The sequence below is a fragment of the Curcuma longa genome, chromosome 13, assembly GCF_044706935.1.
Source record: "Curcuma longa cultivar G26 ecotype Majalengka, Jawa Barat chromosome 13, ITB_CL_G26_1.1, whole genome shotgun sequence".
Lineage (NCBI taxonomy): Eukaryota > Viridiplantae > Streptophyta > Magnoliopsida > Zingiberales > Zingiberaceae > Curcuma > Curcuma longa.
This window is the reverse complement of record NC_133873.1, coordinates 3,438,350-3,554,397: the sequence shown is the minus strand read 5'-3', so window position 1 is coordinate 3,554,397 and position 116,048 is coordinate 3,438,350. Positions and strand designations below refer to the sequence as shown.

At 37.3% G+C, this 116,048-nt stretch overlaps 9 protein-coding genes across 11 annotated transcripts; 4 read left to right on the top strand and 5 right to left on the bottom strand.

Moving 5' to 3' along the window:
* Positions 1–2,063: 2,063 nt before the first annotated feature.
* LOC141844512 (uncharacterized) lies at positions 2,064–3,935 on the bottom strand. Its single transcript, XM_074732545.1, has 7 exons — positions 3,726–3,935; positions 3,448–3,654; positions 3,194–3,286; positions 3,016–3,117; positions 2,589–2,954; positions 2,382–2,521; positions 2,064–2,255 (listed from the first exon to the last, which is right to left on the bottom strand). Exons 1-6 carry the CDS (start codon positions 3,933–3,935, stop codon positions 2,411–2,413), a joined length of 1,089 nt encoding a protein of 362 aa, XP_074588646.1. The 3' UTR covers positions 2,064–2,255; positions 2,382–2,410.
* Positions 3,936–4,985: 1,050 nt separating this feature from the next.
* Positions 4,986–8,636, bottom strand: LOC141844432 (uncharacterized). Its single transcript, XM_074732488.1, has 4 exons — positions 6,346–8,636; positions 5,943–6,254; positions 5,754–5,859; positions 4,986–5,669 (listed from the first exon to the last, which is right to left on the bottom strand). Exons 1-4 carry the CDS (start codon positions 8,634–8,636, stop codon positions 4,986–4,988), a joined length of 3,393 nt encoding a protein of 1,130 aa, XP_074588589.1.
* A 12,892-nt stretch (positions 8,637–21,528) lies between these two features.
* Positions 21,529–22,986, bottom strand: LOC141844152 (zinc finger CCCH domain-containing protein 20-like). The gene has a single exon (XM_074732171.1). It carries the CDS (start codon positions 22,927–22,929, stop codon positions 21,907–21,909), a length of 1,023 nt encoding a protein of 340 aa, XP_074588272.1. The 5' UTR covers positions 22,930–22,986; the 3' UTR covers positions 21,529–21,906.
* A 19,218-nt stretch (positions 22,987–42,204) lies between these two features.
* LOC141844337 (homeobox protein ATH1-like) lies at positions 42,205–46,563 on the bottom strand. 2 transcript variants are annotated; one of them, XM_074732373.1, is made up of 7 exons: positions 46,480–46,563; positions 46,210–46,283; positions 44,748–44,888; positions 43,343–44,651; positions 42,791–43,149; positions 42,665–42,725; positions 42,205–42,546 (listed from the first exon to the last, which is right to left on the bottom strand). In XM_074732373.1, the coding sequence occupies exons 4-7, from the start codon at positions 44,516–44,518 to the stop codon at positions 42,388–42,390; spliced, it is 1,755 nt and encodes a 584-aa protein (XP_074588474.1). In that variant the 5' UTR covers positions 44,519–44,651; positions 44,748–44,888; positions 46,210–46,283; positions 46,480–46,563; the 3' UTR covers positions 42,205–42,387. The 2 variants fall into 2 exon arrangements, with proteins under 2 accessions (XP_074588474.1, XP_074588476.1); XM_074732375.1 differs by lacking the exons at positions 46,210–46,283; positions 46,480–46,563 and adding an exon at positions 45,554–45,814.
* Positions 46,564–58,042: 11,479 nt separating this feature from the next.
* Positions 58,043–64,469, bottom strand: LOC141844339 (F-box/LRR-repeat protein At4g29420). Its single transcript, XM_074732378.1, is given in 3 exon segments — positions 58,043–58,702; positions 58,705–59,160; positions 63,969–64,469. Coding segments are annotated over 3 exon segments (1,308 nt in total). The 5' UTR covers positions 64,432–64,469; the 3' UTR covers positions 58,043–58,313.
* A 1,375-nt stretch (positions 64,470–65,844) lies between these two features.
* LOC141844483 (casein kinase 1-like protein 1) lies at positions 65,845–76,563 on the top strand. Its single transcript, XM_074732521.1, has 15 exons — positions 65,845–66,099; positions 66,189–66,266; positions 66,352–66,392; positions 67,432–67,501; positions 67,590–67,738; positions 67,815–67,910; positions 67,991–68,061; positions 70,445–70,506; positions 70,625–70,688; positions 70,775–70,859; positions 73,405–73,531; positions 73,600–73,682; positions 73,767–73,830; positions 74,544–74,683; positions 76,063–76,563. Exons 2-15 carry the CDS (start codon positions 66,191–66,193, stop codon positions 76,348–76,350), a joined length of 1,416 nt encoding a protein of 471 aa, XP_074588622.1. The 5' UTR covers positions 65,845–66,099; positions 66,189–66,190; the 3' UTR covers positions 76,351–76,563.
* A 4,092-nt stretch (positions 76,564–80,655) lies between these two features.
* On the top strand, positions 80,656–82,797 carry LOC141844303 (cytochrome P450 711A1-like). The gene is made up of 5 exons (XM_074732340.1): positions 80,656–80,949; positions 81,035–81,187; positions 81,262–82,024; positions 82,135–82,230; positions 82,366–82,797. The coding sequence occupies exons 1-5, from the start codon at positions 80,723–80,725 to the stop codon at positions 82,699–82,701; spliced, it is 1,575 nt and encodes a 524-aa protein (XP_074588441.1). The 5' UTR covers positions 80,656–80,722; the 3' UTR covers positions 82,702–82,797.
* A 1,709-nt stretch (positions 82,798–84,506) lies between these two features.
* LOC141844518 (glutaredoxin-C7-like) lies at positions 84,507–85,213 on the top strand. Its single transcript, XM_074732553.1, has one exon. It carries the CDS (start codon positions 84,589–84,591, stop codon positions 84,946–84,948), a length of 360 nt encoding a protein of 119 aa, XP_074588654.1. The 5' UTR covers positions 84,507–84,588; the 3' UTR covers positions 84,949–85,213.
* A 19,690-nt stretch (positions 85,214–104,903) lies between these two features.
* LOC141844084 (putative phospholipid-transporting ATPase 4) lies at positions 104,904–110,775 on the top strand. 2 transcript variants are annotated; one of them, XM_074732083.1, is made up of 12 exons: positions 104,904–105,001; positions 105,392–105,498; positions 105,619–107,582; positions 107,692–107,802; positions 107,974–108,250; positions 108,326–108,414; positions 108,482–108,566; positions 108,653–108,874; positions 108,966–109,091; positions 109,228–109,326; positions 109,412–109,603; positions 109,814–110,775. In XM_074732083.1, the coding sequence occupies exons 3-12, from the start codon at positions 105,763–105,765 to the stop codon at positions 110,477–110,479; spliced, it is 3,687 nt and encodes a 1,228-aa protein (XP_074588184.1). In that variant the 5' UTR covers positions 104,904–105,001; positions 105,392–105,498; positions 105,619–105,762; the 3' UTR covers positions 110,480–110,775. The 2 variants fall into 2 exon arrangements, with proteins under 2 accessions (XP_074588184.1, XP_074588183.1); XM_074732082.1 differs by having other exon boundaries at positions 105,392–105,524.
* Positions 110,776–116,048: the final 5,273 nt, after the last annotated feature.

The following is a 116,048-nucleotide window of genomic DNA, read 5'->3' as shown; positions in this document are numbered from 1 at the left end:
ATTCGATTAAAATCGAATCGAATTAAATTAATTCAAAACTAAATAAATCAATTTTTTTTGAACCAACCGAACCAATTGAATTTTTCAATAAAAATTAAAGTTTGGCAAACCGCCGCTGATACCGGTGTCGTTAAACCATTTAGCGGCGGTTTTAGAGAACCGCTGGAATAACCGCCACTAAACATGATTTCCAGGCGGTTGTATTTGCGGCGGTTCAAAATATTTCCCGGCGGTTGTTTTTACGGCGGTTCGAAATATTTCCCGGCGGTTTGTTTAGTGGCGGTTAGAAATGATTTTTCGGCGGTTGTTTTTGCGGCGGTTCGAGATAATTTTTCGGCGGTTTATTTTTTGCGGCGGTTTGAAATAATTTTCCGGCGGTTCTTTTTACCAGCGGTTTGAAATATATTCCCGACGATTTTCACAAACCGCCGCGAAATGGTTTCCCGGCGGTTTGCTAAAACTGCCGCAAAATGGTTTCCCGGTGGTTTACTAAAACTGCCGCAAAATGATTTCCCGGCGGTTTGCTAAAACTGCCGCAAAATGATTTCCCGACAGTTTTAGCTTTTAGTGTGCAATTACATAATTTTCAACCTGCGATAGTTTTTACAAATAGATAGAAAAATTAAACCAAAAATTATAATAAATTAAAAATTTTATTTGCATTAATTTCTTGCAAAACTAGTGAACAAATATTAGTCATTACATACGGATATCAAATTTGTCAAATATTAGTCATTACACACTGAAAGTTTAATTGGTTACAAAAAAAACTGAGAAATCTCTCTAGCTTTCTCAGATACCAAATCCTAGAAATAGAAAATAAACGGGGCGTCATGGGGAAGTACACGTAAGCCTTTGGATTGCGTCAGCTCCAGTAATCCTGGAAAAATAATGGTGAACCAACGAGGAATGCCACCGTGGCACTGCACCAGTATCGATATTCCAAACCTGTTAAACATGAATGAATGTAAATTAAAAAGAAATCTTTCAGAATTAAGATTTAATGTGTGTGTATACTACCGTTTCAAATTTGTTAAACTTAAAATCTTCAATATTAGTTCTATAAAAAAAATATTTACCGAAATTTATACCGAAAAGCTTCAAGTAGAAATTTATACCGAAATTAACAAGGATGGAGAAGCAACTTCAATAGCTAGCAGTCAACACTACATTGATGGTTATTCTTATCTGTGAAAAAAAAAACAGAAATAATACACACAGAACATAAGAGAACCACAACTATAAGAAATATTGGTAAGTACCCACCAAGTCGTTTTAGAAGCACCTACAACTATAAGAGAACCACATGATAATGCTGTAAAAAATATATATATAAAATCTCAGCTACTAGCTAGACATCAACTGTCATTAAGTAGGAGCTCGAATTCTTTATGCTCGTATGCAGTTTGCTTTACAGTAAGCTCGAATTCATTAAGTAATACACTCACTTTCACGGGGCAAGTAAGGGTAAATTATCATTTAGGGAAAATGTGTGTTTCTGGTACTAGCAAATTCTGAAAATTAGGGGCATTCCTAGGAGAACTACCAAAGTTGCATCAACTAATTTAGGGATTTGAGCATCTTATTGAATTCACACGAGCTTACATGGAAAATGTGTGTTTCTGGATGGCTATTTTTTGATATCTCATGCTCAGAAATTGCCTTGTCCAATAGTTGAAAGCCATCTGCACTATCATATGAACCACTGACATATTTAATCTGCAAAGTGAAATTACAAAAACTTATTCCCCAAATTCACAAAATCTCAGATAGGAAGAAGATATATGATTAATTTACCAATTGCAAGAACCTTGATAGAGCATCCTCTTGCTCAGATGAAACACCTTTCTGTAGATATCTGAACATCATTAGCAAGTTTGTAAGTGCATATACAAAAATTAATGAACTAGATACAAATAAACAAAAGTTCTATAATACATTCCTAACTAGCGAATTTTTTGTGATTCCATGTATCAACTTCAGTATTATCAGTAATATTACCTTGCATGCAGCTCAATGGAGGGATAAGATTTAACTGATCAATACCTGGGTTTACGCACGAGTTGATGATAACGACAATGATGACAAGTCAAGTTTTATACAAGCATAATTACAAACTACAAGCAACATAGAAAGCACAAAATTCTAAAGTTTGAGTAACTGTCTTTGCTTTCAAGGAGCAAGACCATCACATGCAACATATAAGGTTCACAAAGTTTAGTTAAATGCAGCAGCCTTCTTCCCAGCTTACACACCTGCAACCACAGACAAATTTTGCAAATATTGACGTTGTTAATGAATTAAAATAACAACCACACATTTGAAGACATGTAAAGGTGCAAAATCACTTCTCATAAGCAAAGGTAAATAGTAAAACATACCTAAGCTATGATGCAATCTAGCTACTAATTTAATTTGGACTACGGTTGGAATGATCAGCAAGTTGTTGAGCATCATGACTAGCCGAGGAAGATGGTCTTGCACCTTGTGAGAGTGCAGGTGCACTCCCTTCATCTGGGGCCTAAAATTAAAAATACTAATTGAATATAAAAAATTAAAAGTAATTTTAACACCATTAACATACATACCATCACACTAATCAAAGCGGCCAATTCAGGTGGCAAATTGCTTCCTTGCATTTGCAGAATATATGTAACAGCTCCCTCAATTGCTTGTCTTCTTGATCTTTCTGTTTCAATTATTGATTCCAAATTCTGTACTTTTACTCGAGAAGCTTCTAATTCAGATTTCATCTCAGTCATATATGTTTGGAGTCCAAAATCAACAGGAGCATTTGAACATGATGTTTGACCAAAGACCTGAGTAGGGCATGGCCCAGAACCCACACCTCGAACTCGGCCCGGGTGCTCCTTCCCTATAGCTTGAGAAAGTGAATCAATTTTTGAAAATCCCTTAGAGGAATCATCTTCACGCTCAATGTTGATAATTTTTTCCTGCATACATTAGATTTTATCAATTATATAAGAAGCATGTTGTAATTAATACTAAACTTACACCAATGACTTCAGCATTGTCGTGAATATAAGAACCATCCTTTTTCTTGTGCAACATAACCCATAACTCCCCTCGGCTAATGCTGCTTCCACGTTGTCGTTCCTATATCACATTATTGACATATAGTTAAATAATTACACAAAAAATGAACTAATAAGTGAATTATTGGGTCTACTACCTCTTCATGTTTTCTCCTTGCTATGGTTTTTGAACCACCCGTGTGGGTGTATAATTGCTTCTTCCGATTTTCAGTATTTTTCTTGCATAAGTCCTATTAGAAGATGACAGTAAATGCATGTGATTTATTATGAATAGATAAAAAAAAACATGTAACATCCAAACATTAAGAGAAGTTCAATAAATGAAATTAACCATAATTTGAATCTTAATTGAAATGGATCTAATGAGCAAGAGTGAATTAGGAAATGTCACCTGGGTTTTCTCACTCAACCGATAGTCAATGAACCATCTCCAATGGTTTTCATCAATTCCAGGAGGTCGGTTTGCAACATTTTCCTCCTTGCTCAAAGTGCTATCATAGAATTCATGAAACAATATAGACCTGGTGTCTTTCCATGCTTTCCCAATACGTTTCATAATATCATTCTTCAGGCGATTATCCACTATATGAAATTTATTCTGCATACAAAATCAAAGAGATTAGTATCAGTCACATATATTACAATACATGGAAGAATAAATTTATTTACCTGAATGATACTATTATACACCGCGTCCTTATAGGATTGAGGAACCTTACGCCAAGAAATATAGCAAATGGGAAATTTATTGAAATCACTCCCCAACACTCCTAAAAAGCCACCCAAAAGGCCACCTGCATCGCCTATGGCTTGCCCAAGCTCATTGCATGGAACTATAATTTTTCTACCATCAGGAATTGACCAAACATCTTGCACCATATATCGTGCTTCCTTACTTGTGTGATCCAACTCATCTAAAACAAATAAAATATTTTTTTCCTAAGTTTACAGATTAAATATGAAACAATATTGTAAACATATTGAAAAAATTATAGAAAGGTAAGAAAATTGTTACCAATAACATTAACAACCCAATAACTTTTCTTCTTGCTACCACTCGAAGCAGTGTCAGCATTTTCATCAACTGAATCAACATCTTCATCCTCTTGATCATCCTCTGGATTAGCCTCTTGAGCATGTAAAGGATGGGATGGAATAGAACTAGATGCCCTATGAGTAGATGGCACTGAATTAGCTCCAATCTGAGTTGGTGCACTCAATTGAGCTCTACTAATAATTTGTGGCCTTGAATGAACAACCGTATTAGAAGTTGGGAGTAAATGAGCATCACTATGAGTTGGTGGCACTAAATGAGATGCACTGTGAGTTGGGGAAACAAGGGAAGGCCTAGTATTAGGTTGTGGCAAAGTTGTAGTTGATTTTTCTATCCCTGATGGTGCAACCTTAAAGCGTTTATTCCTAGGCATTGCTGTAGTGGTCAAGATATAAAGCGTTTTTCTATCACCCTGCACAAAGTGGAAGAAAAGTGGTCAGCTCCATGAAACCAACATTATGAAGTTACCATAAAGCAAATTTAGAAAAAATTATCTTACAAAAATCCTGCACCAAAGGGCTGATAAGTATATTAGGACAATTGCTGTTAAACAACACAATTTCAAAGCATCTTTATAGCACAGTTGCAAAAAATCCTGCACAAAAATCCTGCATATGTTAAGATGAGTATCCTGCACAAAAATCCTTCCTGCACTGTTAAGAATGAGAATAATGCCAAGTGGGGTGCTAGCTGAGATCACATATATATATATATATGTCTTTCATTAACAGAAAATAGAATGGTTTGGACAGCTGCCAGAAGGGAAATCAAGAATGTCTTTCATTCATATCAGATCAAGAAACAGAAATAGAAATACAGAATGCTTTGGACTTTTTGTTCTTGTTCTGTGAATGAAAGATGAAGGCTTGCTGCATTTAGAAACCACCATCATTATTGCCAACAACAGCATCATTTGCAGGTTCATCTTCTATATTATCATCCCTTGCCAATTGTAAATCTTCGTTGCCATCATGAAACCACCTATCCAAGTTCGATTGCGGAGAAGGAACAATATCATAAATTGACTCTTCTTCTCTGTCTTCTCCCATGTCATACAAGTCTCTTGGCTGTAGATGTTTTACAATACTCCATCCTTTTTCAATCTCGTCATCCACATAAAACACTAGTTGAGCTTGAGACACAAGTATATATGGCTCATCATTTTCTCGATCTCCAACATGTATCAAACGAGAAAAATTAACACTAGTAAAACCTGAGTCATCTCTTTTGATACCTCTCTCAGAAGTAGTGTTAGCCCACTGACATTTGAACAATGTAACATTGAATTGACCATTATAGTTCAATTCAATTATGTCCACTAATTTTCCATAATAAGGAACACCTCCGACTGCCATATTATTATCACGATTACTTGCGTAGCTCCGAGTATCAAACATACCATATACTCCACTATTTTGACTTTTCAACCCGTGGTCTCGAGAAAGAGTTCTAAACTTAAATCCATTCACATTGTAGGCAGTAAATCGTTTGGCTTGATCAAGTGGTCCAAGTGCAAGCCACCTTAATTCTTCTGAATGTCTAGCACCTTCATTGGAGATCTAACATTAAGAATTGTCACACTTAGTTTTTACTATTAGTTACACCTCTAAAATTGAATTTAAAAAATAACAACTTCTACTCACATGCTTCTGAAACCAATTAGGAAATTCTTTGTGTACAACTTTATCTATCTCTGATTGCAACCTTGTCCGATGTCTTAACATCCTCTTTGTTATTGCCCTAAATTCCCTATTAGTAAGAAAAAATATATGATAAATACTAAGGCAATTGATTTATAACAAGATTTGTGTAAGAATTTATGTATTACTTACTCAAGAAAAGGGTCTACTGCTATACAGTTGACAAGCACGTGACGATGTGCTTGCAACTTCTCTAATGGTGTTAATATAAAATATGAGAATCCCCCAACTGATCTTCCAACTTTTGGGAACATAGTGTTGCTTTCATGGTGTTCAACATGGTCGGGTTGATCATCAACACGCCTTGGTCGATTGGTTCTTGTCTCTGTGTCATTCAAATATCTTGAACAAAATGTGAGAATTTCTTCAGCCAAGTAACCTTGAACAATTGAACCTTCAGGTTGTGCCTTATTACGCACATAAGACTTCAAACGACCTAGGTACCTTCACATTAAAAAGTTTATAGATTCAGCTAAAACAATTTACTACTTATTTAAAGAAAATGAAAAAATGAAATTTGTGATGTTAAGTTCACCTTTCTATTGGATACATCCATCGATAATGCACTGGGCCTCCCTCTTTTACTTCATCAACTAGATGAACAATTAAGTGAACCATGACTGTGAAAAATGACGGAGGAAAAATCATCTCCAAATGACAAAGAGTGTGAACAATTTGATCTTGAAGGGTAACAAGATCAATGGGGTTCAACACTTTACTGCATATTTGACGAAAGAATGAACAAAGATCAGCTATCACCGCAAACACTAGACCAGGCATAGCATTCCTCAAAGCAATTGGTAAGAGTTGTTCCATAAGAATATGACAGTCATGACTTTTCAACCCAAATATCTTACGTTGTTTCACATCAATACATCTTGAAATGTTGCTTGAGTAACCATCTGGAACAACCACATTCTTCAAGGTCTTAAGAAATATATCTTTTTGTTTGTTTGACATAGTAAAAATAGCAGAAGGATATTTCCCATTCTCATTTGGCCAAAGTGTAGATCTTATGCCCATAGATTGTAGGTCTCTTCGAGCATTAAGGTGATCTTTTGTCTTACCACTTTCATTTAGCAAAGTGTACAGAACATTGTCACACACATTTTTTTCAATGTGCATTACATCAAGATTGTGGCGCAATGCATTAAACTCCCAATAAGGAAGTTCAAAGAATATACTCCTTTTTCTCCAATGTGATTCATCTTCATTGGCATTTCGCTGCCCCCGTCCTCTTTTACCTTTCACCTCCGGTGTCTTCCCAAATGAAACCTGGATATTCTCAACCTGACTGAAAATAGCTGAGCCTGATAATTTTACAGGTGGATTTCTTCTATCAATCTTACCATCAAATCGGGTCTTATCCAATCTAAACCTGTGACCAGCATGAAGGAAACGACGATGACCCATAAAACACCATTTTCTACTATGATGAAGTCGGCAAGGTTCAGTATCAATATTGCATATAGGACAAGCTAGCTTACCATATGTGTTCCACCCAGACAATGTCCCCAACCCAGGAAAATCACTAATTGTCCACATCAATGCTGCACGCATTTTAAAATTTTCATTCGATGAAGCGTCAAATGTTTCAACACCATCCCACAACACTTTCAGCTCATCGATTAAAGGTTGCAAATAAATGTCTATGTCATTCCCTGGCATTTTCTTACCTGGAATGATCATCGAGAGGATGAAGTTAGTTTGTTTCATGCACGTCCATGGAGGGGTATTATACGGAATGAGAATCACAGGCCAAATGCTATAATTAGTGCTCATGTTTCCGAAAGGATTAAACCCATCACTAGCTAAAGCAAGGCGAACATTACGTGCATCCGAAGAAAATTCAAAAAATTTAGAGTCAAATCTTTTCCATGCCTCAGCGTCTCTCGGATGCCTCAATAAGCCATCTTTATTACTGTCCACAGCATGCCATTTCATATCATCAGATGTCTTACTAGACATGAACAATCTTTGTAACCGAGGAATTAATGGGAAATAACGAAGAAACTTTGCTGGTTGTTGTTTTTTCCTTTTAGTAATTGCAAGCCTATGCTCAATAGAAGAATTTTTCCATCTAGATGTGCCACATCGCTTGCATTGATTCAAACTTTTATCGGGTCCCCAATATAGCATGCAATCATTTGGACATGCATCTATCTTCTTATAATTAAGACCAAGCTTTTTTATAGTCTTTTTTGCCTCGTATAATGATTCTGGGATCTTTGCATGCTCAAAGGCATCATGCAACAACTCGATTATCATAGACAAGGCCTTGTCACTCATCCCACAAATGCACTTGATGTGATACAACTTTACTAAAAAAGAAAGCTTTGAGTATTTTGAGCATCCTTTATATAATTCTTGTTCCCCATCTTTAAGTAAATCATAAAACTCTTTAGCTTTACCACTCGGACCCTCTTGTAAATGTGGCATTCTTCCTTCACCTTCATTTAATGGATCATGCATTGTTGAATCTTGACTGACATGTGGTATAGGGAATATGAAAGCATCTTGAATCATATCACGGATTGGATCTTCAGAAGATTTAGTAGGTTGTGTTTCATGCACATAACTAGAAGTCTCCCCTTCACCTCTCTCACCATGTAATAGCCAAACTGTATAACCCGGTGGAAAGGGCCTTAACAACAAGTGATCGTACACCTCTTCTCTAGTCTGGAATAGTCTGAATCCACAACGAGAACAAGGACACTTTATCCTATTATCGGATGATGCATTAGCAAATGCAAAGTCCAAAAATTTCATTAATCCATCTATATATTCGGGAGTATCTCGCGGCTTCCAAATCCAACTTTTGTCCATATCTAATTCAAGAATAAATAATTAAATTAAAAGCACGCTATAGTAGGTGCTAAAAAAGACCATTAAATAAGGCATAAAAAAAGGGATAGGAGACATACACATTCAGATTAGCACAATAGTTTCTATGGTTCTAAGGGATGCTCATCATATACCAAGAGGATCACTAGTAAAGTTAAACTATCTTGCTTAACATGATTCCTCCATCTAATTGTAAAGGCATTCCATCTAGATATAGTTCTGATCTATGTTTCAGTTTTCTTAGAAATTTTATGTATCAGTTAAACTATCTGAGACTGCTTTACCAGAACCCATCAAATCACATTGAAATGGAATTTTTAAAGAGGATAACTATCTCTCATATGGAGAAAATAGCTCCTACTAAGGAAAAGTTTAGTTAAATGAAAATATAATTCTCATTAATCGAAAGCTATAGATTCAATATTGACCTTAGAAAAGAAATCCCACTAATTAGGAAACACTAATTTAGACAAACACAAGAGTAGTGAATTTGTAAATGAAAGCTCTTGCTAAGAATATTGAGTGAATAGTAGTAATCTACACTAAGGAACATCCTGAAGATAGGTAACAATCAAATCAAACCTACAACGGGAGACAGAAAGTAGAAGTGATATTCCTTCTCAATGTAAGAACATCCAGCCAAGAAAGACACCAAACAGAGTTAGAACTTAGCTTATCACAACACAACCTGGTCACAAAGCATGAAGAAAAGACAACCAAAAACTCATGTACTAAAAGGAAACAAACCACAATAAGGAACATGCAGAAGAGGAAAATCTAACTAACGATCAGAATCAATGTGGGATCTGATTCGTGAGAAAGCAAGTGATAATAACAATAAAGATGCCTAAGAGTCAGAATCAATGTGGGATCAGAATCAATGTGGGATCAGCCCAAAGATGCCTAAGAGCATGTATATTGACATCCTAGTACAAGCAACATTAAAGAAATGATGGTTTCTGCATTCGGCAACCTCAGTTAGTTGGGATAACATGGTTTCTGCATTCGGCAAACATCCTAGTTCAATTCAACTTTTTGTAAAATGAAGCCAAATCCTACAAGAATAATCATCTAGCAGTGTAATAAAATGCCTAGAACCACATGTCACAGAAACTGGAGAAAATGAAAGTGAAAGGAAGATTGTCGTCCGGTGGCTGGGAGTTGTCGAGTCGAGGACAAATCAAGAGGGAAAAGTGGGAGAACGCATACCTCTCCTGCCCCTAAAGAGGGAATAAACGGAGTGCTAGGAGTTGTCGTCCGGTGGCTGGCGGAGTGAGAGTGGCGATGTCGGCGTGCGCGAGAAAGAGGGCGATCCTGGGCTAGGGTTCGGAGTGCGCGAGGAAGACGACGATCGGGCGTGAGAGTGGCAGTGCCGGTGTCTGGCGGCCGTCGGAGTGGGAGGGCGATCGGGTGGCATCGGAGTGAAACGGAAACCGTCGGAGTGGGAGGGCGATCGGGTGGCGATCGGGTGGCGTCGGCGTGAAAGGGAAGGTTCGGATGCGTGCGTGAAGTGTAGGGAACCGCGGCGTGAAGTGTGGGTTAGGGCGAGATGGAGCTGCGGTTCGGGTTAGGGCGAGATGGATGCGTGCGTCAAAAACAGAAAAACTTAATTTTGCCCGAAATACAGAATAGCGGCGGTTTAATAAACCGCTGCGAATTAAATTTAAAACCGTCGGGAATCACTAAACCGCCGCAAAATAAATTATAAACCGCCGCGAATCACTAAATCGCCGCAAATCAAAATTAAACCGCCGCTAATAATTTATTTTTGCGGCGGTTTTGAATGGCTATGCTAACCGTTTTAATTTTTGCTCACCATGGAAAATAGAAAATAGCGGTGCGGTTTAATGGTTCAAACCGCCGCTAAATAACCGCCGCAACACCATGATTTTTTAGTAGTGAATTTTGATCGATTGAATTTGTCTAAAAAAATCGACTAATTTAATTTTAATTAATTCGATTTGATTTTAATCGAATACTTAATCGAATAATCCTCCTCACTTCATTAATTTGTTATCGTTAGTACTATGATAAAATTTAAAAATTTTCAATTTGATAAAAAATATTAAAATTTACCTCTTGAAGTAAGTAAATCCTTACAAGTCGAAGTTCATATATAAACTCTTTCTTGTCTATTCTATTCTCTTCTATTCTGTGTTGTATGACAGTGAGTCTTCAGTCATGTGTGTTCTCCATTGTTCATCATGGTCTTAGCTTGTACTACACATCAATACTATTTCTTTGGAACCAGCTCACTCTCTCAAAATAAAGACAAAACAATAAGGGAATCAAAGAATCTGCTTTGTGCAGACAAGAGAAGAGGCTGCAACCTCAAGCTTGCTGGGCAACCAGAAGACAAGAACAAGCATTATTTTCTACTTAATTCAGTTAGGCTCTCATCTATTAATGTATAGTACTCATCACTGGACATTCAAGCATTAATTAATCCACAAACCGTACGTGTTCTCTTACTCTTGATTAAAAAAGAACAGTCAGTGCACAAGAAACTCTCATTAGTGCAGAATCTTAAAAAAATAAATCGAATCACATTGAATCTATTACAAATTATGTTCCATGTCGCCGGTGTAGATAGCATTCATATGGTTAGAAAGTGATGAGCACCATATAACTTAGATCTTTTTCCTACTCTACGTGCGAGAGAACATGATTTCGTTAGAATATTTTTATTTTCAATAGGGATGGAGTCCAAACAAATCTTAGAGGATTTATTAGAGAATCGACTCGAAGACTACGAAGATCATCCCAAGGAGTAAGAATAGAGGATGAACATAGTTCAATCATACGATAGTGATTAAGCCAGTTTGAAGGTTTCAAAGATGGCAAACATAAGAATGATCTAATTAGGGAGGATTATGAATTTCCATGAATAGGAATGAGCCCACATATTCATCCAAAATTGATAAACTAAATTAAAATTTTTAGTTTATTTATTTAATTTAGATTTGTAAGGGTAGTTTAAATATATCATTTGAATCTTAAAATTTAAGAGAATAAAATAGTGTGTTAATTAATTTAGTGTCTTATTATTATTTTTTTGTGGTGTCCATGAATTTAAAGGAAATTTATGCTTTGAGACGAATGTTTATTTGTTTTTTATTTTTATATACATATTCATATTTCAAAATGTGATGTTTATAATAAGATTAAAGGTGATACACATGTTGGAATATTTTAAATAGATTCATTGAATATTTAAAAGATACGGTATCATTAAACTTATACTCTATACGAATAATTAGAATTGATGAAATCAATATATCTCCATAATAATATGATATTGTCTACTTAAATATAAATTCTTATAATTTTATTTTTAGGCTCTACTCAAAAGGTCTTGTCTCTCTTTTTTATTTTTACTGTTCTAAGAGAACATAAAGTTGTTCTGCTAATCTAATTAGATTATTGCAATACATACTTTCTATTGGAAGTGAATAGTTGTTGTCCAAACCAAAGAAAAGAGGTTCTACACATGAGAAGATTAGATCCTTCTTTAGTTTCACAATTCACGTATTGTGTATTGTAACTTTTTTTTGAGACTCCTCTCCATTCCATTTTTATGCTTAAGACATGAGATGAGTCAAAAAAGCATAAAAAATGAAATGGAGAGGAGTCTACTCAATTAACCTATTCCTTTTTACAAATCTGAATAAATTATCATAGAATAGAACTCCGCTGATCATATTTTCTATTAATGGATCAAGCAATAGCTTCTTGTACTGGTTGGAAATCTAAAAAAAGAAAAAGATTTTTTGGTTTCGTTTTCTTCTCTTTTTTATTTATTTTAAAATTTCTAATAGATTAGTATACGTCCATATTATTCTTGCTCCATTGATTCTTTTGATGGATCTTAGGATCTATCCTATATAAATAAATTCTAAAATAGGTCAAGAATTAGAACGGTTGGCCTTCAATTATTTTGGATCGATCAAAATACACACATCATACCAATGGAGATATCTTCCATCTTATAAACTCATTCTTTTTTATATATTTTCAAGGTATGACTTTCACTACAAAAATTTAAATGTTTTACGATGAATTTTGAGACAATTTTTTTAAAAAAAATCATCAACAAATTATTTCATGACGAAATTGACGACGAAATAATTTTTGTGGGTTCATCACCAAATTCTACGATGAAATAACATAAATTCGTCGCCAATTTTACGACGAATTAAATTTTTGTCTCCAAATTCGTTGGACTTTGCAAAGAAAATTATTTTCACAAACTTCATTAATCGATGATCTATGACGAGTTGATTTTTCGTTGCAGAATTGACGCAAAATCTCGCTAATTATAATTTTTGTGGGTAATAGTTTTACATCACCATCAATTATTACGATGAAATAACATAAATTCGTCGCCAATTTTACGACGAATTAAATTTTTGTCTCCAAATTCGTTGGACTTTGCAAAGAAAATTATTTTCGTCACAAACTTCATTAATCGATGATCTATGACGAGTTGATTTTTCGTTGCAGAATTTTACGACAAAAATCATTTTTCATCGCAAAATCTCGCTAATTAGTGATGAAAAAGTATTCGTTGCAAATTGCCAACGAATCATATTCGTTGGAAATCAACAATGAATATAATTTGATTGCCAATTTGGTGATGAAATCATTTTTGATCGTCAATTTGGCATCGAAAAATAATTTTGTTGTCAAAGTTTTGATATACAGTGTAATTGCGATAACTTTGCGACGAAACCATATTCATTGCAAAAAGTAATATTTTTTTCCAGCAACAACCCATTTTCATTTTTCAGCCATATTTACATATAAACAATACCCAACTCCAACATTCTAAACAACCCTCAAACAATGCAACATATAACAACATAATCCAACACAATATTAATCCACATTTAACATTCCAACATTATTCAATCTAATATATAAACAATCCATACATATAAACACCAACAAGAAACTATAAACAATCCATACATATAAACAATTAATACATATAAACAATCCAAGAAATAAATTATCGTCCAAGAAACAACTCATCATAGTACAAGTTAAAACAAACAAACATATCCTGAATAAAAACATCTCATATTAAATAGTCTTAAAATGACGATAAGATATAAAAAAATATCATCGTCTTTAGCATCATCATCCTTGACAGACAGGGGCGGAGCCACGAGGGGGCAGGTAGGGGCCACCGCCCCCCTCCCCCTCCCCCCCCCCCCCCCCCCCCCCCCCCCCCCCCCCCCCCCCCCCCCCCCCCCCCCCCCCCCCCCCCCCCCCAGCTTTTTGATTTTCATTAAGTTTGTCTTTATAAAATTTTTTTCCAATATATTTATTTTAAAATTAATAATTAATTGTTAAATATTTAAAATGTCGCCCCCCTCTCGTGGAAACCTGCCTCCGCCCCTGTTGGCAGATACTTTTTGCTCTACTTTCTGATCCTTCTATTCTTCTTCTTCTTTTCCTACATCAGAAAACAAAATGCAAAAAGTGTAAGATACGGGAAAATTGAAACTCGTCTTGCGAAGATGCGAAACTAATTTTGTTCAAATTAGAAGTCGTTTGGTTAGTGAACCAAAGGATTCAGTTTTGAACCAAATTGAACCAACTTAGTTTGGTTTGTCATGGAAGAGATTTTGTCAGAATGGATACGATGAAAAGCTTCGTCCTGTGAAGATGAATAGAATAAAATTAGTTTGGGTCAAATCATAGTTCGTTTGATTAGTGAACCAAGAGAATCGAGATCAAATTGCTACAGGAGAGATCTAAACAGAACTCGGTTTGAGCCTAAATTCTAATTGGTTTGGTCTGATCACTTTCTTCCTCCGGTTCAAGCCTCGCGCTTACACGAGATCGCATGCGCGACCTCGCCTTCGCCCGCAACTGCATCTGCCAAATGGGATTGCGATTTCACCGCGCGATCCCGTGTTTGCCGGCGGTGATCTCGCGAAGGTAGTTATAAAGGCGGAGAAAAACCCTAGGCTCGCTACTATTCCATCTCTCGTGCGCCCTGCTCGTGTTCGGTGCTGCCTCTGCTCGTCGATCGTGATCGCCGCACGCGTGGGAGAGGCAAGGGGGAAACACTACTTTGTTGTGCGCGTGAGGAGGAGAAGAAGCCGATCGGAACCCTAGTTGCGATCTCTTCTTTCTTCTGTTCTAGTGGCCGCCGATCGGGTAGCCTTTGTCGCCGCTGCTGAGGCACCAACCAAACTGCCGCCTCCTTCGCCAGTTTGGGGTGAACTGATCGAGGCGTGATCGTGAAGCATAGAGGCTGATCTAGGCCTTCTAGTCTGAGGACCTTGACTGTTGATCCTGTTACATACGAGGGGTATTTTTGGGGGTTCTTTTATTCAACGTGCGTATATCAGGTGGGTACTCCTGTGCTTAATCAACACAGGTCTATTCGTAAGTGTTTCTGTTGCTATTTACCTTGTTGATATTTTTATTACCTTTTTGTTTAATACCCTATTGATTGATCTTGATACTTCTATACAGTCATATTTTTATTGCTATTCTAGTTGATGTTGATTATGCTTGATTAGATATAGGCCTAACTTGTTGAGTTGAGCATCATGACATATACATGATAGAAGTAGGTGTCGATCATTATTGTTAATGTTGGCCTCACTTGACACTGTATGATAGTGACACAAGAGTGAGAGCATTTGTTGCGCTAAGTTGGGTGCAATCAGGACTGGCTAGATAACCCTCTTGATCCTGCCCATTCCCCACTTGATTAGTAGTGACTTGTTGATGGAGCGTGTGCAGCTTTCCTATCGTGCACCCCAGATCACTGCATTGGGTGAGTGTCTGGGGGCGGCGAGTGTAGACAGTGACCATGCATTCCATATGTGCATACATTGTTGGTAGTTGTCTTCTGCATTTATTATCATTGCACTTATTGCGCATGACTGTGGTTGTTGCACGGATTGCTATAAGATTGTGTTGTATTGCTTGATATATGTTGTTATTGTATCATATTGATCTTATTCATTGTTTATCGTATGCTAGTATGTTGTTTCATTATGTATACATGTTGTTATGCACTTTCATTCTAGTAGCCACTGGGTAATGTATACTCACCACCCAGACCCTGAGGTTTAGCTTTCTTTCTCCTCAAGTAGCAGGTAAGGATGACATTTAAAGCTTGGAGTTCTGCTAGGCTGCCCTATCTCACAGCAGGAGGAGTCATGTTGTCTTGGTTCTTTCAGTGTTTTATTCATTTTTATATGTTATGAACTACTTGTCATTTTATTTCGTAGTGTCTTGGACCATGTTAGATGGTGGTTTTGAACTTATGTTTAACTTTGTGTGGACTTGAACATTAGTAGTTTTTCCGTTATGGAATTTCTGTTATTATAGATTGTGGAGTTTTATCGTTGCTTGTTGAGAGCGTTATCGTAGTATTTTATGATTTTCGTAGTTATGTAGTAGGATATGAATGTGTTGGATATGTGATTAGGTCGTGTTGACCTTTAATATTGTAGTTAGTAGTTTATTTAGTTGTATTGTATTAGTGTTGGCCATGTGGGCCTTCTATATCACCATTTATCAGGAAAAGTTGGATTGTTACAGGGAAAATGCTGCCAAAATTTTTCGGACGACCATCTCCCAAGATGTGACAAAAAGTATCATTTTATATAAAATAACTATAATATGTAAAAACTTACTTCATCATCATCCTTAGTCTCACTAACCCTATTCGAAATAAAATAACAGTATTAATCAATAATAAAAAATATTCAAAATACTAATTCCGAGAAAAATAAAAATTATACACAACTAGGCTTATAAAGAATCATCATCATCGCCGTCATCATCAGAACCAAGAGGAATCTGATTCGGAGCGGAGCCTAATTGAAGATATCATATTATGAAGACCTGTTGTTGGCGTAATTCTTTCATTTATTAATCCTTTTATAATATTATCCTTTTCAAATTACTAACCTCTTCAGTTAGATTTTCTATATGTGCCCTTACTACTGGTAGGGTGGAAGGAGATGTACCAACAACTTTATGGGCTCTGCTCAATAAACTCATTCCTAATATCCTTCCCCACTTTGGATTCCCCATTCGCCTCCAGCCATGAGCTCAAATCATTCCTAACAGAGGGGTCAGGCCCATCATTATCATCATTAGCACCTGAACTTCTCTGTGCTAGTTCTAACTCATTATATTTTTCCTATATTGTTATGATAAAAAATTAAAATAAATGCATATAATATTCATTATATCTAATAGAAACACATTTAATAAGTTAGAAATTAAGATCTAAGATTAATCTAAACCTTAATTGCTCTAGCTCTATCCCTGCTCCAAGTCTTGTGTTTTTTTTTAAATGTGCGGGTAAAAGTGTTTATAAATAATGACTCATTTTTTATTTTCTTAGCCTAAAAAAATATTGTTAGAAATAATGTAATAGTTTAAAATTAATTAATAACTTAGTGTTTATAAAAAATTACCAATCTGTATGTATGTTCATCAATATTGATTGAGTCTCCCACATATGTCGCAGATGAGTCTTCAGAATTATAAGTTTGATTTATTTTATTTTGTTGACTCCTTTGTTTACTCTCCTCTGTTTGTCAAATATAGGCGATCCTGACCTAATTTTTCTTGGTGATGCAGGGTGATTTTTTTCTCCTAGTCTTCATATGATTTAGTAGATGCTGAATGTGATCCCATATTTTTTCTTAAAAATTATTTTTATTTCTAATTCTTCATTCGACTCCCAATTGAATGTCTGCTAAAATGGGAAAAAATAATTGATTATATATTCACTTAATTTTATATATAAATTGAAGGAGACATATACCTTAAATTATATTCATTTATGAAATATGCTGACTAAGTGCGTACCAATGCTTTTGGATCCCATGAAAGATGAAATATAAATTCTTGCTAGAGGTGAGCTTGATTATCATTATCTTAAAGTCAAATAAATATGTTTAAAAGTTTGCATATGTATAAACTATAGTACCATTTAAATTGACTACTTACATATGATTTGAACCACGGTGCAAATTCTTCTTTGTAGAAGCGATCAAACTCTTGTATCGACATTTTAGAATACAAGTTTTAAAAAATCCTTTAAAAAATAATTATAACATAAAAAATTTATGACATAAGAAATATAAAAAAATATGAAAGTTATACTAACTCGAAATATGATGTGACTTTTGGATAATTTAGTAAATTATATGTCTAAGCTGAACATTATTCTTAACCAATTAAATATCTCTGCTTACATTATCCATTTAGTCGACCAAGATAGTTAATAATTGAGAATGAGTTCAAATTAGAATCAATAGGGCCCTCATCATTTCTTTTCGATTTCCATCATTTGCTCTTAACACGAGGCTTAAAATAATATGATGCAAAAATTGTTGTGTCCTTTACAATGTATGCATTAACAATAGAGGCTTTAACATGTGATATATTTTTCACTTTTTTTTTTCAAATGATATAGAAATCTGATTATAATATAAGAAATTGTATTAGATATCAAAAATATATAATCATATTAGTAATTTTTTATGCATTAATCGAAATCTAAAATTTTACCTTTCAAATGGATACATTCATCGAAAATGGACAGGACCTCTAACTTTGGCCTCATATGGTAAGTGAACCAAAAGATATTTTATGAAATCAAAAAATGAAGGTGGAAATATCCTTTCTAAATTACAAAAAATGATTGGAATGCCTCTCTCTAAAGTCTTCATGTGAGCAAATATCATGAAAGAAAATACTTAACTCTGAAATAACACCCACGATAAAATTTGATAAAAGTTCCTTAAAAACAATAGAAATAAGTCTTTTCATGAATATATAATAGTTATAATTTTCAAACTAATCAATTTGCATTCCTTCAAATTGACACATCTTCTAATATTTGAGACAACCATCTGGAAATTTTAAAGATTTCAACCATTCACAAAAAACACGTCTCTGATCCATATTCAATGTATAAACTGTCTTTAGCTTTGGTGTCCTACTATTTTCATCGACATCAAGAGTGAGTCTTTTACAAAGGAGTCACATATCTTTTCTTATATTCAGATTGCCTTTTATTTTTCGATGATATTCATCACTGTATTTATCAGATTATCAAAAATATTCTTCTCAATATGCATGACATTAAGATTATGATGAATCAAATGACTGTACCAATATGGTAAACTAGAAAATATACTCTGTTTAGTTCATTTATGTGTACTTTCGTATTCAAATATTGTACCATGTGACTCTTCGATAACAAATGAAAAGTTAAGCATTCTGTACCAAATCTGTTACCCTGTTAATCTCAAAGGTAGATGTGTTTTTTCAATTCTATTCTTACTGAATTCATTTTTATTTCTTCTGAAGTGATGATTTGGTAGTAAAAATTATCTATGACAATCAAAATAACTAAGCTTCTTCCCATGTTTCAATATAATTGATTTTGATCTCTTCATACATATTAAGCATCCTAAAATCCTGGCGGTACTCCATTCTAATAGCATGTCATAATTCGGAAAGTCATTTATCTTCCAAAGAAGTGCAGCTTTCATTATAAACATCTGATTAATATGAACATTATATATAGAAAAATCTTCATCTCATAGTTGTTTTAGCTCTACAATCAGTAGTTGCATATAAACATCTATTAACTTCTTCAAATTTTGTGAGATAGACACAATCAATGTTACAAACATATACGGTATTTTCATAAACATCCCAGGTAGAAGATTATATGAAGTTAATACAACTGGCCAACAAGAATATATAATTTCTTCCTGATTTGCTAAATGGAGCAAATTTATTAGCACAGAGATCTAACCTAATATTTCGAGTTTCTTTGCAAATTTAGGATATGTTCTATCAAAATTTTTCCATGTCTTTGCATTTGATGGATGATACATTAGACCCTCTTCTGTTTGATAATTTACATGCCAAGTCATGTGCTCAGCAGTGACTTCTGATGCATAAAATTTTTGTAACCTAAGAGTTAAAGACAAATAAAATAACTAACTGTATAATTTATGTCGTTGTTGACTCATATTAGTTCTCTTGTACCTAGCTTGATTATAGAATTTATAAACATCTACATCTTAATTGATCATTTCCCTAATATATTATACAACCATCTTTGTAAACATCAATCATTTCCATCAGAAAACTTAATTCTTTTATAAGTTTTTTCATATTATAAAAATCATTGGGCATTATGTGATCACACGCCAATACCGCTCCAATAACTTGAACAAAATCATTAAAATAATCTTTAAACACATTATGCTCTGCCTTGATATTTAACAATACAACCAACCCACACAAGTTTATCTGCAACACTCAATATTTTTTGAAATTTGAGATATGTCTCATTATTCACATTTCCGTGAACACTTTGTTCTTCTATCTCTTTCAACGGTGATGTATAAGTAGTAAACACTTGTTGACCTGTTGGAGGATAACTAGAACTTGCAAAACTCGATTCGAAAAAAAATTCTGACTCCTGCATCAATTACCATCCTCTGATATAAATTTAATTGATTATAATAACTTATATCACTACTAAGTGAGACTTGTATGTTTTATCCATAATTTTTGTCAAATATGAACGGTTCACAATGATATGTCAAATTATAGTAATTCAAGATAAAATCAAATCTACAAAGACATTCTCGAACTTTATTAAACTGTAAAAATTTATTATTGTGACTTTTTATATGGACACCTTATTTTATCGTCATCCATATATTCAATATTACTACAAGTGAAATTCATAAATTGTTCCAACCCACTAATAAACTTATCAATTAAACCTCGATGTTCAGATATGTTCTTTTTATGCATCCAACTCCTTTCTTTTTGTATTTTTTTTCTCTTTTTAATTTATTAACATATTAAACAAAACTACTACATATAAAAGCTAGTACTTTATTATAATAATAATAACATAATTCATTATTGTTAAATTTTTATAACAATAAGTAAAATTATACCTGAAGCAGGTGAACAAAAGTGAATGTCTCCAAATGCTTTAAGTCCGCATCAAAATGAGATCTGTACAGACACAAGAGGAGAGAAAAATATAATTCAATACTTGATTGTGAGAAAGCCTTAAACACACACCAAATATATCATACAAGTCAGTATTTAAGAGATCTGTACAGACACAAGAGTAAAGACTTAGTTAAAATTTATATTTGTAGAACAATAATATTCACTGATCAATTTAGAGATTGATGAATTAATATATTTTAAAATGAAATTGATTGATGAATTTAAAGATTGATTGATGGATTTAAAAATTAAATCATTTTAAATTAAAATTAATATATTAATAAAAATCTCTTTAATATATTTGGATATGAATTAGACAACACAACCAAGACTATTAAATTTTTAAATGAGAAGAATAAAAATTATGAGGAAAAAACTTTTGATAACAGTGACAAAAATTAAAAAAAAAAGTGAAAGTATAACAGAAATACTCGTTATGATTTAATATTATAAAAATTAGATACTCAAAAATAAAATATCTTCAAAACGATTCAACAAAATGCCCTAACAATTTTTTTAGGAAGGATATCTATATGCTACAATTCGTATGGTACATTTTCTGTATAATGGTAAAAACTGACGACGACATGCCTCCCCATTACCATACACCTTCCAGTCCTCGTGGAACAGTTGTTGCAGCAATGGATAAAACTATATGCTTAGTCCTCAGTGAACGTCATTCTTGTTGATCTGTCAATTCCATACCCCACTTCCAGAGGAGGATATGTTCGTGCCCTCGGCGGTCCCGATCACGATGAGATTTTCCATCAATCCAACTCCATCCATCCTCGATTAGTGCATATATAACCAAGCAAGAAAACAACTCCAGTGGGGAAAAAATCAGCAGAAAATCCATTGGATGGGAAGGTTGACAACAACCATGGCCACAGGAGACACGCCAGCATGATTAAAGCTCCAATGTCCACAGGACCAGATTGACTGTAATAAGCGATCCAAATCACAAGCTTGCTTCCATCGCTGCTGCTTGTGATTCGTCTTAATTTGTACAGTAGAAGCATGATGCTGATCATTATCCTTCGTTATTTATATGCACAGTCAAGAACACTTCTTTTTTTTTTTTTTTTTTTTTTTTTTGTGGTTTTGGAGATTTTGAGGTTTGGAGGATGTATATGGCGACAAAGAATGAGGACTGTGGTTTACGTTTCTGAGATTCTTCACGATTTCTCGCGTTATTCGGGGTGGTGATCTACTGGAGCAGCTCGGAAACCCACTGCACGTCTGGCGCCGCGGCTTCTGCCATCTCAAAGATGCTTTCTTTGCTCAGTCTTTCGAACATCTTCGCCCTCAGGGGCCTCCCTGACTCGACCCTCTTCGGAGCCTCCTCTTCGTCCAGCCAGCCGGTCGCCGTGGGAGTCGACGGCGTGCTGTAGAAGCCCGCATTAAACCCGGCCGTAGGGGAGGAGAACCCGCCGCCGCTTCCGGTCGCCTGGAACGCCCAGGAGCTGGGCACCGACTTCGCCTTCGCCAGTTGTAGCTGCCTCAACGAGGCCACGATCTCGTTCACCGACGAGCCGGCTTGCCACGACGCTCGCCGCAGCTTCGTGCTGCCCGGCGATATCGGCGGCGACTCGGTCGACGGAGACATCGGCGGCGACGTAGGCGATGGAGCCAGAGTATTGGCGAGGTACGTTTGTAGGAAGTTCGACTCGGCGGCCGCGGTCGACGGGGAACTCTGCTGGTGCTGGTGCTGCTGGGGAGGCGGCACCAGGCGGAGCTGGTCGGGTGTGTGGGCGAAGAAGCAGACGCGGCGGAGGCAGGCCGTGCCGTCCTTGCAGGGCTGGGTGCGGTATCGCTCTGGGTGGAGCCAACACTCGAACACCCCGTGTGCGAACTCGCAAGCGTCGCCACGCTTGCACCCGCCGGCCTTCCGGAATTCCGGGCAGGGGGCGCCGGAGTACCGTTGCTTCCGAGGGTCGCGGCGACGGGCCTTCTCGCCGGGGTGTGCGAAGGGGCACTCCGTCCAGTCGTGCGCTCGCCCCCGGCCGCACCGCCGCACCTTGAACTCGTACATCCGGAACTCATCCGAAGCGTACGCGTCCACCACCGGCGGCGAGTCCTCCCCTGCCTCCTCTCCAAAATAAAGCTGCAGCGCAGCGAGAGCTGCATCGTCGAGGAGGCCGTCACCTGTCGCCGGGTCGTCGAGAGACGACCAAGGAGGAACGTGCACGGTCGGATTTTGATGGTTGACCCCTCGCCCAATCATCATCATCGTCTTCCTCTCTCTCTCTCTCTCTCTCTCTCTCTCTCTCTCGGTCGCCTTGTTACTCTTCCGTCGAACTACGCCTGACGCTCCCCGGTGTTTAAATCGGGAAGGCGGTGACCGGAGTTGGACTACTAACCCAACCGTGGTTAATAAATATCTAGCGTTCTTCGACGTCTGAAAACTGACGGCGTCGAAGCGGCGAGCTCAAGACGTAACCTCATCCGATCACTTCGTATCGGTTTCCAGTACAAAACGGTACGCAAGACCCGGCCCATTCATCCACCCAATAACAGAGAAGGTACACCGGCGTGCTGCGTAAGCAGTGCGTCCGTAAAAAATCCAGTAAATAATTAATGGTGACTTGTACGGCGGAGATTGGACACATGAGCAGTGGGATCACTATTGCGATAAGGCCGAGCCGTCAAGTGAGCCTCGCCCAACGTTGGACCGGCCGGATTAATTGTTTCCTTGGACCGCTCGCGATTTGACTGCCAGGACGGTCCATCACGATTCACGAGAAGAAGCGGCTGGATCCAGAGCGTCCGTCCCCGATCGGGCGGCGGCCCAGCGTTTGCCTGCGGTTCAGGGCACGGGTGGGCCGTCACGCGAGACCCGCCGATTGAACCGTGGAGATTAAATTACTGCGGGCGCAGTGCCTCCTGTTGCTGGCTCATGCTCCACCGGCACGTCGCAGTCTGATGAAGAAAGAGACCATCATCTGGGAATCCAAGTGCATGCATGCGAGTTAGAAAGGGACGGTGGGGCCAGTCTAATCCTATCCATTTAGTGTCTCAAGTCGTGGTGGTGCGGGGTGCACGTGGCGCTCGATGGTTGACGGTCGATGGCTGACGGTTTGACGGCCGTTTGGTGTGTCTCAAGTTGTGGCGCTGGCGGAAGTTGTTTGATTGGGTAAATGGGAGCTAGGGGGCTGTTTGTGACAGGGGAAGCTAAGAAGGAGGAGTCACATGATGTACTTAATGTAACTTTTATGGGTACTATTTTGTGTAGATGAGGTGAGGTGAGGTGACGTGAGGTGAGCCTGACGAAGGAGTGTTTATTTAAAAAAAATTGTTTCTGCCATAAATACTCTAAAACCTACTGCTAAATCCTCAATTGCTCCCAAAAAAAAAAAAAAATTCATTCAATTCATTTAATGATAATCCCAGTAGCCACATATCTGGAGATGGTCGGTCTGATCCCACAGAAGTTTCTCATCGACCACCAGGGTAAATCGGGAAGCGCATACGGCGGTCAATCCAGATGTCCAGCATCCTTTGATTGCGTTCCCCATTTGGAGGAAAATTCCTGCAAATATATCGTAACTAGGGATCGAATCGCGGGTCCCTGAGTTACAATCCGGATGTCCTACCGTTGAACCATTGCTCCGGGGACCATTCAATCCATTTAATGTATGTATTTAAAGTTGTCCAGGCAATAGTATCATAGTAGGACATTTAAATTATTATTCAGACATCTGCAGTTTAATCCCCAGTTACGATGTATTTGTAGGAATTTTCTTTCAAATGAAAAGCGCAATCAAAAGATGCTGAGCGTCTGGGCTGACCACTGCGTGCACTTCTCGATTTATTCTGGTGGCCGGTAGAAAACTTTCATGGGAAGTGATAATCAATGAGACTAACTGAGATTTATCATATTTTTTTAAGTTAAGATATTTTTGTTAAAAGATATCATTTTTACAGAAAATATAATGAAAAGTAAAGTGATTAAAATTTTATCATGAATTTTTAGAAACTATTACATGTAAAAAAAATCAAAAATGTAATTTAAAAACTATAAATTTTAAGAACTTATCACAATAATGATGAGTAATTTTACTGAAAACAGATACGTGATTATTTTTTATTAGATTTTAAATGTAGATATAGATATTATTAAAGTCTTCTAGTGCTTTTAAAGTGATTAAATAATTAAAAATTGATAATATAGCATATGAAGTTATTTCCCTCTCAAGTTTTGAATTTATCCACGGTTGAAATTTTAAATTTGAATATATTATTCATACTTTTGGATAAGCCCAGTTTTACTTGATCGGGCCATCGGTCTCTTTTACACTCTTACATGGGTCAATGCCCTTTAATGACTCTACTTGCTCTCGGCCTCTCCATCTAGCTCGCTTGGCCACAGCGACTCCTAGACACCTATTCCAACTATGTCGAGCAGGTTTTCTTTGATAATACCTGATAGTCGTAGTCGTTTCATACTTAATCGAACTTTATTCGATTCTGTTTCTCAGTCCGACTTGGAGGAAAGATATGTGAAAAGGCTAGAGTAAAATCGGTAGGGTCATCACCCACTTCTACTCCAGTTGACAGTCCACTTGAATTCAGGTTACTTCTCAAGCACTCGTCCTCACTTCACGACCAATAAGAATCATCTCTCGAGCACTCAACCTAACTTCCTGACCAGTAAGAATCCTCTCTCGAGCACTTGGCCTTCATCCAGCGATGCCCCATTAGACTTGGGAAGCCCATTCGACCAACTCAAAATTCAACCTCAACCTCCGACAACCTGCATAGCACCTACAAAGCAATCACCATAGCAAGCAATACCTAACCGATGGCTAGACCGTATCGATGTACGGTCCAACCGTTGTCGCCCCTGGTACCCTACCACCTTTCGACGACCAACTTGCAGTCGGCGTCTTGCTCATGTGGTCGCTTACATGGACCTTCCCTCTCCACGGCTATATAAGATTTTTGCGAAGGTATGTGAAGATATGATGGTTTTATTCTCACTTGTGAAAGCTAATTTTCTCCGTCTTTCTCTTTTGAACTCTTAACGCTCTCGTGAACACATGAGCCTTCTTTCTTCTAGCCCAGTGCTGACTTGACCATCGAAGGGGCAACGCCGGCAACGTTGATCCCTGACTAACGCGCTTCGATTCGCAAGACATGGACAGTGAGCACGTTAAAAGACCCACCTCGATTGCAGTCCCAGAGGAGGAAGGAGAGGAGGAAGCTGAGTGGGTGAAGGACTCCATCAAAATGGCATCGTTTGTGGGAAGAGATGCAAAAAAGCTATGATGATTAGCAGTAGGAGAACTACAGTAGAGCATCAGTCGGTCTTCTCTATCGAAAATCATCAAGACGACCAGAGGCCTAATTTTGTGGGAGTAGCTCTCACGCATGGTTGCCACAATCATTGGAGAAGCCTTACGACAAGGCCATACTTCCCGTTCTGAGGGAGAAGAATAAGTGGTCTCAGTCGAAGTCGAGGAAACGCCCATAGCCGGGCCCACAACACATAGCTTAAAGGGAGCCACTTCGACCTATTGCATTAACAAAAGGTCGGTTGATCCCGTACCGCTACTAGAAAAAAGAGTAGTTGTATGACAAATGTCATTCTTTGAGGACATACTGAAGGAGGAGCTACCACAACATTTTCGATTGCCTCATTGTTGGAATAAAGGTTTATGGAAGAAAAATTGCACTTATGTGGAAGAGGAAAACAAGGAAACTTAAACTCCAAATTTAATTTTTTTCATTCATAAATAATTAACATATTTATAAGTTAATAACATAATCCATGTGAACGACTAACTTCACTATTGTATCCTCACTAACGCCATTAATGTCACATGACCACCATTACTACCATTGCTCGCCACCTCATCAACCCACTAACTCCACATGCTATATTATTCTAATATCACAAAATCAAATTTAATTTTCAACACCCCCTCTTAAACATGATTTTGTGACTCCAAGCAAACTTCGCATCTTGATAAAGTTTTCAAATTTGAGCGGCTTAGTAAAGATATCAGCAACTGGATATTGAGACTTTATGTATTCCGTTTGCACTTCTTTTCTTATAACACATTCTCTGATATAGTGATAGCATATATCGGTATAATTCTATCATAGAAGACTGGATTCTTTGCTAGTGCTATTGTAGACTTATTATCAACTCGAATCTTGATTGCCTCTTCTTGTGATAAATTTAGCTCCTTTAATAAATTTATGAATTAAATAGTATGACAAGCACATGAAGGCACATTCACGTACTCCATTTCACAAGTAGAAAGTGTGACAATAGATTATTTTTTTGACATCCAAGTAAACGTTGTATCTTCTATAAAGAATACAAATCCGGTAGTACTTTGTCTATCATCCATATCTCCACCCCAATCACTATTGTTATATCCTTCAAGCGTAAAGTTGTTAGATGATGAATAAAGCATCCGAAAATCTTTCGTACCTTTGATATAGCGTAAAATTCTCTTAACAATCTTAAAGGGGTGGTAGTTGGAGCCTCCATATAGCGGCTAATAAGTCCAATGACATAAAGAATATAAGGTCTTGTGCATGTCAAGTATTGTAAGCTTCCGACCAAGCTCTTAAAAAATATTGAGTTAACTCTTTCTCCTTCATCATGCTTTGATAGATTGACTCCACATTCTATTGGAGTATTTATGGGTTTACTATTATTCATTTTGAACTTCTTTAATATCTTTCTGGCATAACCTGCTTGTAAGATGAGGATTCTATTTTTTCTTTGGTTCACTTCAATGGCCAAATAATATGTCATGAGCCCAATATCAGTCATCTCAAACTCCTTAGTCAATGCTTCTTTCAATTCTCTAAACATACTTGGATTGCTTCTAGTGAAGATCAAGTCATCGACATATAGGCAGACGATCAAAATATCTTTATCCTTATGAATGTATAGTGCATGCTTATAAGAAGATTTGATGAATCCTTTCTCTTGTAAGTATTTGTCTATCAGGCTATTCCATGCCCTTGGCACTTGCTTTAGCATGTAAAGTGTCTTCTTCAATTTTAGCACTTTGTCTTCTTAACCTTTGACTTCATAATGTAATAGTTGTTGAATATAGATTTCTTCTTCTAGAATTTCATTTAAGAAAGTAGATTTTACATCCATTTGATGTATTCTCCACTTATTTTGAGTTGCTAAAAAAATGATTAGTTTGACAGTTTCTAATCAAGTAATGGGAACAAATACCTCATCATAATTAATGCCATCTTTTTAACTATAGTCTTTTACCACCAATTTTTCTTTGTATCTTTCAACTTCTCTTTTGACATTCTTCTTTGTTTTGTTACCCACTTCACGTCAATTGTTTTGTATCCTTCAAGAAGTGAAGTTATTTTCATGCGACATTCTTCTTAATCACTTTGATTTCTTCACCCAATGCATAGGGCTGAGTATTCGATTAAATCAAATTGAACCAAATTAATCGAAAATTGAATAAATTAATTTTTTTCGAACCGACCAAACCGATCAAATTTTTCAAAAAAATCGAATAAACTGAACTGATATTTTATCGGTTAATTCGGTTTTCGACCGAATTAACCGAATTAACCAAATTTTTTAAATATTATAAAAATTTTACTAATTAATTAGGTATTTATAAATTTATTTACTTAAAATTTATAAATTATTTTTCTAATTTCATTAATTCGATTTATTTGGTTTAACTGAATAAGGGATTTTAAAATCAAAACCGAACCGAATTAATCAATTTTTTAGAAAAAATAATTGAAATTCTGAAATAATCGAACTAAATTTTTTAATTCGATCGGTTTATTCGGTTTAACCAAATTTTTGCTCATCCCTACCAATGCATCTTTCCACTTTTTGCTCTTTATAGCTTCTTGGAAATCCATAGGCTTGCAATCGACAAAGAAACAAAATAGAGTAAGATTATCTTGATTCTCAATTATCTCATAAATGTCCCGTAAGCTCCTGTAGTGTGATACTCTTTTACTTGAAGTTGATACAGATGAATTTCCTTCAGTACTTGAAGTTTGTATTGTTGGTGGAGTAGTAGACTCCTCTCTTGTTTGTTTCATCCTTGGTTACTCCATCTCTTCTTCTTCAAAGTATGGAAAGAAGTTGTAGTATTCATTTTGGGATTCCTAATTCCATTTTTCTTCTTCATCAAATATGACATCACGATTGATGATTATCTTTCTAATATCTGGATTGTATAGCTCATACCCTTTGAGTTGGTGTTATAGCCAATAAAGATGAACTTCTTGCTTTTATTATCTAACTTGTTTTTTGATTCGTCAGACACATGAACATGGACTATGTTATCAAAAACTTTCAGATGAGAGATCACATGCTTCCTTTCGTTTCATGCTTCTTGTGGTGCCTTGCCCCACACATTCTTCGTTGGTGATCGGTTAGCTAAGTATATTGCACATGCAACCAATTCTATCCAAAATTCCTTTAGCAGTCGTTTGCTTTTGAGCATGCTCCTTGTTATATCAAGGATTGTTCTATTTTTTTTCTTTTCGCCACTCTATTTTATTGAGGGGATCTTGAAATTGTTAGAGGTCATCGTATTCCATTGACTTCACAGAATTCTTGAAATTCTTTTGAAGTAATTCACCTCCTTGATCATATCACATGCCTTTGATCTCAAGGTCGCTTTCCTTTTCCACAATAGTCTTAAATTTCTTGAATACACTGAAGACCTTCGATTTTTTGCTTCAGGAAATATACCCAAGTTTTTTGAGAAAAATCATATATAAAGAGAAGGAAATAGTTACTCTTACCAAGTGAACTTGACTTTATTGGGTCATAAACATCTGTGTGTATGAGCTCAAGCGGCTTTGAACTTGACTCTTTTGGAAAGCTTTTTCTGAAGTGCTTCTCAAGTAGACAGGCTTCACATAATTGCTTAGGATATTTGATGTAAGGTAGTCTTCTCACTATCTCCTTTTTTGAGAGCAGTTCTAGTCCTCCGAAATTGAGATGCCCAAATTAAAAATGTCATAGCCAAGTGGTGTCTTTGTAACAAGCTTTTAGACACTTGGCAATATTATTTTGAATATTAAGGAAGAACATTCTATTTCTTATCATTGACACATTAGTAATCAAGCGATCAATATCATTTTTTAAGAAGAGCATGTTATCTTTTAGGTGAATATCATATCCTTTTTTCAAGAGTTGCCATAAGCTCAAGATGTTGCTCTTCATATTTGGCACAAAGTAAGCATTCAAAATAAATTGATATTTTTTATTTTTCAAGTGGATAAGAATGTTACCTTTACCTTTTACGTTGATCTTCGATTCATCTCTGAATCATACATTGTCACCAACTGATTCATCAAGCTCTATGAACATGCTTCTTTTCCCACATATGATTGTTTGCACCAATGTCAAGATACCACATTGTGTCTTTGCATCTTTCATTATCTTTGTGTGCTAGCAACAGAGTGTCATCTTCTTCTCTTCTTTCTTCCATATAGTTTACTCTTTCATATATTTTATTCTTAGGTGATCTACACTTTGTAGCATAATGACCAAATTTATCACAATTATAGCACTTAATTTGAGATTTATCATACCTCGAGTTTGTGTGACTTCTTCCACATTCTCTTATTGAATTTTCTTCTCTTTCATTGTTGCTATGGGAATCCATCATTGTTCACTAGCACGACCTTGTCCATATCCACGACCTCTTCCACATTGACTTCTATTGTTAGAGAAACTTTCATCCTTCCAAGTTGGTTGAAGAGACATCTTAAGGAGCTGTTGAGTGATCTCTTCATTTATCTTCTTCTTTTCTTCATGAGCTTGTAATGAACCCAAGAGTTGTTCTATCATCATAGCTTGTAGATCCTTGGTCTCTTCAATGATGGTTATAATATTATCAAATCTTGAATTCAATAATCGAAGAATTTTCTCAATAATAGTTACTTCTTCTAATTTCTCACAATTTCTCTTTAGTTAATTAGAAATGGTAGAGACTCTAGAAAAATAATCGGATACCAACTCACCTTCCTTCATGCGAAGAGCATCAAATTGACTTCTTAATGTTTGAAGGCATACTTTTTCACTTTTTCTTCTCCTTGATATGAGACTTGGAGCTTTTCTCATGTTTGTTTGGCTTAAATAACACTTAGATTTTCTCAAAATCATAATCATCTAAGGCTTGATAAATATGGAAGAGAGCCTTCTTGTCTCTCTTTCTTAAATCTTTCAAACTATCTTTTTGAGTCGGAGATAGTACTGACTCATCATAGCCTTTCTCCACAACCTCCCAAACATCATGAGCTCCAAGGAGCACCTTCATCTTGATACTCCAATTGTCATAGTTACTCATCTTAAGCACTAAAACTTGGAAGGAAACTATACCTCCATTCGATATGGCTATGATACCACTTTGTTGGAATAAAGATTTATGGAAGAAGAATTGCATTTATGTGGAAGAGGAAAATAAGGAAACTTAAACTCCAAATTCAATCTACTTCATTCATAAATAATCAACATATTTATAAGTTAATAACATAACCCATGTAAAGCACTAACTCCACTATTTTATATCCACTAACTCCATTAATGCCACACTCTTAGTATAAGGGTGCTTCTGACCTAAAGGAGTGCTTGTGCCATTTTAAAAACACAACCTTGTTGCACTAGTATTCGGAGGGAGTCAAGTGTCAAGTCTTCCTCACCTTTTGATTGGACCAGTTCAACAATGGTTCAATACATTGCAACTCGGTTCCATACAGTCCTTCGATGACTTTACTGCTCTATTCTCATGTCATTTTTGTAGTTCGAAGAGGCACCTACTACCTCCTCTAAGTTTATCTAACCTTGAGTAGAGATCCCAAGAATCCCTGCATGAGTATATATAGCAGTTCACTCACGTCACACGAGAGATACCTTTAGCAGTATTTGAAATCCTGATGGGCGCCGCCTTCACCCAAGGACTTAAAGAAGGAGACTTCTTCCATTCCATAGCTAAGAAGCCCCTATAAGACTATGATGAACTTCTCATCAGGCCGATACATCAATGTGGAGGAAGCTTAGAGTGCCCAAGAGCAGAGAGGCCAAGAGGCCCCCGATTGGCCGAGGCCCTGGAATGCCGCTCCAAGTAATGACTCCCTCCACGACCCACTTAGCCTCATTAACCCTATTTCACTCCTCTGCAAGTTTCTAAAGAGAGAGCAATGCTAATTTGTGATGAACATCAACTTTTGAAAAGATCATGGGGTTCAGAAAAGGGACCTAGACGACCACAAGCTCCTACCTTTTGTGCCTTTCATCAAGAATACGGACACTACACCCACGATTGTCAAGGGTTGATTGGGAGTTGGAATGACTCATTGGAGCTTATCCTCAAATGCATGTCTTGCTCATTAGTCCAGACCCTTATCAACAACTACAACATCCCCGTTATGCTCGGAGCTTTGCTTTGCCTAACCGACACAACCACTCTAGAATAATACAGCAGCTGAGCAACAGGTGAGGCCACCGGCTCACGATAATCAGCCTATCCGATTCATTAACATGATCTTTGGAGGGACCACAGATGGTTATTCCAATCAAGCTTAGAAGAGGCATAACTGATCGGAATGTATGGCCATGCCGGGCTAGCAACTGAACCGGGATCCACATTAGGATTTTGACCCAACGATTTGGAGGGCATCATCACCCCTCATAATGGTGCTTTGGTAATCCAAGCTACTACTGCTATCTTCAACATTGCTCAAGTTTTTATTGACATAGGTAGCTCTGTCAATATCCTCTCCTAGGTGACTGTAGAACGGATGAGCATAACCATTGAAGAATTATAGGATGTTAACACTCATCTACTCTAATTTTTCAAGCATGCCTACAATCACTCGGCCATATCCAAGTACTACTCTCCTTGGGAGCATAGCCTAGGCATGCATATTATTCTAGCTACTTTCATTGTAGTGGACACCCGTTCCTCTTAACACATCATACTAGGTCAGTCGAGCCTTAGCGCTCTACCAACAGTGACCTCTTCTTATCACCAAAAGATCAAATTCTTTGTGAGCAACGAAGTCAGGAGGCCAGAGGGAATTAGCAAGTAACTTAAAAATATTATGTGGAGATGATCAGAACTTACTAGAAGAGGAAAAGCGGAAAGACAAAGCTCGGATGAGCAAGAGCAACATATGGATGTATACATAATACAAGGGGAGAGTCCTCGTTCATATCTAAATAATAAATTGAAGTGATTGGGGTAATTCCTTCTTACTCAAAAAGGACTAGTCAAATTTTTAAAGATCTCACAGCCAGTCTAAAGGAATCATTAGTTTGTTGTTGGGTAAAGAATCAAGGCATTCTTGATCGGTCACTTGATGATTTGATAGGAGTCAACCCACATTGCTGTAGATAAGTTGACAGGGCTAGAAAGTGATGAGCACCAACATAAGTTGGATCTTTTTCTGCCCTACGAGTGAAAGAACTTGATCATTATAATATTTTTGTTTTCAATATTGATTAGTTAATGTTTACTAGAGAAACTAAGTCCAAGCAAATTTTAGAGGATTTATTAGAGAATCAATTCAAAGACTATGAAGGTCATCCCAAGCAGTAATGATAGAGGATGGATGCAGTTCAACTATAAGATAGTGATTAAGTTAGTTTGATGGTCTCGAAGATGGCAAACATAAGAATGACCTAATTAGGGAGGATTATGAATGCCCATGAATAGGGGTGAATGCACATAACCCTCCAAAATTGATAAATTAAATTAAACTAAAAATCTTAATTTCTTTATTTATTTTGGGTTTGTAAGGGTAGCTTAAATATATCATTTGAGTCTTAAAATTTTATAAAATATAAAATAGTATGTTAATTAATTTAGTATCTTATTATTCTTTATTTGTGATGTTTATGAATTTAAAGGAAATTTATGCTTTGAGATGAATGTTTATTTGTTTTTGATTTTATATACATATACATATATATATTTCAAGTTGGGCCGGGTTGACGGGCGTTTAGTGTGTCTCAAGTTGTGGCGCAAGCGGAGGTTGTTTGATTGGGACACGGGAGCTAGGAGGCACAGTGGAAGCTAGGAAGGAGGACGAGTCACGTGATGTACTTTATGTAAATTTTATGGGTACGATTGGGTAGATTAGGTGAGGTGAGGTGAGGTGAGGTGAGGTGAGGAAGGAGTTTTTTTTTTTAAAAAAATTGTTTCTGCCATAAATATTCTAAAACCTACTACTAAATCCTCAATTGCTCAAAAAATATATATATAATTTTTTAAAAAAAAGATAACATTTTTACGGAAAATATAATGAAAAGAAAAGTGATTTAAATTTTATCATAAATTTTTAGAAACTATTACATGTTAAAGAAATCCAAAATGTCATTTAAAAAACTATAAATTTTAAGAATGACGAGTAATTTTACTAAAAACAGATACGTGATTAATTTTTATTAGATTTTAAATTTAGGTATATAGATTATTAAAGTCTTCTCTTCAGTGATTAAGTGATTAAATGATTAAAAATTGATAATATAGCATATGCAATTATTTCCCTCTCAGGTTTTGAATTTATCCACGGTTAAAATTTTAATTAAATTTGAATACATTATTCATACTTTCTTAGCCCGAGTAGTTGGACCGTCGCTCTCTTCAACCCTCCTATATGGGTCAATGCCATTTAAGAGTTCCATTTGCTCTAAGTCTTTCCATCTAGTTCGATTGGCCAGAGCGAATCCTAGACATCTACTCCAACTATCTACTCCAACTATATCGTGCAGGTTTTCTTCAATAATACTTGATAGTTGCAGTCGTCCCATACTTAATCGGATTTTCATTCGACTTTATTTTTCAATCCAACTTAGAGGAGAGACATATGATAGGGCTCGAGTAAATCCGGTAGGGTTGGTTTAGCAGTATGGTGGAATATCTTTAGGTTATACATCGTCATGCATCCTGTCCGCCTTTGCGATGGGACAAGCTAGTTGCAATTTACCGAATGATTTAGCAATGGAGCTTGCTAATGCTGCAACATCAAACATAAGAGCCAACTATCATCAATCATGCATCATTTTTGAAGTGGGATGGAAACCCTTTCTATTGTCCCATACTTGCAGGCGCTGAAGCTTGTTCAACTCCAGGAAGTTACAGAGGAGAGACTCAGACTCGGGTTACCTCTTGAGCACTCGGCCTCACTTCCCAACCAATAAGAATCCTCTCTCGAGCACTCGACCTAACTGTTAGACCAGCAAGAATCATCTCTTGAGCCCTCGACCTTCATCCAGCAACATCCCATTCGGACTCAGGAAGCCTACTCGACCAACTCAAAATTCGGCTTCAATCTCCGACAACCCACGTAGCACCTACAAAGCAGTCACCATAGCAGGCGACACCTGGCCGATGGTCGGACCATATCTAATGTACAACCCAACCATTGTTGCCTTGGTACCCTACCACCTTTCGGTGGCCAACTTTCAAGCGGCATCTCGCTCATGTGGTCGCTTACATGAACTTCCCTCACTATGGCTATATAAGGCTCTGTGAAGGTAAGTGAAGGTATGATAGATTTTTTTCTTACTTGCAAAGTCTAATTTTCTTCTTCTTTCTCTTTCGAACTCTTAACACTCTCTCACGCAAGCGAGCCTTCCATGTTTTAGCCTAGCGTTGACTTGATCGTCAAAGGGACCACAACGACAATGTCGACCCTTGACTGACATGCTTCAATTCGCAAGACACAGATAGCGAACACATCAGAGGACCCACCTCGACCGCAATCCCAGAGGAGGACGGAGAGGAGGAACCCGAGTGGGTGAAGAAGGACTCCGTCAAAATGACATTATCTGTGGGAAGAGATACAAAAAAGTTATGATGGTTAGCACTAGGAGAACTACAATAGAGCATCAATCGGTCTTCTCTATTGATAATCATCAAGACGACCAGAGGCCCAATTTCGGGTCATGGTGGACCGAGGGGCAGGAAGTCCTGGTTGCGGCTGGGCAGGAAGTCCTAGTAGGTCAGGGTGGACCGAGGGGCAGGAGAGTGCTGGTTGCGGCTGGGCAGGAAGTCCTAGTAGGTCAGGGTGGACCAAGGGGCAGGAAGTCATGGTTGCGGCTGGGCAGGAAGTCCTAGTAGGTCGGGGTGGACCGAGGGGCAGGAGTCTGGTGGGTCGAAGATTCAGACATCAAACGGAGGCTTTCCGTTTGAGGGGGGTCTGTGGTCCTTTGTTTGAGGGGGGGGGGGGGATTGTTGGGTTGCAAAGGTGCAAACATAGTCCCACATCTAAAACACATGGGAAAGATCATGGGTTTAAAAGGATGGAAAGTATCTCCATTGGTATGAGGCCTTTGGGAAGAGCCCAAGAACAAAGTCATGAGGGCTTAGGCCCAAAGTGGACAATATCATGTCATTGTGGAGATACGAACATCCTTTTGGACCCAACACTTGCAAAGTCTAATTTTCTTCGTCTTTCTCTTTCAAACTCTTACACTCTCTCACGCAAGTGAGCCTTCCATTTTCTAACCTAGCGTTGACTTGATTGTCAAAGGGACCACAACGGCAACGTCGACCCTGACTGACATGCTTCGATTCGCAAGACACAGATAGCGAGCACATCAGAGGACCCACCTCAACCACAATCCTAAAGGAGGATGGAGAGGAGGAACCCGAGTGGGTGAAGAATGACTCCATCAAAATGACATTGCCTGTGGGAAGAGATACAAAAAAGTTACGATGGTTAGCACTAGGAGAACTACAATAGAGCATTAATCGGTCTTCTCTATGATAATCATCAAGACAACCAGAGGCCCAATTTCGTGGAAGCAACTCTCACACATAGTTGACACAATTGTCAAAGAAGTTTTACAACAAGGCTCTACTCCCCGTGCTAAGGGAGAAGAGGAAGTGGTCTTAGTCGAAGTCGAGGAAGCACCCATAGCCGAGCCCACAACACATAGCTCAAAGGGAGCCACTTTGACCTATCACACTAGCAAAAGGTAGGTAGGTCCTATACCGGTACAAGAATGAAAAGTAGCCTCACAACAAATGTCATTCTCTGAGGACATATTGAAGGAGGAGTTATCGCAATATTTTCGACCGCCTCATATCCCTGAGTACAAGGGTGCTTCTGACCCAAAGGGACTGTTGTATTCTTGCGCCATATCTCTAGTTCAACGAGGTGTCCGCTAACTCCTCTAAGTTTATTTAACCTTAAGCAGAGATCCATGAATCCCTACATGAGTATATACAGTGGTTCACTCATGCAGCACGAGAGATACCTTCAGCGAAATTTGAAATCTTGACGGGCAGCTTCACCCAAGGATTTAAAGAAGGAGACTTCTTCCACTCCTTAGCTAAGAATCCCTTGTCAGACTACGATGAGATTCTCATTAGGCTGAGAAGTACATCAATGTGGAGGAACGACAAGAGTAGAGGTCCCCGATTGGTCGAGGCCCCGGAACACTACTCGAAGCAATGACTCCCTCCATGACCCACTTAGCCTCACCATCAACCCTATTTCACTCTTCTACGAGTTTCGAAAGAGAGAGCAATGCTAATCTATGATGAACATCAACTTTTGAGGAGATCATGGGATTCAGAACAGGGTCCTAGATGGCCACAAGCTCCTACCTTTTGTCTTTCAATAGGAATATGGACACTACACCCGCGACTATCAAGGGTTGGATCGGGAGTTGGAACGGCTCATTGGAGCCTATCCTCAAATGCAGGTCTTGCTCATTGGTCCAGACCCTTATTGACAGTTACAACCTCCCCATTATGCTTGAAGTCAAGGCCGCTTGAGCTTTGCTTGATTAGCACCATGCTAGAACAATCCAATAGCTGAGCAACAGATGAGGCCACTGGCTCAAGATAATCAACACGTCCAGGGGTTCATTAACATAATCTCTGGAGGGGCCACAGATAGTTATTCCAATCAAGCTTAGAAAAGACATAACCGATCGAAATGTATGACCATCATCGGGCTAGCAGCCAAGCTGGGACCCACACTGAGATATTGACCCAATGATTTAGAGGGCATCATCACCTCTCATAACGATGCTTTGGTAATTTGATTGAAATAAAAAGCTACTATTGCTAACTTCAATGTTGCTTAAGTTTTTATTAACACAAGTAGCTTGGTCAATATCCTCTTCTGGGTGGCTGGAGAATAGATGAGCATAACCATTGAAGACTTATAGGATGTTAACACTCCCCTACTTTCCAGATTCTTGCTTCATCTCAACTCGAGCATGTAGAACAATCACTAGGTCGTCGCCACATCCAAGAACCACTCTCCTTTGGAGCAGAGCCTAGATGCGTGTATTATTCTAGCTACTTTCACTATAATGGACACTCATTCCTGAATAGTGGCTTACCACATCATACTAGGTCAGCTAAGCTTCAACGCTCTCTATCAATTTGAGCAAACTTGGCTCAATCACGATCGAATTCGATCTTGATCTTCTTATCACCAAAAATCATAGATCAAATTATGCCACATAACACAAATATAATCAAATCAATTCATTAAACAATTTATTTTCATGTAAAAATCCAAAAATGAGCAACGAAGTCGGGGAGGCAAAAGGAGATTAGCAAGTACCACGTCGTCTAGGTCAGTTAAGCTTCAGCGCTCTACCAACAGTGGCCTCTCCTTATACACCAAAAGATCAAATTCTCTGTGAGCAACGAAGTCAGGGAGGCAAAAGGGGATTAGCAAGTAACTCAAATATTATGTGGAGATTATTCGAGCTTGCTAGAAGAGGAAGAGCAAAAAGAGCAACATATGGATGTATACATAGTACAAGGAGAGAGTTCTCGTTCATATCTAAACAATAAACTGAAGTGTTTGTGGTGGTTCCTTCTTACTCAAAGAGGACTACTCAAATTTTCAAAGATCTCGTAGCCGATCTAAAGGAATCATTAGTTTGTTGTTGGGTAAAGAATCAAGACATCCTTACTCGATCACTTGATGATTTGATAGGAGTCAACCCATGTCGGTATAGATAACTTTGATAGGGCCAGAAAGGGATGAGCACCAACATATGTTGGATCTTTTTCTGCCCTAAGAGTGAGAGAACTTGATCATTATAATATTTTTATTTTTGATATTGACTAGTTGGTGTTTACTAAAGGAACTAAGTCCAAGCAAATATTAGAAGATTTATTAGAAAATCGACTCGAAAATTATGAAAGGCATCCTAAGCAGTAAAAGATAGAGGATGGACGTGATTCAAGCATAACATAGTGATTAAGTTAGTTAGTTTGAAGGTCTCGAGGATTGCAAACATAAGAATGACCTAATTAAGGAGGATTATGAATTTCCATGAATAGGGATAGGTGCACATAACCATCCAAAATTGATAAATTAAATTAAATTAAAAATCTTAGTTTATTTATTTAATTTGAGTTTGTATGGGTAGCTTAAATATATCATTTGCGTCATAAAATTTTACAGAATAAAATAGTATGTTAATTAATTTAGTATCTTATTATTATTTGTTGATGATGTTTATGAATTTAAAGGAAATTTATGAGAGATGAATGTTTATTTGTTTTTGATTTTATATACATAGACCTATACATATTCAAGTTGGGTAAAGTTGACGGCCGTTTAGTGTGTCTCAAGTTGTGGCGCAAGCGGAGGTTGCTTTGATATTGGGAACACGGGAGCTAGGGGGCTGTTTGAGACAGTGGAAGCTAGGAAGGAGGAGGAGTCACGTGATGTACTTTATGTAAATTTTATGGGTACAATTGGGTAGATAGATTAGGTGAGGTAAGGTGAGGTCACCAGGAGTGTTTATTTTTTAAAAAAATTGTTTCTGCCATAAATATTATAAAACCTACTGCTAAATCCTCAATTGCTCAAAAAAAAAAATCACTCAATCCATTTAATGTATGTATGTATTTAAAATTAAGATATTTTTTTAAAAAGATATCATTTTTACAGAAAATAGAATGAAAAGTAAAGTGATTTAAATTTTATCATAAATTTTTAGAAATTATTACATGTTAAGAAAAATCCAAAATATAATTTAAAATACTATAAATTTTAAGAAGAATGATGAGAAATTTTATTAAAAACAGATACGTGATCATTTTTTATTAGATTTTAAATTTAGATATATAAATTATTAAAGTCTTCTCGTGCTTTTAAAGTGATTAAATGATATATAGCATATGTAGCATATGTAGTTATTTTCCTCTCAAGTTTTGAATTTATTCGCGGTTCAAACATGTTAAGGGTGATCGAATATTTGACAGGTGGAAAGTCTATCTATGAAACTAACTAGTCCTAATTGAAATTTAGACACGGATAAACCTAGTAGGTTAGACCTATAGGGTAAGGTTTAGGTAAGTCTAATAGGTTAGAGAGACTACAGGGAAGACTTAGGTTGCTAGTGTGTTTGTATGCTTATCTTGTAGGAACTAGAAGTTGAAAGCAAAACTAAAGAAGCATAAGAGGAGCAAACAGAATCAGCCGAACCAAGTTTGAGGTCAACTTAGGTCAAATCTGAGTTGACTAGATCTGGATGCTTGGATGTTACTCCAGGCGCCCACACAGTCTAGGCGACCTTGGATGGTCCAGGTGCCCAGATCAAGAAGAATTAGTCCCGATAAAGATCAAAGAGATGAGATCGGATCAGATTGGCTTGGGGCATCCAAAAAGGGATCCGGGCACCCAGAAGCGTTTTTATAAGAGGCCTCAACGTGCACCACAAGGACAACTTTTCTTCTATCAATCTTTTATCCTACGATGCTGCTAAACGCGAATAGAGCCAAGCTCGTGCAATCGGAAAAGCTCCATGGAAGGTGTGTTGCACTCAGGACTTTTGGATTGGCCTCTGCACGTTTGCTTGGTTATTTTCTTTTAAATCTTACTTTTGTACTTGTAATTTATTATTATTTTAGACGGTAAGATGAGTTTCTCCATCTCTGAAAAAGTTCTAGAAAGGAGATCATTAGTGAACAGGTGCCTTCTATACATAGATCTTGAATGTACTAACCTTGGAAATTAAGAACCAAGTAAATCCGCATATCCTGTGATTGTTTTTTAATATCCGCTATGACTTTTTTTATAGAACGAGCAAATGACAATCTTACTATTCACCTCCCTCGAGCATGCACCGATTCTACAGAATCGAACTGTAGTTATTTTATATAATTTTAATTTAAATATACTTAAATTAAAGTTTAAATAATTCGAATCAAACTTGAATTTGAGTTATTTCGAACTATAATTTGATTTACTCAAATCAAAGTTCGAACAATTCGAATCGAGAATTCAAGTTCGAAGTTTATTTCAAATCGAGTTCGAACTAAAATTTCAAATTAAATATCAATATTTTTATATTATTTGATTCGTTAGCAGCTTACTTTTTTTTCTACAAAAAGGTGAAATCTGCCACCCCAGTGACCCCACACGGTCGGCCCCACAACTATTTGTGAGGAGGTAAATCGAGAAACTGCAGTTGATCACGACGGAGGAGAGTATTACTCGGCTTCGTCAAGATTTGAACCCTTACCCTCTTCTACAAATTCATTCCATCATAATCAATTCAACTATGTCCGAAGGCATTAGCAAACTACTTTGCATGTACATGGATTGCTTTCTAACAATCTTTCATTAAGGCCGACACATCTACGGTGATTGCCTAAAAACATAATCTGTAGAATTAGTAAGTGCATCCAAAATGGAACAACATATAACTATTTCTTTTGTGACTTTGGATTTGCAGAATTATATTGATAATCTTTCCAACATTATTTTCTTAAGGCAAGTTTGCAGACTAACATAATTTGTTAAATGACTTTATAAAGAAAAGACCGTGTGCCAATCAAAAATAATAAGGCATTTTACACATAAGTTTAAGAATTAACTAAATCACTTATCCAACTTTCATAATACTCAAATTATATATTATATTCTCAAATACTTTTTCTCAATAGCGTAAATTGAGAGTCGTGAATTTTTAAACTTATAAAGGTTCGATAAAATTTATTACAAATTCATTATATGACTTAAGACAATTATCAATATCATTAATGAATTCTTAAGACTCTCCTTATTCAAAAAATATCAAACTTTTAAATTTTTGAATGGTATAAACTCATCAATCAATTTCATCTAAAATTGACCGATGAATTTAGAAAACTTGGAATTAATTCAAATAAAAAATAATGCACTCCTAAAAATTTCCTATATATATATCCTCAGATTTAAATTAAATAACTAAATTAAATAATATAAATTGAGAATAATAAATTTTAATTTATTATTCTCAATTCACGCTATCAAATTTAAATTTGAAAACATAAATACATAAAAAAAATTTATTGATTTTGATTTAAAAATTTTTAAATCCATTTAATAGACCTATATATTAAAAAAGAGAGTATTTCGAGGATTTGAATATTATGAAAGTTGAATTCGTAATTACGCAGCTAAATAAAATGCCGAAAATAATATTTTGAGGAGAACAAATTCTAATAACATTTTGAGGGAAAAAATCTCCTTGCATATTACTTAAACATGTGCTGAGGCATGGATACACTTGGAGACCAAATTTGACATATCCCAATATGCATATACAGAATCTCGGATCGACAGTAGAAGAACCAATAAGTGCAAATGATAACATCACTTTCTCACCACGAAGAAGAGATTTGCCATGGCCAAATGCTGAGAATTACTTAAAACAGTTCTTCTAGTAAAGCTTGGATCTTCAGCTGACTCGAAAACTCGGACCGCAAAGGTTTCCATTTTCACTCCTGCTTTCACCATCCACTGCTTCATCTGTTCTCTTTTTGTTGAGTTCTGAGTACATGTCTTCGATCATCGGTTTCCAAAGGCGCACACGAGCATTTATAAACCAATTCGACACCTAACATCAAGGCAAGAACAAGTGTGCATGATTTCTTGATAACTAGACCCAATCTAAACTAAGGGAGACGCGTAAATTACACAACCAAGGATTGACTATAGGAAGCTAGTCCTTGTACCTGGCTCCGAGTCAAGCCACTTTTTATTGCAAGTAAATGCTTCTCATTGTCTTTTGGGTACCTGAGATCATCCACACTGTTCTAAGTTGATCACAGAATTGATGCAGAACAAATTTAACAACTTACGGATGCAAAAAGTTCTCGAACATCCAAGTCCGTAGAACGGAGACAGATTTTTCAGGCAAACCTCTCTGTGGCCTCCAAGATTGTTGTTCACTCTTCCTCAGCTGTTGCAGAGCCCACTGCTTCTGGAGCAATGAGGATTCAAGGTTCTTTTCCTTTCCTTTGAGGTTTTCGGTGCCAGATTGTTGAGCAATCAGAATAGCCAGACTAGTAATTCTCCTTTTTAAGCTGTTATATAGTGAAGAAACTGAATGTAATGTGAAGTGAGCATGGCGGTCGGAGGTGCTTGACTGGATTAGGGAAACAAAAGAGGTCCTGACATCTTGCATCTGCTCCAAGCAGTGATTGTAACTGTGATCCACCTACAATTTTGAAAAAAAAAATGTGTAAGAGACTTTTGCCAACAGAATGAAAGATTGTGTATAAACAAGAAGGCCATATCGATGAGACATTTAACAGAAATGGTGAATTAGCAAGTGAAATACCAGAAGTATCTTATGTAGAAGAGGTTGATCATACATTAATAAAATACCAAGAATATCTTTCACTACTTACCAATTGAAGCATTGTTAGCAGCTCACTTTTCTTTCTATTAGTTTCCTGGCACATTTGAGAATCCACATTGTCCAGAGTTTCAGTTTGCCCAAATGCAAGTAGCAATTCCGAAACAGTTATAGGGTGTTCCGGCGTGCTAGAGCAGCTTGAAGAAAAAGACACTTTAGCCTCCCCATCAATTGCATCCGGTGAATCATCCATGTTGTTGAAATCCGCTAGTGCACATGTAGCAAATTCAGCAAGAACTTCTTGCACTGCATGGAGATATTTCGATCTTGACAACATATGGGATAACTGAACAAAGCGAGAAGAGCTGTGATTTAGAGAAGGCTTCTCAGTGCATGCATTATTCTCCTTTTGTGCCATTATCAAACAGAAATCATTGAGAGAGCTTTGGTTAGCATGATTGGAGGCTTGAAACTCAGTCGAACGGCGTGCACTGTCTGCTGATGTAACTTGAGTTACAGCTGAACAGCTTATCTCAGAGCATTGATCAGCAATATTGCCAGTGTCAGTGAGACATGGCTGACAGGAACCAACGCTGAGAGAAAGCTCACTACCTGGAGCCGGTGCAGGGTTGCCATAAGCATGACAGAAATTCCAATTCGGGTCGTGACAGTTCCAACCAGGCAGTGAACTCTTCTTTACATGATAGGATGGTTGAACTACACTGAATGTTTTGCCTAAAGGCACTTGATGACCTACCAATTCACTCTGATTCCATGGACAACCAGCATTGTCATTTTTAGATGCAAGCAGATTGATATCACTTGGAAGTGACGAAGGAACTATCTTATCCTCCCCGGTACTGTTTTTCGGCACACAGGTGGTGGAAGATAAAAGATTAGCAAGTGAAGTGGCAGAAAGGGAAGTTCCTGAAAAATGCTCGCGTAGGCCAGCATTGGCAATGGATCGATCAAATGAATCATTACCAATCTGAGTAAAGGTTCTAGAAAACGAGGTGTCACTGAATGGACTAGCTTCACTGCTTGTCAAATAAACATCAGCAGTTGCTGTGTCTTGAACTGTTGAAATAAAGAGATTACCGGCAAACATTTGCCTGTGGATGTTGTTGCCTGGTATGCCTGACTGGAGAAAAGAACCAAAGGTTGGATCAAGAATCATGTTACTTTGACTAAAATTGAGGAATGAGCCATTGAAAATGTCATTCTCCATCCCAGTCCAAGATGCTGGAATTGCACTCTCAGGAAGTGCTATTGCTGGTCTACTTGATTTGCTGAACTATCGAGTTTCAAGTACCACTTCGATTTTGAAAGAAAATCTTTTTTGCTAAACATTCATCTCACCACTGTAGACAAAATGGCTTAGGTTTTCAATGTTTAGCCAGGCATATATCACAAAGGAAAAAAAGGAAATAAAGCTGAACTTTATGAAGCATACATACACAGAATCCTCATTCTTCTCAAACTCCAAATCATACACTTGATGGTAAATGATCATCCAACAAAAAGATTAAGAATCGCAACACGAAATGCAACATGACTGGGTTCTTCCTTCAAGAAACAAGGCACAACATAGTATTGATCTGAAATGAAAAGCTTTGGTGTTAGGTAACATTGAATAAGTGATAATGACCGAGGATGAAAAATGTTAAAATAGACATCCCCTCATGTTTTTGTTGTGATAAAAAACCCACAAGTCATGTGTTATCATCTAATGACTTGAGTTTCTCGATAGGGCAAAAAAGGTCGTAAACTTTGTATGTGTATTTTCGACCAACTGCTTGCTTGCGTAGTTGCACACCATCAATCTCATGCTGAGTAACATGCATGCTAAAAACTGCGATAAAATCTCTCACTGCTAAAGGAGATGCTATTCAGATCTGTACATGCACTTGCACTAACTCAACTTACACCTTAGATGTTACAAAATAGTTGAATAGAAGGCTCCTAACTTATAAGCTTCTAAAATAATAGTACAAACAAGATCAAATGCACAATGTTTCCTAGCATCCTCCGCATCAAAATGATCAAACCATGTATAATGTTCAAATGAGAGTGAAAACTATTCGCTGTTAATGTACTTTTGATTGAATAAATATAAAGTTCAAGTAGGTGAAGGAACACCAAGGTAGCAACAACAGAAGATTTTCACAGGTATTAAACAAAATTCGAGCTTTCAAAGCAAATAAAAGGGACAAAAAATAATTTACCCAGGCAGAAGAGCATTTAAACCTTCTAAAAAACCAACCTCTCTTGACTGTTCATCTTTACTCAGACAATAAGCTACCAAAGGAATAACCAAAGAGCTAAAGTGGGAGGGCATTGGAGCTCAGATCCAAATCACGTTTGAGACTTGTGCCATTGTGTTTTAGTTTTCCTAATGGGAAGAAATCTCCATTCATTCGGCCAAAAAAGGGCAGCACTCATTTCCTTAAAGAATGCCTACAACAGATGGGTAATTCATGGCTCAAGAACAAGCAAGAAAACAATGGAGCACAGAATTCATCAGGCTTCCATCCTTTTCAGAACCACTTATAGAAGTTCCTTCTTTTCGAGTCATCAGGGCATTGGGTGGGTTTTCACCAGCACAAAATCCAAAAACATGGGGCCCCGAGCTGAAGAAGAATTATGCCCTTCCTCCCCTAGAAGAGCATATAGCCACTGTAGTTACACATGTGTGATTCGCTGTGATTTGATCAAAAATGAGGGAGAGAGTTTTCCTAAATTCCCAGTGCGAGCCCAAAAGGCAAACATATGAGACACAGTAAAGGTATGTATTTATGTCCCATGGTCGATCAAGATCTTTGCAAATTTCCTACTCCAACAACAACAACAAAGAAAAGAAAAAAAAAAAAGTTACTTTGCGAAGCCAGACAAGAGTTACAAGCATATTATATCGCTCACCTTTTCCCTATGATTGAGATGATGGCATTCTTCAAAGTTGAAATTTTGGAAGACCAATCATTCCTCCTATTCATCTGCACATAGTAAAAAGAAACCTCAAGGTTGATCTCATGCTCTATATGAGTATGTTAAATCGATTCATTTTTGGTTGTTCATCCACCAGAGCCAAATCAAAACACGCAATGCGGACACAGGTGCCCATTTCACTAGCTCATAAACTCTAAATATGAGGACAAAATAGGGATTGTCTTCTTCTTCTTCTGCATTTACCATGAATTCAGAAAGTGGGGGAGCAGCTTTGAAAGAGTCAGGGTCCCAGAAGCTTTTGCAGGTTAGGTTCATGTAGCATGGGTCCTCAATCAGTGCCATGCAATTGACACTAGAAAAAGGGAAATAAAAGAAAGAGAGGAGTCACACAAAGGAGGGAAACAACAAGGTGGGGAAGAAGAGCATTACTCCTTTTGTGCAGGCTTTTCGGGTCCCACATTTCTCCATGCCCTTCTCCTCCTTCATCAGCTCTTCTTCTCTCTGCAATTATGGTGGGCAGCAAAATATCTGCAGCCTCGCAGCAGGAGGCCCTCTCTCCTTACCTGCCTTTGAGCCCAAGTTGTTTGTTTAAAGAAAGAAAAGCTTGGGGGTGGGGATGAGGATTGACGGAGGTTGGAGAAGAGCTGCTTTCGTAGCGCCAGTGGTAGAAGTGAATGCATTTGCAAGGAAGAGGACAAAGTGATGTCAGCGAAATCTAACAGGGAGATTTCTGACAGATTTAATGGGTCAATAAACTAGCAGTTGCTCGCTTTCCTCATTCTCAACCACCAGCGTCGCTGAAGAATCGAGTAAAATAAAAAAGTCACCTGCGCTGCTTCAGAAGGGAAACTGGAGGCATGCACAGAAAATTTTTTTTAAAAATGTAGAATGTATATTTTTACTGTTCAACGCAAGAGGACAACAAGATTGCATCGAAGGCAATGATCCAAAACTGAACATGTTCTTGGTGAAGAAGAAAAAAATGAACCAGCTTTTCTGGATTCAATCTGATAGGGTTCAGGTCTCAATTGAAGAGCATGTCTTTGTACGCTAGCAGATGCAATGCACCTGTACATGAAGCTGCTGCTTCTGCTCTGAGAAATTGAACAGGGTGGACTCATCAATGAACTGCCACTTGATACTATCATTGAGGACTCACCCATCCTAAAAAAAACTGAAATTTTCATAATTTAGAAGAAGAAAAAACTCTTGCTCGTCCCTTTGTCTTGGTAAAGTAGGCAGTTCTTGTCCATTGGTGAACATACTTTTGATCTCGGGGAATCGATCAACAATAAAACGACAAGAAGGACAATGCAAAGGACAAGGAAAACCAAAGGCGTGTCCAACTATTTCCACACCATGATTAGTAGAGTTGCAGCACTCATGCTCCACGTACTACTGCAGGGTGCACAGTCGTCTGCGAAAAACTTTTACTTCTTGATATTTCATCATCATGGCTTTGTCACATTGCCAATAAATGTTGCTTCTTCCACTGCGATTGCTTTACTGGTCCTACTTGAACAACTTGATGTTCCCACATTTTGAGGGCGAACTGCATGCTCCCCACAACATGCAAGATGTTGAGCAAGAATATACAGAGACACCATTGTACAACTCTCGGTGTCGCCAAAAGGGGAAGAGCGGTAAGCAACACCATTTTAGAACATCTCCAGGCATCTTTAACAATGACATTTTGTTTCTTCAACAAATTAATCGTTGACAATGGAAAAGCTGTTGCTTCCTGAACGATGACTGCTGACAACTCTATATGTCAAGCTCCGAAACCACTCGCACTAAATTCTACAAGTGTAAAATGTCAACAATTCAGTAAATTTTGTAGTTATAAATTTGTTGATATAGCGAAGAATACAATCTTATCACTCTCATTTTCTTTCAAATATGAGAAATTACCTTGAAGTCACTGATTGAAAGAGCCGAAGAATCTGCCTTATGGACATGATAATGCTAAGCAGATTAATTAAGCATCTACAATTTGAATTTCAATTACTACGTACTACAGAATATGTCATTCTCATGGAATGAAAAGGAGCTATTGTGCTTCTTCTTATATTTTATAATTTTATTTTATAAAAACATCTCATTGTTTAAAAATACATTTTATTATTTGAGGTCATTTTTTTTAATTCACCTTACACATTCACACGATAACCAACTTTTTTTGGATTCTCTATATGCTTAGATAATTAGGTTACTTAGGGTTTTAAAAAATTAAAATTATTATTTTTGGACGTATAAGTAACTATAATATATTTTTGAGGTCCCACTAGCTAGTTGAGCCTAAGGGCATCTCCAACAGAGATATTTGATGAAGGATATTTAAAGAAATATTTACACATATCAAATATTTTTAATTGGAGAGGATATTTGTGAAGGGATTAGAAATCACTTGGCAAAAAACTTTATCCGATGATTTCTAATTATTTTATTATAAAAATAATATAATAAATAGAATTAAATAATATAATAATATTAAAATAATTTTATTGAATATTAAATTATAAATTATAAATAATTTTATTTAAATGTAAATTAATAAAATAAAAGTGGAACCTATAAATATTTAATTTGTGAGATATTTAATTATGATATTTGAAAGTGAGATATTTGATAGGTGGGACCCATAAACATTTGATTTATAGTATATTTCATTGTGAAAGTTGGGATATTTAAGGATAAGATATTTGATTAATGATGTGGATGTGGGAATCGTAAATATTTAGAAGAAATATTAGATAGCATTGTGGATGCTCTAGGGTGGAGCCTCTTGAACCTCCCCTCAGCTCTGGCCCTGTGTAAGTGATAAAGGATTTTCACCATATTAATACATTTCCCATCAACAATTTATATAGTTTCGATAATTAATAAATAAAATAAGAGAAAATAAATCTTGCTAGGAGCAATTTGTATAGCTCCAACAATTAATAAGTAAAATAAGAGAAATAAATTAAGATAGTATGTATATATTCAAAGGAAATTACTAAAATTTTAAATTAGAATACTTAAATTTGAATTGATTTGAGTGAAATTATAAAAATAAATAAATAAAAGGAAAACTAAAGAAAACTTTAATGTATATGCATGTAATAAAAAAATTTGATTTTGATATTACTAGTTACATAGTTTGTGCGATTAATCGAGGAATAAGATTCATACAGGTCAAATGAAATTCTTACTTTAAAGATGATTTGATGATGATATCCGATACTTCGTACTAATCTGTGATTATCAAGGATAAACCGATCGAAGTGAACCCATTAGGAAAGAGAAGAACCTAAGCAAAATTTAATATGATTAAAAGTCAGATTCGGAGTTAGATAGTGCTCTGAAATCTTATTCAGAATTCACAAGTACTTGATAATCGAATCCAAAATCTGAAGGTGCTCAGGAGTTGGAGACGGAACCATGAGGTGCTCGGGAAATATATTTAGACCCAGAAGTGTTCGGGAGGCGGACTCAGAGCCGAATAGTAGTCTGGAAAGAAAAACGTAAATTTGATTTAGTTCAGGAGTGATAAAAGCAATTGATAATGGTCATTATGGGTTGAGATTTCGAATGACCATGCTAAATGAAAATGTAATAATGGTGTGGTTAACAATAACTATTATAAAAGAACAATTTAAATGACATAAAGACTATCATAACACAGTAAAATCTATAAAATAAGGGCAATAATTAGACGATAGGGGATGCTCACTTTCATACATTCATTTCTACTTCAGTTCTATTATTTTCTATTCTCGTCATCTTACTTAAACATTAGATGACCCTTAATAGGATTAGATCGGCACCATTTGACTTCATGTTGACTTTGAGCAGGAATTCTTATACTCGGTACAAAGAAGACGAGGAGCGCTTAGCTATCAACGCCCAAAAAGTACTTGGCTGGAAGCTTCTGAATTTTGTCATATCATAATTGATGTCATATGTGGGAACTTGGGTTAAAACATTGATGTTAAGATAGAGGGAGAAGGGTGGCCTCATATCTCGCCGAATGGATGGAAAAATTAAAGCAGAACGTGATCTCAAAGTCTTGCTTGAGGCCACTCCTCTCTTTCTCCACGACTATAATCGTCACCTCCTCCATGACTGTTGGAGATGGTCAGAACCATTGCTCCTTCTACCTGGTTGATTGAGGATGGATATCCCTAGTGGTCTTGACTCGCATCCTCAATATTGGACGCGAGCCATCGCCACCTAGGTAGCTGTTCGAGGGCAACCCTAGATATTATCTCCTCTCACACTTACTTCTGATCGCTCCACCACTAATTTTGCTAGAATTGGGATTTTCCATAACTATGATACGATTGGAGAGCACGGGGCCGTTGTTGTAGGATCGAAATATACGATAAAGTGGGGGTGAATATCACGTATTTAAAACTTCTTTTTTCTTTTACAAAAAATAAAAATGATAAGAAAAGACACAAGGGCACAATTCTTTTTTACTTGGTTCACAGTCCAGCAACTACTACTCCAAGGCCTACAATCCCTTAGACCGTTTTCGAATGGGTCGACAATCACTAATGTTCTCATATTTAAAAACTTTCTGAGAAGGAGGAATCGTACAAAGGATGAAAAGAATAGTAACAAATTAAACTACTATCTCTTTAATTTAAATCCAAGAAACTAAATATACCAACAACGTATAATGTAATATGTAGACATAGGTTGTCAGAGCGCCTCTCGACGTAGCAATAGAAATCTTACATTAACTGAGCAGCAAGGAAGAAGAATTTGATGAGAGAATTGATGTAGAGCATCAAATCCCAAAGCTTCTTTTATTACCTTCATCCGATCGAACCCATTAGTCGACTAATCCTTCCAGTCGACTGAACCCTGAACTTTCCTTACGTGCTTTGATCCGATCAGGTTAATCCCATGAAATCCGCTTGTCTGATCGACTAATCCACCTGTTCAGACAATTGATCCCAAGAATTTCCTTTACTATTTTATCCAATCTCATCCATCTGCTTTTCCATAGTTGTTCGATCGATTGATCCTCTTGATCAATCGAATGGATCTCTATTTCTTTTGTTATTGGATCCGGATCTGATCTGTGCTTATTTGCTAGGATCGGTCGATCAAACCACCATGTTCGAACGACTGAACCCTTCGATCCAAACTTTACTTTTCTATAAAATAAAGTTAGTCTAATAAGAATAACAATAATAGATTTGCAAAACAGAGTTAGGCATATAAAAGCATGCATGAATCAACCTTGACAGTTGAGACTGTTTGATCTCAACTTAGAAACTTTCGTCGATTTCTTCAGTTGGATTAACACCTAAAGTTGTTGTAACTGGGGCATACCCTCACTACCTTCTAGAATGAAAGGTCTCTCTAGGATTTACCTTACTTACTTGTCAAACATCTGGTCCATCTGACCTATTTGAATTTTTTCTGCTTAATATCCGATCAATCCAATCTACTAAGACTTTCTTACAACATCCATTTAGTACAATAGCAATAATAATGATGTAAAATAGTGTTAGCAATATTGTACTTTGGTTGATCAAAATATGTTAGTTCGGTCGATCGTGCTGTTAGGATCGGCCGGGTGTGTTATGCGTGTTCACATATTTCACAAATATATGCAATGGAAGAAAATAAATAATTACAATTAATTATTATGTTGGTGTAGTTTGCACTAACGGTCAAATTTATGTTTTGATGAATGAAAAATAGGTTAAAGTTAGGTTTGTTGTGGGTTTAACCTTTTTACTAAGTGTGTAGGGTTGAAAGACTTAGAATTAGACACCAGGCTGAAGTCCAGGATGGTTGAGTCGTGACAGGAAGTCCAGTTGGGTCCGTAGGGCCTGACAACTGGCTGAAGACCAAGTTGGTGGAGACTTGATAGAAAGACCAGGGTGGTTGAGCCTTGGTAAAAGACCTAGTGGGTTAGAGAAGTCTAGTAAAGTTGCGCTAAGGTAAGTAAGATAAGTCACTGGAGGAACGAACAAGTGGAGGAAGTTCCATTTTGGAACTTTAGGCGCGGTCCAACTTATACCCATTTGGATGATCTAAGTTGATGTCTGGTTAAACCGATTGAACAGGATCTAATTAACTTTGAATATTCCACATTTTAGTCCATTTTATTATTATACTAACTCTGTTTTGCAGGGTTTATTTGGTATATAGATTAAGTTAATTTTGTAAGTGAACTATGTAAAATTACTCCTCATTATTCTTCATTTTGCTAATCTGAAATTTTATTGGAGGATAAAATTACTCCTACCTATAATAAAATTTTAAGGAGGATAAAAATATTCCTACCTAAAATAAAGTTTTATTTGAATTATTCTTTGTTTACTAATTAAAGCCATGTTACTCCTCGGCGATAAAATTATTCCTACCTATAATAAAGTTTTATTTGAATTATTCTTTATTCCCGGATAAGATCACGAGCAAGGTGTGGATCAAGTTTGCATTTTTAGGATGAGAAGTGTGGCCAACATTTGCGGATATATATGAACTCAATAGTACATATATAAAGCTTCGATCAGTGCATGAATGATACAGCTTCGACCAACATTCTCCTTCTCCGGCGACCCGAGCTTCAACACGACCACGTCCAACTTCTATCGGAAGATCATCCCCAACATCCGAGCTCGTTAGAAATTTCTACGTGTTGGGTAAGATTTAATTTTTATTTTTAATTTTTTTACACTTATTTAAAATTTGAAAGTGTGGGGTTGTCACACTTTCAATTCATTGTATTCGCCTATTCTACCAGAGATTTTCTTCTGGTAGAGAGTTTTAGTGGATTGCCCATAGAAAAGATCCAAAGGACTTGGGCTTTCGAGTAGGAGTCGTCGGAGGCTCCGAACAAAGTAAAACCTTCGTGTTGGCTTGTGTTGTGATTTTTCATATTTCATTTTTCCACTGTGTATAATTTTTGACGTACTTAAAATTTCTAAAAGATACAATTATTATAACACTCGCAATACACACATGCAAGATACAACAGATACATGACATAATTAAAAATTAAAATTTTTAAATAATAATAATTTATTCTAGACATACCTAACAAATGACATTGAGCGGGATTAGGATTGACATCAATCGAGCGACTCTGTCAAAACTCTGTCTCTACTGGTGATCCACGTCAAACTCTTATTTGGACGACTTCCAAAGCCACGAGTCGCATCATCGTCTTCGGTACTAGTCGACAATTGACAACGATCGATTCGAGAGAAAACTCTAATATCAGAAACATGCAACAATACTTGTCGCGATTATTTTTCAGGGCTTTCTAACTATCACCAACAATCATATTTTTGGTGTAATTTTTAATGGTCAATCTTTGATCGTCGATGTAGGGCAAACGATTGAAAATCCTTTCTGACGAAGATGAAACAATGGTCGTTGGATGATCGAGTTTGGTAGGTCACGATTAGATAGCTTTTCACAAGAGCTATCAACAGCGTTTCTTCTCCGACAGCAGTTGTCCTCAATGAACACTTCATCGGTGGCCGATGACAGCCCTTCACAAGAGCTCCGATGGCTGGGCAGTGAGCTCTGGCCGGTTGCTACAGTAGCTCCTGTGGTGGAGGGCAAGCTCCGGGAAGAAGGCAAAAGGAGCGGCCTTTTTCCTCTCTGGCAATCGTTGTTCATGAAAATCAACTGTCGTCGACTCGAAACACAAGCTACCAGTGTCCAACACGGACTGGTGCTTGGATTTTTCAATCGGGGAGAAGAAGAAGGAATGCTAGTGTTTTATTTCTCCAACAGTCAGCAATTTAATTCTTCTTGCGCGATTGGCCACGAGCACTCAATAGTCGGGGAGAAGAGTTGGCGGTGTCCAATGCCAGCTAGGGTCCTCTCCTCCGGTGGTCAAGTTTTCCTTCTCTTGCGCGTTAAGCAACCAACGCTGCAGCAACTTCGGCGTTTGGGGAAAAATGCGATCGAGAAAGGCAGCTGTGCTTGGGAGAGAAGGGGTGGCGCTCGGGAAGGAAGAAGCGGATTTCGAGAGGATGAAGCGAGGCACTTTGGGAGAGAAGGGAGGCGGCTCCGCGTGATCGGGGAAGAAGAGGAACACATTTTACACGGGAGAACTCGCCTCTTCACTCACACGCCCAACCGTCTGCAACCCAAACCACGATTGGGAAGGAGGAGGGCGATGTCGCGGGTTTCTAATCACGGTGAAGGAAATTGCCATCCACCGTCTCTACACACGCGGTTGACGACGCAGAGCCGAGGATGCCCAAAAATGCGATTGTTCAGGGAAAATCATGATTAGCTTTTATTTTTAGGTTTTTCACGCGGTTGAACCTAAAAGAGGTAGTTGTTGATTAGGGTTAGGTATTGTAGCAAACCGGTTACTGTAGCAAATCAGGTTCAATAAGATAAGATGGAATTAGAGTTTAGATGAATAGATGGTTGTGATTAATCCTAACCATTAGGACTTAATGTCAATCGTTCATCCCCTTTTAATGTTATATCTAATACAACATCCTATTTGGGTTTGGATCTAATCCAAAACCCTATCTCTTAACTCAATACCCAAAATTCTTATGTCGAATAACTTAAGTTTAGTTCAAACCAAACTAAGTTGGTTCAATATGGTTCAAAATCAAATTGTTTAATTCAATAATCAAAACACCTCCGATTAGAACTAAACTAGTTTTGTTCATTTTGTCTTCATAAGACGAAGCCTATCATCACTTCTGATCTACCAAAATCTCTTTCATTAGGAACCAAACCAATTTACTTTATTTAATTATCTTAGTAAGACTAAATCCATCATTGTGCCCTTTGTTTGGTCCAACCAAACTTTCTTTCTCACATTCTGAGAATCCAATTCTCAAGCTCGTTTTAAGTCATTCGAAGAAACTTATAGTACGTGTGATCCAATAGGTTCCTGGCTATATTGGTCTTTCATAATTAACTATTAATTACGGCATGATCATGAGTGACAACCTAGTAGTACATTATGATCCTCAATTGATCAAAAAATCAACGATTGATTCCAGAATCATTTCTAAATCCTTTAACAGCTACAATAAAATGTGTCTTGTTCCTTTCACAGTCTTATACCCACTTAGTTCAGGACATGATCTATTTGTGTCAGTCTCCACTAAGCTAACTATGTCATACCTAGCCCAAGCTTGTTTTCTTGTCTTATAGATTCAAGTTACTCATACATATATCCAAGAGTATTATATTCTTAACATGTGATGTTTTGGCCAAAGACTTTCAGTAGCAATCCTAATAAGTGGCCACAGGGTATACATCTCTTTTTATAAAGAGCGGTGAATCCTATGTGGGCTATCCAAACACCTTTGGATACCTTGACTTATACCCAATCATCCCGAGTCCACATCTTCTTGGAGATGTTTGCTTAAGATGTCAAAGTATAAGCTTCTATGACTAAGATAACTTGAACATCACAAGTCAAAAGAAACTCGCACTTAAGCTACATTGTGATCTTCATTAACATATGCATAGAACCATATAAAGTCTCATGGCAGGTCACTCCAATGAACTAGTTATCTTTAACTAACATCCACATTTAATTCTTAACATCCAATGTTTCCAACCAGCAAGAACAGCTGTTTAGTAAATCAAGGAGTTTAAAACGTGTCAGTCTCAACAGAATCGATGACGTTCGTGCTCATCAATTCATTGACTAGGAATAATTTCAATACATTAATAATTACACATGTAGAGAAGCTCACTAGTTGTGATCCAATCACAAATTCTTACAGCTATGAATCGTATTACGGATATTCAGTAAATAAGTTTAAGATACAATCAAACACATAGAGAATGTGCACTCAAATAGTGAATTGCTATTTATCCAATAAATAGTATAATCATAAGGCGATTATTTTAGGACATCTCTCAAATATAAATTTTTGTATCACAAGTTAGTGCAGAACAAAACATAAATAGGAAATTGACAGTTTTGGTAAACTGTTTAGTCTTGACTTTTAGGTTTCCAATGAAACTCTAGGTCAGATCGATGTCTACTGTTCCCCTTTCTAGGAAAGTGTCCTCACCCACTCCACTCAGGAGAATTTATCTTTTGCCAACCTGATACTCCAAACCTGTTGGATTTTTGTTCAGCTTTGATTCTTGGCCCCAAGACTTTCACTGCTAGACATCCGATCCTCCAAATTTGCCTAGACTTTCCCGCCTGGTACTTTGATCTGTCAAATTTTTCTGTCCAATCCTCCTGACCAGTACTTCCTTGCCCAGTCTTCCTTGATCAGGATTTTCTTGCCCAGTCCTCTAGACCATGACTTCCTTTGTCTAACCACAACTAGGACTTTCTTGTGTTATCTGTACACTTAGTTCAGCTCATTAGTCCACTTCACAGACTTAATTTGAATACTTTGCCATTATCAAAATCTAGGTTCCATCATCTGGTGCTCCTTGCACCAACACTCCCGTCATTTTACTTAAATATCGAAGAGCCCTTGTCGGGACTAGATCAACACCCTCTAATTCCATGTTGATTTTGAGTAGAAATTCTTCTATGCGAAACGAAAAAGATGAGAAGTGCTTGACAATCAATGTCCAAGAAATACTCTATTAGGAGTTTTTGAATTCTACACTATCAATATATTTAGTTGAAAGAGAAAATAAAATAGGATAAATCATTCACTAACTACTCTACTGTTGTATTTAAAAAGTACCTTCAAACTATATATATATATACCAGGAGAAAATGATGCGACATGTAATATATGAAACATTCTTGACCTTGTTGCATATTTATCTTTAAATATCCAAGGTTGTACACTTACGGTATCATTGTATAAATTTATTTTATAAATTTTTGTGCATTTCATTAAGAGGGGTACTGTGTATGGCTAGTTATGACTATAATGTGACACTAACATTCTTTAACAAGCTAATAACATTATTTCTTCTTAATCTAAAAATTATAATAAATATGCATGAGGAAGACTAAAGAATACTTAATAAATAATACACAAATAAAATATAATTTATTTAAATATTAATGACAATATAATAGGAAGAAAAATTTAATGATATAGAAAAATTTATATAGTCAATTTTATCTAGTGGAATAAGACTTAACTATTTTTATTGTTGTATGTAAAGAGACCTTTAGATTTATTTTACACTGACCTTGCCACAGGAGCAGAAAGCCCAAACGTTGATGGCGACTGCAACCTCATTTGACTCCACAATCAAATGACTTCATCTAGCCTGGCACACAACTGAAAACCTGATCGCTTGTGCTGCTGCAAACAGCCTGCTGATGCATTCTGCATAAAGATGCTATTGGAACCTTTCAGAATTCAGATACAGCCGATAAGGGAGACAGTAGATTTTAACTTCACAAGGAGTGTCTGAAAGGTGATTTATCTTGATGCTCTATCAGACTCTAAAATGGTCCTTGTCTCTAGAGAGGCTGCCGGTCACTTTGCTCCTGTGATTGCTCTTCGACAACTAATTCAGAGGCAATTTCAAAGGGTGGGTGTGGCTGGTTCTAGCCTCTAGGGAGGTTGTTGTTCACTTTATCTCCAATTACAGTGTGAGGGGCATGGCTCAAGGCTTGTTAAGGCTCTTACTTGCATTTTTGTTCGCATTATATGCTCACAAATTCCTTTTTTTTTTTTTTTTGTGATTTTGGCAAGCATATTACATGTAAACTTTGGGTAGAATCTCCATACTCCATAGCACATTTCTGAAAATCTGAATACTTCATTCTAATTCTGATTAAAGATTAGTCCAAAAGGGTAAAGCAGTGTAGGAGCTAAACGAGCAATACAAAGTATAATAACTATAACAATATTATTACACGTTCAAATGTCTAAAAAATTATTTTTTTCATAGACAAATAGCTAGATACACAATAATCTATACATTAACAAGAATTTATTTAGATACTAATCAAGATCAAACATTGATTCCAGCATATCAAAAAATAAGCAGTCGGTTCTCATACATACAGAGACCATTATTCAGTCTTGTGGCTCGAGAGCGGACATACATCTGTTGCCAGGTGAAATAATGGTGATGAGAATCGATGCCGCACCAATTCAAAGTTGCATTTGGAACGTATCTGTTAGTACTTTCGCTCACTTAATTTCCTTTGTAACCCATTCCCACCTTATGTTTGGAAAATCACTGATGCACTTGGAAATGGCACATACTCTAGCTTCAATGGGAGCAGTAGCTGGAATAACCATCACAACTTGACAAACATGGGAGTGTGCCAGTATAGACAACAACTTTGAGGATATAATTGCAACATCCAATTCGATTGTTGATTCATGTACCACCAATTTCTTCAAGCTTACAAGGTCACCTTTGATCCTGAGAATTTGTGGGAGGAGGAACCAAGCCTTTTCTCCTATTACCAATTCTTCTATGTCAGGGAATGCATCTGACAGACTGACAGAACACTGTTCGGTATCAATAAAACAGGCAGCATCATACAGTTCCATCTCTAACTGCTTAATGGTCTGCTCTCTACAAACACTTGTGATAAGTTGCCTAGTTGTGAGGATTCTACCCTGAGAACTCTCAAATTATGAAGTTTATCCACTTTGATCACTTCAACCTTTTTAATGGTAATATCAAGATTAAGCAGTAAAGGAGTCTGAAGATGAACAGCCTTCGGTTCCACACACGTAAGTTTCAGCTCAATCAATTTGGGTGCATCCACTGTTAGAGATACCACAGAGTTGGAAACAGTCCATGTAAAGGTCCTTAGTTGCAGAAGTTGAATCTTGGGTTCCTTGAGCCCTCCTACGTCAATCAAATTAAGAACTTGGAGAGATGGGAAACACTCATTCACCTTTTCAAGATTTTCATCATCTAGTCTTATGTAGTTGAGGTTTAGTGAAGTCAACGTTTGCATTGGCATGAGCTCCTTGACCGACAGCCAGGCATTCCTGATCTCCAAGTTAAGAAGCTCAGAGCCTGAACATATGAAACTTCAAGTTTATGACCGCAAGAAGCAACAAAATAAAGTGCATTTGTAAGGGTTTCTTTACTATTAGAAGATCATAAACTTCTGTGCTCGTTGTACCAAAAGCTTGTGAACTGTAAGGGGCTTACAGGACGAATGGACATGAGATATTAAAGTGGAGGGACTATCATATCCATACAGAAAATTTAGCTTTTGTCCATTTTTTCAATCTGTGCTAATAGTTCAAGTTCATAAACATGATACAGTCAACTACTCTTTCCATACTTTGTCGCCACAAGGAGAACATTGATCCTACTTGGAAGACAGGTTAAATTCAATGTAATACATCCATCTCATGGGAAATTTCTTGAATTCAAAGACTAACATCATGATCTCCTGATATATGTTATTTAGTTCAAAAAATTACTATCAATTATCCAGAAGCTTTATCTCCTCAAGGCATTTTCTGTTTTAGTAAATTTGTAACACTGCTGCTCAGATACTTTAAATTAAGGCTCAACTTTTCACAAATCAATGAATCATACCAATGTCCCTAACACTTATTAACTAATGTTGTTCTGGTAGTGAGTGAATAAATGCATATTTAGTGGAAACTTGATCTAAGAGGTAGTTTTACAAGTCATACTAGAAGAACATAACTATCATTATATTCAGGAAATCTAGAATCTAAGATCAAGCCATAATAACAGTTACTGTCATACATTCCATTCGGAATGTGCTACAGAACCCATGTTCATGATTCCCAAAATTATTTGTGGAGTAAGATATCTCATAAATTGTTGGATGGCACAAGAATGTGTGTTCTTAATTCCAGGGAAGGCATTCTGAGAGAGAGATTCATGGACTTGACTTTTGGAGCTTATCCATTTACTGAAGGTGGCCTGGGGACTAGGTAAAACGTTGAACTTTATCAAAATCCATTTAATATCTGTTCCTTGGAATCAAGGTTTACATTTTTTTTTGCCATACTAGTCCAACCAAGCATTTTTAGATGTACAAAGTTGTTTTGCCCATTCCAATGAGCAAGCCTTTTCATATACTGTGCTACAAGAACCTCCAACGGCTACAGCCTTTTTTCTGGATCTTTTTATCCTTTCATCTCATTAATATCTGCACTAATCTCCCTCTTCTTTCACTAACCTCCCTCTTCCTAGGGGTGGGCATGGGTCGGGTTTTGTCGGGTTCGAGTAGTTATAATCGTGTACCTGACATATCAGGTAGAAAAAAAAAACCCGATCACTATCTGATGTAGACGGGTACTCGAGTAATATCAGGTACCTGACTATTTTTTTTTAAAAAGAAATTAATGGAATAAACGAGAAGAACTTTAAATCCCTAACAAAAGTTAAACAAAAAAAATTAATTTTGGATGGCAAAACTAGTAGAAAGAGATAAAATCATAAAATTTATATTTGATTATTTTTATCAAAACTTTCACTCATTTATCTTGCAAATTCAACATTTGAATTTACACAAATCTGTAAGCTGATAATATAAATAATAACAAGAAGACAAATAAAACTGTGAATGTGTGTTTTCCTTTGATGATAAAGAAACAAAAGGAAAAACTTGTACGTACATGTATACCTTTGAAAATCACCCACATCGTTGATGAACAACGTTTGTTTCTTATGAAATAAGAAAAGCAACATCACGTTGGTGAATAAATTAGGTTTATTTCATTATAATATTGGGCGAGTATCCGATTGGATTTTAGGTAGGAAAAATCCTACTTGAGCCCAACCCGACAACAACAAATTCAGGTTCGAGTATTACCCAAACCCGACTTTTTAAAACAATTACCTGACCCGATCAAGTAATACCCTGTTAGAATATTTAAGGATAAATATTCTGTTAGGGATAAATATTCTGTTTTTCTTTTTTATAGAATAATTCTCCTAGAATAAGTCTCTATATTCGTGTATACATAGGAGCTTATCTCTTGTAATAAAGTAAGATTCCATATTATTTTACATGGTATCAGAGCGAGGTTACGTTTAGGGTTATCCGCCCGAACCAATCCTCTTCCTTCTCTCTCTGTTGGCCACGCGTTTTCCTTGCGTGCGTTTCTGTTCGCCGTCTTTACGAATCAACAGAGGTTCAGGCGACACCTCTATCGCAGTGGCTTACTCGTCGCGCGTCTTCCTCGACACGACGAGCAGCACGTTTTCCACGTCATGACGCAGCAATCGCAGCGGCTTCCTCGTCGCGCGTCTTCCTCGACGCAATGAGCAACACGTCTTCCTCGTCCCGCCTCCCGCGTGCCGATCTCCTCCGTCGTCTTCCTCGTTGCACGTTTTCCTCGTCGCAACGCAGCAATCGCAGCTGCTTCCTCGTCGCACGTCTTCCTCGATGCGACGAGCAGCACGCCTTCCTCGTCGCAACGCAGCAATCACAGCGGCTTCCTCGTCGCACGTCTTCCTCGACGTGACGAGCAGTACACCTTCCTCGTCGCGCGTTTTCCTCGTTGCGACGCAGCAATCGCAGCGGCTTCCTCATTGCGCATCTTCCTCGACGCGGCGAGCAACACGTTTTCCTCGTCCTACCTCCCCGTACTACACAGATCGTCCAAAGTTCTGTTGCTCCTTCAGCTTCTACTTAACAGTTGCTTCAAGAGCTAAGATTTGGAGAGGTTACACAAATATCACTTATATGTGACAACCAAGCCGCTATTTATATCGAGGCGAATCCAATTTTTCATGAGAGGACAAAGCATATTGAAGTCGACTGTCACTTTGTCAATGAAAAAGTCATATCTGGTGAAATATCTACTAGTTTTGTTAACTCACAAGATCAACTAGTAGATATATTCACCAAGTCACTGAGAGGTCCTCGAATTGACTACATATGTAATAAGCTGGGTATATATGATTTATATTCTCCAGCTTGAGGGGGGTGTTAGAATATTTAAGGATAAATATTCTATTAGATATTCTGTTATAGATAAATATTCTATTTTTTTTATAGAATAATTCTCCTAGAATAGGTCTCTATATTCGTGTATAAATAGGGGCTTATCTCAAGATTCTATATTATTTTACATACCCGATCAGGTTGGGCTTCGGATACCCGAACCCAAATTTCCACCCCTATCTCTTCCTTACTGAAATTCTCTCATACCTTTGAAACTAGCCTACGCTTCTTAGCTCTCACGTTCTAGCTAACCACATAAGTTCAAACTCTTTTATTCTCCCTTAATTTTTCTGCTAATCTCTCTTATTGGAGACTTTCCTGTGAAAGAAAACTTCCCAATGAACAAGTTTGTTATACATGAATGTGGTATACATTAATTTACCTATCAAATTAGTTTCCTTTCTGTTAAGATAATTGTGTTGAATTAGTATGATAATTACCAAATCACATTGAGGTGGTCAAATGATACCAAAACAAGGTGAATATCCTACTTGTGATTATGCATGATGATTAAAAAGGCAACACCATTGATAGTGCAAGAAGTATGATATTATTGTAGCAAAGTCACCAGAACATCTTGTCCACAATATTAGTTCTGCGAGTGTTCCAAAGTTTCATGAGAAACTCAACATGCAATGAGGGAAAAATTTAGTGAAAAAGGTTGGCAACACTAAAAAAATTATGGAATATAAAAGGATTCAATAAGGCATCCAAGCAACCCATCCATGATAGATTCAGGAGTCACAGAGATGACATGTCACACAACTCAGCTAATAGCTGCCTTCCTGAGGCCCACATCTGAGATGTAGAATAGCATAATTGGTAGTTGTGCTAGATTGCCAAACATACTTAGCAAGAGATAAGAGTGTCAGCCTCCAAATTTGGTGTCAACAGCAATAGTTAAAGACAATTTCTCCATCTCAAGTTCAAGGTATCGTTCTTACTTCTTAGCTTCTTCCCTTCACAGGGCAAGAGGTCAACAATTGATGTCCCAATATCCAATGGTCTTCCCAATGGCATCTCAAAGTAAGCAAACAAGAACAAATAGTTCCTTCACTTCACATAGTAGGAAAAGTGACATCAATCAACAAGGCCCTCTCCAAGTGATTCCAGTTCGTTCAGATCCCTCCATGTGCAAGAAATAATACCTACCACCAAATAATGGTGCCCACCATATAACAATAGATCCTACCATTATATCCTGACCCCAATGAAATAGAAGACAAGTACCTTATGAAAGGAAGGCGACAAGGAAGACCAAGACTCATTCATTCAAGAAGCTATGGGGATTTTGCATCTCTCATGATCATATCCAAAACTTGAATAGGGTGGATGAGGATGAGCATCGTCAATGTCCTCATCCCATAAATAGGAAGATGCACAAAACATTAAGATAGACTGCACATGTATTTCTTGATAGATAATGTAGTGCAAATAATGATGCATAGTGTAAAGTTCAAGTAGTCATCAACAATGACCGTTGGGTCCACTCCTTACTGCAAAAATTAGGTGAAAGAGAGATCATGCAGGAAAAAGAACATTGGATTCTCCATCTAATTTATGGTTAGCTGCAACTAGAAGATGTGATTGAAGGCAATGTTCAACTAAAAAGAAATGCGACTCCCCACTATAATACTGTATGACACAACTAATAATTAGGAGATAAGAAGAGTTCTTCTTTGATCGAAGTGACGTTTGTATAACATAAAATTAAACTTTGCCTCGTCTGTTCCCGCAACATAGGTATTTCAGGACTCAGGAAAACGTAGAAGAGGTTGAATTGTTATTGATTATGGAGAAAAGTGACAAATTAAGTAAATTGTAAGTGTTAAATTCATGTAAGTAGCTATAAAAGTAATAAAAAGAAGAAGAAGAATATGCTCACAAAAGATTGAGATCAGAGGCAACGCCAGAGAGGGACGCCAGCAAGACTGAAGCCAATAATCGTGGATAGAAAGGGATTGGAGGCGAACGGAAATAAGAGGAATCCATCGACTGAGGAAGGGAGCATCCGTGAAATAGAGTTCGTCGCCGTCGTCGATCTCACCCGCTGGGGCGTAGTCGGGCCGCTCGGCGGCGAGGGATAGTGAAAGCGGGCTGTGGACGGAAGAAAGGAAAGAAGCAAGGTTGCATACCACCGACTTGAATTCTGGATGGAGGTCAACGGTGCCTGGAACTCTGGAGCGGAGGGCACGGTCGCGGGAGCAGAAGAGGCGGATGGATTGCGCTTCGTACGAGAGAGAGCGAAGGGTTCGGCAGGTGAGGCGGCACCGGGCCAAATCAGTGGAATCGCCGAGGCGATTCAGTATCTCCACCAAGATCGGAGAGGGGAGATCTTCCAACCCCATCGACGACGAACGGAGCCAAGCGACGAGACGACTCCGGCGTTTTCTTTCAAAAGGGAACCCTGGAAAATAGCTACACTCCCACCCAAGCTCAATTTGTCATTACAATAATTCTCAGGGTCCAATTTAAAAAAGCAAATTTTCACATCGACCACTCGAATTTTTCCGTATTTCCCATCAACTACATCATGCTTTTGCATCTAAAATTTTTAATTTAATCTCCTGATATAGAAAAATATCCCTTAAAATTTTAAAATTATCAAAACACCACTTGAACCTCTCAAACCCTTCGTATTCACCAAATGAAATAGTTTCGTGTTACATGGGGATCCGATATAGGATCGATTTAGAATATGATCGTATCGATAGGATTAGATTGGGAATATGATCCAATCAGAATCTTTAAGATTTGGGCTGCGAAACAAAAAAAATCACAAGATAGAATTTCAAGGCCCTCTTCCGTCATGACTAACTGTAACTTTTTAATTTACTTTTTCACAGATGATTATGAGGATCAACTGTATGAGCTATTGGAATGATGGATCTAGGATCATATCGATTTTACTGATCTAGGATCCTTATCTAGAGCTAGGGGTGTAATCGAACCGAGTCGAGCCAAACAGTAAGAGGCTCGAGCTCGAGTTCGGTTCATTTTTCGTAAGCTCGAGTTCGGCTCGAGTTCGATTCGAGTTTAATTTTTAAGCTCGAGCTCGGTTCATAATGAAATTAAATAGTTTGTAAACGGCTCGAGTTCGGTTCGAAAATAGCTCGTTTCAAAATTAAACGAACTTAATTCAAACTTGGCTCGTTAATATATAATATTTATAATTAATGTGATATATATATATATATATATATATATATATATATATATATATATATATATATATATATATATATATATATATATATATATATATATTTCGAGTCTCTTAACAAACATGTTCGTGAGTCTTTAAACGAACATATTCATGAACTCACGAATCAAATATTATTAAGTTCGAGCTCGGCTCGATAATATTTTCGAGCTCGAAATTAAACTCGAGCTCGGCTCGTTAACTTAATCGAACGAACTTAAATAAATTTTTTTTCAAATCGAGACTCGAATAATTTGTGAACAGTTTGACTCGTTTACATCCTTATCTGGAGCAATTTGATATTGGATCATAAGATTGTATGATTCAGCTCGAGATTCTACAAATTATTCTTGAGATTTGTTTGGGAAATATATTTTTCCACACACCTAAACAAGCGGAAATCAATTTTTTTCTCGTAAAATCTTTTTCTAAAATCGAAAGGAAAAAACTGCTGTTTGGTGTGAGTGGATAGACAAAAATTTTGTCCCAATTTGGCAAAATTCCCCTCAAAAGCAAAAAAGTAGTAAACAAACAAGCACAGCGTCCGCGACAAGCGAGGGCGAGGATCGCAAGGTGCATTATAATCGCCCCACGTCCCTGTTCATCCAACTGCGACGCATTAAGATATTCCTGCGCCCCCTTTTCTTCCATCCCCTCTCCACTTCTCAACTAATCCAACAGCAGCACCAAACCATCAGATCAAGCCTTTCTCTTTAATTCTGCAGTGTTTTCTTGTTGATTGCCCCAGGCACATCGCCCTTCACCTTTTGCATTTGTTGTTTTTCACGGGGGTGATCGATTTTTCCTCTTTGAGGTTCTTTTAGTGCTTAGATTTCATTAGGGTTTGAATTTGGCAGAAAAAAGTTCAGTGTTTTTTTTTCTTCTTTTCGGTCTGTGTACCAGTTATGGAACCACGAGTTGGCAACAAGTTTCGCCTGGGTCGTAAGATTGGGAGCGGCTCCTTCGGGGAGATTTATTTAGGTTTGGATGTATCAAACCTTCTCTGAATAATTATTTTGCTCTTAGTCGAACCATTAATTGTTGCTCTTTTGATAACTTTTTCTAGGTACTAATGCTCAAACTAATGAAGAAATAGCCATCAAACTAGTAAGCAATTCTATGTGGCTTTCATTTGTCGTTCTCATGCTTAAATTACAGAGACTTTCCAGTGAAAGTTCATTGTGTACTAGGAGTTACGTTTAAACTAATGATGTCTGTTGCATTTAGCATCGCTTTCATAAGATGATCTATGGTCTACAAGAAAGTTGAGGAACTTAATATGGTTGAGATTGGTAATCCTTTTTCCAGTTGAATCATAGGCTGTACCAACAAAATTATGGCATCATCTTTTTGTTTTTGACATGAATTTGGTATACAATAGGTGAATTTCCAGTGCATAAGGTTTGCAGAGGAAGGTGTGAGGGGTAGACGGAGATCACTTTTGTCAATGTAATAAAAAATATTAATTGATTTGAACATTACAATTATTATAGCCTTGCATTGGACTCAATGAAGGATACAATTCATGTAGTCGACTTAAAATTATTCAGACAAACACAGCTTGATGATGATGATGATAGGTCAGATTGTCTCAAATTGTAGGATTTGAAGATTTAATATTGCTGATCAATTCATAATATGGTGAAGTTAGGAGTCTCCAAACTCAATGCCTATGATGAATTTTAAGGTCTGGATGAATGTGTTACACACTAAAACAATAATTGAGACTGTTGAAGAGTGGTTTGTATCGAGGATGGAATATTTTGCTTGAGCTCTTTTTTATGTAAATAATTTCCATTTAATGTTAGTTGATCATTTTTGGTTGTATGTGTGTGCACTTATGGTCTTCTTTTCCTCCTCTCCTGGTTTCTGTATGAATCACTAGTAGCTCCTTCATGTGAGATGCTCCATTAAATATCTACATTGTTTGCTTCAAATTTAAGTGAATGTTAAGTGACATGGAGTAACATGACAATCATGCATCTAATAATGGTCCTCATGCATTCTCACCAGAATAACATATCATCTATTTGATAATTCCACTCCAGTGACTTTGATCATTATAAACCATAATCATCATACACAATGTTTGTTTTGCCTTTTTGGTGCATCGAAAGGTTATGATGATCCAGTTTGGTTTTATCAGGAAAATGTCAAAACAAAGCATCCGCAGCTGCAATATGAATCAAAACTTTACAGGATCTTACAAGGAGGAAGTAATTAAAATTATATACTTAACTTCTTCATGATAAATAAATGCATGGTCATTGTTGGCTTCATAATTATTTGCTCATATTATGGTAGCTGGCATTCCAAATGTGCGCTGGTTTGGCGTAGAAGGAGATTATAATGTTCTTGTTATGGATTTGTTGGGCCCAAGCCTCGAAGATTTGTTTAATTTTTGTAGCCGAAAACTCTCTCTGAAGTCCGTCCTGATGCTAGCTGATCAAATGGTATTTCTGGCTTTTTATGGAAGTGATACTTGTTTTCTTTATGATATTTTCTTACATTTTCTGATTTTTTTTCTAGATCAACCGTGTAGAATATCTTCACTCTAAATCTTTCCTGCATCGAGATATCAAACCAGATAACTTTTTGATGGGCTTGGGGAGGCGAGCAAATCAGGTTTCTCACCAAGTGCACTTATGGTATTCCTGTTCCTAACTTCCATTGCTGGTACATCACATGAGGTGCTCTTTTTCTAGGTCTACATTATTGATTTCGGATTAGCCAAGAAGTACAGGGACATCACAACTCATCAGCATATTCCTTATAGGTAAATTATATTATCAGACTAAAATTTTTATTTAATTTCATGGTTAAAGAAGCTTGCTTGTTCTTGATTTATGTTTGTATTTGATGTAATCTTATTGAATGTTTTCTCATTGCTTAATTACTTATACCTACCTTGGTTTTATTTCAGATCAAAATCCTTATCTGACTGCATGGCAAAGGAAGTTTTTTGTGCTTGAAATGTGTTATTGCATTTAGCTTAGATATCTAAATTGATTACCTATCTCTAACTTGTGCTATCAGTTCTTGAGATTATTGATATGAGCTAGGGAGAATCAACAGCTTTGCAAATGAAACTTAAAGTTTGAATTCTCTTGGTTAATCAAGAGATCTCATACCATATCTGAAACCAAATTTGCAGAATCTCAAACCTTCTCTACTAAATGGTTAAATATGATTTTAGTCTCCATTTTTGCTTGAAGAATTGATTTATGAATATTAACCTTTGTTGATTCAAAATTATCTAATAAATACCTGAGAAAACAAGTGATATGGGCAATTTGCCACTAATTCTGAGTCATTGGATGAGTGACACGTGTGAACTAGGTGATCAACACTGAGAATACGATTCAATTCCTGTGTCTCAAGGATCAGTTAGAAGGATACACATGGTTGGTAAAGGGAGGCAACGCCAAAATCCACCAAAGAGAAGTTAGAAGGATATACATGGTTGGTCAAGGGAGTCCATGCCAAAGTCCACTAAAGAGACAAGCTGGATTCACTTGGGTGCTCAAGCTACATAGAGTTATGTTATTGACTAGGCACAGGCTTTAATGCCTATAGAATGAGAACCAAGATTGCATGGAAAGAGACTTCCAGAGAGAGACCCACTACCATAGCTCACAGTGCTCCAACCGATCTTTGGGCAATAATTACTTGTCACTTCATACCAATCACCTAAAAATTTGACACTTCAGCAATTAACCCTGTTCTGCTATATCTTACAATCCAATATCAGTTAAATCTGAGCCATTTAAAGTAATTCCACTTCAACTCAGCTCTGTCTAGTTGTCTATGACTTGGCCAAACCAACCCACTTCAACAAAACTCCGAGCAGTTCAACTGTATTCAACCTGAATCATGATCCAGCTCTGCAAATTCATTCCTATGAGCCTTCTCTTTTTGACTTTCCCGACAAGGTTTGAGCTAGATTCAAATACTAGAAGACTTCTATATTTATTAAAAATCTTAGCATAATAGTTTGGTCATGTTTGTGGGAAGGTGCTAGGCATGTAGACGGTAGGGAAGAAAAGTGTCAATTTAGAATTTGTCTGATTTACTAGTAAAGAGGATACCCAAAGCTACAACAAGGCAAGGCAATCATGTTTGGAGTTTCCTCTTTAAAAACTGCTTAATTCTGGGACCACAAGTTTAGAGGTCCCTTTTGATGCAAAGGAAGAAGATGAGTGGACGTGGGAGGTAGTTTACTCAATTGAAGTTGATGACAGACAGGATGGGAACAATATTTCCTGATCTTACGAGGGGAAAGGAAGAAGCCAAGGATATGGATGGGAGTGATGGATGATTTGAGAGGAAGGTATGAAATTTATGAAGGTTGGGCTGAGCTTTCATATCCTAGGAAGAGGGAAAAGAGTGTTTCAGAAATCATAACTAGGTAGATTGATGGTAAACAAATGTGGACCAGGGAGGAAGTAAGATTGTTTCGAAGATCAGAACTAGGTAGATTGATAGTAAACAAATGTGGACCAGGGAGGTGGAAGTAAGGCAGAAAGTAAAGCAGCCTTGAGGATAATACCCTTCACTTTGGAGATTCAGGAGTAGTATGCGAATGACCTGAGGTGGGTACAAAAGTAAAATTTTAAATAGATTATTGAACAACTTGGAGGTGAAGAAAAGTACACAGTCTTGATTAATCAAGATTAATCAAAGGAAAAGAATACATGTGAGTGAAGAGTGTACAAGTCCGAGAAAATATGAGCAAAGAACTTCTGCAGTAGTAATTAACAAGGGAGCGAATGTAAACCAGTGGCAGAATTTATAGAAGAGGATTATTAAGCAAGGAAAGAGAGAGACTAATTGGGTGTTTATCTTTTAACAGATGTAATGTTCATTTTAACCCTACCAAATAAGATCAAAAGTACCATTTTTTTCATTAACCATCTTCTCCCAGACAATACTTGATTCTACATTACCACCCATGTTTTGGACATGATTCTAAGATTGGCAGCATAGAAGTGCCTTTTGTTCATTTGGATCCAACTCAAATAAGACCAAAAGTGCCATTTTTTTCCTTTTTTCCTTTTTTACTCCTGTACCTGATAATACTTGATTTATGTCAATTAAACATATTCGGGACACAATTGTAAAATACCTTTATTATCCTCATGCTTTTGTTCATACTACAGGGAGAACAAGAATTTGACTGGAACAGCAAGATATGCTAGCATAAACACTCACCTTGGAGTTGGTATATGCATTATACCGACATTATTTTTGCACTTCATTTTAATCACTATTGGTAGTAAAGACCTGCCTTATTCCATTTCCCTTCTGAGTTCTGACTGCTTTATTTTTGTGGCTATAAGAGCAAAGCAGGAGGGATGATTTGGAGTCTCTTGGATATGTTTTCATGTATTTCTTGAGAGGAAGGTTGGTTCTCTTTGACATTGATTCTAATATGAATACACTCTGTTGCATGTTCTTTCTATTACTGATTGTGCATGTTCCATTGTTAGCCTCCCATGGCAGGGTTTAAAGGCCGGAAATAAGAAGCAGAAGTATGAAAGAATTAGTGAAAGAAAAGTTTCCACATCTATTGAGGTAAATCACATATAAGAGATAGAAACATGAAATATCCAAATTTTTTGCATTTCACTTAAATATGTTAGAGTTATTAGGTTATTTGAACTGTTAGTTATGTGTTCTGGGTTTAGTACTATGTTGGATATTTTCATTATGGGTTATTATGAGCCTATATATATCATGTAATAGTTATCTTTTAACAACAACAATGCAATATTTCATCCCTCTCAGTTTGGTACTAGAGTAGACTTTCCTAGACTTAGGTTATTTTACTTCTTTAATACCTCTAGGAGAAGGCCACAAATTTAATTTAATGGTGCAACATGCCCTCATTCCATCGTCATAAAATCTTAATTCTCCCTCATTTATCCTTGTCATAAATCCGTACCTTCCTGTATCTCCAAAACTTCTATTACTGTTGTGGTTTCTGTCTAGACCATTAGTTGGCCAACACTGAGGCTTCTACTGTGATAACCCCTCCTATCAGCTCCTTGAGTTCATTGGTGAAGTTGTTCTTGACCCCACCTGAACGATGTTTTGCCTCTTTGTTTCCCTGCCAACATAAGACTTAACAACCTCTTCCTCCTAAGAGGCAGACAATAGTTGCTAACCAATAAAGTAATTTCTCAGTCTGTTTGACGAATTTGCATAGTCCTCCTTCCTCACTGTTGGCGCCATTGCCCACCTCCACGATGATCCTATGTTCTTCCTAGTTGGATTTCACTTGCCTCCATCAACAACCTCAAGATTTGTTCCCTGATTCTAGAATAGCTTTGCTCTCCTTACACAAAACCAACAACTGATCTCTTCCACAAGACCAGGTGAAAATCTAGTGGGCGAATCTCTTCCACAGAACTTAGTGACAGTATATAATTTTGCATATTTAACTTACAGTTGAAGCAGCTTCTAGTAGGGTGATTGAAGATCCACAAGCTTCCCTTTATCTCCCATCACAATAGAAGGGCACAGCTTCATCTCACTCAATAGTGGCAGCCAATCCTTTCGCTATATCCTTTTTAATCCACAATTTTTGCAATCCTCGTGGCATCTTGATCTCAGGGGCGTAGGTGGGGTTGTACACAATAGAAAAGGGGACACGGACCCAAACAAAATTAATGAGTCTTGGTCCAAGATGAGAGAGGATGGTCCACTCAAAAAAAGGGAGGGGGTGTGTGAAGAGAGGCTACAAAAGGGCTGATTGAGGAAATGTTAGGTAAACTGATAAAGTGGTAGTGTTAAAGAGGATAAAAAAAGAGGTTAAAAAGGGTGGGAGTTAGGCTTTAAAAAGAAATATATTTGAAAAAAGGGAGTTAACATGAGTTTTTCCAAAGTTAAGAGAAACGAAAAAGTAATACATCTATTTTTCACAATTCACAATTCTTGTTTCCTCTTTATGTCATGATGTAATACTAGTTTATGTTTCATCATTTTCATCTGTTTTGTACGTATGATTTAAGATGAGCTTTGTTATTGTTGGCCATTTTCAGTATCTCTTCATCGCTAATTTCCTGTCACCTCTCAGAGTAAAATGATTACAACTTAGTTTTTTCCTCCCAGCATTTCTCTCCTGTCAAAGTAGATGATTGGAGCCCAAAGACCATTTCTGTTTGTAAGCAACATATTCGCTTGCAACTTTGAAATGATAGATTTGTCTATCTCTCTTCTAGTTTCCTCTTTTCCCAATTAGATGTCAAATATTATACAATCTTCTTTCGGACTCATCTCTCAGAGTAATATTAACTTTTATCCAGTCCCTCTACTAATATTAACTTCTCATCTCCAAAGTAGATGTTAGAACACTTATCTATCTATATTACTTTATAATTGCAAATTATCATTTCATTCTCACAAGCTTCAGAAACCTGCAGTATCTTCAATTTGAATTTGATGGAGAGTTACAGGAAGATTTTCTGAGTTCTATGAAGGAGTTTGACTTTGTCTTTTGAATATTTCTCTTAAAGATGCCATCAACTTCAATCCAGCTATCAGTTATTTGAAGGTCAATCTAGACACTCACAATTTCAAACCCTGTGCTAGTATCACATCTTCATCTCCATGATTGCTAAGTTTTTTGTCAGTTGTTATTTTCTTTTCTTTAGTTTTTTTTCTTGCTCATACAACAAGTTGGATATATATATCATCTATGCTCTAGCCTGAGGGGATTGTTAAAGTTAGTAGGGTATGGAGTTTGTGTTGTGAGTGTAGTGACATAGGATATTCTAGTTATAGGTTATTACATTTGAGTCCTTATATATAAATTGTGTAATAGTTGTCTCTTGACAACAACAGCAGCATTTCATCTTCACACAGCAATACATTGCACATTTATTGAAGTAAACTGCATATAACAGATAGGAATATCAAATTTCCAAAATTTCTGCTTTTCTTCAAAACAGAACTGCTAAAGATTGCATTTACAGGTCTTATGTCGTGGTTATCCATCAGAGTTTGCATCATGCTTCCACTATTTATTGAAGTAAACTGCATATAACAAATAGGAATATCAAATTTCCAAAATTTCTGCATTTCCTCGAAACAGAACTGCTAAAGATTGCATTTACAGGCCTTATGTCGTGGTTATCCATCAGAATTTGCATCATACTTCCACTACTGTCGTTCGCTACGTTTTGACGATAAACCTGATTATGCATATCTTAAGAAAATACTTCGTGAACTCTTTATCCGTGAAGGTGCGCTTTCTCATCTGTGTAAACCAATGGGTATCAGAGCAGGTTCTTTATAACTTTCTTCCTTACAGGTTTTCAATTTGACTATGTGTTTGATTGGACCATTTTGAAATACCAGCAGGCACAAATTGCAGGTGTTCCACCACGAGCTGTGGTAAGTTGTAAAATTATAATTGCTCCTATCCTTTGTCTTTGTTGTTTGATTGGTTAGTTAAGAAGATCGTCTCTTCTGTTTTAGGCTCTTGCAGATGGACCTAGCTCTGGTTTGGCCCCTGCCAGTACTAATGTTGATAGGAAGTCCGGTAATATCTAGTGCACTTGTTTTTTCTTAACTTATTTTAGTTGAAATTTCGTAATTATCATGGTGTGAAACTAAAATGAATCTTTTATCATTCTATCATACAAATTTGGAATTGGATTTTTGGAATAGGTTGTAGATTTGTAAGAATTTATTTTGGTAGGTTCCCCTCTTTAGGAAAGTCTAAGGAGAGTCAGTCTCCAAATTGATAATTGTTTTATTGTGAATTATAGTTAAGTATTAGTAGAATGCTAATTGTGTAATTTGGATTGTTTCCCAGTTTATCGAGTCCATTAGGTATACAATTGTTTTTTTCTCTCCTTGAGTATTTTTAATTTTTTTTTCTAGTTTTATTTGGGTTGAAGTCTTTTTAAGAAGGACCTTAATTCCGTTATGTTAATCATCTTTTGCATAATAAAATTCTTCTTTGTGAGTTTTTATTATCTGTGTAAGTTTGTCTCTTTCTTTTTATGATTGTTTACCCTGTGTGATGCTTCAAGTGTTATAAGAAATTGGTATGACAATTGATTTACTTCTGTTTTGCATCATATTCTTATATGACTCCATTCAATCTTTGTGGGATTTCTAGCCTGATGTATTTTGTGAAATGTTGTCTTTTTTTGGCATGTAAAAACACTTTCTCTAGCTTTAACCAAGTTTCTTATTTTGGTTTTCTGAGAGAATATAGTTCTTTATGCAACTATAATTGCACTGCAGGTGTTGAAGGAGCAAGAACAAATGGTTGGGCAGGGGATCAGTCGCGTTTGCAATTCTCTGCACCAATTGCAAATGCTGGTAACATATCCAATGAGAAGAGTCCAGCAATAAATGATCCAGCTGTCCCAAGAGAAACTACAGTGAGATGTTCTTATGTTGCTCAAAATTGTGCTTATTTGCCGTTCTTGACTACGCTATATTTTCTATTAGACTATATTTTCTTTATGGTGTAGTAGTACTAATCCACTGGGAGTGCCCAGCATATTGTGTGAGTACTGATCCACTGGGAGTGCACACCAAAAAAACTATAAGGATAATTTAAAGTTTATAATTTTTACTTCAAGGAGCAAACTAAGGTTGGAAATATTTTTAACATTTCTGTGAGTAATTTATAAATTTAGTTGACAGTCTCTGAGATTAAGGCCTATTCCTATGGAAACTTGGATCAAGTTGTTGATGTCCCAGAATGCCGCAGATTGGGCTAGGGCTTGCAAAAGGGAGAGGTGATGAAAAATGGCTCCAAGAGGGCACACTTCAAAGCTCAAGTCAATGTAGGCTTCAGGGGATGAGAAGAGCTGAGATGACTGTACATGTGTGCACGCTCATTAATTTGCATGTCTCTTCCCTGGGTGTGTCTTCCTTGTTAGCACCACAAGGATCCCCTTGGGCATGTTTACCTCATCAGGAGTGCAAAGATGGTTGGCGGGGGTGCTTGCTGGGGGTGTGAATGAATGCTAGCCCGTGGACAAAGGAAATTAAACCCCTCACATGAGTGATGAATCTTGGATGAGTTTGATATGATGCCTATTGTATTGATGACCATGATGCGGATGGATTGGAGATATGCTGCTAGGATCAACCCTCACATCAAATGAAGAGTTGATGATGACATTGAATGCATTCCTTGGTGGGGGTTACATCAGTGAGTCAGGATTCATACAATCAAAATCAAAATTGTTGTGCTCTTTGGTTAGATGGGTTTGCCTTCACATTCCTTTAATAAAACTGATGTCATTTTGACTGATTTGAAACCTGTCACAACTTAAGTGTGATTGGTGTTCAGCCGAGTGAGTCTCTCACTCAGAGCCAAGGATTTTCCTTCGTCCTCACCTATCCAAGTATTGGTGACTTGTTTATGGGCTGTTGAAGCTCTGGATACGACCTTTATCAGGCATCATGACCAATTCTTTTGGTATTCAAAGAGAAGGTGCTAGAGTTAATAAGATGGTCATCTTTTAGAGAAATCCTTGTTAAATTTTTATCATAACATTGTGATCTCAATCATCATGATTTGTGTTATTATGTATTGCATCTCAATGATTTCATGATGATGAATTTAATTGCATATTCTCTTAGAGGTTCATGATTTAGAATGTCCTTTCTCATGTTCTCATCTCAATTAGTTGCTGCGATTCTGTCAGTATTTATGACCAGAAAAAAGAAAGAAATAAAGCACAATGTAATTTACATCTGAATTATTCGTTCTATCCCTCATGGTGAAATTTCTCAACCTTTGCAGCCATCCAGCTCAGCATTTGTGAGGCGGTCAGGTGGGTCTTCAAGCCGAGCCTTTGCTTCTAGCAACCGTGATGTAATGCCGAGCAACGAATCAAATATATCACACACTCGCACAAAAGAAGCAAGCAGTGCAGTATTTACTAAAGTTTCAGCACAGCGAGGTTCCCAAGCTATGTTACCAGACCCCAAATATTCATCAGCTGGGAGGCATCGACCTATGGACTACGAATCTACACTCAGAGACCTTCACGGCCTTAACCTTGACAATGATGGAAGGCCTGGGTATTAGCATTCTCCTTCGAGTTGCTATTCACCTCTTCATCCATTGTAAATAGAAAACCTAAACTACCATAATTCTTAGCAGTGTATTCGTTTGTGCTTTCCACGAGGAAGTTTATTCTTGTTTACAAGTCTGAGCTGCTATAGATTCAGAGAAACTCCCGGTTTCTTATTCAATTAAAGGATCCAGGGACTCGCAAAAAAAGCCTAGCTTTATGTCAAAGCCAGGGAAAGGCCTGTGGTTCTTGCTATTGTGTGTGGGTGTATATATTTGTGAGCAGTCATTATCAATCTACTCGTTTTCAATTGCATAATAGATCAAGAAACTGTTGCTTAGGCATTGTGGATGATCAAAATGAATGAAAGAAAAGATTTGATGGTTATCTCAGCTTTGGAATGGGGTTATGAACACGATTGTTTAGTGATTACTATGCCCGCTGCTATTCCACTAGGCGACACAGAGCATAACCCACTTAACAAAGAACGGTCCTGAAAGGATATTGGAGGAAAGTGGGTGGAAATTCCATCCCCAGTCAACTCATGCTGGGCGTCTCGTCTGTCTGCTATCTCCAAGCGTGCCATTAGACCTTTCAACTAATTCATGAAACACCATCATCGATGTTGGTTAATTGCACGTTGTCTGGTGGAATATGGGAAACAAAATTCACTCCTCGTCTTGTCTTCTGACGTGATGATTGCTCCACTAGCAAGTGTGTGCGGAGTCTTTCCCACTCGGTGAAAGAATTGCTGCACGATAGGCATTGCTGTGCTCTGCGAGAGCATAAGAAGAGTAGAGGCTGAAGTATTAAGTCCACGTTGATGAGTTTAAATCTCTATAGGTTGGATTTACACTCGATTAATACACTTGATTAATTATTATTAAGGAAATTAAATTTCAATCAAGTGATCTAATGCTGGTAGCATGAAGCAAATTTAAATTAAATGGATGTGAATTGATGTGTAGATTTAATAACCTAATTCATTAACAATAATGGATTATTAATGAGTAATGAACTTTATGGTAGATGATCCTTATAAGATGAACCTTAGTATAAAAGAAGAAAATTAATTTCAATTTGGGCAGCTTGCTAAAATCTTAGACTTCTTCCTCCTCTCTTCCTCGTTGAGAAGAACGTTAATTGTCAATCCATTCCTATAGAAGGTCATTCCATGCTTGCAAGAACTCCGATGATAAGTAAGAATCAATGTTTTTTTGCATTGGATTCAGATTAGCCTTCACTTGCCATTGCATTCAATTGGGTCTACAATCGATTGATTGTCATTAGGATCAATTGATTGAGGAACCTAATTTCACGCACATAATCGTATGAAATTGATTCGTTATCACCAATTGATTGACATGAGGATTAATCGATTACTGAACCTATATTTAAACATAGTAGGGTTTCAAATCAATTGGGTTAATCGATTGGTGTTCACTAATCAATTGTTGAATTTAGGGTTACGTACATAAGATCGCGGAATCGATTGGGCTAATCGATTGGTTGACACCAAATGATTGTTGTTCATCAGGTTGTCCACGGAAGGTTTTTGAATCGATCGATGGGATAGATTGATGTTCACCAACCGATTATTATAAAGCGCCATTCAATTAGGGTGGATGAATTCGTTAATAGTAGCCTAATGAATCAATTAGGGAATTCGACTGCTGTTGACAAATCAATTACCATTGGTGGACAATCGGTTGTTGTGTCCTGTAAATGATACATAAGGTGTATCAATCGATTGCTAACTATTAGCAATTGATTGAATAGAGTATAAATCGATTTGGTAGCTGACATCAATCGATTGATAAATGGAATTCACACGACAATGTCAAAAAGTATAAAGCTCACCTTGTCACCAACAGATTCACTCAAAAGGAGGCTATTGATTACAAGAAGACTTTTTCATCGATTTCGACGAAAAATTCTCTTAGAATAATCATGACACTTGTAGCTCATTATGACCTAGAACTCTATCAAATAAACATTAAAACTGCATTTCTCAATGGAAACATTGAGGAAAATATATACATGGTACAACCGGATAATTTTAAGTTAGGAGATTCAAAGCACCTACTATATAGATTAAGGAAATCTATTTATGAGTTAAAGTAGGCATCTCGTCAGTGGTGCCAAAAGTTTGATCAAGTGATTTTTTATACGATTTTAAATAGAATTTAGTTGATCAATATTTGTATATCAAGTTCAGTGGGAGCAAGTTTATCATACTTGTTTTGTATGTAGACAATATATTATTGGCAAGCAATGATAAAAGTCTGCTGCTAGAAATCAAGTCATTTCTATTAGATGAATTTGAAATAAAGGATCTTGGTGATCCATACTTTGTCTTAAGCATACAGATTGTTTGTGATTATTCAAGGTACACACTTAAACTTTTACAAAAAAAACCTATATAGAAAAGGTGTTTATTTAGTATAGCATGCAGAATTGTACTCCAAGAGATACTCCTGTGTCAAGGATGATAGATTTAGCTTACAATAATGTTTACACCATGAATTTGAGATTAAAGAAATGTAGCAATTCCCTTACGTATCGAAAGTAGGGATGGATGCTTAGATAACAAGAGGTCCACCTCAGGTTATTCTTCATGTTGTCGGGAAGGGCTATATCATGGAAAAATATCAAACGGACACTAATAGCTACTACCATTATGGAGGTAGAATTTATAGCCTGCTACGAAGTTTCCAACCATGAGATATGGATGCAGAACCTTATTACAAGGTTACAAATCTTTAGGGGTATTGATAGGTTATTGATGATCAACTATGATAATAAAATTGCAGAATTATATTTCAAGAATAACCGTAGTTCGTTGAAGTCTAAACATATCAATATAAAATTTCTGACAATTAAAGAAAAGATTAGTGGTCAAAATATGATAGAGCATATAATGATAGATTCTGTGTTAGTGGATCCACTCACAAAGGACTTGTCATCCAAGGTATTTCATCAACATGTGTTGAATCTAAGATTCTTCATTTTGATGAAATACTCATTTGGTAGGAATCTGTATTTTGGTATAATGCTCTACATTAATGAATATGTTTATTTTTGACTTATTGTACGTACTAAAATTTTTACATATGTATATGATTTTAACTCTGAACATAATGACATCATGATTTACTATTTCTATTTTATATTCAATTTTGTAAATATGATGTTGGATTTTATTTACTATTGTAGCTTTACATATGACTTTATAAATATGGCATAAAGTTGAATCATGATTTACTATTACATTTTTGTATAAGGTTAAGTAAATATGATTTAGACCCCCAGTTTGAATCATAAGGAGGTCTCTTAAAAATGGATATGTACAGATCACATTTTGTATTATTTTCATACTATACATTCATATTATGTCATTAATTAAATTAGAACAGTGATTATTGTTAAGTTTTGTTATAGCTATAGTAACTTTGATTTCTTTAGTCCTATGCTAATTGAATTAATGAATCAGATTGTTTAAGGGTTGTTTAACTCAAAGTTTGACATATTAAACTCAACAAAAGGGTTGTGTGGTGTATAAGGGATCAAGTATAGCCCAAGTGGGAGAGTCTACATTGCTCGGCTTAAATCTTCATAAAGTGGCTTACACTTGATTAACACACATGATTAATTGCCATTTAAAAAATTACATTTCAATCAAGTGATCTAATTCTTGTAGTATAAAAAGGGTTTAAGTTAAATGGATATGGATTAAATGTGTAGGTCTAATAATCCGGTTCATTAACAATAATAGGTTGTTAATGGGTAATGGATTTTAGGTGGATAGTCCCTACAGGATGAGTCTTAGTATAAAAGGAGAAGATTGATTTTAATTTGGGCAACTTATTGAAATATTGGACTTCTTCTTCCTCTTTTCCCCATTGAGAAAGACTTTGGTTGTCGGCCCATTCTTATAGATGGTCATTCTGCATTTTGCGCTTGCAAGAACTCTGACGACAAGTAAGAATCAATTACTCTTGCATTAGATTCAAGTTAGCCTTGGCTTGTCATTGCATTTGATTTCAGTATTACCTTATTCTTGTGATAAGCTAGATCCTATTTAGATATGCATCATTGATTTAGTTACGATGTATCATTATGTTTCTAACCATTGATACAAGAGTTTTAGAATTACTTTTATCATCGATTTAGATGCATCTTTGATTTAGTTTCGATGTTGGTTAATTGCACTTTGTCCAGTGGAGTATGTCTTCTGACGTGATGATTGCTCTACTAACAAGGGTGCGCAGAGTCTTCCCCACTCGGCAGATAAGTATCCGTGATCAAGTTCTTGATCTGTCCACCAGAATTGCTGCACGACACTACCGACAGGCATTGAGATCGAGCAAGAAGAGCAGAGACGACATGGACATGAGCCTCGGACTTGGATGGCTGGAGGCAGGAAAAGCTTACCTCTTCACTGTGGTGGCCTTACTGATCGGGTTCTTCCTGTACCTCTACGCACCGTACTGGGGAGTAAGGAAAGTGCCAGGGCCGCCGGCGATCCCGCTCGTCGGCCACCTCCCCTTGCTTGCCAAGCATGGACCAGATGTGTTTAGTGTTCTCGCCAAGACCTATGGCCCAATCTTCAGGTTTGTGGATTGCTCTTCTTCCGTGATTGTATCCTTGCATCGATCATGCATCACACCATGAACGAGTACGTTCAATTCGTCTCAGGTTCCACATGGGGAGACAACCTATAATAGTCGTTGCTGATCCAGAACTCTGCAAAGAGGTTGGAATTAAAAAGTTCAAAAGCATCTCCAACAGAAGCCTTCCCTCTCCGATCTCAGGATCACCTCTACACCAGAAGGGTCTCTTTTTTACCAGGTAAACCATATCGCAAACCTATCAAAGAAATCCTCAAAACACTATATATGCTTCTAAGAAAATCATTTATGCAGGGATTCAAGGTGGTCTGCTATGAGAAACACTATAATCTCCCTCTATCAACCCAGTCACTTGGCCAGCTTGATCCCCACCATGCAATCCTACATTGCCTGTGCAGCACAACAGCTCTCTTCAAAAAATGAACAAGAAGGTATCGACTTTTCCAGTCTGTCCCTCAAACTCGCCACTGATGTGATCGGGGAAGCTGCCTTCGGTGTCAACTTTGGCCTCACAGCGCCGGCCGACCGGAGCAGCAAAGATGCTCAAGTCTCCGAGTTCATCAGAGAGCACATTTACTCCACCACCTCCCTCAAGATGGATTTGTCAGGCTCCTTCTCCATCATACTTGGACTCATTTTGCCAGTGCTCCAAGAGCCATGGAGGCAACTCCTGAAGAGGATTCCGGGGACGGCGGATCGGAAGATGGAGCAGACCAACGTGAAGTTGAGCAAGAGAGTTGGGGAGATAGTGGCCAAACGGGCCTCTGAGAAGAACAGGGGCTCCAAGGACTTCTTGTCGGCCATATTGAATGCCAGGGATAGAAATGGAGGAGCATCAAGGAGCCTCTTCACGTCTGATTACATCAGTGCGCTCACGTACGAGCACCTCCTTGCTGGCTCAGCCACCACTTCCTTCACCTTGTCTTCCATCGTTTACCTGGTCGCCAAGCATCCGGCAGTGGAGCAAAAGCTGCTTCAGGAAATCGATGGATTCGGGCCTCCAACTCTGCTTCCAAATGCCGATGATCTTCAGCACAAGTTTCCCTACCTTGATCAGGTTTTCATGTTATTAGTCAGAAACATACAAGATTAGTATGTTCTTCATTTGATTACTGATGTTGTTACAGTGATCAGTAGATTTCACAAAACTCCATCTTCTGATTACAGGTCATTAAAGAGGCCATGAGATTTTACACAGTGTCACCACTTATAGCAAGAGAAACGTCTCAGGATACTGAAATTGGAGGCTACCTCCTCCCAAAGGTATGGCACAGCTACAACCAGCAAACAAGATCATTCAATATAGACATGGGAATCAGTTCATTTGCTCATTCGATTTCAAATTACTTGTTTCAAAGGGATAATGTAACAATTGGGTTTGTAACTTTGGGAGCACAGGGTGCATGGGTTTGGTTGGCACCTGGAGTGCTGGCCAAGGATCCAAAGTGCTTCCCTGAGCCCCACTTGTTTCAGCCGGAGAGATTCGACCCCGACGGCGATGAAGAAAAGCAAAGGCATCCATATGCACACATTCCGTTTGGAATTGGACCAAGGGCGTGCATTGGGCAGAAGTTTTCACTTCAAGAGATCAAATTGAGTGTCATACATCTTTATCGCCATTATGTTTTTAGACACTCCCCTCTGATGGAATCCCCCTTGGAGTTTCAATACGGCATTGTGCTCAATTTCAAGCATGGCGTCAAGCTAAATGCCATATCCAGATCTTTAGCTTAATTAGTGTACTCTGAGTGTTTAATCTCATCTTCTCAATATTAATTACTCTACGTTAACTACAAGCTATGGTTGTTAAAATGTAAAACCACACTTACTCTAGCCAAAAAATAGATGGTATTAAAATAGATAATCATGCTTTGCTTCATCGGAGTGATGTTTTGTTGGATTTTAAACTTATTTAACCTTTCGACCAGTAAGAATCAATTCTAAATTCAAGACAGTCTATTAAACATCAGGACCTATGATAAACCTTCATAAATAATAAATTCTACTTAAAATTTAAATCCTATTAATATAATCGATTCTACTCATAATAAATCCAAGATTATGCAATATAACAATCAATACAATACATTGACACAGTCTTCGAGTCCATCTTCAAATTTGATTATCATCCATAAGTTCAAAGCTCCTCACCACTCTTCACTTGATCCAAGATGTTCATTACATAAGCTTGATTTTTAATCTTTACTTCGCCACGAGGAGTCTTGTACACGATGTACCATATTGAAAAAAAAAGTAACTATTTTGTACTCTTTGTACTTTTATTTTCAAATATTATATTACGAGAAATAGTATTGCCTTTGAAGAATGATTCTTCTATCTTGGTAAACCAAGTTAGACTACGGATTTAAACCACGTTGCATCTTATTATTTGCACTGTTATATTTATTGCATATATATCTCTGACACAGACAACATCCAACTTAAACCCTATTGCCAATCACCTTACAATAATCTGATCAAAGCTAACCACGAGGAAGCATTGTTTTCTCCGGCACAATGTTTTCTTACTTCATAAACCATTTACTTCTCTTTTTTGCTTATTAGTCCATCGAGTACTCATACCTTCTTTAAGCACACAAAGATCTTCTCCTTGATCACTTGCTTTGGTGAGTAAATTACCATAATTATGCACCTTTCCGGCCAATCTACCTTTCCGGCACAGTGAGATGGGGGATGATGCATGCCCACTACATGGCCACAAAGGCCAAGACAGAGACTGCAGCTCATGCCATGCAAGCGGTGAAAGCACGTCTCTGCACAGGAAAATATTATTAGAATGGGCACCGACGACTGTGGGACTTCAGATTGAAAGAAATATATCTGTGTTCGGTTCTATCTGAAACACTAATTACACTCTTTGTCAATTCTCTACCTGCAGTTGATCGTTTCACTAAAGTCTAGAAAGATGTGAATTTTATTTATTTATAATCTGAGGAATCCTTTCAGGTACGTACGTTTTCTTTATGTATTTTTGTATTTTATTAGATACTCCAGAATTCCAACATAATTCAGGGCCCCACCAGTTTGACCCCACCAGTACTAGTGTCCATACTGGAAACGGAGCAGCAGTCCTCCTCCTGCGCGCCAGCTGAGTCTCGAGCTCCCACCGCTTTCTCTGACGCCAGCTGAGTCCCGCTCGTCAGGAACGCTGTTCGCGCCAATGGTACTGGCTGCAGGGTCGGATCCTGTCCGTCCGCTCGCGTGGGTCCCGGCCGTCACCTGCTCGTGACGAGGTAACGTCCCACCCCGGAAGAAAAGGACTCTCCGTCTCTCAAATGCGCCGGGCACTAATTCGACGTCGACGGTGGCGGAGGGTGCCACGTGTAACGCAGCGTCGTCGAGGGGCCCGGGAGGTTTCGCGCCGAGAGATCTGATCCGTCCGCGTGGCCGTTGGGGGGAGGCGCGTGGTGGGGGTGGTGACGACACCGTCTACGGTCACCTTCAGGGTGACGTCACCGCCATGTGAAAGAAGCGCCTCTCGAGCTGTGGTTGTCTTTATAAGTGCCTGCCTTCTCCTCCTCTCTGTGTCTTCGTATCGATCGGGTTCATCAGTGGCAGTTCTAGCTAGGCGTAAAGCGGAGCGGGCGAGTGATCGATCGGATGGCGGCGGTGGTCAAGCGGCGCGGGGCTACGGCGCTGTCGATCGACGGGGCGGAGGAGTCGGCGGAGGCGCGGGTGGGGAGGCTGATCCGCGAGAACCCCGTCGTGATCTTCAGCCGGCAGGGCTGCTGCATGAGCCACGTGATGAAGCGGTTGCTGGCCGCGGTGGGGACCCACCCGACGTCCATCGAGCTGGAGGAGGCGGAGGAGGAGGCGGCGGCGGCCGTCGCCGCGGGGAGCTCCGGCCTTCCGGCCCTCTTCGTCAGCGGCGTCGCCGTGGGAGGCCTCGAGGGCCTCATGGGCCTCCATCTCCGGGACCTCCTCGTGCCGATGCTGTGGGAGGCCGGCGCCCTGCGCTAGATGCCGACGACGCGTGTACTGCCGCTCCTGCGACCTGAATTAATGCATGCAGAGTTACTTTGCCTCCTCTCTCCTCCTCCTCCTCCTTAACTCTCGGTCTCTGTTTTATGTAAGAATTTAGGCTTAATTTGAGTGAGGAATTCTACATGCTGCTCACTCACGGATCGAGAGGGAAAATCTATTGTAGATTATAGGGACCATGTCAAGAAAAAGACAGGACCAAATTAGATGAAGATAACCGCTAGTTTCGCCCCTTTTTTTTTTTTTTTACGTACGATTAGCAGTATAATTTTGTGTTGTGTTGATCCTTTTCAGCTCAATTGCCTTGGCTTCCTTCGTGGTTCTACCTGTCTTTCACTGGCTGTCTGAGCATAATGCGGGAAAACGTCATGTCATATCGTTGAGTTTGGAAGAAGTGGAGGTGGGGGGCTTAATTTTGGCAATTAATAATTGATGTAGTTGGTGCAATTATTGACTTGTTTATAGAAGAAATAAATAATGATGGATTGGGAATGGACGACGACGGGCGTTTGATTCGATGAGTTCGTGATTTGTGTTCAAGTTTTTTATTTTAAAAAAAACAAAAAAAAAAACTGGGACGCGTATTAAATACATGACGTTCGGAGTTCTGGGCTTCTGTAGGCAAACGAAGCTACAGTGGCTGTGTTGACTGTAGAGACATGATGCCCTTGTTTTCTCTGTGCTTTGCGTTTGGAGTACTGCATAGTTTTGACTATTCAATTTTATGTACTTGGATGAGATATATAGCTACGTGTGTGCTGTTAAAACTTGGGATACACACATTGCACCTTGATGACTCCATGTGACCTTGTTTCCTGTATGCATGGGAACCCCCAGTTTGGCTTAAACTTCAGCATCTGACGTGCCATATTGATATATCAGCAGCCTTTTGGAAGCCAGATTTGCTTGTTACAATCGACTGAGCAAACTTTGTTTAGTAGCTGACTCTAAGAAATTTAAATTTCACATGAGCAACACTCACATTAACATAATGTATGCATGTATGACATAGTTGTCTTTCAGTAAATATATCATTTGATCGAGCTTAAGATCGAGTGGACCTCACCTCCATTGATTGTATATTGAATGCACCTTTTTGGATTTTGTACTGCATAATAGTTATCTTGGTCTTCCTCCATGTCCATAATTTTTTTTTCTCTCCATTGGGATTTGCAAGAGCTTGTATGTTTGAGATTCTTCTATTTTTCTTTCTTTCTTTTTAAAAAATACTTGTGTGAAGTAACTTGTCATTCATAATCAAACCAAAAGTTATAATGATCGATGTGATATTGATGACTTCCAAGATATACTTTAATTATATATTTCACTCTAGACAATATTCTTTAAAAGAACCTATATTTCAATCAAGTGTTATTTATTTTTGGATAGCTTCAGCGTTAAGCTAGCAATCCAAGACCCAAATTAGACTCTTAATTATGATTCCTTTTATAATTCGATCGAAAGACCTAACTAATATTTTTAATCAAATTACAATAACAAACATATTCGCATAAATTCTCATAGTTTGCCTAAAATCTAAGCATTTGTATGGTTTATGAATCAATAATCCAATTTATATAGTCTTCTTTGACCATTGCCATACTTGTTTACTCAAAAACAATGCGACATACATTTGGCATACCAAAAATGAATTAATGATATCAATAATTAACAGATGAAATCATAATAATCTTATAAGAGCATTTTGACATTATCAAAGTCTAAGAGCTTTTTCATAAACAAGGTAATTAAACATTGAGGGAGTAAATTAAAATGAAGGTAAAAAAGTATTCCTACTTTACAATTATTCTACCTACAATGTTTCTCACTCAACTCCTTCAATTCGATTGTCTATGAAGGACACTATTCATGTCCCTTTAAGTATGTTAAGGACAAAAGTGATCTTAATGCCTTATTTTGCATGTCTTTGAGCATATCCTCAAGTGAATAGCATACATCGAATAAGAACTGATTGATCCTTTAAAGAAAGCTGAAACGTTTAGAGACACACACCTTAACCCAACTTATAACTCATACTAAAACAAAGCCAAAAGGACGTACGTTCTTCAGATAATATTAAACTCCAATTATCATCTCAGAATTCTCGTCCTCAATCATGGAACTGGATAAGTTTGGACGGGTATGAATGGGAGCGTGCATGCACAGTAAGGTTCAACATTAAAGCAGAGCCGGTCCTGCTTGTCCAAGGGCCCTGGGCGAATTATAAATTTTGGGCCCTGACAGTAGCATATTTAATTTTTAGAACTTGATAAATTATAATTTTTAATTAATAAGAGTTCTAAAATAAAAAAATTGTATACGAAATAATATGCTCCAAACATGGCAAAAAAAGAATAATTTCTTCTATTTAAAATTATAACTATAATTTAAATAATATTTAAATAAAAAATAATTTTTTCTATTTAAAATGATAACCATTATCGATCCATACAAATTCAACTGATTGTTAACATGTTAAAACATTATCTGATTATTGTAGAACAAAGTAATTTTTTTAATATTTTATGTGAAAATGGAAAACTAAATACATAGCTTTAATGTACTAGCCAGCACAAAAAAAATTCAATTAATTTTTAATTAGTTGTTGAATGGAACAGGGGCCCACCGCCTGTTAACAGAGTGAGCTGCGGGGCCCGGACTCCACTTGGTCCCTTGGTGCCTTATCCAATGCATTTACGTATTAAAGGACACGCAAATAATACCTAAATTAATATTACTAAATATCTACAATATGCGTTGACCGTTGGATCAATAAACGCAGGCATTAAAATATGGGCACAAATAACGAAGGCACCTTTTGCTTATTTATTTATTTATTTTTTTCCTTCCAATTATGGACCATCCGACTTGACCTTCGCCAACATATAAGCCGTTCAATGTATAAGCCGTTCAATTTTTTTGGGCCCCTGTTAATTTGGGGGCCCTGGGCGGTCGCCCTGGCTGCCCTGGGCCAGGGCCGGCCCTGCATTAAAGAGGCAACAAGCCTATTTTTTCTGTGTTTAGGCTACAAGCCTAAGGTACACATAATGTATAGCCCCAGAGACAATAGTTAAGGAATAGTTTGCAGGTTGTACAAATATGATTTGGGACTTCAATGACCATTAATGCCAGTTTGCTCAAGAGCTGGGCACTTGGGATATATAGCAGGATTGCTTCAGTACTTTACCGAGTGCCAAAGAGTTGACCGAAGGACTGCTTGGATTTCTCACTCTGGCAAGACTATTCATGTTTCCTTCCTCAACCACTTATTCAGCATGGTGATGATCTGATAAAAGTATATATTATTTTGTATTTTCCATATCTCAGAATTTCTCTTAGCAATCATCTACGAGGTGTTTTAAACATATAATGTTCACTGAAATCCTACAAGTTGCCTCATCTCTTGGTTCCAACGATCGATGGCCATCATCTAAGATGTTTGTGTGTGTGTGTGTATATATATATATTTGTCTTTTGGATGAAGAGGGTGTTCGTTCATCCATTATGATTAGGCTTAATCACATGATTTCAATCGATGTTGACCAAAAAAATATTTAATTAACTACCAATAAAGGTTTAATGAAGACATTGATTACTACTTTTTTTTTTTTGTTTTTTTAAAGAACAGTTGCTTGCTTTGGGTAGAAAGTTTTAAAAAAGGATACGCATTAGCACTAAAATTCTTAATTGTGAAAGGATTATTGTGGTATGCACTAAAATTTTTAGGGCAAAAGTTAAAATGACATTTTTTTATTAGAATCTTCAAATTGAAGACATCCTTTTTCATTTATTATTAAAACAACACTTCCTCCCGCCTCAACCTATTTTAATTTTAAAAAATACTCTTATTTTTGATGATATTATAACAACTATACTCCCGTAGCTACTACATAGTTGTAGCAACTATAATTCCATAGCTGTTACAATTATAAATTATAGTAGTTATGATTTCATAGTTGTACGATTATATAATTATAACTACTACAATTTCATACCTACTACAATATAATATTGATCAATATTGATAAAAAATAAATTATTTATATTATAGTAGCTATTAATCATAGTTGTTACAATAAAATATTGACTAGTTTGACCAGAGATGAAGTATCTATATTGGAACAACTATGAATTATAACAGCTACAACATAGTATTATTAGTGGTAATTAGAATTAAAGTATCTATGCCGTAATAGTTATGATTCTATAGCTGCACAATAGCTAGTATTGAAAGTAAAAAATATTTTAAAAAATAAAAGATATTTTAAGATGGGATGAAATATTATTTTGATAATAAAATAAAAAATGGATGCTCTTTTGACAATTCCAATAAAAAAGGATGTTTTTTGATTTTTGTCCAATTTTTTTTACACTATTGATGTCTAACAAAGAATTTTTCGTATTTGAAAAATATCAATACAAAGCAATTGTTTCATTTTTGGTATCTTAGCAAAGAATAATTAGAAGACTAACTAAGATCAAATATTTTTACACATACCACTTATTCAGATACGACAACAAATAAAATTATAATTAATATTGTTATTATATATTAATTATTAAAAAGAATCTTGACATTTACAAGAGCTTGAAGATCAAGCACACTGTTATTTTACATATTTTAATTTTAATTTCATTCATATATAATTGATCATGATTCTATTTTTTATTTATAAACAGAGAGAGAATCGTATAATTTTTTAATTGCACAAGTCAATTCTACGTATCAATTACAATAATAATGTAATTAATAATTTCAATTTGATAGATGAAATGTACTTTAAGTTTTAATTTTTTTTTAAAAAATAGTTATTTAGTCACAAAAATAGAAACTATCTACCAACAACTTTGATCTCAACTAAATGACTTGATTAATTATATAGCCAAATGGCAGAGGCTTCAAAAAGAAAAGAAAAAGAAAAGAAAAAAATCTATCTCCATACATATGATTGCCCTTTGTTCTCTTTATGTGACCCACCATGTTCAGTTGATGACGATAAGCATGATTAGGTTGTAGCCCAATTGGCGAGCACCCTTCACTTTCCCAGTTTCAAGCAAACTGAGATATACAGAGACAGAAACTAGATATATAATATAGATATATTCAATTCCCAACATATTCCATGATTGCACTGCATCTGATTCGCTGAAAAACATTTACTCCAAAAGCTTGAAAAAGGCAACCCTGACTTCGGTTTGAAGGGATCCACGCCATGAGTAGTGCATGCACTACTATGCACATATATATAGCCAGTGGACTCAGTACTAGTGCACAGTAGTACTTGAAATTAAATCTGAATCTGTTCATAGAACATGGTTATACAGATCCTTTTCAGTCGATCTGTTTAGTTTAATCTATAGCTAGCTAGCTAATTCATTCATTTTTCTGAAAACTATATTTCCAAAATGATGGAATTGAGTACTAAATAAAGAAGGGAATTATTATATATGCAAGTGGCGTACGTACGTTTGCACCACAATTTTGAGTGAAGGAGTTGGGGTGTCACTCGCCATGGCCCATGCATGATTGATATTGCTGAATAGTTGATCGTGCGAGCACCAAGTTAGGTGATTAATTTATTTTAGGAAGACGACTTTTGCGTGCTTGTAAGATAAAGCAAATTGCATCTTCTTTTGCAAAGTTGATTGAGCGAGTGCATGGTCAGCCCTTAATAAAAAAATGAGGGGAGAACAGTACTACCCCGGCCCCACCAACGTCCTCAAATTAAGAGCATAATGGAATGGAATGAAACAAGGTAAATGACTTTTGAGCGAAAGATAAAAAGGGTGTCTTTTTTATTAGAATTGTTCAAAAAGATATTTCTTTTTCATTTATTATCAAAATAGTGTCTTATTCCGATTCTTATTTTCATCGTATTATAGTAGCTATGAGATAGCTACATAATTATAATAGTTATAATTTTATAGTTTCTATAATTATATAGTTGTAGTAATTATAGAATTGTAGCTATTGTAATATAATATTGATCAGTATTGATCAAAAATAAATTATCTATATTAATAACAATTATGATGATAATATTAACCAAAGATAAAGTGTGCATATAGTAGCAATTATGAATCGCACGTGACTATTATAATATAATGTGTTAATTAGAGTTGAAGGATGTCCATCATACATCCTTCAAATAGAAGTATTCTCTGTTCGGTTCCCAAATTAACCGGAAAACAAAATTATATTTATTGGAAGCTTCAGATGGAGACACATCTTACAGCGTACAAATTATTGAAGTACGTGAATGAAGATTTAGCGAAAGATGCAAATGATGATGATCAGAGTCGTGATAGTTTGGCTTTATCTCAGATACACCAGGCAATCGATATGTCTGTGTTTGTCAAAATTTCCACCGCTAAAACTGCAAAACAAGCATGGGATATTTTGGATAAAACATATCGAGGTATTGACAGAGTCCAAAGGAACAACTTGATGGCGTTGAAGAGAAAATTTGAAGGATGTATGATGGAGAAAACAGAGACAATTGAGGCTTATTTTTCTCGTTTAATGGAGATAAAAAACGAGATGGAACTCAATGGTTATGAGGTTAAAGATGAGATGTTTGTTGAAAAAGTTTTGAACAGTTTGCCTTTGAAGTTTGATTATATTGTGGCTGTGTTGCAAGAGACGAAAGATTTTTCGAAGATGTCCATTGAAGAGTTGCATGGTTCGTTGATTTTACATGAAAGCAGGATTAATGAAAGATTAGAGAATTCGATGGAAAAAAATTCTACAGAAAAGGTGTTGCAAGCCTTGACCCCAAAAGTCAATGGACAGGGACAGTCCAATAATGGTGGCGGTGATTCACATGCTCGTGGTCAGAATTTTAGAGCTCGTGGACGTGGTGGCCGTGGAAATTACCAAGGTCGTGGTAGGGGTAATTTCCGATTTCAGCAAAGAGGTAATTCTAACAATTCCAATTATAGTCAACAATTTAAAAAACGTGAGGTCCGTTGTTATAATTGTGGAAAGTTGGGTCATTATAAAAAAGATTGTTGGAGTGCAAAGGTTGAAAATACAAATGGGCATGCTCAAGTTGCTGAAACTGGTGATGATAACCATGAAACAATTTTGTTTTCTGCTGGTGTTGCTGAGGAAAATAAAAATTCTGTTTGGTATCTTGATTCTGGCTGTAGTAATCATATGTGTGGAAAAAGGAGAATTTTTCTGATCTTGATGAATCTTTTCGAAGCACTGTGAAGTTTGGTAATAATCAAGTTGTTCCTGTGATGGGTAAAGGTAGCATTCCCATTACTTTGAAAAATGGTAAGAAGAGTTCTATTGGTGGTGTTTATTATGTGCCTAACCTTCATCATAATTTGTTGAGTCTTGGTCAGTTGCAAGAGAAGAATTATGATCTTAATTTTAGACGTGGTGTTTGCACAATTCGCGATGAACGATTGGGGTTAATAGCTAAGGTAGATATGAACAATTGTCGGTTGTTTCCTATCACTCTTAGTTATGTTGATCTGTCTTGTTATAGCACTACTGGTTTTGATGAGACTTGGTTATGGCATATGAGATTTGGACACTTTCACTTTGGAGGTCTGAAGTTTATTGCTAGAAATAATATTGTGTCTGGATTACCATCACTTGATTTTACCACTAGACATTGTGAAGCATGTATTTTGGGGAAGAAGCACAGGGATTCTTTTCCAAGAGGTAGTGTTTGGAGAGCAAGACAGCCATTAGAGCTCATACACTCAGATTTGTGTTCAGTTGAGGTTTCTTCTCGTGGAGGTAATAAGTTTTTTATTACTTTTATTGATGATTTCAGCCGGAAGACATGGGTGTATTTTTTGAAATATAAATCTGATGCCTGCGAAATATTCAAGAGTTTTAAGTCTTATGTTGAGAAACAAAGTGGTTATTTAATTAAGACCTTGAGGACTGACAGAGGCACTGAGTATACAGTGTGTGATGATTTTTTAGCTAACTGTGGAATCAAGCATCAGATGACAGCCAGGTACACTCCTCAGCAGAATGGTGTTGCGGAGAGGAAAAATCGTACTGTGATGGATATGGTGAGATCCATGATGAAAGCAAAGAGTATGCCAAAGGAGTTTTGGGCTGAAGCTGTTTCTTGTGCTATTTATGTTTTGAATAGGTGTCCATCAAGGAGTATTCGTAAAAACACTCCTTATGAGTTGTGGTCCGGTAAGAAGCCAAATATCTCTCATCTTAAAGTATTTGGTTGCGTTGCTTATGCCCATGTCCCAGATGCAATCAGGAAGAAGTTGGATGACAAAGCAGAGAAATGTATCTTTATTGGCTATAGTAGTGAAACAAAGGGGTACAAGTTGTTCAATCCAAACACCGGGAAGGTAATCATTAGTAGGGATGTGACTTTTGATGAGCAAGGAGTATGGGATTGGAAAAAAGAAGAGCCTGAGTCACCACAGCCACCGGCGCCGATGTATATGGATGAAGTTGATGAGAGAGAGGAGCAAACTCAACAACCAGTTCGTGATCCTTCTATTTTTGGTGGTCGTCCGCGGAGGCAACCACATTTACCTACTCGTTTGAATGACTATGTTGTTGGAGATGCAGTTGACTGTCTCACTGATGAAGATGTTGTGAATTTTGCTTTGTTTGCAGATTGTGATCCTGTTGACTTTAAAGATGCTGTTGCTAATGATTGTTGGGTGAAAGCAATGAATGAAGAAATTCATGCCATTGAGAAGAATAACACTTGGGAGCTTACAAAACTCCCAAGTGGGAAGAAGCCCATAGGTGTCAAATGGGTTTATAAGACTAAGTACAAGCCCAGTGGAGAAGTTGATAGATACAAGGCAAGGTTGGTAGTGAAAGGCTACAAGCAGAAACCTGGCATTGATTATTTTGAGGTATTTGCTCCTGTTGCTCGTCTTGATACTATTCGTATGGTGATTTCTCTTGCTGCTCAAAATTGTTGGAATATATTTCAAATGGATGTAAAGTCTGCCTTTCTAAATGGAGTACTTGAAGAAGAAGTGTATGTGGAGCAACCTCTTGGATTTCTTAAAAAAGGACAAGAAGATATGGTGTATAGGTTGAAGAGAGCTTTGTATGGGTTGAAACAAGCTCCGAGAGCGTGGTACACGCGCATTGATACCTTCTTTATTGAAAGTGGTTTTCAAAGGTGTCCGTATGAGCATACTTTATATGTGAAGTCCTCGTCAGCTGGTGATGTTCTTATTATTTGCCTATATGTTGATGATTTGATTTACACTGGAAATAATCAAAAGATGATGGCAGACTTTAGGGAGGCAATGATTAAACAGTTTGAGATGATGGATTTGGGTCTCATGTCATATTTCCTTGGGATTGAAGTTATACAATCAGATCATGGTATCTTTATTTCTCAAAGAAAGTATGCGAGTGATATCTTGAAGAAATTTAAGATGGATGGTGCTAATTCGATTATGACTCCGGCTGAAGAGAGGTTGAGGTTGACTAAAGATGGCAATGGTGGTGTAGTGAATTCTACTTACTTTAAGAGCTTGGTTGGAAGTTTAAGATATTTGACGTCGACAAGGCCTGACATCAATTTTAGTGTTGGACTCATCAGCAGATTTATGGAGAATCCTCGACAATCACACTTACAGGCAGCCAAAAGGATCTTAAGGTACATTAAAGGCACTCATGGAGATGGTATTTTGTATGCAAGGGGTGAGCCAATTGAACTTCTTGGATACACTGACAGTGATTGGGCTGGTGATACAGTTGAGAGAAAGAGCACTTCTGGATATGTCTTTTTTATTGGTTCTGGTGTGTTTTCTTGGAGCTCAAAGAAACAACCAGTTATTGCTTTGTCGACAGCTGAGGCGGAGTACATTGCAGCATCAAACTGTGCCACCCAAGCAATTTGGTTGAGGAGGATGCTTGGATTTCTTCAACATAAGCAAGATGACTCGACTATGATTTTTTGTGATAACAAATCAGCTATTGAGTTAACTAAGAATCCAGTTTTTCATGGTCGCAGTAAGCACATTGATATCAAGTACCATTTCATTCGTGACTTAGTTCGTGAGAATGAGATTGCAGTTGATTATTGCAAGAGTGAAGATCAAGTGGCAGATATTTTTACCAAGGGATTGAAGATGGAGACTTTTATGAAATTGAAGAAAATGCTTGGCATGGAGAATGTTGCAAACTTAGTTTAAGGGAGGCTCTGTTGGAAAAATAATAAACTAAGTTTTGATTTTTTAGTAATTTCCTATTTATATTAGGTTAATCTATTATTTTTGTTTTAGGGTAAATTGAGTCCTATAAATATATTAATGTTGCCGTCAGTTTTTGTAATGAGAGACAAATAGCCTTTCGGCTAGGTTTTGGTTCTTTTTCAGTTTTAGAAAAAGGATTGCAATTGTTTTGGTTTTCTCTTCTCTTCTTTGGTAATCGTTTTTTTCTTGGCCTTGCCGACTTCGATTTTGGGTTCTACATAATCACATCTAATAAAGGTATTTTTGAAAATAAAAATGTGTTGAGGTGGAATATAATGAGATGTTGTTTTAATAATAATTAAAAAAAGAGCATCCTTTTGATGTTTCTAATAAAGAAGAATGCTCTTTTGATTTTTATCGATAATAAAATGGATAATAGAGAAGATAAAGATAATAGAGAATTCATGTTTTAAGTTATAATAGATAAAAAAGATTAAAATAAAAAATAAAGTAGGTATTATTGTAAATAGTTCGCTAAAGGATGAAGTAGTAGGAGTAGTTAGAAAGGAGATAAAATTATAGCTCTCAAGAAAGTGGTGGCGAAATAAACTATTAATGTAATTAGCATATATGTACTTCAAGTAGAAGTAGATGAAAATGCTAAATCTATATTTTACACTACAAGAAATCATAAAAATAGCGACGAATTATTAGCGACGAATTTTAATTTCGTCGCTAATTTGAGAGTTTTGCGACGAAATATGCATTTCGTCGCTAATACAAATTGTTAGCGACGAAAAGTAACATTTCGTCGCTAATAATTAGCAACGAAATACAAAAATCGTCGCTAACTCCATTCCCTAGGGTTTTTTTGCGGCGAAAAAGAGATTTTGTGGCTAACCTGCAACCGTGTTTGCGGCGAAAAATTATATATCGTGGCTAATATTAAGTCTTTGCGACGAAAATAAAATGTCGTCGCTAACCTTCGCCCATCACCTAAAGCCCTAGGCCGCTGGCTCTTTTCTTTCTCCCGACATTTTCTCCCTACGCTTTTCTTTCTCTTGACGCTAATCTTCGCCCTTTCTCCTCGGCGACCTCCAGCCACTGCCCACCTCGCCCATCGCCTAAAGCCCTAGGCCGTCGGCTCTTTTCTTTCTCCCGACATTTTCTCCCTACGCTTTTCTTTCTCCCGACGCTAACCTTCGCCCTTTCTCCTCGGCGACCTCCAGCCACTGCCCACCTCGCCATACCTTCGCCCTTTCTCCTCGGCGACCTCCAGCCACTGCCCACCTCGCCACAGCTTCTCCGTCAACGTCGACAGCTGCCCACCTCGCCACAACTTCGATAGCTGCCCACCTCGCCACAGCTTCTCTCGTTGGATCTCCGCCCCAAGAAGACACGAGCCATCCGCCGCCGTCTCACCAAGCATCAAGTAACTGATTTTTGTTATTTATCCAACACATTCATATAGCTTAGCTCTTGATCTATCTCTGTTGCTGGTGCTAGGGTTTTATTGTTCTAAGGTTTTCATCTTATTTGGAGCCATCAATTTTATTTGCATTGAATATTGTTCTAAGGTTTTCATCAGTAGATTTTTTTATGTTTTTTATTGTATGGTTATCACTTATGAAATGCTGTGTGTACTTGGATGAAAATAAGAGAGGACTAAAAATGAAAGAAATTATATTGTTTACTCAGAAGGGGATAGAGATGAGGAAGGGAATTGTTTTCATCTATTTTCTCTATTTTATTTCTGTCCAAATCTAGTAGCAATGGACTGAAATGAATTGTCAATGATTTACTAGTTATATTCGCTTCACTTTCACCATTTTAACTTTCTATTTCCTTTCATCCAATTAAATCCAGCATCATGGTGCATTTTGATGTTCAATGTGATTATATAAAATCAAATTGATTGGAGTATTAGCATAGAAGTAGATCAGTTAATTATGTATGGATGCTCAAAGTATTCTTAATGATGAGGATATTGATACTGAAGTTGATAGTGATACAGATGATCAATTATCTTCTACACATGATGACAACGATTAATATTTATTTACATGGTATATATATATATATTTGATCCTTTTTTATTTCATTTCCATAAGATATTGTTTCATTACTTGCTCATTTATATATGATGCATATGTTACAGTCATGCCACCTAAGAGGATTGAGCATCTACCGGTCGTGCCTACACCAGATGATGATAGTTCTCCTACTGGTTAGTTTTTATTGTATTTAAATTCAGTGTTTCAAATATGAAAATATATTGCTTGTGAAGGTACAAAAAGCACTATATATAACAATACTAACATAATATTACAACTCACGTATTTCCATATCAACATTTGCTAACCATTCACTTTAAATTATCTTAGGAGTGAAATCAATTATGAATTATCTGTGTGAAGTGGGTAAAATTATCTTAGGAGTTAAATAGTGTGAACAAATTTTAAGACAAGTCCTTGGATTTCTGTTTCTGTTTCAGGTTGTGTATCAGGTTGAGAATGACACCAGCTCAACGTTTCAGATTTGTGTTTCAGTTTAACTCCTGGATACAACCAGCTCAAGATTTCTGTTTCAGTTTCAGACTGCAGTGTTTTTGTTTTAGTGTAAGTTCAGATTTCTGTCAATTGTGTGAACTGTGAATTATGAACTGTGAACTGTGTGAACTGTGAATTTCTATGTGAACTGCAGTGTTTCTGTTTTAAGAACTGTGTGAACTGTGAATTGTGTGTGAACTATGAATTTCTGTGTGAACTGTGAATTGTAATTCTGTGTGAACTGTGTAAACTGGATCATTTCAGTTTAATGGTGGTTGTAAACTGTGAATTGTGTAAACTGTGAATTCTATTTCAGCTTAATTGTAAACTGCATTTGATTGTTGTGAATTCTATTATTATTATGTGTAAACTGTGAATTGTAAACTGCATTTAATTGTAAACTGCTTATGATGTATGAATGAGACCAGGGAGACGTATGAATGAGACCAGGGAGACCTGGGAAAATAGTGGGGAAAAAATCGAAAGTTAGCGACGAATTCGCATGAATTCGTCGCTAAAGAGTGTAAATCGACATAAACAACAAATGAACTAAAATTCTTGGTTCCAGCGAGGTTAGCGACGAAGTAGAAGGATTTCGTCGCTAATGCTGAATGTTAGGGACGATTTAGTTAAATCCGTCGTTAAAGGGCGATGCTGAACGAGTATAAAATTCGCGGGGTTAGCGACGATTGTAAACATATCGTCGCTAATATTAGCGACGTAATTTGTAATTCGTCGCTAAAATTAACGACGAAATTCTGTTATTAGAGACGAATAATATTACGTCGCAAATATTAGCGACGAATTATAAATAATTCGTCGCTAATGGTGTTTTGCGACAAGCCTATAGCGACAACAATAGCGACGATAAAATATCGTCGCTAATATTTGTTTGCGACGAAAAATATAAGTTAGCGACGAAAAAAATCGTCGCTAAAATACACATTTCTTGTAGTGTTAGGATGACCTAGATAAGGTATTACAAAATATTTCATCAAATGAAATGAGTTTAATAGAAGTAGATCTAAATCGACATGTTGGAGTGAAAAATGAGGGATATAATAGGGTACATGAGGGTTATAAGTTTGGAACAAGAAATGAAAAAGGAAAAACTATATTAGATTTTGTGATAGCATATATATGACCTTATACTACTAGTAAATACTTTTTTCAAGAAAAAAAAGAACACTTGGTCATGTTTAAAAGTGAGAATAATAAGCTGCAAATTGCCTTTCTTATGGTTAGGAAGAAGGATAGAAAGATTTATAAAGATTGTAAGGTCATCATTGGAGAAAACTTAACTACCTGATATAAGTTAGTAGTGTTGGATATGCGTCTCAAACATAGTATCAATAGAAGATAAACATGCACGACTCCTAAAATTAAATGGTGGAAGTTAAAGGATAGAAATAAAATATTTAAGGAGAGAGTAGAAAAATAAGTGTTAAGAGAAATATATAACATCTTGAATACGATATGGGATAAAATAACATTAAAGTGGAAAATAGTAACCAAGAGTATACTCGATGAGTCAACGGGTTGTGCATCACTACATAAAATCTGTTGGGTTACAAGGGTGCAAACATAGTCCCACATCTAAAACACATGGAAAAGATCATAGGTTTAAAAGGATGAAAGATATCTCCATTGGTATGAGGCCTTTTGGGGAGAGCCCAAGAACAAAGCCATGAGGGCTTAGGCCCAAAGTGGACAATATCATACTTTTGTGAAGATATTTTGATTCCATTGGTTCTTACAATTGGTATCAGAGCGAGACCGCTCTTCACCGGACTAACCGCCAGAAGAGCCATGATCCAGATCGAACCATGTGGGTGAATCAAGAGGACCAGACACTAGGTGAGAAGTCCTAGTAGGTCGGGTGGACCGAGGGACAAAAAGTCCTAGTTGCGGCTAGGTGAGAAGTCCTAGTAGGTCGGGTGGACCGAGGGGCAAAAAGTCCTAGTTGCGGCTAGGTAAGAAGTCCTAGTAGGTCGGATGGACCGAGGGACAAAAAGTCCTGGTGGGTCGAGGATTCAGGTATCAAACAGAGGCTTTCCGTTTGAGGGGGGCCTATGGTTCTTTGTTTGAGGGCGGGATTGTTGGGTTGCAATGGTTTAAAAGGATGAAAGATATCTCCATTGGTATGAGGTATTTTGGGGAGAGTCCAAGAACAAAGCCATGAGAGCTTAGGCCCAAAATAGACAATATCATACTATTGTGGAGATATTTTAATTCCATTGGTTCTTACAAAATCTTGATGGCGAAATGAAAAAGTATAAGAGAAATAAAGGTAAAATGAATAACCTATAAGGTATCATACATTTGTAAGAATGAGCAAAACTTAAAAAAATATACAAAAAAATATACAGTAGTCAAAAAGAGACTAAGAAAGTAGTGAATGAACAAAATATGAAACCTATGAACACTTACATAAAAAATTGAATACTAAAGAAGGGGGAAAAGATATTTATAGAATAGCTAAGATGCGAGAGAGGAAGATAAGAAATCTTATTTAAATAAGATGTATTAAACATAAATATAATAATGTACTATTGAATAATGAGGAAATAAAATAGTGATGAAATATGTATTTATCAACTTTTTAATAAAGATTTAGATGAATAACTTAACTTAGGTAAGTAGCTAGGTCAAATGAGTATAGAAATTTAAATTTTTTTATCATAGGATTCAAACTTTAGAAGTAAAATAAGTTTTAAATGGGATGTAAAATGGAAAAATTGTTAAACTTGATTATATGCAAGTGCATATGAAAATAAGTTATTGAATTACTTACAAAGTTATTCAATTTGCTATTGAAAATGTAAAAAAAACTTGATCAATGAAGGGTAAGTACTCTAGTTTCTTTATATATATAAGAACAAAGGAGACGTAGAAAATTATACAAATTATAGGGATATTAAACTAATGAATCATACCATAAAATTTTGAGAAAGTGTAATAAAATCAGATTAAGGAAGGAGATCACGGTAATCAAAAATCAATTTGGATTTATGTCTGAAAGATTGACAACAGAAACTACATATATCTTTTCAAACAACTAATTGAAAAATATTAAAAACAGAAGCAAAACTTACATATGATATTTATTGACCCAGAAAAAACTTATGATAAAATTCTAAAAAAATTATATGGAGAATTCTAAAAAAGAGAGAAATTATCATATCGTATATTGAACTAATTAAGGATGTGTACGAGGATGTAATAATAATAGTGAAGACTTCAGGAGGATTAACTGAAGTGCTTCCTATAAGAATATGGTTACATCAAGGATTAACTTTAAGTCCTTATTTTTTTTATAGCAATCATGGATGAACTCATAGGATTTTTTTTATACCAATCATGGATGAACTCACAGGATACATCTAAAATATGGTACCATGATACTGTTAGTACTGATGTAATCAAAATATCTCCACAATGGTATGATATTGTCCACTTTATGTTTAAACCCTCATGATTTTGTTCTTGGGTTCAATCCAAAACACCTTATACCAATGGAGATATCTTCTATCTTATAAACCCATGATCTTTTCCATGTATTTTCAATGTGGGACTTTGATTGTATCCCAACAATCCTCCCCTCAAACAAATGACCACTAAGAGCCCCCTACCATTCTCCTTATGGTCCGGGTCCAGACTCCCCTTACTAAGAGCCCCCTACCATTCTCTTCATGGTCCGGATACAGAAAAAAAGGCATTAAGAGACCCTCCCGGCCCAACCCTAGACACTCTAAGATCCTTTTCCAAACCTACTCCCATTTCGAGTCAAGAGATAGATAAATAAACACATTCCATTGCACTGATCGGGGTGTCGCTCGTAGTGACTGAGGAGGTCAAAGACCAAGAAGTGAGTTATGGATTCTCGAGAAGAGAGGAATCGCGGTGGTCCCCCCCCCCCCCCCCCCCCCCCCGGACCGCTCGAATCCCACGAGTGAATAGAAAGTTAGATCTACATTGGATGGTCCAGGTCCAGACTCCCCCTACTGAGAGCCCCCCTACCATTCTCCTCATAGTCCAGGTCCAGACTCCCCCTACTGAGAGCCCCCCTATCATTCTTCTCATGGTTCGGGTCCAGACTCCCTCTACTGAGAGCCCCCCTACCATTCTCCTCATGGTCCAGTTCAGACTCCCCCTACTGAGAGCCCCTCCTACCATTCTCCTCATGGTCCAGGTCCAAACTCCTCCTACTGAGAATCCCTCTACCATTCTCCTCATGGTTCGGGCCTCCCCTACCTTCTTCATTTTTCTTGAGGGTCTCACATGGCTCTACATAGACCATGGCCCTCTATACCAATTCTACATTGGCTCTGATAGTACCGATGGAATTAAAATATCTTCACAATGGTATGATATTGTTCATTTTGGGCCTAAGCCCTCATGGTTTTATTCTTGGGTTCAACCCAAAAGACCTCATACCAATGGAGATATCTTCCATCTTATAAACCCATGATTTTTTCCATGTATTTTTAATGTGGGACTTTAATTGTATCCCAACATATATGTGTTGTTTTGCAGATAATATTATTTTAGTAGATGAGACACGTGAATGAGTAAATGTTAAACTCTTGAATCATGACGAAAAATGCTATAAGTGAAAAATTTTAGACTTAAAAAAGTAAAGACATAATATATAAAATTTAAATTTAGTAATATTAAACGTCATAATATAATTGTTAAGACAAGATATAACAAGTTATCTGTACGCTTTAAGTATTTAAGAATATTTTTATAAAAGGATGGAGGGATTGAGAAAGATATCTTACATATAATATAATAAGATAATTAAAATAGAGGAAAGTGTCATATTTTCTTATGATCGCAAAGTACCTCTAAGACTAAAATGAAAGTTTTACAAAATGACGGTTAGACCTGTTATGTTGTATGGAACTAAATGTTGGACTATGACTCGAACACATCAAAAGAAGATGATAGTTACAAAAATAAAAATATTAAGGTGGATGTGCGAAAATACAAGGATGAACAAGATAAGAAATAAAAATATTAGAGAAAAAATTGAGATTGCATTTATTAAGAAAAAACTCTAAGAGACACATTTAAGATGATACAGACATGTATATACACGAATAATAGATGCTCCAATTAGGCGATACAAAATTTTGATAAATGTGTATATCAAACAAGGGAGAGGAAGATTAGAAAAGACTTGATTAATAATAATAAAATAAGATAAAATTTATATAAATATAAATGATTATATAATAGGAAATATAGTTTAATGGTGTGGAAGAATCTATATAGCCAATCCTATTTAATGGGATAAGGGTTGATTGTTATTGTTATTTTATTTTAAATATATAATTAAGTAATTTTATTTTATCTAATTGTTCTGATTGATTTGACTGATATGGTATATTTATCCATTATGTTTCACTACTTTGCTTTTCTTTCCAAATCACATCCCAACTATAAAGAATGTGCCATCTTGTGAGACTTGGTGAGAAGATCAACAGCTTCTTTTCAAAAGAAAATATAAGAAAAAAATTATGTGTTTATCTCAATAACAATGGCAGTTTAAGTAATCTAAATTGCACACTGTTACTGTCCCGAGAAATACAATCTGAGGGGAAAAAACCATGAGAAAATCTGTGAAGAGATAAACAATGACTAGATTCTGGAATTTGCTTTATTAAAAGGAACAAAAGGAGACATTGAAAGACAACGAGAGATGCGGCAGAATGAATTAATTAATGCTGGAGCAAAGCAACAGCAGACAAACTTATAAATAACGATAAGTCACGTTCTGTTGCAACATACTTGCTACATCCATTACTACATACGCAAGAGGAGAAAACAATAAAAATAAAACAATCTATTTCAAATAAAATTTCAGATAATCACAACTATATGTGAGGAGGTAAATCGAAAAATTATAATTGACCACTACGATTATTTATGATGAGGTAAATTGGAAAGTTACAGTTAGCTAATACTGTTCCGGGCATTAATTCAACCATGCTCTGGGGATTCGATCCTTCTCCACTTTTTTTTAGCAAGTCTGCCTATCCAACCAACTCAACATATGTCTCCAAGATAAATTCCAAATAACTCTTCAGCAAAAAATGGAATTTGTCATCTTAACGGCGCTACACGGCCGACCCCATCATTTGTGAGCAGGTAAATCGAAAGCTGCAATTGGCCAGGACGGAGAGGACATTGCCATAGTTTCATGCTTCGACCCTTGCCCACTTCAGATTGTTCCGTAGTAACCAACTTAACTATGCCCCAGAGTAAATTTCAGATAATTCTTCAACAAAAAATGAAATATGCCACTCTAACGATTTTATATGATCGGTCTTATGACTAACTAACTCAATTATGCTAGTGATCCCACACGGTCGGTCCCACGATCCTTTTAGATAACTCTAGAAATTATAGTTGATCATGATGAAAGGTATTACTTGATTTTGTCCATCTATGAGAATATAACTCTTTTATAAATATGCTCAATCTTATTTAATTATACTGATTCTGAGTTAATGTGATTAGCGACCCCATACGGTCGGCCTCACGACCATCTGTGAGGAGGTAAATCGAGATCACGACCATCTGTGAAAAAATTACCTTCGTCACTTGATCTCGAAGTCTGGTCGTAACAATTCACCTATACCCTGATAACTCAAACAAGGGCGTTGTGAGATTATTTGCCATAATTCATTGACCAAACCAGAAAAATAGAGATCAATGAATTGACATTTAATCATTTTGCCTTCGAGGCAAAGCGGCTCCAAGATTCCCACGTGCATCACAAAGTACGGTGACTTTAGGGAGTGGATTACACGTGGACGTACCGCACAGAATCCAGTTCTCTTGCTGGACTTTTCTTTGACACCATTTCCATTACGTGTCTCTGGTCCTGCACCAGACACGGTTATTATCCGTAGGTGAGACTGCACCTGTCGCATGAGAGGAAAGAGAGGAGTCTCTATCCTGGATGCTGTTCGGCATCAGACATGTACAAGCGTACTCGTAAAGTCCAAGTGGTTCTCGTTTACTTCAGAGTTCACCGCTCGGCTCGTTCCGCGTCAACAAAATCCAGCTGCCTGCCAAATTAAGCTTAATTAGGGTTTCAGGTACACTGTGCTTTCCTTTTTTATGATTTGTTTTGGAATTAAAAGGGCGAGAAAACCGAAAAGTTAACCGACGAATGCCAGCGCTGTGAATCGCCGTCGCCTTCGCCTTCGCCTTCGCCTTCGCGATGGAGTGCTTTAGGAATGCGATAAGAGCATCGCGCTTGATCCCCGTCCCTCGCCAATGCTATTCGCTGGAGTAGCTTCCGCAGCGTACGACCTTTTCTGCTTTTCAACCTAAAGTCGTTGCTTTTTTGCTTTCGATTGCAGGTGGTTTACTTCGCCCTTTGCGACGAGCTGAATCCCTTTTTTTTTTTTCTTTTTTCTCTTAAGTCAGTTTCCTTTCGCGGCGGTCGGTCTTTGGTGCTTGGGATTTCCGTCTTTTTCTGTTTGCTTTTAATATTTTGGCTGAATGGGAAAGTAGTGATACAGAGCCGATATTTTGAGTCTGTTTATCTCTGAGATCTTGCTGCTTGTCAAGCGTCGTCCTCCCTGATCTAGAATGGGGCTGATTCTCTTGTACTTGGGCGAAATCCTCTGGCTTTAGGTTAAAGTTACGATTTTTAGCTGTAACGCTTAGCCTTTTAATTTTTATTTTTGCAGCTTTCCCCCGTGCTCCATTTAGTTTGAAGTTTATTGGAGTGGAGTTCCTGGTAGACGTCGCATGATCGACATTATACAAATCTCTCTCCCCTCCATTTTCGTTCTCGGTATCAGTTGGTTTGAATGCATATTTGTGAGTTAAATTTTAGTTCAATTTTTTTCCCTGTTTCATTTTCACTGTTCGAAATTACATCAAAGGGAGTACAGTGATGTGCTTCAATTCACAGCCAGATTTGGGGCAGCAGGAACATTCTATACGAGTGACGGACAGCGGCAATCTTGTTCAGTTCGGGAAATAAGAGAAATAATTATCTCTAGATGAGGGAAATGTTTTATGTTTAAAGGGCAATAGTAACCCTAGCCAGCAAGAGATGGCAACGGGAGGAAGGAGGCAGGATAGGCTTCGATGGAGCAAGCTCTACACTTTTTCTTGTATCCGTCCTCAAGTATCATTAGACGATGAGCAATCTCATTCCCTTCAAGGTCCTGGATACTCTCGTGTTGTTCATTGTAACCAGCCCAAGTTACACCAAAAGCAGCCTCTGAGGTACCCTACCAACTATATCAGCACTACCAAGTACAACATCATCAGTTTTATTCCAAAAGCCATCTTTGAGCAATTTCGTCGCGTTGCCAATCTCTACTTTCTCCTTGCCGCTATTCTGTCTCTCACCCCAGTGACTCCCTTCTCTGCTGTGAGTATGATTGCTCCATTGGCATTTGTTGTTGGGCTCAGTATGGCTAAGGAGGCATTAGAAGACTGGCGAAGGTTTATACAGGATGTGAAGATCAATAGTCATAAGGTCAGTGTCCATAAGGGAGAGGGGCACTTCGGTTACAAGCATTGGCAGAAGCTTCGTGTTGGAGATATTGTGAAGGTAGAGAAAGACCAGTTCTTCCCTGCTGACTTGCTCCTGTTGTCTTCAAGTTATGAGGATGGAATATGCTATGCGGAGACTATGAATTTGGATGGAGAAACAAATTTGAAGGTTAAAAGATCATTAGAAGTAACTCTGCTTCTAGATGATGATTTGGTTTTCAAGAACTTCACAGCCATAATTCGTTGCGAGGATCCAAATCCTAATCTCTACACCTTTGTAGGTAACTTCGAGTACAAGCAACAAGTCTATGCACTTGATCCTAGTCAGATCCTTCTCAGAGATTCAAAGCTCAGGAATACAACTTATGTCTATGGGGTGGTTATCTTTACTGGTCATGATAGCAAAGTCATGCAGAATGCAACCCGTTCACCATCAAAGAGAAGTAAAATTGAAAAGAAAATGGATAAGATTATTTACATTCTCTTTACCTTTCTTCTCTTGATTTCATTGTTCAGTTCAATGGGCTATGCTGCCAAGACAAAGTTTGGTATGCCACACTGGTGGTATTTGCAACCTAATAAGACTTCATATATCTACAATGCTTCAAAGCCTGCTTTATCGGGTTTCTACCATCTTGTCACTGCTCTTATTCTTTATGGATATTTGATACCTATCTCCCTTTATGTATCAATTGAGGTTGTGAAGGTCTTGCAAGTAAAGTTCATTAATCATGATGTTCACATGTGTGATGAGGAGATAGGGAAACCAGCACAAGCACGTACATCGAATTTGAATGAAGAGCTAGGACAAGTTGCGACTATTTTGTCAGATAAAACTGGCACTCTAACTTGCAACCAGATGGATTTTTTGAGGTGTTCCATTGCTGGAGTGTCATATGGTGTTGGTTCTAGTGAAGTGGAAATTGCTGCTGCAAAGCATTTTGCATCAGAGGCATCAGGTACATCTGACCAGCACATAAGCAGCACCCAAGATATTTGGGAGGATACATGGGGTACTTTTGGCTCTTCAGAAATTGAATTGGTAGATGGGAAAAGTTTCTGTGTTAAGAAGCCAAGAAAGCCTACAATCAAGGGTTTTAGCTTTGAGGATGATCGTTTAATGCATGGAAATTGGGTTAAGGAGCCTAATGTGGGTGCCATTCTCCTATTTTTCCAGATACTTGCTCTCTGTCACACAGCAATACCTGAGTCAAATGAAAAAACTGGTGGTTTTACATATGAAGCCGAATCACCAGATGAAGCAACTTTTCTTGTTGCAGCCAGTGAATTCGGATTTGAATTCTCTAAGAGGACTCAATCAAGTGTCTTTGTAAGGGAGAGATATTCTTCTTTTGGGAATACTATAGAAAGGTTTATCTTAATCTTTTTTTTTTATCAACTTATTGTTGGTATCCCTGTCATCTGTGCAATTTTAAGTAATTAAGTCATTTTCCCACTTTCTTTTCTCTGTTTATTGTAGGGAGTTCAAGGTTTTGAATCTGTTGGAGTTCAATAGCAGAAGGAAAAGAATGTCAATTATTGTGCGTGATGAAAGTGGTCAGATTATTCTCTTATGCAAAGGTGCTGATAGGTACAATTAGATAACTCTCTTATTCAACATACATGTTTTTTCCCAATTTTCTTAGCTACTCTGTCATATTCAATTTTCTGATGATGTTCTAAGTTCATCTAGTGTGCGCTATACTACCTACAAATCCATTTTATCATATTTTTATTAGATTATTTCTATTATTCCAAACAGCATCATCTTGGATAGACTGTCAAAAAATGGAAGAATGTTTGAAACAGATACTATAAAACATCTAAATGAATATGGGGAAGCAGGCCTACGGACATTGGCGCTGGCTTTCCGGCTTCTTGAGGAATCTGAATACTCTGCATGGAATGCTGAGTTTCTCAGAGCAAAAACTTCTATGGGGATTGATAGGGAAGCTGAACTAGAGAGAGTTTCAGACATTATTGAGCAGGATTTGATTCTTGTTGGTGCCACCGCTGTAGAAGACAAATTACAGAAAGGAGTAAGCTTGTAATTATCTACCTTTCCGATTGACTTTTTCATTTTTGAGTCAATAGAACGTGTATTGTTTTCATAGGTTCCTCAATGCATAGATAAATTAGCACAAGCTGGTCTCAAGATATGGGTTCTTACAGGGGATAAGATGGAAACTGCAATTAACATAGGGTATGAATAAAAAAACTATAAATTATTCACTTGATCTGCGCAAATAAACTTTCAATTTCCGTTGCAGATTTGCTTGTAGTTTACTTAGACAAGGCATGAAACAGATCTGTTTATACCTTGAAAGCAATAACATGTCCTCACGGGACTCAATGGTACTTGTTTTCATCTTACCACAAGTGGATTTATGTTTTTTTTTGTCCCTCTATTCTCTCGATTTACACATCTTTGCACCTGTAAGATAACTTCTCAAGCTGCAAAAGACAACATTTTGATGCAAATAAATGATGCCTCCCAACTGATCAAGCTAGAGAAGGATCCTAATGCAGCATTTGCTTTAATCATTGATGGCAAAACTTTGACATATTGTCTTGAGGATGACCTGAAGAATCTGTTTTTGAGTCTGGCAGTTGATTGTGCTTCTGTTATATGCTGCCGAGTCTCACCAAAGCAGAAGGCATTGGTAAAATTTTTATTTAACATTTGACATTATATGTAACTAGTGCAATATCAATTGGAACTATTAGTTTAATGATTCTTAACTCTTATTTCAGGTAACTCGGTTAGTTAAAGAGGGTACAGGTAAAACAACTCTTGCCATAGGAGATGGTGCAAATGATGTGGGCATGATTCAAGAAGCTGATATTGGTGTTGGGATTAGTGGTGTAGAAGGAATGCAGGTGCGTTTTGTTACATGCCATCACACTTGTTTGATGTGTAAAGACTAACCTTTTCTTGGCACTTATTAATAATCTATCAAAACAACACAAAGTATGATAACTTCATTGTAAACTAAGAACTATTAGTTTTGTTCAGGCCGTCATGGCTAGTGATTTTTCCATTTCCCAATTCCGTTTCCTTGAAAGACTTCTTGTTGTCCATGGCCATTGGTGCTACAAAAGGATAGCTCAGATGGTTAGTATTAATAACTTGCCCAAATGTTTTTTTGCAGTTATATTTCATTGTTTACACTCACTCTCTTGTATTTTATTGTCTTCAGATATGTTATTTCTTCTATAAGAACATAGCCTTTGGCCTTACAATTTTCTATTTCGAGGCATATACTGGCTTCTCTGGGCAATCTGTATATGATGACTGGTACATGCTACTATTCAATGTCATTTTAACCTCATTGCCAGTGATATCACTAGGAGTCTTTGAACAGGATGTTTCTTCAGAAATATGCTTGCAGGTATTCCTTTTCTTTAACACACACACACACACACTTCATAAACAACAATGTACACTTTTCTAATTGTTCTTTTTCACACCTTTGCTGTCTCTGTTTGTGTGGTTTGTGCCATCACTACATGGCTCCATGATGATGAATTTTAAATTTCTATTATGCTCATTTGTTTCTGGACATCCAGCTTGTTTTATATCTTGGCTTGCCCTCCTGCAGTTCCCTGCATTGTACCAGCAAGGGCCAAGGAACCTTTTCTTTGATTGGTACAGGATCCTTGGTTGGATGGGAAATGGCATCTACTCATCCATTATCGTATATTTCCTTAACATACACATTTTCTACAATCAATCTTTTCGTGCCGACGGTCAGACAGCTGACATGGTTGCTGTTGGAACAGCCATGTTCACCTGCATTATCTGGGCTGTGAACTTGCAAATTGCTCTAACAATGAGTCACTTCACGTGGATCCAACACCTTTTTGTTTGGGGCAGCGTTGCCACTTGGTACATTTTTCTGGTTGCCTACGGCATGTCGTTCTTGCATTTGATATCCGGAAATTCCTACCAGATACTTCTGGAAGCCCTTGCTCCAGCTCCAATGTATTGGGCTGCAACACTTCTGGTCACTCTTGCCTGCAACATTCCTTATCTAGCACACATCTCCTTCCAGAGAGCCTTAAATCCACTCGACCATCATGTGATCCAGGAGATCAAATACTACAAGAAGGATGTGGAGGACCAGCATATGTGGAAGAGGGAGAGGTCCAGAGCAAGGCAGAAAACTAAAATTGGTCTTACAGTAAGGGTAGATGCCAAGATCAGGCAGCTACGAGAGAAACTGCAGAAGAAAGTGTCATCTTTGAGCAGCCAAACTCAATCGTAACCTGGACCGAGTTTGGCTTGTAGAATCAATCTGCTCTGCAATTTCCCCCCTTTTTGTTTTCTTCTTCATCGCATCAAATGTTATTATCGCTTGCGGGAATTGATTATAGGCTAGCTTCTGTATCATATCTATACCAATTCTAGTCAGAATCAGTGGAAACAGTAGAGATATGTACATATAGCCAAAATTTTGTTTCATTTCTGGTTGTCATTGAATGTGTTTTTTTTTGTAAAGAACGATAATATTGTGTAAAAGTGAGCAAGTGACTGTTTTCAATCAAAATATCATACTTTGCGAGACCGGAATTCAAGATCCCTTTATGCAAATTGTGTTATCAGTCAACTTGTTCGATCAATGTATGTTCTAGTGAAAACTGCCCCCTTTATCCAAAATGTTCTTTCAATGCAAAAAGGTGGTGGTTGGTGTAAAATCTATCACAATCAACTAGAGAGTTCTTTGTCAACAATGATGGAGTAGTAGAAAATTTCATCCTAATACTCCCAAACACTAAAAAGCACCCTATCAAAAGAAAGCTCTTATAGCTAAAAGAAATATGCCTTCAAACTACACTATACAAGGTGTCACCTAGGCTCTGAAATGCTTTACTAGTGAGAAAAATTATAGCCACTGAAATTAGGCAAATTACTACTGCCTCAAATGAACATACCATAAAAAAATATATATATCCTAAATTCTAAATTATATTATTTAGACGTAGTGGAGTGCAAATAAGCCACATGTTTGCTCAACCAAATATGTTATTAAGTCTCGAAGACCTTGGCAAGATACCCCACTATGCTATATAATACCACAAGATTATACTCCTAACTCCTAAGCAATCCTTTCCCTCTCATCTTGTTTATTATTGTGCAGTCATTTGCTCCATTTTCTAACTCTGCCTCAATAGAACTCATGTGTCGTTGTTAACTACAGAGGGAGATCATCTTGAGGCTTCTACTCATAGATAAGTGTTATATTTTCTTTTATGACCATATGTCTACTATATTGAGATGATTGTTATATTTGAGCACTCTTAACATGCTAATCATATTATGAGTTTTAGGGATTTCTCCAAATGGTACATGATTTCTATAATATTCCATTTTTATAGTGGTATCTCTATGAATCTAATTGCTAGCTCAGTGAAATTATATTCTTCCTCGTCTTTAGAACAAAAGTCACCTTGTCCAATATGTGTTATGCTCCTCCAAGCAAATTGAGTTATAAAATATGTGAAACAACTCTCTTACCAATTGAATAGTTTTTATGAAAAGGAGCGGTACAAAGCAATGAAACAATAGAAAGAGCTTGAAGAAAATTACTGTCCTCCTGCGCCTGTGAAAGCAGGCGTCTTTTTAAAGGGTTGCAATAGTATCTTACATCCCCCACGTGTTTGTCCACGTCTTCTCGGAGAAACGGCTACGTTACTCACGTCTTTCGGGAGAAACGAATATGTTGCCCGTATCTTTTGGGGGAAATGATTACGTTATCCATATTCTGCGGAAAGAATGGTACGGTAAGCCATGCACATAGGATGTAGGCCTCAACCATGGGTGACCGAGCTCAAGAAATCGGGTGAATCGAGTCAGAGAGATCGGATGATCGAGCCAGAGGAATAAGGTGAACCGAGTTGGGGAGGTCTAATGAACGAGCTGAAGGAGTCTGATGAACTGAGTTGGATGGGTCAGATGATTGAGCCAGAGGAGTCGAATGACCGAATAAGAGGAGTCAAGTGAACCGAGTCAAGATGATCGAGATGAAGGAGTCTGGTGACAGAATAGGAGGAGTTGGGTGACCACTTTGACCTCCACCGCTACTTGACTTTTGACTCGTTGACTTGACCTCTGACTTGCTCTGCCTTGTGTAAGTTTCCCTATCCACCACATCACAAGCCTCCCTCGAGTCTAGTCGAAGGAGGCTCGAGTCCAACTGATTGGACTAATATAACTGCAGTTTGACCTTTAACCCATTTGTAGGGATGATGTGGCATCCCGACTTCGTCGCCCTACTCTGTGTAAGCCTCGATAATACACGAGTCATGCATCATTAATGCGGGTGATACGCGTGATGGCGTATCAAGGTCATTATGGGTGTATCACATTTGGTCATTAATGTCGCCTGGTCCGAGGTTGATGCGTGTCGAGGCCATGCGGGAAGAGTGACTCGAGATGATTGTTGAGATTCCTTAGATTCGGGTGCATGATCTAACGACTCAGTGCAGTAGCTTGCCTTTTCGTTTCCCTGATCTAATAGATTATATTTTGAGTGTTGGCTATATTAGGGTTGGCGATGGAGGAATATCGCTGTATTTGTCATTTCGTTCATCTTTGAGCTCTGTCCGCAGCGATCTCTACAACCTCACGAACTCTCGTTTGTCTGTTAGTCTTTACTTGCTCTTGTGCTTTCCCCACTTTGCTCCATTTTCGTCATCGTGTCGTTCTCTACTCTTCTTTCTCCTTGCTGTTGATTCACTTAATGGCTGCTGAAAGCTCTTCTACTTGTTAGTATGAGTCCATTGTGTCAAACTTTAATGGGAGGGACTTGACCAAATACACATGCAATTTGAGATTCCTACCGACCATCGTTTGGTAATCCTGAATGCTCTCGATTGTCCTCATGTTCCACCCTGTTACGTCCCGGGAAGCCGTCCGAAAAATTTCGACAGCATCTCCCCTGTAACAATGACCTTTCCTAAAATACATGCAAATATACACGGCCACATACGACCGGAATAAGGACAACACGTCCAACAAAATCACAACACACACAACAAATGCAATTATAAGGCCTACACGGCCACATAACCACTATCACATGCATACCAACCAACAAAAGTAAGTTTACGTAGCAGAAATAGCGTAAATCCGATAAAACGAATAACCACAAATGCAAAACCAACATACTACAGTCCCTGTCCATGAACAAGTCTATAAAATACAACCACTATAAACCATCCTGAAACCAACCACAACCACTACATATACCAAACCTCCTGAAGTGAGATAGAAGCAGCTGACGGAGTCTCCAAGCTCCAAAATAAACCTATCTGCTACTTGGGGAGAAAACAAACACAACCCCAGGGTCTGGGTAGTGAGCATTAGATACTCAGTGGGTACAGGAATAAAGTGCATGTAAGGATAAACAACAAGAATAATAACAGAGTACAGCTAAAGTAACTATGTACAGAAGAAATGAATAACATGTACATGGTATCAGGTATCAACAAGGTATCAGGTATCAAGGTATACAACATGGTATAATAACTGATTCCACTAAGGAAGAATCATACAGTGCAACAGGTATCATAATCATAGCATGTAATCATGTATGTAATGGCACGCAGTGCAACAATCATAGCAACCAAGTGCAACAGCCACAATCATATGAATAAAGTAAACTATGTAATAGTCCTACCAACAAATGCATGTAATATGCATCAATCAACGCAATCAAAATATCCATCACTGTCTGCACTCGTCGTCCCCAGTCACTCCTCTAGAGCAGTGAACTGGGGCGCCAAACAGGACATACTGCACAAACTCCGACAACTGACCACTAAAGATAAGTGGGGAGGGGCAGTGTGGCAGGAGGGCAATGTAGCCAGTCCTGGTCGCACCCAACTGTAGTGCAACCTCTTACCTATGTGGCACCACAACACGGTGTCAGGTAAGATCCAACAACAACAACACCTACAACTATTATGGATGTATGATGATCATCCCAACATGTAATAGCTAAAGTTAATTAGCATGTTCAACAGAATCAACAGAGGTCAATATATGTCCATGATACCATAGTGAAGACTAATCTAACCATGGATAGATCAAATAAAGATCATACAACATGTATCAAGCAACGAGTCATATGGGTATCAACATGATGAATGATACAGATAACAAGAGTATCAAACATGACATCAGTAGATCATCATAAGGTCAACAGCAGGTATCAAGCAATGATTATCAAAGGTATCAACTAGATACTATCTCAAACAGCATGGGTATCAACAGGATAAATAAGATAATGACAACACATGCACTGGAATAGAAAAATCTGTATTGACCAAGTACAGGGTACCCACCTGATCAGACGTCTATCAGCACTAGAACCCCCAGAAAATATAATACTCCAAGTATAATAGGACCAATCCAAATCAAGGTCCTGCAATAATAATAACACAACATTTACTACAATGATACTGTATCAATTACAGTATTAAATTCTATAATACAATTTAACTAATCCCCCTTATCAAAAACTCACCCATATCAATTGATAAATCCATTTAATGGATTGTCACACTCCTACTAACCATTTAAGGATCCAACCAAATAACCCTACCACCCAACTAACAATACACTAAACTACCAATATCCAAATCAAATCCTTTGCTAATCAATAACAATCAGCAACAATTAGCCACAAGAACTCACCTCAGATTCAGTTCAATCAAGCCCTAGATCCAAGCTTGGATTCTTCTTCCTTTCTTCTTCTCTACAGCTCCAACAAACGATCTGTTTCATTAACCGGTCAGCTCACCTCACTGAGCTGTGAGAAGAAGAACAGTCAAAATCCAAAGAATATCAAAGGACTTCAAACTATCCACTAGATCCAACTTACTAAGCAATTCTAATCCAAAACCTAACTTAGATTCCAAAGCTAGTCACAACAACCAGCTTAGAATTCTTACCTCAATTATGTGCCCTAGGTTTCCCTTTCTTCCCGCTGCCGTAACCCAAGCCAAATCCAATCGGATCGGCTCTCACCAGTGAGCTGTGGAATGGGCAGCAGTCAAGATCCAAGAGAAAACAAAACAATCCAGCTCATAAACCACGCCTAACCTAAAACAAACTCAATCGAAACTTACCAATCCTCTTCTTCATGGTCGAAACCAAAGCTCGTTCACTTACAGTAGCATTCTTATGGAGAAGAAGACCAAATCAACATCTCCACTCCTAGAATCCACTATCAAAACAAAGCAATTAGAAGCAAGGACTTCAATAAGGCTCACCTCAGATGGAACCAATTGCTTTGCCCTAGACCTCAAGCTTCGGTTCAACTCCTTCTTCTTGGATTCACCGCCGCCTGAACCAAGAATTCCTCAATCCGAACAGATCACACCCACTTCCATGAGATGTGGGGGAAAAGAAAGCAATCAAGATCCAAAGGAGACTTTAGATCTAAGCTCCCAAACCCAAGATTAGGAGAAAACCTCAGCTCACTCACCGATCGATTTCCTCGCTTCGGTTCGCTGCCGCCGCAAGCCGCTACAAGCCACACGAAACCAGCCCCCCTACCGGCGAGATTCAACCTCTTATGCCCTAGTTCGCCGTCCCTTCCTCCTTGGCACTGGCGGTCGACCTTCAGATGCGAGCGTCGGAGGCGAAGGAGCAGAAGCTGAGTTGCGCGCGATCGAGAGAAACGGAGAAGCTCACGATCGGGATCTACAGTGCTCGATCCCCTTTTAACTGACATTAACGGGTCGGATCTGAAATCCAATACCCTATAACCCTTAATCTATTAGTTAATTAACCTTCCACATCTTCCTCCATTAAACCCCCTAATCTTC

Bases quoted from the DNA above. Each gene is read 5' to 3' on its own strand.
- LOC141844512 (XM_074732545.1), bottom strand. From the start codon at position 3,935: ATGGTGCAAGATGTTTGGTCAATTCCTGATGGTAGAAAAATTATAGTT. The intron at 3,287-3,447 runs GTGACATTTCCT...ATCTTCTAATAG, and splicing joins GGTTGAGTGAGAAAACCCAG to GACTTATGCAAGAAAAATAC. The intron at 2,522-2,588 runs GTATGTATGTTA...TTTTAATTTTAG, and splicing joins CCGCTTTGATTAGTGTGATG to GCCCCAGATGAAGGGAGTGC.
- LOC141844432 (XM_074732488.1), bottom strand. From the start codon at position 8,636: ATGGACAAAAGTTGGATTTGGAAGCCGCGAGATACTCCCGAATATATA. The intron at 6,255-6,345 runs GTGAACTTAACA...TTTAATGTGAAG, and splicing joins TGGATGTATCCAATAGAAAG to GTACCTAGGTCGTTTGAAGT. The intron at 5,860-5,942 runs GTAAGTAATACA...TCTTACTAATAG, and splicing joins GCAGTAGACCCTTTTCTTGA to GGAATTTAGGGCAATAACAA.
- LOC141844152 (XM_074732171.1), bottom strand. From the start codon at position 22,929: ATGATGATGATTGGGCGAGGGGTCAACCATCAAAATCCGACCGTGCAC.
- LOC141844337 (XM_074732373.1), bottom strand. From the start codon at position 44,518: ATGGAGAATGACATTTTCAATGGCTCATTCCTCAATTTTAGTCAAAGT. The intron at 42,726-42,790 runs GTAAGTTGTTAA...GGATGATCTCAG, and splicing joins TTCGAGAACTTTTTGCATCC to GTACCCAAAAGACAATGAGA. The intron at 42,547-42,664 runs GTACAAGGACTA...CCTTGATGTTAG, and splicing joins GTGGCTTGACTCGGAGCCAG to GTGTCGAATTGGTTTATAAA.
- LOC141844483 (XM_074732521.1), top strand. From the start codon at position 66,191: ATGGAACCACGAGTTGGCAACAAGTTTCGCCTGGGTCGTAAGATTGGG. The intron at 66,393-67,431 runs GTAAGCAATTCT...TGGTTTTATCAG, and splicing joins AAGAAATAGCCATCAAACTA to GAAAATGTCAAAACAAAGCA. The intron at 67,739-67,814 runs GTATTTCTGGCT...TTTTTTTTCTAG, and splicing joins TGATGCTAGCTGATCAAATG to ATCAACCGTGTAGAATATCT.
- LOC141844303 (XM_074732340.1), top strand. From the start codon at position 80,723: ATGGACATGAGCCTCGGACTTGGATGGCTGGAGGCAGGAAAAGCTTAC. The intron at 80,950-81,034 runs GTTTGTGGATTG...AATTCGTCTCAG, and splicing joins ACCTATGGCCCAATCTTCAG to GTTCCACATGGGGAGACAAC. The intron at 82,231-82,365 runs GTATGGCACAGC...TTGGGAGCACAG, and splicing joins GAGGCTACCTCCTCCCAAAG to GGTGCATGGGTTTGGTTGGC.
- LOC141844518 (XM_074732553.1), top strand. From the start codon at position 84,589: ATGGCGGCGGTGGTCAAGCGGCGCGGGGCTACGGCGCTGTCGATCGAC.
- LOC141844084 (XM_074732083.1), top strand. From the start codon at position 105,763: ATGGCAACGGGAGGAAGGAGGCAGGATAGGCTTCGATGGAGCAAGCTC. The intron at 108,567-108,652 runs GTACTTGTTTTC...TGCACCTGTAAG, and splicing joins TGTCCTCACGGGACTCAATG to ATAACTTCTCAAGCTGCAAA. The intron at 108,875-108,965 runs GTAAAATTTTTA...CTCTTATTTCAG, and splicing joins CACCAAAGCAGAAGGCATTG to GTAACTCGGTTAGTTAAAGA.